The following is a 144,179-nucleotide window of genomic DNA, read 5'->3' as shown; positions in this document are numbered from 1 at the left end:
AGCTAAATGGTTTGTGCATACTTTTGTTGGCACAGGCACTCCCTCGTAGTTCAGTTGTGTGCGCTATCGTTTTAACCTAGCTCTTTCGCATTCTTCATGTCATTATGTAAGTTAACTTTGCTCTTCCTAGACAACCTGCAAGCTTTTTGTTAGCTCCAGCGGCGTACAGATCTGGCCAATTCTGTACAGAATGCAAAAGCAGTGCGTTTTGGCGACATTCTGTGGCTTTGGGCTTGAACCTTCCAAGTAGAACCTCGATCATACGAACCTCCTGGGGTCATGAAAAATATTCTTATCAACCAAAATTTGTTTCATCCAGAACGAACAAATGCAGAGTTTACTCAGGTCTGCTTTCGGCTCGTGGGGTTTGTTTACAGCTGTGCACCACTGCTGACTCGAGATGTCGGCACTGTGCTTGTCACATGTCACCGCTCACTACTGGCAGTGCACATCGTGTGACTGATGATCTCGACGTTAGCGATGTATGGGTAGCAAGAACCTGGTGCTCGAAGGTCCGGTCACAGCTCGTGCATTCATATCTTTCGCAGTGGGGTAGGTGGTACATTCGAATTTCTGCCTATTTCGCACATTGCACCTGGCCAGGGCATTTTACGCATTGACATCATCCCGAAATTCGAATCAACTGGATCGTATCATCGAGATTCTACTGTATTGGCATGTACTGCACCATGAACAGCAGCTGTGTTTTAGTACTAGTATGTACTTGAAACCCTGCAGGTACTCTTGTTTTGTTGCTGATTCTTCAACATGCCTTTACCGCACACCAGTCAGAAGTAGCACAGCTGGTACATTTGGATAGAAGAGGTTGCTGTCTTCATTGCAATTTATTTTCTGGTTAGAAAGTTTGAGGAAGGGGCATTGCCTTTATACGTCTTACCTATGTGGCTGTGCCTTGTGCTAATCTTCTTTCTTTGGGCACCTGATTCCGTGCAGTTTGGCAAAGACTCACGTAGTGGAGATTCACTCATAATTTTGCCTTCTCATGTGCATATTCTCTCTACACACTGCAGGTGCCTAGTTAAACGTGCAGTGCAATTTTGCCACAGTTCGGCAGCAAGCTTTCACTGCTCTGAGGCTCCCATCCCTTGCCTCAGCGGCACATTTTGTAAGATGAGGCCATCATGGCGGCTCCAAATTTCTGTCTAGGGCAGATCATAGTAAGCCAGATTTGGTAGTTGGTGCCCGTGAGCTGTAATGGCTTGCTGCCAGGTGGGTGAGCTTGTCTCGGAGCTTGCCTTGGGGGTGCACCAAAGCGTTCCCTCCCTTCTTTTTCTCTCGCAAACAGAGTACCTATTATTGGCGGCATATTAACGGAATGGAGGCAGATAGGGAGATCGATCTACAGGTCAGCTGGCTTTCTGCTTTGTGTGGCAAAGAAATTTGCGCACCCACCCACCCTTCCCCTTTCCCTCTTTCTGTTTCGTTTTGCTTGTGCCAGACGACAAGGGTGTCTGAGCTTGTCCTTCGCTGATGGTGGTCCTGACTTTGTTGTTGGTGTTGAGCACTCCACTTGCTAGGACTGGTGTCGCCCCAGGCCGGACCTTGTGTGTTTGTGCGTCGAGTGTGAGCAGATGTGCCATTGTCAGTGGAGATACCGCTGCTAGTATATTTGTAAGTGTGCCATTTAGATCCCATTGTCGTCCTTGGCGCAACATTAATTTCTTACAATTGGGTGGACTTCATATTGGCGTCAAGGGTTGTCGGGCCAAGTTCTGACATTATGCACCATGAATTGAATTATTTACCTTAAATACTTGCGTGCATTTTCTTTTTCTCAATGCATGTGTTTATTAGCAACATTGATGGCCATTACAGAACACCTTTAATGTACTACTATAAAGGTGCATATGTAAAACGCTGAGTTAATTATTGGTTCGCATCAAGGTGCAAGAAGTTAGCTGAAGTATAATATGATGCTGACACCAAAAAAAGAGTTAAAATCACTGGTCATTTTGGTTTTTCGGTTCCATTTAAAAAGCAGCATTGTATGTAGCAGTGCATAGACTTGCCTTTGTACAGCTTTGCGTTTTGCAATTCCAACTCTTTTTGCTGACATTATTATGCTAATTCAAGAAGTTTTGTAGTTTTTGTTCTTTTGACATAATATCAGTGCTAATTAAGGTTTACTGTATTGCACAGTGCTTCTTGTTTAGGTGTGTAGCATACGATGAGTTGAATGGAAATCCTTTATTAGGTAAGAAAGGTGCATGGCCATGGGAGGGGGTGGCGAGGAGCAAGCAGGGTCTTCAGTGATTCATGTCATCATTGATGTGAAAGCAAACAAGGAAAAAAAACAAAACTTTGCCGATGTTCTGTGGGCATATTTACTCCTTTCTCGATATTTACTCCTTTCTCGATCTGAAACAGGAAGTTCCACATCATTGTGAAAAGTGCAGGCCACCTGATGATGGTAGAAATAATTGGTGCTTAGATTTTTCACTCACTGCTAAATTAATTTAACGCAGAGTGCTCTAGGAAGTTCCCCTTCATGGTCAGCGTAGAAAACGGAGAATTTTGTCGTCGCAGTTGGTCCTCTGCCACATAAACACACCTTGCATTTCATTTTTCGGCTGCTTATTTCCAGCACGCACTCATTGAGGAACGCATTCTGTTGGTACCGCAGGCAATCCTTTATTGCCTCTTGTGTGATGTGCAGTTGTTATGCTGCTTGGTACTCTGTGTACTCTCTACTAATGTAAATGCTGATGCTGAATTTCATTGCACATAACCCACTACAAATTCTCTTGCTTTCACATTTCCAGAGAGCTTTTCGGTGATAGGTGAGCTGCCTTCATTCCTGGCTTAACTCAACGAGCGAGCAGAATGCCACTAACTTTTTCCTCATTTCTGTGTTGAATGCCGTTTTGCGCTGTGCGGGGAACCTTTCTGCCTATTTTTCTCCGTCTCCTCACTCACGCACTAGGATTCGAGCACTCTGTCGCAACCTTCCGGCTGTCCCTGCATGCACTGTTGGCTCTCCACCCAAAGTCAGGACCACCTCATGATGGCGTTTGTTTTTGTGTGCTGTGTCGTGTCAATTGCTCCTGGGAACCCCTGAGAGCTTTCTTGCTTTCCTTTCACGTGCATGCTTGGAAATGCTTTCCTCTTTCTTCACTTTTTTTTTTTTCCTCTGATGTTTTTCACTTAGCTTGTTAGCTGCATGCTTTTTGTTTTGTCTGGCATTTTTTTTCTCTCTGTCTGTTTTTCTGTCAAGGAAGCCATTTCTTGAGCTGCTGGTCGCCTGACTTGAACTTTTTTTTTTCTGCCCTCATTTGCGCGCATCAGCACTATCGTGGGTGAACCCACGAAAAAAGATGAGGAGGAGCAAGACGATGTCATCAACATATTTTCGCTTGCTTCGGGACACCTCTACGAGCGGCTCTTGAGGTGAGGGTGCACGCCATTGTTGTATCGAATTTTGTTGTGCCACTCGTTACCACCCTCTTGTTTCTTGTAAAGCCCGTTGAAGACTGCCAGTGTTTTAGACTGCAATGGTGAAATTTATCACTCTTTGTAGAAAGGCATGTGCACTTTGTGGAAAAGCTGTATGTTTTGTGCACCAATTGCAACAAATGTGTCATAGTTGTAGTTTGATCAGGTCATTTCACGGCATTATGTTTCCACAGGGAGTTTCATAATTTCAAATCTAGGTGCAGCTAGTTTTAATGGGATTGCTTGCAGGCATGTCCTAGTATTTTTGTTTTTTTTCAGGTGTTTTTGAGAAACTGCATGAAAGCAGCTTTTATCGAACTTCTTACTCGTTTGTGCACACATTCTAAAGAACTTGTTTTAATTTGGTAAGGGTCACGAAAGACATGTACTATTAACTTTACCCATCCAGTGGGGCCTGTGCATTTGCATGCGAGTACAAAACATTTTTTAGCTGAATTAATGCTGACTGGAATTACTAACCTACCCGCCCTCGTGGCGCAGTGGCTTGGCGTTAGGCCACTGATCCCAAGGTCATGGGTTCAAACCTGGCAGCAACGGCCCCGTTTCGATGGAGGTGAAATACAGAAATTCCTCTGTGCTCTGTGATGTCAGTGCACAGTAAAGAATGCCATGTGGTCTAAATTAATCCAGATCCCTCCACTACACTGTCGCTCATAATCCATTTATCGAAGCCAGGATGATAAGTCCCATTGATTATGAATGTAGCTTACTGACCTGTATAATAATAATACAAGAATGCATGGCAAGTTAGGCTAGTAAGCTAAGTAGGCAAGTAAGTTTAGGTGTCTAGAAGTCACTTCCTCCTTCTGTTTGTGTGTTAATGGTGCAGGTGCTTGCTTAATATACACCTATTATGAGTTTAGCTGGAGTTTGGTGCTAGCATATCGGCTTCTTAGCTTTCATTTTATGTGCTACTGTAACTGTTTTACTTCTCCTCTCATTGAATTTCTGCAGTGGGAGCTTTTTCTGCTGTTGTACCATTTCGCATAGTTAAACAAGGCTTTTCTCACTTGTATTGCCTTGATTTTGTTTCGTATCCTTGGACAGAAACTTGCACAATATCATTTATTGAAGTGCAGCTTCATTCATGTGGTCACATGCAGTCAACATAATGTGGTTTCTTTTCTTTTTGGCAGGATTATGATGCTGAGCGTTTTGAAGAACACAAAAACGCCGGTCAAATTTTGGTTTCTGAAGAATTATCTGTCCCCCACGTTCAAGGTGATTGTGCCTGCTCTTTTGTTGTTCGTGTTATAGTGCAGGGACTCTTTCAAAAGTGCCGACGCAAAATTTGCGAGTTTGGTTTGTTACTGCTTCAGTCAGTAGCTGCTGACTTGGCAATGAGACCAATTGTCCCAACCCTTTTGTCAGGTAATTATAGTGCTGTTTATTTTTACCTGTTTCAGTTTTGATGGTAATACAGCACCAGGTATAACTGTGTTGTCAGCAGGTGCCTTGCCAAATGCAGCCATTGATGGCATGGGCTTGTAAGCATCTAATGCAATCATCATCATCATCATCATCATTTGTTTTACTCTCCATGGCCCCAATAGGGAAGGGGGGGGGGGGGGGTGCAAAATAAATGCATACAAGGAGGATCAATACAGTGATTAATACATGCCATGAATATGTGCCAAGAGAAAACCAGTTTATTCACCGGGGCATCTGTCAAGCCACTGGGAGCATGTCAGTGTTTGATGTCTGCACTCCTCACTGTATCATGAGCTTTCAGACTTAGTACTGTGTCAAGTGATCTCATTTCATCGCATGTACAGTCTTTGTCAAAAGTAACCAGGCTGCATTGCTTGCTTCTCATTCGTATTGTAGACCCCTCACGTCTTCTCTAAAGATCAAAAACTTCTTTGAAGGTGAGGGAAGGGGTTCTCTTTACCAAACAGAGATTTAGAGCTTAAGGGCTGGCATAATAGCTTTACTATACGACTGGGAAGCAAACCGTGCAGCCTGGTTACTTTTGACAAAGACTGTACATTCCATTGCAACGCGCTGGACCTTTGAGCCCATTGCCCCTGTAGTAGGCATCAAAATTAACTTAAAACACCTTGTCCAATCTGTGCTCGGTGCACATACTTGAACGCTTTTAGGAAGGTATCTGTGTGTGCAGCGAAGTGTAACTACACAGATAACTTAAAATGTTGTCTCAGTAAGGTTGATAAAGATGCTCTGTTGGAGCTTCAGATTCAGCATGATAGGTTTTATGAAGCTGTGGCTGCTAATTAGACAGGCTTAGCAGTTGTGCTTCAGATACACACACATCCTGACATGCTAGAGGCCCGTGTGCTGTGCGATGTCAGTGCACGTTAAAGAACCCCAGGTGGTCGAAATTTCCGGAGCCCTCCACTACGGCGTCTCTCATAGCCTTAGTCGCTTTGGGACGTTAAACCCCATAAACCAAACCAAACCAACCAACTTATTTGAATCTCCATGCACTTTAGTTCTGCACTGCATTGGATAAGAATATCGCAAGGCACAAGAAGTGCTAGCAAGGTGCATGCATGTTTGTTTAACGCAGCATTTACTTTATGCATGCTTGCTCAGCAGTGAAGTACAGTTCTTTTTATGTTAATCATTATCTGCATTGAATATGGCACAAAAATGACATTAAAATGTGAGTACTACAGTTGTGCCTGTTGATAGTGAAGCATATGCAAGGCCCCCGACTGTTGTCTCATCGCAGTGTGCCTACTAGTAATTTGATTGCTGCCCACCGCAGGATGTGCTCCCTCATATGGCCAAGGAGTACGGCTTCCAGTATGAGCTGGTGCAATACAAGTGGCCCAGGTGGCTCAACCAGCAGACCGAGAAGCAGCGAATCATTTGGGGGTGAGCTCGGGCTGCTTCCCTGCAGCCTGCAGATCGGTACTCGTGTGATGCCAGTTTTCAGATTGTGAACTCATGCATGCGGTTGTGCATTGTGAATTCAGGTTCAGTTCAGATGAATTCGTGTATTCGAAATGCATTGCAGCCATCGATGCAGTTCCATTGCTACAGCAATGCAAGCAAACGGCGTGAAAACAAAAATATGGCACAAAACACCTCTGATCCTAGCTGTGTGACAGCTCATGGATATAACTTTTTTTTTATTGTTTCCTTGTCCTTGTCTTTGTGTTGCTTCAAAAGGTCAGCTTTTAGGTTTTAACAGGCAACAGTTGTGGTGGGTAAAAGTGGTCACTAAATGCTGTCACATGCGTCCAGTGGTTCTGCCCTGCCTGTCCGCAGAGAACCTTGCCAGCTGCACACTTTGTGTCATAGTTTTTAAAAATGATTGTGGTACTTGCGCCTTTTTGTATTGTTTGCTAGCACATTCAGCAAGGTTATGTGTGTTAATACTCAAGTCAGCCACTCGGCCAAAGGATAGACTCAATTCTGCGTTTCACTCTGTTCCTGATCCGCGAGCATGGAGGGGGTACGCTGAGACCAGTGGTGGCAGCTTGCAGTTGTCACATGTTTGCTCACGTTTGCTTGCATGTTTGCTCGCATGTTTGCTCTCATGTTTGCTCTCATGTTTGCTCACGTGTTTTGCCGAGTGCAGCCAGGCCAGTGAGGTGAATAGTGGCATGCAGATGCAATGCCTTGCACTGCTGCCCATGTGCATTTACAAGGAATCAATTCTGTGAGGAAGAAGGAAGTGCATCAAAATAACAGAGAACAATTGCGTAAATTTGAACTGTTGTGTGTGTTGTTTCAGTATGTGTTCAGTAAATAGGCGGATTCTGAAAGTTTTAGAATATTGAGAAATGTCTATATTTCACTCAGCAAAGGTATGACGTAAATTCAATAGAATAGCAAACACTATTCACTAGCTATTCGAAATTTTCATTGGTCACGTGCCAATAAAAGTTTAAGTGAAAGTTTAGACAGGCACTTCAAGCTTCGTAAATACTGCATGGCAGTAAATTTTGTAATTGTTTTTTTTTTCTCCAGTTTCTTTTGTCACTAAATCTCTAGTGTGACTCACCACCAGTTAGTCTATTTTCTTTTGCAAGTTACATACTTTTTTTTATTTATTGGTACAGCTTCGATAACTGCAAGCTTTTCCTGCTGTCACAAGGTTGTCGGTAATATACATGCGGTAGTGTTCTTGTGATGAGATTTGTCAAATTGGCCAGTGCTCATGATCATTCATGGTGTCTTTTAGTTTTATGCACTTTTCTGTGCTCCCTTTTCAGGTATAAAATACTGTTCCTAGATGTACTGTTCCCCTTGGATGTGAAGAAAATAATCTTCGTCGACGCTGACCAGGTGAGGTATCTGGAATACCTTGTAAACCAATCGTAATGAAGCTGAACATGTATATTGGGGCACAGGGAGCATTTGTCATGCATGTAGTCACTTGCAGTTACACTGAAGGCAGGGGGCATCGGAACTTAAGAACAGTGTGCTTGTCGTGAGGCCAGAGCTAAGATACGCAGCTGGCCTCATTCTGAGCTTTTCTGTACTGTTGCATGCTTGCCTGAAAAAATTAATAAATAAATAAAATAGTGTAAACTTTTGCTATAATGTCTGGGGCCAGGCTTCTGCTGTCAGTTGTCAGTGCATATTGTTCTTTTTTTTTTTGTATTCTGTCAGTCTCCTTGTAAGTGCATAAAATTGGAAGTTTAAAATTTTCTACCCATAAGGAAGAAAAAAATAACTGTTGCCTGGCTAAGCATGGGTAGTGTGGCTTTGTGAGGCTTTCAGATCAGCCAAGTAAAATGTATTTTGACCTTAATAACCTAGGGAACATCTCAAAGCATTATGAAGACAGTTTGTTCAATTTTGGTGATTGCTTCCTGTAGTTGATTTTATGGAAAATTAAGCTCGTTCCAGTTAGTGCGTCTTTGAAGAGCACCAGCTGAATGATCATCATGCACTTTTATCCAAAGGTTTGATGCTTTATCTGTGCTTATGTCTTTCTGTGCATGGGGAAAAAGAAAATTGAAGGAAAAAAAAAAGTACTGGCTAGCATTCAATGGATGCAGCCAACAACAGTTTGTTGGTAAAGCAGAATTGTGAATTATAGGGTTTACTGTTCTGAAGCGACACATGGGCTATGGGGGCACTGCAGTGGAGGACTGCAGATTAATTTGGACCATGTAGGGCTCTTTAACATATACTCACATTGCACAGCGCATGGGTTTTTTCATATTTTTCCTCTATCCAATTATGGCTAGTTTGGGATTGGCAGCCAAATGCCAAAGCCACTGACCCACCATACCGGGGCATAGTAAGAAAGGAAGCTCCCCGTTGGGGGATCGCACCCCGGCTACTGGGTGATAGAGGTGGCATTGAGTGACTCTCATGCTACTGCTTAGTTATGAGCAGCCCATCTGTGAAGTTTTCATTTGAATATAGGAAAGGATCAGAAGTCATGCTGTGCTGTGCATTAATTTAGTTTTTGCACTCACTTTCTCAAAGCTCTCGAGCATAAATGACAGGGATAGTGGCAGTGCGTGTATACATAGGAGGTACTAGAGATCAGTCACAGCATGAACTAGTCTGTGTAGACAGTCTTCACGCATGATTCTTTTTAACTGTGTTGGGCTTTGCCAGAATTCTTGTGAACATTGTTAGTGGTCAGAACTCGTACTGCAACTGCTGCCTAAGCCAGCAGCACAGTGCTCACCTGGCTGTCTTTGTTGGCCACTGGTTTCAGGTGGTGAGGGCTGACATGAAGGAACTGCGAGACTTGGATTTGGGTGGTGCCCCTTACGGTTACACACCATTCTGTGACAGCCGCAAGGACATGGATGGCTACAGGTTGGTATACCTTGGCAGGATCATTTTATGCGCTGGCGTGCCATGATGTTTGGCCATCTGTTAGTTTTACTTGTTAGCAGCTGAGATGTGTTTAGGTGGCAGGAAAGTAAAGGTGCAGCAGCTGACCAGGGTGCAGAAATACTGTAGCTGTCTGCACACACCTGTCGCACCCACAACGGCATCTGTGTGTTAAGGGCCAGAACAATGCCCCCGTCTAAAAAGTATGGCTGTAGCCTGAGATGTTGGTTGCCTTTAAAAGCTTGACATATGTCAAGCTTTCGCTGCCTGTGTCCAAGACATGGTACTTATTGTTGATGCCCCATTTTATCTGGTGGCCCATGAAATGGGCGAGTAAAGTGTGACTGTTTTTTGCAATCATTGCATCTGATTGTGTAGTATAACCCCATAACTTCAACCCCTATTCCGAGATCACAGTAACTTGAACTGCTGGTGTGATCCCAGCTTACATCCATGTAAGCCCATGGCATCAGGCGCACATTAATTCATTCTCTGCTGGGCTCACACCAGTTTATTAGGTGCACACAGTAGAGCCTTTGACTGAATTCCAACAATTTGTCGTTGCTGTGGAGCCTTCATCTCAAAAGCAGATAATTGTTTGGCAAGTTCTTTGCCTATAAGTTACTATAATACAAGCAGATTTTGGCAGTTATTTGACACCTATTCGATAATTTGATCTTCAGGTGGTTTTAGTGGTTTTTTTTTTGCTGTTTCCTACAGTTTCAATTAGTGAAGTTTTGCTGTAAGAGGTGTAACTAAGAGGTGTAACTTTTGCTTGTGCATGCCATTTTCCGATTTCTTTTTTTGCATTGCTCCCAGCAAAGCATCAGGAGCTTTTTTAGGCTGCAATGATTAGTAAATACCAATACCCCTCAAGAGAAAAGTCTACAACAGCTGCAGCTGTATCTTACCGGTACTCGCCTACAGGGCAGAAACGTGGAGGCTAACAAAGAGGGGTAAGCTTAAGATAAGGACAACGCAGCGAGCTATGGAAAGAAAAATGATAGGTGTAACGTTAAGAGATCGGAAGCGGGCGGAGTGGGTGAGGGAACAAATGCGCATTAATGACGTCCTAGTCGCAATCAAGAGGAAGAAATGGGCTTGGGTAGGGCATGTAATGTGAAGGCAAGATAACCGCTGGCCCTTAACCCTTTCACTGTCACGGACGTACCGGTACGTTTTCGCGCTTCCCCCCCACAGTGTCACTGACGTACCGGTACATTCTCTATCGTGCGTTCAAAATTTCGCGCTTGAGCGCAAAGCTGTCGCTCTTGGACTAGCCGCGCCATCTGTTGAATCTTTCTACAAGTTCGTATTTTCGCCCCTTACTGTTTTGGTACGTGTATTGAAGAGTACGGAGCGACTGCCATCCCACCCCTCTCTCTTTGCTGAGTGGCGCGGTCGCTCCGCGTTCGCCGGATCATGACGCGCGCGCGTGTGGTTATGGGTCCAAGGATTGTTCTGCCATCTGCCGCTGTTTTTCAGGTTTTTATTTTTCTTCTGTCGGCGTGCGAGCTACGGTGCTTCAAGTTCAAGGGCGCGCGCCGTTGCCACTCCGAGAGTCAAAGAAACCGACACATGACCCGATCGCTACTTTCGCTCTCTCGTCGCACCCTCGCTTGCGGCTGGCAGCAGCAAACATAAAGCTCCTCTAACTTTGTTTTAGCCTTTTTCCATCTCCCTCTCTCATCTTTATTACACAGCGTCTCATCCGAGGAAGGGGCGAGTTCCGCATCGTCAGATTCTGACGTTGAAACAGCGGGACCATCATCCGGGAAGCGTGCGACACTGGGGGTGCGTCACGGGCAAAAACACCCGACAGCGAAAGGGTTAAGGGTAACGGAGTGGATTCCAAGAGAAAGCAAACGTAGCAGGGGACAACAGAAAGTTAGGTGGGCGGACGAGATTAAGAAGTCTGCAGAAACACGGTGGGCGCAGCTGGCAAAGGAGAGGGTTAACTGGAGAGGCATGGGAGAAGCCTTTGCCCTGAAGTGGGCGTAGTCAGGCTGATGATGATGATGAATTAGTCAAAAAAAAAAAAATGTCACAGTGCCTCTATAGAGAAGGTCGATGATTGCCACACGCCTTGTAGTGGCAAAAACAAAACATTATGCTGTAAAAGGTGCACAGAGTTTGAAGTTGTTTGAGGGCAGAGTCCATCGCCACTTCATTGTGTGCGTACTCTTGCACTTAAAACTAATTGCTACACATTCAGAGTGAACCAGCCGAGGATTCCACTTTATAGTAAAATAATGCGCTCATATCCAGAGCACCCTAACTACACAAACGTTGAGTTGAGTATTCATCGTTCTTTGTGTCAACAGCTAAGTCCACAACTTTCTAGCTGTGCTGGGCTGGCACTGTTTCAAGAACTACGTCGTGCCACATCCCCTGTGTTGAAGCTCACACTGAGCATGGTAGTATGTTCAGCCCCTTTGTTGTTGCCTGTTTTCTTCTTCTTAGGTGGGGGTCACCATCACCTTGCTGACCGGGTGTCTGCTTTGTCGCTGTTGCCACCGTGTCCTAAGTCAAATGGGCCGAGTCATCTGGCGTAGTCGGTGTGAGGGGCATAGCATTTGTAATCCTGTTTTCTTCCACTGAGTGGAGCTGCAGAAATTCCAGTGGTTCACTCTTCGAACTACTAGAAAGGGGCTGCTGCTTCCTTTGGGTCTCAGATTATCTGGCCGGAAACATTCACACTTCTGTTGGGCTCATCTGACAAACATTGAATAATGCGGTGATTCCAGTAAAAGAACTTGGTTATGGCACAGGCACACTGCGTTTGCCTGTTTGGGCGTACAACTTTGCCTGTGTGTGTATGTGCGGGGGAGGGAGAGAGGGAGGGAGGGGAAGCTGGGAGGAGGGGGCAGTTGCAGTTCTGTGTTTTGTCTATTCTAGGCCTCCACAAAGCTCTCTTGTTAAGCATAGACATTGTGCGTGCTCTCTTGTTGTGTGGCACATGACCCTTATTTTGTTGTCTTTTTTTGCCTATTCTTCCCCAAGGTTTTGGAAATCTGGATACTGGAACAGCCACCTGGGAGGCCGCAAATACCACATTAGGTGAGCCCATGTTTGCTTTTGGAGAAGTGCGCAGTGCTCTTAACTTTTTAAGGACTGGGATCATTTTTGGGGTGTACAGTTAGTACGCTGTGTGCATGCCTATAAAGAAATGTCAGTATTTTCTTTTCTTTTTCGGAGTCCTGTGTGAGTGTTGTTTCCATGCTGATATTGGCAGTGCCCTCTATGTGGTGGACCTGAAGAAGTTCCGGAGGATAGCTGCTGGCGACCGGCTGCGTGGCCAGTACCAAGGTCTCAGTCAGGACCCCAACAGCTTGTCCAACCTTGACCAGGTGTGCACACGGCTTGCATGTGCTTCTTAATCACTTTGTGCAGTGGAGCATTTTGCACTGTCTTTGCAATGCTTTGTTAAAACGGAAAGTACTCTGGGCAGGTAACCTTTTTTATCAACTGTACATGTGAGAAAAATTGCAAGATGAGCAACCTCATTGGCTTTGTCTCATGAATTGCTTTTTAGCAATACAAATAACACTTACAGCATTACAAAACAAGGTATACAGCCGATCAAATCTTTAAAGGCGTGCGTGACGGCCGCGTTTTCCATGCTCCCGCAGCTTATGACGGCGCAAACTTGCTAAGATTTTAAATCTAAGCAGGGGCTCACTAAACCCCCCCAGGTTTGCTTCGTCACAAAGCACAGGAGCGCAGAAAAAGCGGCCGTCGCGCACGCCAGCTAAAGATTTGGCCGGCTGTACAGTCATGGACAGAAGTTTGTGTGTGGGACGCGAATTTGCAGAAAAAAATTTATCAAGCTCAAGCAGATCATTGATGTGCATAGAAGCATGAGGAGGCATGTGCGTGCTTCATCTGCTAGAAGAATGCAATCTGCCCATAAATTCTTTTCCCCAAATGCATATCCTGCACACTTTTGTGTATGTTTATATGTTGTGTCTTGGCACAGACTTCTCACTAGTGCATTAAAAAATGAGCAAACATGATGCGATGCAACAAATCTGCATTAGCAGTAGTACAGTAAAACTTCGTTAATTTGGACTTCATGGGTGTGGGAGAACCCTGTAAAATTTGTTTAGTGAAAGTCTGGGCAGTCATCATCTCCTTTTAAACTTAAAACTGCATGACGTCAAATTGTGATCTTTCGCAGTTCTATCAAATGCTTTATTTCGTGCACGCTGTCAGGAGCAGGAGCAGAACTGCTCCTTAACAGTAAGTGTCTCCCGTGGCTTCTCTCAGTGTACGACTCAGTAGTGCTGGAGCTGCTATGCATGTGGCGTCGCTTTGTGACGGCACAAAGGCAAGCAGCTTGTGATGAACACAGTTTCGGCGCGCTGCAGAATGGAAATACGTGTTCGGAAGCCAGGGAAGCGCACATCGGCGCCGGAGCGGCAAGACGCCTTCTACAAAACTTTGAGATGCTTAACATTCGGCTTTAAGAGTAGACCGCGATAGCTTATAACTTTGCATAATTGCCTAATTCATAATTTTACTCATGTATGCATCAGTACGTGTCTCTTAAAGGCAGTTCGCCAAGTCAAAGACCACAGTGCATTCGCTATGTCCACTTGTATTCAGCTTGAACCAACGTGCCTTTGTGGCCTATGTTTCAAAGAAAAAGATCACAGAGCCAAGTAGTATTGTTTCTGCCTTCAGTTCTCATCCCCTCTGAAGTTTGGCTCTTCTTTGCCTCCAAAGCGTAGTTAATTTGGTGTTTTGTCAGCACACACAGTTTTGTGGCCTTCTAAAGCTTCGTCTTTTAAACCAGATCACTGTGGAAAGATTCACTTGGCCAGTGCAACTGGTTGGGGAAGCGAATAAGCACACTGTTTTTGAAGAGAGTTGCACATGGGAGATATGCCAGAGAATTTAGTCCATTGCACAGATATGCTAGCAAAGTGTGTTGCTTGGATTATAAAAAAAAGCCTGGGTAATAGCAGTATTATTTATTTGTATTCTTTCGTTGTAGTTTCTTTTCTTTTTTCCTGGCATCAAATCTATGCAGAAAGGTCTGGGCTAAGCTGTCATTGTTGCTTGCAGGACCTGCCAAACAACATGATTCATCAAGTGGCCATCAAATCTTTGCCCCAAGAGTGGCTCTGGTGTGAAACCTGGTGTGATGATGAGTCCAAGGCCCAAGCCAAGACCATCGACTTGGTGAGCTCTTCTAGCTTCTAGCTCTGCCTTTTTTTGAGGAAGTTTTGGGACCCATCCATTTTCCTTTTTCTCCTGGTACTGCGCTAACCCAGTCTAACTTTTCACAGTTCATTCATTCTATCTAGCTAGCAGCCTAATAGCCAATGGTGAATAGCTTAATTGGTCGTCTTCACTGAAATTATAATCAATTCAGAGCCTCATAAAGCTTACTTGTGCATGCTAGCAAGAGTTTTTCACGTGCATTTGCAGTCCCGAAAACGTACCCCACAAGAGAGCTTGCCCACACTTTTAGTTCACGCCTTCAAGGTAGCTTCTCCACGCTTTTGTGCAAAGGTGCAGGCGAGCATTCTTGCGGGTGTGTGAAGGTACCCATGCACTGGCCTGCGCGCACCGCAGCATAGTCAGACTTCAGCGTCACACTTGCGTCACATGCCGCGTGTTGACTCCAGCGGACAAAAAGGTGCATAGGTGCAGCGCACACCTTCTAGTCGACCTGATGCTTACACAATTAGTTGGAAGTCAAATTTTAGGCTGACGCGGCGTCTACCACAAGTTTACTTGAGACAGACATCTGACATGACCACAAATTAGTGCCGAGTCTGCGTTGCCTGCAGTGTACAGAAAGACGTGAGATGCATCTGCTCGTATACATGATAACAGCTGCGCTGCAGAAGGAGTGGGGTAAGAGAGAGAGAGAGAAAGAAGGTCGAAGCTTCCAGAGCATGTACAACAGGACTAGCGAGCTGGGCACCTTTGGTGCTCTTGAAGCTGTTGGGAAAACAAGAAGCAGGAAAGAAAAAAAAACTGTACCAATGCTGTTTTCAAGTAGGAGCTCTGAGCTTTTTGATAAAGCCCTTACTCTTCAGCTCGCTTCATATATAATGTTCTCTTTGCTGTTATCTTATAGCAGCAAGGTAATTTTATTTGCTGTTCTCATGTAACAAATAGTGTGACTCACTTAGCATGCTCATGTATATTTTTTGGGGGGAGCACTTCTAATAAGACAAACAAGTTTTCATAGTCTCTTCAAGTTCGTCTTAAAGGGAGCCTTTTCCTTTTCTGATCTTCAGAGTTTGCTCAATGGAGTGCTGAGGCAATGCTAGAACAGTAGATGTTTTGTGTGCCGTTGCAGACTCGGTACACATTTAACTAACTACAGTCGACGACCGATTTTTTGGACTCTCTAGGGACCGCGAAAACGACCGAAAAATCGGGCAGTCCGGAAAATCAAATTTCACAGAAAAAATCACGAACTTATTACCACTATGCCGGAGAAAGCGGCCAATTGTATTGCACACATTCTAAAGCTCCTCATGACTATATTTCGCCACGCGAAATACCGTATAAATGCGTATAAGGGCCGCACTTTTTTTTTTCCAGATTCGAGGGGCAATTTTCGGGGTGCTGCCCATACACGCGATATGCGAAAAAAAAATTTTTTTTAAGTAAAAACACACCAACCAGGGAATGAGCGACATTTATTCTATGTTCAATCGTCACTCGCGAAGTATTTAGACTCCTGAGCTGGTGCTGCGCTCTGGTGCACGCTCATGCCAAAAGAAGCCGCGCAGCATGTCCGCTGTCAACGCGTAGCCGTTGTTCCGAAATTCCATCACATAGAGGAGCAGCTCTTCTTCCAGTTCAGGAAACTTGCACGACTTGACTCGGAAAGCGCGCTTTTTGCAGCTTGTGTTTCTCTTTTGGTTACACCATCATCGGACGCACTTCTCGGCCACGTCGAATTTCCCGCCCGCCGCACGCTTACCGACCGCGTTCGAGAGCTAACTCCCAGCCGTGTAGCTTAAGGTGCTTGCCCATCGCGCTAAAACTGTGAAGCTCGGCGGCAGCACGCGAAAGCCACTATCACGGCGAACACGCTAACACGCATGCTGACACGCCACGAAAGGCTGCTGGCGATACTGATGCTGATGTGAACAGTGGAAAATCGCGACCGAGAAAAATGTTGATGATAATGATCACGGCGCCATCCATAGACGGCACTTGGAAGCTCCGGTGCGCGTGCGTGGCCTCCGCGAACGGCGCAGCGCCGGAGCAGATCACGGCCGCGATAAGATCCGGCAGCGCGCCCGAAGCGCGCTTCGATCGCGGAGGCCACGGCGTGCGCGTAGCCTCCGCGATCGTATTTGCGTTCCGTGTTCGGGACTAAAGACTCGGCACAGATGAGTTCCGTGAACTCAGACTACGGTTCAAGTTCGTGCGGCGGAAGACATTCAAGGACAGTACGAATTCGAAAACACGCGAGCGCAATGTGCCGACTCGCGCAGAATTTCAGCGTCGCAAGAGGCTCCCTTTAAGCTTGAATTTCGTTTTGTTTGATCAAGTTTTCGATACAGTGAAATCTCGATACAACGAACTTCGCGGGGCCGCGAATAATCGTTCGTTATTTTGAAATATCGTAATAACGAAAGACTCGCGAAAAAAGGTAGTAGTATTACTGGACAATGAAAATTCTGTACCTTCAGGAAGGGCACATGATAAGCTATGTAATTTTCAAACAGGAACGCAAACGAGAGGTTCAGCGCTCATTTATTTGAAGAAATCCGTGATTCTGGCGGGTGCGACACAGGCGCCCCAGGACGAACTCTTCAACGTCAACTTTTTGGAGCACAGAATCAGGCACATCGCTACAACGTCCGATGAATGTGCGAAGTTTGCCTATGGATGCAAGAACCTCCGCACTAGACACAGGTTCGGCCGCTTGGTCTGCAGGCGGCGAGTCGGCATCGTCGTCCAGTTCATTTTCTTCGCCGCGCTCTCCATACTCGCGAACGCTCCTCACGATGTCTTCTACAGTCAAGGGCAGCATTTTCCGACTCGGCGTAGTCGGCAAAAGTTACAGAAGAGTCTACAGAGAGTTTCGCAGTGACTTCAGTCCGCACCTTTTTTGCGCTGTCGTCATCCGTGCTATCAGCGTCATCGCAGTCTTCTGTGTGAAGCGGCGATTTCACCAGGCCAGCTTTCCTCCAGCAGTTGTTGATGGTCGAGGCCTTTACGTTCCACCACACCCCAGTTACCATTTCGGCAGCCTGGCGGACATTTATGGCTGTCGGGAGTCCGAGCCGAAGGTTTAACAGCGCTGCACTAGGCGCTTCCGAAACGATGTGTTTCCTTAAGCGTGAACTGCCGTCGCTTCATCTTGACGCTGGCGCCCGCAGAATTCATCGTCAGCACAGTCAACACGCAGCGGCGAGAAACGACTAGGCCTCGCGTTCGCGGCGGCCGCACACAAAAAAAGAAAAGCGCGGAGGTAGTCTAGTCACATGCACATCCACGGCCGGTCTCGACGCGCGCGCTCTCTCGCTCTCTCTTAAGGAGAGAGGAGAGAGTGCGCGCGTCGAGACCGGCCGTGGCACACCGTGGGAGAAAAAAAAAACGGAGGAGGAGAGACGAGCCAACTTCCGGTTGCGAGGCGGCTTCGGATTGGACTGGATTGTATCGGATGCCTGCCCTTGGCGATTAGCAGAGTTAGCGTGTGCCTCTCGGGGAGTCGGCTCACTTCTCCGGGGTAAGTTCGTAATAATGAGGTGCATTTATAATAGGTGGGCAAATAAATTATGCTCGTTATTCTGAAATGTTCGGTATTTTGAAATTCGTAGTAGTGAAATATTTTTACATTGAAAATATAGATATTTTGGCGGGGATTTTGAAAAAGTTCGTTAATATGAAAAATTCGTTAATGTGAGGTTCGTAGTAACGAGATTATACTGTATCTCCTGCAGTCTGAATTAATGAGGTTCCACTGTACACATTATATGGCGGCTTGGGTACTGGCGGCCCAAAAAATCGAGTGGTCAGTTGCGGTGCGTCCGAAATTTCAAGCGCTCTTACACATTGGCTCTATGGGCCATGTCGCGGTGCCGCGAGAAAGTCCGAATAATCAAGCATGTCCGAAAAATCAGGCGTCCGAATTTTCGGTCGTCGACTGTAGACTAGTAATTCTGGAGAAATGCTAGCTTATGCTCGTTATCTCCAAATCACAGTAATTAAAATGTTTTCCAGCTCGTTTTTGAAGTCTGTGCAAAAGAGGGCGCTGAAAAATAAAAGCAAGAAAAAGGCATTGAAGTTTTTGTGACGGAGGTTTGAACATTAGTCTCCTCGGTGGCAGTTAAAGATTACATACTGGGGCACAAAAAGTGCACAGCACGCTGTTGTTGCCAAACTGAGAAATCACCACCCAACCAGTGACACTAATCTAAGTAGACTTCAATTTTCAAGTCAGATGCCTGTAGCGCACTTCACTTCCAGTTGATTTGAGCCTTGCATTTTTTGCTTGGCTGTGGTGCAACATTGCGGTTGAGTTTTTTCGGTCAAAATTGCAAGCTTCTGGGCCCCTTGGCTATCGCACGAGCAAAGCTGAGCAGAGTTGTCAGAAATGCGCTTGCGAGACAGAATCCATGTGAGATAGGATGATGCGCTCGACAGCAACTTTGTATCAGAGGCTGTTGTAGCACCGATGGATCGCTTTCAGAGCATCAGTAACAGCTGGGAAGTACTACTCCTCTTGAAGATTGCTTTCGGGTTGTACCTTCACAACGATGGCAATTTTCAAGCACACTGTTCTCCTCAAAGCAGCACTGTGGTAGAACAGTAAGGATATGCTGATGACTCAGCCCACCTAATGATAGAGACAGGTGTGAACTGCCACTGGTAAGTGCTGTGGTGCTCTAGTTGAGCATCCTCAAGCAGTACTCTAGACATTGACATAAACTGAGCTGATATGTGAAACTTTTAGTCAGTTTTGCCTTGCAGCCAGTCTTTATTTATGTTTGGTGCTACACTGACAGTATATGATTTTTCTTATTCCCTGATGCCATATGCTCCATAACCTTCAAGTGAGCTGCGTTTTGCTATAAAATGCATTCACTTGGGGCCAGTCATAAACTGCAGCTTTCTGCTTTGCCATCACATGACTATGCTTGTCAACTGAGCTGGCACTTCACATTTTTTTTCCCCTTAAATTTACCATCACCTGCCTCTGATAATATTGTCACTGAGAATTTAGCTAAGGTTTCCATATGGGCAGTCTGCCTTTATTTTGTGTGCCCGACTCCTCTGGGCTACATTTTCGTGCTTTCCTCGCAGTGCAACAACCCGAAGACCAAGGAGCCCAAGCTAGTGAGCGCAGCTCGCATTATCAGCGAGTGGAAGGATTATGATGAAGAGCTGAAGCAGTTCATGGAGCGCTACGAGAGTGGCGCTCTCAGGCTAGACGCAGCCGAAGACGACAGTAAAAAGGATGTGAAGCTGGATGATGGTGAGTACTGGCTTTTTCATTTTTTCATTCATACAGTAGCACTGTGGCATTCTTGAGCTGATTGCTTTCCTGTGCATCAGATGTTGATAGTATTCAAATTAGGGGCTTTGTAAAACAAGCGACTAGGTTGACTTGTTGCTTTTACAGTCGGCAATCGATTTTCAGGCTTGGTGGGACCCTGAAAATGGTTTGAATGATTAAAAGGTCGTAAACTGAAATAATATTATTATTGAGAAAAATTGGCTTAAGAAAAAAATTTTGAATTTCACCATGTCTTTTTCCATATACCGGTGACATTGTGAGCTTCTATTTGAGCCAGTGTCATGGTGTCTGTGCAACGCATGTCCTCACCACACATCACTGATACTGAAATTTCTGGTGTTGTCAAAATGCTCAATACCCTTATTAATTTGAACTTGCTTCACTTGAGATATCAGTTATCTAGTTTACTGATGTAGTCACTTAATATTTAATACAGCTCTTATTGATTTTCTGAAAGCAACAAGTTGACAGTACTGTCCGAGGTTACCTGATCAAGGCTACTGAAAAGTGTGTTGGCCATTGTGTGAAATAAGTACCATATCATGGTGTTCTTCTCGAAGCTGGCCTGAAACCCAGTTATGTGAGGCATGGCTGTTATTCTTCTCTCCCCCCACCTAAAAAAAATTGGTTATAATTTTCGTGCCCTTTTTTTTTAAATTAATAATAGTTCATGGTATTCAAACTCATTTATCTTCTGTGAATGCTGATACAAGAACTTTGTGCATTTTTTTTTCTGCTCTGTGTGGATTAGGAAGACCTGCGCTCATACTGAACCTTGCATGTTTTGTTCTCTTGCAGGCAAAATGCGGGACACCCATGTTGAGTTATGATTGTCACTCATCATTGTTTTGTACAGTGGTTGATTGCTCACGCCAATTTTTTTTTTCCTTATTTGCCTGTTTTCATATACACACTTTTGTACATGCTTGTGTGGGTCTGCAGTGCGTGGTGGCACGAGTGGAGAGCATTGCTTTCAACAATAAACCATCTCACATTACAATGACCACAACACGGGACTTGTCTGCTTTTTTTTTGTGTGTGTAGTGCTTTATACCTGTCTTATACCTGTCAAGGAGAGAATATTTTGTTCTCTCTCATAGTTACAGTAAAATCTCGTTGATACGTTCCCAGTTCATATGCTCAAAATTGTGGACATATTCCATAGAGTTACACTGTGTTTCTCCCGGTTAATACTTTCCCGGATAACAAGACTTCCCAGCTGCTGCATATAAAATATTGACACGTTGTGGCTGTATAACACGTATATTGATCAACTGCGCATGTGCAAACGTACAAGAGGGCCGAACGTAAGGGCACTCAAGAAGAGCTAAAATGTAATGGCAGTCACCTGCCATGGTGGCTTCTCTGCAGCACCTAGGTACCAAGAGGGGAACCATTACGAACAACAACATCGAAAATAAAAATGGCGTGCCAGCATTCGAGAGAGCCGTTTTTGCGGGGACGAGATATGAAGAGGAGAAACACTGAGGTTTCTTTGCGATGCATAAGGGCAAGGGGGCGAAGCATCCTTGAACCGAACTACAATGATGCGCGTGCTGGGTCTGGGGAACACAGCTTTAAAAGAAGGTTGCTTCGCTGCAGTTGCTTTGCTGCTGTACTTAGGTGCAAAGGGACGAAGCATCCAATAATACTGAAGAGATTTTGGTTACTATCGCCATTGCCGCCAACGGACTGGATGCGTTGTGAAGTTCCTTCCGTGTTTAAGAGAGCGCAAACACGGACTGAATTCTGCGAGCACTAGGAAAGGATGTGTTCAGATCTTATGTGAAGAAATTCTAATTGACATCTTTATGAAGTGAAATTTTCGACAGTTTGAATCATATGTTTTCCCAGATAACGTGCTTTTTCCCACAATTTTTTTAAAAGTATCACCGAGGGTTTGCTATACGGTAGAACCGTGCTGTTACATTTATTTATTTTATTTATACAAATTCCTGCAGCCCCACAAGGGTATTATTGCAGGGGGGACATAATTGTATGAGCATGTTACAATACTGAAAGCAAGCAGTAAAGCACAGTTTTCAGCGGAAAAACTGAAATGTCAGCATGAGAAAAACAGGCATAAGAGGATTGATAAGAATCTACGTTAAACTGGATGCCACATACGACAGAGTTGCATACGATGACTACGTCACCGTGGATGCTGCCGTCGTGACATCGGAGTGCCAACGCATCGCCGAGATCGTTGCGAACTCAGTCACGATTGAAGGCACTGACTGTGAATACGACGAGGAGCATGAGCTGCATGATTCTGAGGAGTTGACAGATCCGAGCTTTGGAGAAGCCGTCGTGCCTCTGGACCTCCTCGCAAATACGTCACACCTCAAAGTGATGCTGACAGCAATGCTGCCTTCCAAGCTATTAAGAAACGCGTGGTGCTTTCCAGTGAGCGAAAGAAATGGCAATCCACCATTCTCGATTTTTTTTGAAGTGCTAAGCTTACTTTGCGGAAATAAATTGTTTCAAGTCAAAGCTGCACTGTTTTCATTCATTTACGGAGCTTTCCTCACTGTTGCGTTTTCCCGGCTGTTATATACGTTTTTTTTTTCCCTGGTTCAGTGAAAAACTTATGAACGGGTTCCACTGTAAAATGAATATTAGAAATGCTGTCTTGAGTATACAAGGAAGGGTTTGTGGAGAAAAATCTTAAATATCTACCTTTAATACATATGTTACACCCGCATCACTTTTTCGTGCTGTCCATCTGCCAATAGACCTCTTGCATTGCCCAGGGGGCGCTGCGAAAATGGTGCTAAAGAGCGCCCTCTGCCCTCGGCTGGGTAGTACCGGGCTCTGGCGTCTGCTTCGGAAAGCACGTTGGCAGCTAGTATGGACCCGCGACTTTCGCTTGTGCTCTGCCATGGCCTACAGCGAATATCGGGCGCCGAAGATTTTTTCAGGGCTGGCATGCTGTGTAAAGGGAAGAAATTATGCAACGCCAAGTACGTGTACTCTGTTGAAGAAATAATCGGCGAAGTTTCAGCGCGGTGTCATTCGCAAGCGAAGACAGTCGCGTACGAAGTCGAACTTCAGATAAGGTCTGCATGCTTCAAGATTTAAGCGCACCAACGCGATGAAATACTTGCATATGAATTCGCAGCAGCGCTAAACAGACATGTATACGGGACTGCTCGAGCGCACGACGGTACACGCGGCGCCAGCAGCGGTCTTTCAGCATGCCACGAAACGGTGGGCCTCCTGCAGTCTTTGTTCACTGCATCTCGCTAAACTGCCTGCTTTGTAGTAGCCGCCATCTGTTCCTTCAGCAAATGCTAACATGATGCAGTGCATATATGAGCTCGCCGCCGAATAACGCTGCAGCGCGAGCTCGTGCGCTGCGCGCTTGATGTCGTTTTCTTGATGTAGCCTTTCATCCTTAAAACGACATCGCTCGAACACGTCCGCTGCTATCAGTGATGCCGCGCTGCCACATACCTGCTGGTTTGAGGTCGACAATGTGCACATTTCACTCTCGACGTTGGGCTGCTCGTAGTGCGCAGCGAATTCGCACCTAATCAACCCGCCCATTTGTGGTCATTTGCACGCACCTGACCACCTCACCACGTTTCACCGGTCGAATTGTCAATTGTCTCAGTGGCCGGGTCTCTAGTCGTGAACCACCAGCCATGCCTGCTGATATGCCGATTTGCCTTAATAGTGATTATCTGAAGTGAGATGTTGATATGACATATGAATTATACCATGCATTTTTTTTGTGCTCTTTGATGTGTTGTGCATTCCCTTGATATGATCTCTGAATTATGCTTTTTGTTTGTCACCTTTTCCTGCTTGCTCTGTTGCGCATTCCCTACTGTTTGGTGATTGTCATGGTACACTTTTTTTTTGCTGCTTTGCTGCTTGCTTGGTCCAACTGCCTACTAGACAAGTTGTGTTGTAGAATGCATAAATTCTCATTCTACACCTGCATATGCGGCTGCTCGCTACATTTTTTGAGAGAGGTAAGCGCCAGAAGAAGACGAACACAAGGAGGATGAGGCCGGCTGTAGACCGCGGGGAAGATTGTAGGTATACATATGAGGGATGACTGGCATTGTTTTTCTCGTTACCCACAAAGTGGCGACTGCATATCCTAGTGTTCGGCACTGCATCCCACGGTATGCCGTCCGGACTGCATGTTCAAAAAGAACGAATTTCAACAACGCGGATAACCAAACAAACATCAAGGCAGGCGAAGCAGCCAGCACAACGCGAAGGTTCGCTTACTTAGTGCGTCGAACTGCAGCTATCCAGCGCGCCCGGCGCTCCGCTTCGTGAGACCTTGAAGGGAAACGGTGGAATTTGATACTGGGATTCAGGCCTTCTTGCTCGTGGCAGCCCACGACGCAGCAGTAACGATGGCGATGTTTTTTCGAGACTGAGCGAGTTCTCTTGGGCGGATCGGCGTCGCAGATTCCTTCTGCTGCCTGCATTTCGTCCTAAGGCACACGGAGCGTCGGTTTTCTAAAAATTAAGCCACGGCCAGGCTGCGGCGTGGTTGGTCACAAGTGACGAGCCTATTCGCACTCACAACAGTGCAGAAAAATGTGCGAATCGACGCAAAACGCAGGCTAGAAAGCTGCGCCGTCACAGCCAGGGCCGACTACTACCCAACCTGGTACTACCCAGCCAGCTTTTCCTTGCTGCCACCAGGCGCCGCCACGTTACCGCAAACTCCAGCGCAAGAGGCCTATTAAATTTGTGCTTAACTGGCCAGCACACAAATTCTCAGCGGTGCCTGAATATTCAAAGTTTTTGAATTAACAAATTATTATTATTATTAGTTTTGTTATTTGCAAAATACTGTGGGCACTGAATCGAAGCAGGGTGGGCGTAAAGGTTAGCGACATTACAAAGAAGCAACATGAAAAAAAAAAAAGCACGAATAGCACTTGTTGGTTAGACCTCGTGGGGCAATTGCAGTCATCTGATTCCAATCAGTTATTGTGCATGGAAAAAACGGAAATTTGTAAGTGTCTGTTTTAGCAAATATAGGGATTAGAGAACTATGCTGGTAACGTCACGTTTGTGTAGCAGATAACGGTGTTAGTTATATTGAGGGGTCCAGTCCGAGTTTAACCAATAAAAAGAAAAATTCTAACCTGAACTTTTTTCTTCAACGGTCAAGTCGTTTAATCTTGTTAATTTTAAATAAAGTGGTGGGGAGCCAGTCCTTGCATATTTATTCAAGATAAACTTAACAGCCTGTCTCTGTATTCTTTGCAGATTTTTCGTTACATTTAGTATAGGGGTCCCATACTATGCATGCATATTCGAGTTTAGGTTGTATTCTAGAAGAATACTAAAGTAAAATGACTTAATGTTGGGTTGGAAGGGGTATTTTTTTTTCAGTTTATATCTTGTGGGGTTACCACTGGCGGCATTACCATCTGTGACGGTGCATTAATTACGCGGCACTTCGCCCACATAGCGCGGATTCGGGCCAGAGCAAGCTGAATGCACTGCCAGCTTTCGCTGTGCACCTGCGCTCTCATTCTGAAGAAGGAAAAGCACAGTTAATAGAGAGCACAAGTGTTTATTACATAGTAAGCGGCATTACAAAACACTGCACTAAACCCCAGACCTTGGTACAACCCATAGCCCAGCCACAGCACCAAAAGCGGGTCTGCGGACAAAGCAAAGACTGTGTATACGCGCATGACGGCACAGCTAAGGGTGATTGCATGGCGCGCGGGCAACCAAAGCATTAAATCATGTGCGACACAATACGAGGGAGGATGGTGATTGTGCGGAGCACACCTTGACGACGCAGATCACACATCGATGGCCCATCACGCGTTGCCATCGACAATGGCCAGTAATGATGGAGAACCAGCCAAATCAGGCCCTCCTGAATCCGAGCATCAGTGCCGCACTGGGGGGGCGACAGGACTCCGAGCCCGTACTCGAGCATACATACTAGGTGCTCAGGTTAAATCATTCGCGTTCTTTGTTCCCCGGCAAAGGCCGGGGCACCTGGAGGTGAAATCTACACACCTTTCCACTGCCCGAATCAGTGGTGGTCTCCCCGTTCATTTCCCGCTCGCATCCTCTCGCCGAAACAACACCCCAAAATGTCACTCCTATAGTAACCGAATGGGGACTTGAGGTTGAAGCAGAAAGAACGGAAGGGAGGGTAATTTACCGTGGTTCTCGAGAGAGTGTCCCTTGAAAAGGAGGACAAGCAATGTGGCCTCCTGCATTCCACTCCCTGGCACCTCGCGGGAGGGGTCTCTCTAACGAACGAAACGGCAGTAGCGGGTGCACACTCGGTTAACCCAAGAGGATCACTCCCCACAGTCTTAAGCAGCACATTTTTCGAAATGCAGAGGGGTAGGTATTACTTATATTCAAGCTCCACGACAGATTGCTGGTTATAGTTGCACCTAAGTATTTCTAGTTAGACACTTGTTCGAGAGGGAACGAACCTCAAGTAAACTCCTGCTGCAATAATGAACTAAAGGCATGCGTGTTGGTGTATGATGCATGTTGGTGTATGACCGTGCTGGTCATACACCAACACAGTCTCCCTTCAGGAGTTTTAGGTTTATGGGGTTCAATGTCCCAAAGCGACTCGGTCTATGAGGGACACTGTAGTGAAGGGCTCTGGAAATTTCAACCACCTGGGGTTCCTTAATGAGCCCTGACAATGCATAGCACTTAGGTCCTAGCATTTCGCCTCCATTGAAATGCATTAATGAATGCTTGATGCCACAGACTTACATGAGCTGTGGCCGGGACCGCGCTGGCAGTCCGAGCTGTTCGTATTTCCCGAATGGGGGTCAAATTAATGGTGTTTTACAGTAACAATTTCTGTTTGGCCAGTTACACAGGAATGGAAGCACACCATCATTGTGTTGCTTCTGCATTCAATGGACTGAAATCCTGATGGCCGATGATGCCAACATTTTGACTAGAGCCCCAACTTCATGAAACAAGACACTGTGTGTTAGATGAAAACTCGCCATCAGTCTTCTGAAAGTTGCACACAACTGTGTTTAACATGAACTCTAGGTCATGAAATGGTGGTGTTCTGAATAGTGTCAAAAGAGTATTGGAACTTTATGCCATCGTTCATGGTAAAGAATGTTTTGTACTGCTATATATTTTTGTTGTAGAGGCATTCATAAATCGGTGCAAACAGGATTTCAGATGGTTGTGACTGCAATTTGATCTTTGTAAGTGTAACAAAATGAATCAAAATTGTTGCAGTGAGTGTTTCAAGGAAGCATTTATATAAGACTAGGGCTTGGGTTAAAGCCTGTTTGTAGCTGAAGGCCTCAGATTTGCATTGTGCCTAAGCTATTTCCTCTTTTTGGTAGTGGGCATTTGCAGCACCAAATCAATATCTTTTCTTCAATCGGAACAGTAAGAGTGTCGCTGGTTGACTTGCTTCTGGTATCAGTTTTTCCACTGCCCACTTCATAGGCACAATATACTTTTGGCACCATCACATTTCCATTAGCAGATATATAGAAAAAGCTTAGCATGCGTTTTGTATGGAGAATATGAGCTCACAAGAGGGGAAGCTGGCAGTCTTGCTTGTCAGTTTTGAGGTGGAACGCCAGCTTGTGTGAACCAGAAGCAACTTATGTTAACATGTCCTTATTGAGATCACTGTAATCACTGCTGGTGTTCACAACATCCAGCAGGGCCATTTTAGAGCGCAGCTCTTTGGCGTCCGTTCCTGGGTTTCGCGTCGTCGTCGGCGTCGGCCTCGTAACCAGCTCCGCCCCCAATGTCACGCTTTTCAATTGGTCGAAATGCTCGTGACGTCACAGTGCGCGAATTTCAAATGGGGCCAATTGTACTTTGGCTAGTAACCATGCAACCAATCAAAGGGATCGTATAGTGATGCTGCAACTAAGTTGGACTGAGTTTAGTTAATTGCTTAATTAATCAATTAGCCTAATTAATATAGAGGAGAATGAAGAGGTCAGAAGAAAAGAAAAGAAAGACGCGCGCCGCAGCGACAACAGCGTCCGCGGAAGGAGACGCTGCTGAAAAAAACAGATAAGTACGAAGCCGCGTTCCCTCCACCACCACGCACTTCCCCACTCAGTAAGACGTTGCTCGTTTCATATACGTTGTGTCGAACATCCTAGACAGTTCCAACAATTGACAGGTTAATGACAGAACACGATGGATAGAAATACAATAATATAAATATGAAATAGCCTAATTAACCTTTCTAGTTAGACCGCATAAATCAATAAAACCGAGAACGAAATTGGTCGAGTTGGGGAATCGAACCAGGGTCTCCGGAGTGCGATACGAGCACGCTAGCCACTCCGTAATGCCAGCTGAATGGTTTGGAATGAACAAAGGCGCATACAGCGTCGTCTTCGTTCACTCCCATCTTCCCCCTTTCCCTTACGGCGAGGTGCAGGTGTCCACCCAGATATGCGAGAGAGATACATTTCCTTTCCTCAAAAAATAAATTTACCGTCCAGCAAGGCGTACAGCCGAATTGGCGATGGCGTTCTGTGGACTCCCTGGCAGCGTTGCAAGACGCTGTCGCGTTCCACTCTTACAGGCGAAGCTTAACATGTTAACCACACATCAGTAACACACGCAGACAGCCAATGGACGCGTCATTCGCTGGCAGCACTTGATTCATCATTCACAACCACATTCGTGACAGAATGCTGTACTAAGGCTTTCGCCTTGCACCACTTTAGTCGCCAAAGTGACTCCTAATTTTAGAGCGCAGCTCTTTCGCGTCCGTTCCTGGGTTTCGCGTCGTCGTCAGCGTCGGCCTCGTAACCAGCTCCGCCCCCCTTTCGTCCCCCCAGCGCTAGCAGCGACCGACTGATACCGCTGGATGCCGCTGACGCCGCTAGAGAGTCAAGATAACGTGACTGCATAGAACACCGTCGCCGCCATGCAGAAAGAGGAGGAAAGGGTCCCCCCCCCCCTGTTCTTGTGTGGCGGATAGAGTGCTCTTCAGTTGCCGACGCGCCGGTTATTTCACGTAGGCCCCGGCACGTCGACGAATACGTGACCACCTTCCCACGGCTAGACCTGGTTCTTAGCGCTGCGGAAGCGAGGGTATCATATTGTTTATGTCGGCATCGGCGGCGTTGTCCCTGAAACCAACTCCGCAGCTGGGGTTGACTCACTATCGAAAAGGTGAAACAGCTTATTTGCTGCGCTCAAATTTCGCATTAGGAAGTAACGTAATCGTCGGTAATTTTTTTTTGCAACAGCTACGAGTGATGCAAATGTCCACCAGTAGGGTTCAAGACAAACTGGCTTTTATTGAAAGAAGGGCACACCCGGGGCAGCATGTACTGAGAAGTTTCTGAGTTTTGTTAGGCCTGGCATGCTGTTTGTGCATAACATGCAACCACCTTTATCTCTAGTCCTCTACGCAGCTTACCCCTTTGAGTCAAAGCATTGCTGAAAATTGAGCTAGTCAATCACTTAACAGTATGCAAGGCAAAAGTTTTGTACAACAATGATAAGAACTTACTTGCTGCAGGAAAATGTGTCAGAAGACAGCATGGTGGGTTTGTCTTGTTTGATTAGAAGGCAACATAATAAACACTAACTGGGATTTGATACTGCCGTGCAGCCTACAAATTTGAAAGGCTTATGGAGAGCTGCATGCATGGTAGTGCTCAGGCAACTGGTCACAAAATATGATCTCGCCAAGGCATGTACTGAAAGTATGAAAACAAAGAAAGATGGCACAGCACACTGTTTATGGTAAATATCTTTATTGATTCTATGAAGTAAATACACTTCTCATGGACAACAGTTTAATACTTTCTACAAGGACGTGTTTACAAGCTGTACTAAAAAGAGCCAAAAAACCATGTTTGAGTGCTGTTTAGTACTGTGGCACTTGAATGTAACTGCTCTACCTCTATGACTTGAAGTGAGATACTGCAAGTTCTCTACGCCTGGCTGGCGAGCCTGAAATTGGTTATCGGCTGCTCACATGACTACCACTGAAGTACGCTGCGAGAATCCCATGGAAGATCAAAGACGACAAACTGGACTATGCTCTGAAAGGAAACCTCCAAAGCGCGTGCAAAGCGCCATTGCTCAACAAGAAACTTTTTCTTGCCAGAGATTTAATGCACCTGTGCTAAATCTATGGCGGAAGATTTGCACAATGAAGCAGCTTTGCAGCCAGAGCACTAAGTCAAGACTGAGACTACCGACTGAGAAGTGGAACTCTGAACCAGAGTGCTCAAAGGGATAACACCTTACTCTCCACCGAACAACCAGCAGCACAACAAAGCTGCACGCTCTAGAACAACGCAACACGCTGTGAATTTTTGAAATGCGCCTGTGACAGCTCTGTACGGTGAACACAGCTCATCAATCTCTAATGACACTCAACAGCTTCACTTACTGAAAAGGTTGTCTCAATTCTACCTGACTGCACTAACCAGCAAGGAAAAGTTTGAAAGAATGAATTTACTCTTCTGGTGTTGAATCTCAGACACGTAGTGCCAAGGCAAAAAAAGAAAATACGAAATACTTTAACACACAGAGCTAAACTGCACCTATTAAAATCACAGCTTGTCCATTCCATGTTGATCATGAAGTTGTGCCAAGGTTTTCATGGGGACAACTGGGAAAACACCATGTATTCAACGCAAACAACATCCCCTGTCACGCTACAGCACATATCAAAATTTCACAGCAAACCTGCAACACAGGTAAAGATGCTTCAGGCAGTACAAGTGTCCAGTGCAGCAGCACTGCTGCTCGACATTGGCACGCGCTGAATATGCTAGGAAGCCACATGCTTGCTTCAAACTTTTCAGCCTTTTGCTTTGCACAACAATAAACACGCCAGCCGAGCTTACATTAAGCAGCAGGAGTCTGCTCTGCAACAGTGAGCTTTATTCTTTTAGCCCAGCATTTGTTTTGCTGCAGACTGCACATATCGAGGGTAAAAAAGCATGCTTCGTAGGCTGTAATAGAAAGACATCTGCTGACCTCAAGCCTACAAGTCTCATACTACTATGTCACTGCATCGTTTTGAAACATGTCACTAGGGTATTCAGCAAAGGACATGTCACAATCTTTTTTTTTTTTTCTGCATCAGTTAATTTCAGAACTCCGAATTGTGCTGTTTGGCGCAGTTGGTGACAGATGTGGCCGGCAGGAAAGATTCACAAATGCATTACGCCCTAGCTTTTTATCTTGACATCTCTCTTCCTACCGTCATTCATTCCTGTCATTTTGCAAAGTGATGCAAGAGAGAGAAAAAAATTGACCTTTGAAATGAACATGCCATAACTCCATAACCTGATGCCCCTCTTGCCATCACAACAATCATTGCTATGTTGTTTTGCAATTGCTTTCAGCGAAAGAGATGTTGTAAAGTGGACATTTGTTCGCTTTTCTGAAATATTTTCTACCGAAAAAAATAAAGGCTGGTCTGTGAAGCATGGTTTTCTGATTAAAAGAAAACAAAAAAAAATGCGGAGAGGAGAGGAAACCTCGATCAATACACCAGATAGCACTACGGAGAGCAGCATAATTGCAGTCTATCTCGCCTTGCACCAAGTGTTAGAGCTTGCAGCTCAGGATTTTAGAAAATGGCTTTTTAGAGATGGCTATGCTTACACTGAAAGCAGCATACTCTGCTCTTTTTTTGAAGACAGGTTGTCTTGAGGCCACTGCTAGTGCACTGGAAACGAAGCACAAAAAGACCCCTGGGCAGCCCAAACAACACCTGGATGGAATATACCTGCTTGCAAATGCTTTTTTATGGACAAACAAAACATTTGCTCAACACTGGCTCTGTCGTAGAGTTACGCACTCACCGTGGTGGACATTGCATTATTTTAAACACAGTTTCACAAAGCGTCAACAACAGTGTGCAAGCATGACAAACAGAACGGGAAACAAGAATACAACAACGCATTGTACTAAACTACCACAGCACATGCCACATGTACGTACTACGAGCCAACAACCAACGAAAAAACAGACCAACACGGAGAATGTGTGCATGACGCCGAGAAGCATGACAGCCGTTCTGCTGCCACTTTCAAACACCTTTGTGGGAAAACTCAACAGGTGCTCAGACAAACGAAATGCTTGGTGCAATTCCAGGCACACAAAACTCATCCTCCATTCTGTCTGCGGCCTGAAAGTGCACGTGGAACGTGGTTACCATGCGTTTGCATTGCATCTTGTGCTGTAGTGCTCGAGTGCCACCTTGGAAACAGTCAACACATGTTGCATTTGTGTGTCGGAGGGCAACAAAGGGAGGCAAGTACAGTCAAGTGTGAAAGACATATCACGTGACAGCACACAGCAGCTTCCGTACAAAGTGCAAATCTAACACTGCAAGAGCAGTTGGTCAGCATGTGACCTATGCCACAAAGCAGGCTGTGCCTCCTCCGAACGTAGCACTAGTATTCGCGAATTCAGCCTAGCCTCATCAACATCTGCACAGGTCTGACAACCTTGTCTGCAACTCGTTAGCTAGCAGTCACCACATTCAAGCATTCATGAAATTCAGATGTGTAAGAAAACCCCTTGTGACCCTTCGCACACATGCTCATTTCAACAGCAGACCCTTTCTAGGTGAAATCCTACGAGGAGATTGCTCACAACTGCTCTGTATTTGAGCATACTCAGTGGCAGAGCTTGACATTCAACACTACAGAGCTTATCCCACAAAGTGAACTTCTGGCATGCTTATATCAATGTTAAGGAAAACAAAGCGTTCTCAAAGATCTGCAAATGTAACACGATTACCTAACGCTGAGTTAACCATTTGCTGAAGTTAGCTACCAAGGCAGGAATTTAGATCTCTACAAGCCATCTTTCTGGCTAGCATTGCAACTTACAGTGACTTGTATTTTTCAGCCCTTCCACTCCTACAACCGTCCACAATGCCAAGACAGAGAATGTGAATGTAAATACTAAACTGTTCCAGAAGTTCCTTATGATGTAAATTTTTTTATCAGCAGTTTGAGAATAAGATAGCAAGGTATCCTCCCTTTATTTGCTCAAGAGTCCAGAAGACTTGCCCACTGGCCTTGCAGCAACTCTGGCCCATTGCATGCATGCTAAGGTGGACATAATCACCCATGAGCAATGCCACAACGGCAGTGTCAAAGCAAACCAACTGTGGGCAATTGCGGTTTCATTCCACTGTAGCAGCACAAGAGCGAAGACACATTGCAAGAAACTGCCGTTTTCTTCTCAACTGGATGGACAAGCTTCGTTCCTCACTTAACGCAGGCATAATCAATGGTGTCTTGTCACCTCTACAAAAGTGGTGCCACCGCACTGACGCAATCGTCGAACAGCCCTCTCGGGAATTTTTTTTTTTTTTTGGTGCGTTGTGTTTTTCGTGGGGAACAAGCTTCCTGTCCAAAAGCACATTCATTTTCTCTGGTATAAAACGTTTTAGGAGTATTGCCATTGATTGTGTTCGTAAAAAGGTTACTCCTCTGGGTTGGAGAGGAGGAAGCAGCAAGTTTAATCGATGCACAGCCCTGGCAACGCAGTCTGCGTCAAGATGAAAACATTGTGTCCATCAACCTACTCAGGTTGCACCTTGGAAGGCACTGCTGACATTGCTCAAGGAGCCAGCTATGTGCAACAACATGAGGAGAATCGGGTTTGATTTGTGTTAAGTCCCATACTAGTAAGAAAATCAAAGTATTGCATAAGGAGACAAATAGGCTCTTGATATTTTAGCTCGTTCTTAGTTTTCACTGACATAGTGCAGATGCTGTGAAGATGACGTGGGTTACTGATGCAAAATACTGTTGCGCAACAGTCATGTCAATCTCGTGAAGAGACCACTAGTATTTATTGTTTCAATAATGTTCAGTGAAAGCATCAGCAGTTGGCACTAGGGCGAACCATAGCACTGCACATCAATCTAAACCAAATCTACAATGTTGTTGTCATTGGCTGTTTCTGAGACTTCAACATGCATTCTTGCATTTTAAAAATTTTTGACTTGCCGGTTCCATATGCCCGTATGTCTGGCACATTGTACTTTGGTCGTCCTGTGCATTTATCTCTGCACAGTTTTGCAGTCCCACATCTTGTTTCTCTAGCAGTTGGCACGTCTTAGAGCTGCAGCTGCTCACAGTGCTAGTAGTGGTGAGAAATTTACTTTTCATAATGTAATAAAGGCAGCCCAAATCTTTCAGCATGAATTTCTTGCCTTTATGCCATCAACAGAAACACTTCCATTTTCCACGGTTGGACTTTAATGTCTAATGCCACCTTCCAGTGAGGTTTCCCTTTGTTCTCATTCTGTCCACTTAACCATCCTTCAGAAAATGGTGAAAAGCTACATTCAGAAGCAGAATGACTCTGTTCCAAGCAGAGACTCGGAGCAATGGCTGCAGAAGAAACAGCACTTCTGGATGCTGCATGCGAGTGATTCTATCTTGATACATCAAATCCCCTTTTCACATAGCCATGTCTCTTAATTCCTCAAATTGCAGGGGTAACAAAAACGTCACTTTTTTTTTTTTTTAGGAGACTAATATAACTACCATCTAGCCATTACACTACGCAGAAAAATAACCCACCTGCCACAATTCTTTTCCTCATGTTTGAAAAAAGCCAACATTCTGCAGAGAATCGCTACAAGCTGGTAAAAAAAAGAAAGGAAGGTCCAGTAATATCTGTAAAGTTTTGCTAATTCTCACAACAGAGACAGGGTTAGCACTGCCATTCTAAGAACAAACCATTATGTAAAAAAAAAAAAAAAAAAATCCCATGTATGTCACAAATGTTGCAGAAGGCTACGATAGAAGTGCATTACAGTTCTGAGGAGAATGATTTATGGCTTACGGGGGGTTTAACGTCCCAAAGCGACTCAGGCTATGAGAGACGCCATAGTGAAGGGCTCCGGAAATTTCGACCACCTGGAGTTCTTTAATGTGCACTGACATCGCACAGAATATGGGCCTCTAGAATTTCACCTCCATCGAAATTTGACCACCATGGCCGGGATCGAACCCGCGTCTTTCGGGTCAGCTGCCGAGCGCCATAACCACTGAGCCACTGTGGCGGACAGTTTTGAGGAGAAGCTCATGTTATTTTTAAACGAACGCACAAAAGAAATTTGTAAAGCTGCGAGCTTATTTTGCAAGCCTAGCAAATAAGTAAAAAGAATTAGTGAAAATGAAATACATAAACCCTTAAAAGGACCAAAATGCTTCAAAGTATATCGTAACTTGCTCATCTCCTTATCACTTTTTTTTTTTCTCACTCTTCCTAATAAAAGACTCTCAGGGTTTCGCACTACTAGACATCTGGAGACAACTGAGCACAGTTCAAACTGAAAAGTGGAAGCATTGTTGCTGAGCCACCAGCCAGAAATATTTTTTAAACAGAGCATTAATTATTTAATCTGACTCATTTTTCCAGTCACCTCAAATCATCTGCGCAGGCTATAAAGTAGTACAGGCAGTGTAACCAGCACTAGGGTCCAGTGTTGCAGCTCTGAATTTCAGCACCAATGTCTCGCGCACAGCGAGAACAATTGTTAGCCCTATAATCTCAAATACGGTCATGCGTAACATAGTTTCTTCCATCCAGGAAGGGTATTGGTGGTGCCAGTGTGTGACTGGCACAAATGTACTGCCTAAAGGCATAGGAGACGGGGCGTGCTGGCGCTAAGATGAAAGCGTGGTTTTGAAAACAAGAATGTGCACTGGCATCCGGGGCATGGCTTTTGAGAGGCTCACTGGAAGGCATCAGTGGCTTTGAACTGCTGTGAACAGGCACAGCCAGTACAGGCCATACTGGCAAGACCTAGCACACTGGAACCCGTACTGTTAAACGCTGTACGAGTGTTGCCGAGGGCTGGCATCTGTTGCTGCTGCTGAACCTCCTCCTTCCCCGTGAGAAGCTAGGCAGGGGGGCAAGAGGGAGAGAGGGCTGTCGCGCAATTGCGTCCAGGCGGTGGCGGCGAGAGGCGGTGTAGGGGTGGCGGGCAGCGTCATGCATCCGAGTCCGAGGCACTCGACAGCTCGAGCTGGGAGCCCCACCAGTCGTGCACTTCGCCGACCAGGGAGCTCATGCGAAGTGCCCGGTAGCCCGCAGTCCCATTGTTCTCCTCTTCGTCAGGCGTGGGCGACGACAGCTCGCTGCCCTCACTCACGTCTGGCAGGCCCTTGGTGCCTGCAGCCACGAGCACATGAATGAAACATTCCACAGGTCGTTTGGATAGCAGGTAGCACAGCCAATGGATTAACACCAAGACGTTCTCGTTGTTAGGCAAACAACTGATTCTAAGAAGCAGTCAGCTTTGCACTTTCAGAGGTTTCCTTTTATGGAAGTCGATTAGGAGACCTTCTAAACCAGGAAATGCAGCTTCCTGAGGGTAACAGCGCACAAAGAGTGGTTGCTCCTACCTGGCATACAGCCATGACTGCTTACACACTCATGCATTCAGTCATTTGCTAGTTCAAAAATGAACCCAAACACACTCATGCATTCAGCCACTTCCTTGTTCAAAAATGAACTCAGACTTGGGAGGGTATTAGTTCAGGATCAACAAAATTGCAGGCCAGTTTTGCGCGCTGTTTGTTCAGTATCAGAGCCCAGTAATGCCTACTGACACAGCAGTAGCAGCATGGAGAACCCTACGAAAATTCCTGTGAAAGGATGCGGCTATCGACATTATTCCAACTTCTTAACAGCTGAAACAAACAGAGCACTAGCTGTGGTCAGCCTAAAATTGATCAGAATACATTGTTCGATTGTTCAGACTGTGCATTCAATGTCCTATATGTGCTGTCTTTGTGCTTAAGTTTGTTAGGGTAATGCCTAGCTTGTTTTACATGGGTGACATAACACTTCTTTTCAGGTTATGAAGTAGGAAACAACTCGAAGAACCCATTAGAAACAATCAATCAGTCAAAATGATCACAGCTCTTTTGCTTGACTACTTGGACCTAGCACAGGCCTAAATATTTAGATGAGCACACCAAATAAGAGCTCTCTAGAAAATCCACTTGTATTTACCGCAATTCTGCATTGTTCATTTCAACAAAGTGTTTTTTCACTAAGGGTGCCACAATGTCTCCTTTTTCAGCCCTCTGCTGAGTCATTTAACTTCTTCCAGCTATCTTTTCCTGCACAAAACGAAGTTGCTGTGCCGTGCACTGCATGACTTTCATGTTATGTGAACTGACGTGTTACGTTAGCTGACAACTTGTTCTCCACCTACAAATATGGCCGTTTTTTGCAGAAGGGATGGCACTGTATACTGCTCGGGTAAATATGAAATGCAACTCTTCAATTGTGAAATGGCATTCCATCCCACACTTGCCTGCTGAATGATTAAAGCAATCATAAGAACGCTTTTTAGAACAACACTGAAAAACAAAAAAGCCAGCAAGAATGTAAATGCATTGATTTCCATTATTGATGAAGGAGTCTAGTTCAGAGAAGTTCCAAATATATAGCGTAACACACCATCACAGTTAATAGGCTCACATCTATTCAAGGGCAGCAGAAAACACAAGGCAGCTGGTACTGACCAACTGGGCGTGAGGCCCACTTCTTCATCTGGAACCTCTCCTTTTCAACCCTGCTGGTACCTTCCGAGAGGGAAGGAATGAGGAATTTGCGGCCTCCCTGCAAATCCATCACACACACACAACACGCTGTCAATCCACTATGCAGTACGGGTGCCATAGTTCATTGCTACTTGCTTAAATTGATGGCTGCATAGCACACACTGTGCTCCAGAGATACTGCAAGCTGTCAAGGTGCACACACATCCTCACTTGCACTTTTTTGCAGGATTTGGCACACATGCAGAGAGAAGTATGCATGGCCCATGTCCTGTGCCCATGTCTAGCATTGAGGATGTGTAGCCATGGGCAAAATTTTACGAGATGAAGTTGCAAAGGAAAAACATTACTGCTGCATTGCCTCACTACTCAGTCAGCTTGTATTCATTCGAACAGATGCAGCATGCATGACCTCTCATGCTTCCAAGCTTTTCAGTGAGCTGGTTTGCCCGAGTGGAAGAAATAATTTTTTACTAGCGAACTTATATCCCATAAAATTTTGTCCACGACAAATCACTATTAAACAACATTTATTCTTAGCTGCCTACTGCCCAAGTCAGCATGGTTGAACACTTTGCATATCAGTTCTTTGGCTGGACTGACCACTTTGCAGAAGGCTTCAGAAAAAGTGCAGTCACATGCCTCTTGATGGCAAATTCATGGTATGTATACATGGTATATGGGGTTTAAGGTCACAAAGTGAGACACATAGGCTATGAGGGGCACCAAAGGGAAGGGCTCCAGATTAATTTCGACCACCTTGGGTCCTTTAATGTGCACTGATGTTGCACACTACCTAGGCGCTTTTTGCGTTTCACCTCGATCGAAGCGCAGCCATAACTGCCCGAACTCAAGGAGAGCGCGTGAAGAGGTGCAGATTGCCACTACATATTGCTAGGTCAAGAAGTATGCAAGTGTACACAGATTAACATTTGAGCTGGTTTTCTGTGACTATTGCCTGCAGGAGGCACAGCCCATTCACCACCAGCAAAGGCATACCTACTTCAGGCAAATGTAAGCATTGTTGACATGTGTGATGTGACGAAGAGTAGGCTTTTATGTCCATCATCTGGAGCGCACTAAATTTAAGCTAAGTAGTAACAAACAGAGCATGTTAAAGCACATCATTCCCCTCCAATTTGTTTCAGTTTCAGTTCAGCCACTGAGCTTTTCTCCTGTTTCAGAAAGAAATCACACAGTTAAAGTAGTTCACACTTCAGTATCTAAAAATCTGTGTCATATCTGACCTTGATAAAAGTTGAAACTGTCGTGTAACAGGCACAATCCATGTAAATTGCCACAATCTGAACAACTTAGAGAGCTTCAACCTTCAACCTGTGCATTGCTGTAGCATGAAAGGGAACTGAAACATTCACTAGGCTGCAGGAGTGGGCTAGCTGATTATCCGTGACATATGATATAGAGCACTAAATGCAAAAGGCAACACAAAGAACAGCTACACTAGTGCTGGCATCAGAGTATGAGGTCCATGAGAGTCTGAAAACTAAAGTTTGAGTATACAAGCGCTGACATGAGGGTCTGAGGTCCATGAGAGTCTGAGAACTAAAGTGTGAGACAAGCAAAAGAAGCCTCCAAGACAAGCATCTGAAAGCTGCACAGTAGTGCCCAAGAGCACGCACAGGAGAACTGTATTCGCCTTTTTCTACACTACTCCACCCGTAACGCCCCACTCGCACACCCCAGAAACTTGCGAACAAGAACACCAGCACTTGTCCTGCTCTGCTGATCAGTGCCTCCCACCTGTGAGGAGATGCTGTCGGAGCGACCGCCGAGGCCCTTCTTGCGCAGCCTTAGGGACGACGAGGGCTCCTCCTTACCCTCGTCCTTGAGGGCCTCCGAGGTGGAGGGCTTGTTTGGTGCTGCCTCTATGCCTCCACCCCCCGGAAAGAGGGCCTCGTTGGTGGCCCGCAGGCTGTGGATCAGGCTGTTCTGCTCCTTCTGCTGGAACCGTTGCTGCACGCCCACCCACCCCACGTGAGACTTCCAGTCAACGAGAGAAGGTGCACCCTCAAAAATAAACCCGCATGCTTCTCTTGCATGCAACAGTACAGCGCACATCAGCTTAAACAAAAACAAAGTCAGCTGACCATAAGCACCAGACTGCAAGGGCTCTTTCTCCCTCAGTTTCAAACTAACTGCAGGCAAGTGCACTTTACTATGCATGCACAAGAAATGCTCGCTATATGAAATTCTTTAATGTGATAGCATCAGAGGTCCCATTCGCAAGAAGAGCCAGTGTCCGTCTGTTCGCGTCACGGAAAAGCAGGCTGTCCACCTGCCACTGGGTTTTGGGCAACTTGCCCACCATGGCAGGTGACAATGAAATCATCAATTCAAATCAATTCATTGCAGTTGCCGCCTGCCCATCGTGGCACTGTGCATCAGCTCATTTGTTGAGAGAGAGACAGCCTCCCGAATACTTATCTGTGCAAAAAATGAGCTTACGGGAGCTCGGGAAGAGCAACCTGGGTCTCACAAGTCTTACCAGTGGCTGTGTTTGAAAGCAGTGGTGCATCGCTTAACCGCTGCACCAGTAGTGGTATGAGGACTCCCCACGATATATGAAGCTATAAAAGAAAATGAGTATTTGTGCAGGAGGGATCTCTAATGGTATCACACTGTACTCTTAAGGGTAGGTTACAGGGGCTCTGGAAAAGGCTCAAATAAAGTTGCAGTATGCCTGGGATATCAAAGGACACTGCTTCACTAATATCTTTCAGCAAGAATATTTTAATGTGTTTGTTAGGAGATGAGTTATCTGCAATCATAATTTGAACTGCAGCGTTTTCATGCCTTTCCCTCTCCTCTCATCACTTTTTTCACCCTGAAAGTTCAAGGTCTGCGCTCCTCTGCCAGCCCCACCCACTTGGCCCCACCCACTTGGCCCCACCCGCTTGGCCCCACCCACTTGGCCCCACCCACTTGGCCCCACCCACTCAGTCCCACCACTGCCTGCTCCTGGCCGCCAACGCGCACGAGAATTTCCCAGTGGGCCGAGCTTCCTGACCTACTGGTTTGCCAACTTTCGTGCACAATTTGTGGGCTCTCTGTCAATAAAATATTGTTTGCCTTAGGTGCTCATGACAACACCTATGTAGTGAATGAGCGAGTTTATGTACTCTCCTCAGGAGGTGTTTCAGGGCCCCTTTAAACGTTATCAAGTTTTTCGTCAAATGTTTGAATTAAAAGAGTAATTACTCATTATCATCCGCCCTAGGGATTTACACATTTCTGTTGTAGCCATGAGCTCTGAATTATTTTATGCCTGCAACAAAGTTAATGCCAGAATTGGTATTAGTTTCAAACAAGACAGAAAAGCTGAAAACATATGAGAGCTTCAGAATGCTTCAGAATGAAAAATATAAGAGAGGAGCTCTCGGAAACAGGCAGTTAAGACAATAAAATATGGCAATATGGCAGTTCAACAAATGGTAAGCCAGGCTGTGCAGAATTGGCAACAATGAGAGACGTTGGGGAGTGCGCACCGCTTTGATCCTTCGTAGGCACTTGTCTAGCCACTCGCGGATGGTCTGCTTGGCCACTTCTTCCTCGATGAGGTACTCCAGTTCCTCCCGAGCCAGCAGCTCTTCCAGCTGCAGGGCCTTGCGGATGTCCACTGACCGGTATGACAACATGCTGGAATGGGTGCGCAGCAATATGACGTCACTGCTGGCCAGCTTCCTCGTGCAAGAGGATGTGACAATGCAATTCAGGAGAAAATAATGTGCGCTTGTAGGTGTACACTCAGCATTTTCAAGTACGGCGAGGTAAATACTATAGCGATCACTGCAAGTGATGCTCTGGGTCTTCCCCTGTTCTTTCTGGCATGCTAGAGAGAATAGAAAATCTCACAGACAAAAAAACAAATGGCAGTGCTGACAAAAGGTAGTTTGGAACCGAGTGTGTTAATGGACTCTCAAGGTCTCATGGGAAGAAATGGTATCATGTTAACTGCAAATCCGGTGACGCACTCAGTAAGATTTTTATCACCAGCAGCATCCACTGATATGATGAGAGACCTTCTGTACCAAGAGACAAAACTCTATGCACCAAAGTTGTACATTTTGAAATGAGCAGAAAGTGCGACTCATTTTCCTTTCAGCTAATTTTTACCGGCTACGTGCCCTCCTTTGTTTCCAGTTTTTGACCTAAATATGTATTGTATTCATTTTGTAGCACAATGGTAGGAGAGTTCATAAGACAGGGACGAAGAGAACGTGGAGAATGTGGAAGTGCATCCCAGTGTGAAATACTATTGCCATGGTCTTGCTTATCAATCTGTTGTAAAAGAACAGCATTCTACTATATAATGCTTGTGGTTCATGCGTGTGTGTTAACCTTACAAAATGTGCAGCCTCTGTCAGAAATACACAGGCCACCACACTTGCTTGTAGACTGCACAGTTTAACTCGTTTTGCACCACCAGCACTCCAAATCTATACAATGAGCGGGAACTACTCTTTTCGCTCTTTCAAAGTTCAGGAGCTCCAGGGTTGCAATGGAAGCTGACTGTGAGAACTAGTGGTAGAGCGGCAAGCGTTCAGCCATGGTTCACGCTTTACCTCGCTTTGCCAACAACTACACAGAAGATACAGCAGCGAGAAAAGTTGGTAGCCATGCAGCCAACACGCATTCGCGCCTCTCGAACCCAACGATACTGCCCTGGAACCAGTGACACACAGTCGGTTGTTGTAGCTTTCCAGCAGCCATTCTCCGCTCACGTCAAATATCCTGAGCGGAGGTAGTGAAAACAACGATACTTTTCGCCTGGTGTCAAATTTTTTTATGCGACACCGCAGTAAATGAGGTAACACAACAAGGAGTTAGCTGTGCATGCAGTACCATTATATACACAGTACTGCCCAGCGGCGAGCGCCAGCTCTCTCATCATATCGCTATTGTGCAATCAATAAAAAAAAACGTGAAAAAAGTGCCAAACGCTCACTGCAAACTGTGGTGACATTCAACATTTCACCAAGCTGGAGCATAATGCACTGAAACGAATACAGTGATATGCCTGCTGATGAAAAAGGGCGTCCAACCAGTTGTTTCGACCAAGATAACGTGGCGTACACCACTTTTGCTACAGCAGTAAGTTGAAAGTGTTTGTGCTACATCCTTCCTTATCACACTCTAACTTGCACTGTTGTGTTCTAAAGTGCACGCTACCAAAACTGCACCTTTCCGCTGTATAAAGGTGCCCCATGGGAATCTTCTCAGTCCATTTCTAGAATTTCCTCGAAAGGCATTATCCATGCGTGCTTTTTATGGCATACAGATACAAGTAAATACATTAACATTATGCATATGTACAACCTGCACTCAATTCTTTGTTTAGCTCACTTGCAAAATATTTCAACAAGCTCGTCACAAAGAACAGCACCTACTTCAGCACATCGTGAAACGTGACATCCTCTCCATTGTGCAGGCGCTCCATTTCATAGCACATGTGTTTGAAGAGCAATCTATCCTTTTCCGGATCCACTTCAAGGCGGCCCTTTGAGAGGAGGAGAGAACACAAAGGAGGGACGGGTGAAAGTTAAGAGCCGTGAAGAGTGATCCTCGATTTGTTTCATTCACCTGACAAGCTAACATTCAGGGAACATGTAGTTTGAAGTTCGAAGTTTATTTTTTTACCACAAAGCAAAATTGATACATGAGATGTGATAGGGAAGGTGGGAAAAAAGCTACACAATAGTAGCTTGACTAGCCCCACCTCTCAATATCTGGCAGCGAACGCTTTGACAAAGATGAGTAGCACAGATGTATGCATGAATATGTGCATAACACTGTAAAATTCATCTGGATTCATTGCTATAATTTATCAGCCCAGGCTCTGAAACTAAGCAGCTTAATTTCAGTGCTTGAATGCATTTCTGAGGCGCCTGTGCTCACATAAGAAATGAGCACGTTTGGGTAAGACTCCGATAACATTTTATGAAGCCTGAACAAAAAAGCATACTTAAGGTAAAAGGAAGGAAACAGAATCTGAGAAACGCATTAAAGAGGTCACTCACCTTAAGAAGCCTTAAGACAAATTTTACTCGTCTTATTGGGATCAAACCCTGAAAGAACAAAGAAAGAACTTCAGAACAGCACAAGATAACACAGAAAGGTCCAAGTCAAAGGTCATTACCCTTTGTTGAATGTCTACCATATTCCACGTGTTTTGGAAATTTCTGATATCTGCATAGCTGAGAAGTGCATCTTCTTCATTGGAGTAAAACAAGGAAAAGTTCTCCATGATAATGGCTGAAAGACAGAGCAGAATTTGCAAACAGGCCTTGACAGGTGAGTGCTATCTTTTGTAAAATGTCAGCAACACCTGTTGCTTTAAAAAATACATGTACTCCGTACGTGCGTGCACATCTCTTAGCGTGAACATGTTTCTTATGCTACAAAAATGTTATGTGTTAAGATGCAAACCAACTCGCCCAAAAATTCACTTTACTGAAGTAGATCTTTGGTTTTCATAGATCTTTTCAGAGAAACTCACTCTACAGTCAACTGTTTTTTCTGACCACTCTGAAGGCTCAAAATCTGCCACAGTAAATGGAGCATCATGGAGCTCCTAAGCATTGAAAGAACAAGTTTGCCTCATTTTCGGGCACAAATGAATTAGATTCACCAATGTACGTCCTAGACAATGTTCATAGCATGCACCTGCACTTTTTCCCCTTTTTTTCGCCCACTTGATCTCTTCTGCCAAAGGTGCCTACCCATGGCGAAACAGTTACTTTGACTTTCCTTTCTTCATAATCTATACCTGCCTCCTCTTGGGTACAACACTGCGCTTCTCTGCATAAATTCTGCACTTGTATAGAGTTGGGTGCTTTCTGCCGTCTTTGAACAAGAAGGCTGAGCAAGAAGTGGAACATTGTTCGCTGATCAGATTTGCAGCATGTAAACCATGCAATATATTGTAGGCTTGAACACCAAAATCTGCTTGAAGCACTTCACTTAATTTCTACAGGCTAATTTGTATTTGAAAAACCTGAGTGCTATCCCGAGGATTCAGGCTGATATTAGCATTTACCACATACAGTAAAATCTCGATGATATGATTGCGGTTGATACCAGTTTTGGGATGATCTGAACTAGTAAAATTCCCTGGTTGGAGTGCATTATGTACAATGTGCAGAATTTAGGATGTTCCAAACACACTGCCATACCCCTACTAACGATAGGAATGCAAAAGCTGCAACCATACTCCCGCATACCAGGCATTTCCGTACATCACCAGTGCCGCAATCTTCGCTGCAGTATGCATTGCAAGCAGTGAGCGGTGGCGTGCGGCCATAAACGAATCCCTTCAACCATAAACAAATCAGCGTGAATGCATTTCTGGCACTCCTGCATACATACTTTGTTTGTTTTGGATGATATGAATGATACATATATAGTTTTTGTGACCCCGTGAGATTTGTATCATCGAGATCCTACTGTACACCGCATCATTTACATCTAAAATCATTTCCGAGGGAGTTACATAACAGAAAAGTCGCAACCACCTTCAAAAGTCTGTTGCATGCCAGTTCACTCACCAACTAAAAGGTTAAGCACAATGTAGGTAATGATAACGTAAAAAGAGCAGAAGAAGATGAGACTCCCAGTGAAGTTGCCACAATCTGTCTCCCAATAGTTGTCGGCAAGGGTGCAGTAGGGAGGACTAACCTGCAAAGTAAAAGATCGCTTAATTTCATACCGAGTCTGATACCGAATTTAGACTTCTATGTTGGTGCCACCGTACATTCACACAAGCCCAAATTCTATTACTCAGTGCTCGCAACTTGTCCTGCAGATGGACTGGCTGCCATTGTGAGGGGTTTCTGTTTCTTTCCTTGAGGAGTGCACAAGTGCAAGATAACATTTCACAGATAAGGGCAAACTGAGGAGCAATTGTGTCGTCAGGTTAGTGAAAACTAGGAACTTTGTTGCAAATTGGGTAAAACGGCTGGACACAAAACTCATCACTGTCAAAGGAATCACAATTGCAATGACAACCACAGCCTAATGCCAGGATCACGCAAAACACCTTGCTGAAGTGTTGTACACCTAACAGCTTAGTATTATTATCAGTCTGAGCTACCAATTATGGCAGTGTGCGTGAAAAAAACTTCCACGCTGAAATCTTGCCCGAATGCTATGATAGATCTGTACCAATTCACCCTCAAGCTAAAATACTAAATGACACGCTTCTAGGACCTGCTGTGAAACAGTGGAATGTGCACGAGGCACGTCCAAGTTCTCACCATGCAGTCGTGCATGATCTTGTTCCAGTCTTCTCCCGTGACTATCCTGAACAGCATTGCCATCCCATTTGGTGCTGTCTTAAAGTTTGCTTGCCTGAACCAGTATACATGAAAGGAGAAAAGGAGCTCAAAAAGTATGCAAGCCAAGGCTAGCAGCAAACAGAAAGGTGCAAAGCCCGCAAGACTGCGAAACAAAAAGTGGCAGAAAATGTGACACAGGCTGGGGGTGGCCATGACAGCTGGAAGGGGAGGAAGCACGGAGCGTTAGCTTGAGCACAGTATTAGAAAGCCTCTGGTGGAGTAAGGAGTAAGCCAGTGCTGTACCAGGTTAGTCGCACTACAATGAAATTGTCTAAATGTAACAAACAACAGCCATCAGCTGAACCTCTTTTTACGCTGACAGCTATGAGATAGAACAATGTATTGCTACAACAAAATACATGCAATGGAAATATCAAGTCTGGTTGACTCCTCAATTTACATGAGCAATTGCAAAAGTGCACAATTAGTAAATGCCAAACTTATACAGTAGACTCCCTTTAAGATGAACTTGAAGGGATCATGAAAATTTGTCTTATCAGGAATTCATCTTAACAGAAGTGCCCCCAAAACAGATATGGTGAGCATACCAAGTGTGCCCAAGAGAACAATGAATAAAATGGCTTCACACTGAGAGGTTATTGAAAATAGAAAATTTATTGCACTATGCATGAAGTGACTTACAGATGGAGGGCATGAGGGAAGCTTATGTTATCCTACTTGAAAAGGGCACTGGTCTCTTTTTTTTTTTTTTGCCATCCCTCTTTCTTTTCCGCCATGACTGCTATTTGTGTTCTTTTTCCGACTTTTGCTTTCCCTCCGGCTCTGAGCGTGCCCAGCTGGGTAGCCATGGGTCTCTCTTATATCTCGCTCCTTTCACAGAGTGGCCGTTCTGAACCCTACGAGTAGATGCACCACACACCTTTTCCTCCGCCGCAGGCAATGTGCAAGCGACACTGATATCTGGCCATCTCTGTGTCACGATAGCACGTGTTACTATGTTGTGTCATTTGAAGTTTTGGCTCCTTTACGCCTATGTGTCTTTCAGTCTGCCGGAAGTACCACACAGCACATGATGTAAGCGTGATGCCAAGGCCTGGCCATGTTAGATCTGAGCACTGCACACAGGCAGGCGCAAAAGGTGCCCTGTCTTCCTCGCACCACCAAGAAAGCACCCACTCTTGCAAGACTGCTTCCTTGCACTTTTGAGCGAAAGTGCGCAGAGGCTACCCGCTGGGGGGTGTGCTTTCATGCATGGAAGCATTTTGTCATTTATTTCTTTTTTCTTTGACAGCTCTGAGCGATGCTTTGCGAGTACTGTTACATGGGGTCTCTTCAGTTAGTGGTCGCTGTGAAAGTTTGTCTTACCCGAAAGACACGAAACAATTCGTATGAAACGTTTTTTTTTTTTTTTTTACTGAATCCGATAGAGAACGAACCACATGTTCTTACAGTGTTCACCTTATCCAAGAGATCGCCTTGACTGAGTTCGTCTCAATGGGAGTTTACTGTATTTGAACCCCACTAGACTTCATACGTCCAAAAATAGTTACAATAAAAATAAGGAAATGTGTTTTGGTGGTTTCTCTTTTGCCGCTTATAAAAGCATCGGTGCACATCGCATGTAAACCAATTTAGCTCTCGTTAAAGTTGGGATCCTTCTACTAGGAATGTTTCATAAGGATGTTTATTCCTGCAAGGACAAGGAATGCTCTCTACACTCACCTCCCAATGTGTTCTCCAAATTTGACGTTCCCAAAGAGAATGACTCCAGTCAAAGCATAAAACAAGATGAGAAGAAACATGCCCATGATGATGAAAAAGCTTTTGTACACGGAGACCACCACAGTCAGCATTAACATCTTCAAGGTGGCCTGAAAAGAGCCAAAGGCAACACACATTTTTAACATCCAACCGGCATTTCTGTATTTTATGTGCAACCGCAGGTTTTTTACTTTAAAGCAAGGTCACCTATGGCACAGATCTGATGTATGCTGTGTTTAGAGTATGAATAAGCACAAAGAAAGGAATAAAGCTTTACTCTATTTGTGTGAGGTCTGTGCAATCAATGTAACATTTTGTCAGCTTAGATAACAAATTTATTACACTGTGCCAGCCTAAATTACCTAAATTTGTCAATATTTTTATTGGTAGCAGTATAACCACTAATATCTCTGAGCTTTTGAGGTGATACACTAGAGATAAGCAATTTGGACAAAAGCAGCATTTGCAAAAGTGCTGCATAGTACTTACATGTTTTCCAGTTATAGTGAAGAAACGTAGTATAACAACAACAAATCCAAAAGAGTTGCTGAAGTCATTCTGCAATCAGAATAAAGGAGAAAAAAAAAGGTTAGCTTCCCAGATTTTGGGCACTTAGAATATGATAAGATGTAGTGTCCTGCAAAAAATGATATGTAACACATTAGAACTAGCCTTACCAGCAATATTTTTTGCCAGAGTCTCACAAAAGTCTTGCACATCCAGATGCACTATAACGTGCTTGAAAAGGATGTGCTACGCTGTTTGCTTACCATCATCATAAAGTGCATTATCACCCAGATAACGCCGAGAAATGTGACGAACAGATCATATCGATTTCTCCTGCTTTGCCAGTATCCCCTGGGTGTGAACGCAATGTTCTTCATAGTAACCTGCAATTTCAATCAAAACTTGCCATTATTGCAAGGTTTTCCTCAACATGTTGCTTTCATTATGGTCAGTAAATCTGCAAATGCAACACTACATATTTTGAGGCTAAAAGTAGAGCACCATCACAAACCTCGTTCTGTCAAGCAATAAATGTGTATTATTATCATGCAAAAGCTAAGCAGAAACACTGGTGCTTACTTTATTTCTGCGACCTCCAGGTACTTGGGGTCTCATTTTTTTATGGCACTGTCGCAATTATTAAATCTTCAAGTTTTTTTACAGCAGTCACAAATTATATTTCGATACAGGTGAGTCTACAGCCTCCTGTTCTATTGCATTTTGCTGTTCTGTTACTTTTCCACATGCCTTGACCGACATATAATATTTAAGTGCTTCGACAAGACCTTACATTTGTATCCGCCCAAATGCAACTCAGCTGAAATGGTAGCGGCTACTACTGTGCACCTTCCTAGGCTATTATAGTTTTTTCCTTAATTGGAAAAAAAGAATTCCAAGAACAGCACTTACCTCAACCGTAAATAATATTGTGAAACCGGCAGAAACTGTCGCAAGCGGGATCGTATGAGGTTCATCCGATTTCCACTGCAACCAGTAGAAGAAATTAGCTCAACTTGACAGTTTGAGACGTAACTGCAAGAACGTGTTACCATATTTTCCGGTCTATAAGTTTCACTTGTGTATAAGTTGCACCTTTCTTGCAAATAGAAGTTTTTCCGAAAAAAGAAAGACAAAAAAGATTATGAATGATTTACTAAATTGAACTAAACGCGGTGAGGGTGCGCAAGCACAATCTCACCTTCGTTGGCACACTACACCAGATACTACATCCCCCACACAATGTGGTTTTACACTGTCAGCTGCAATCTGAACACATCATGTGACGCATATGTCCTCTTTTCCTCTTATTATGACGCAGATTTCCTCCTTACCACAGAGCTCTATCCATTGTGTAACCTTTTCATCTTGGAAGCAACTAGTGTGATATGACTTCCTTCTTTCCACGTTGATGCAGCTGGCTGACACTTTGTTGCCGCTGCTGTGAAACTGGTTTTCCTCCTTTCCGCTTGCCCACCTGCCCGCCGGTTTATGAGCAGCCTGCCATCCTCACAGGCTTCGACCGCAGAGAAGATGGCTTTTCCGCTAGTCAGGCATCTAGTACTAGCACACTAAAAACCACACAATTCACACCAGTGTATAAGGTGCACTGAGGACCTCTTTATCACATAGTGCAAAGAAAACATACATAATTATGGCAGCTGCTGTGTGCAGACTATTGATCTGCCTTTTTTTGTTGGCTTTATCGACCAGTGCCAGTCCCTTTGACTTGTCTCCTGCTATCTAGTTCCCATTCGCCACAGCATATTCAACGTCATGCAACTTGAATTTTGCACTGCAGCTCCTTCACCTTGCATGTGGTGTGGTGGCGCCATGCTGAACAAGCACAGTGCACAATGCACACGAAGCCAAATGGACTTGACGCCGAAACCGAAACTTTCCAGAATAGGGCTGGACTGGATGCGGTGGTGGTGCATGCTTCACACTGCTGCAATCAGTTTGGTTGTGGTGACATTATGTGATTCCACTTATACGATAACATTTTAAAAATATGACATTTTTCCTTCTTTTACAAACTAATTTTTTTTTAAGAGCGCTAGCTCTTACTCATCACGTTTTGAGATTTCGTGGGGTCTGCTACCACCCTGAGATCACAGCGCCATCTGTGGCAGCAACTAGAAAACAGCACATCTCGCACTGAGACTTGTAGTGCCATCTACAACGGCATTGTAGAAACAACCACCTGCCGCATGCCAATGATGACATCAAAGCTCCAATATGGTGGACAGAGGTGGGACTATGTGAGTATGATGCCAGGCAATTCTAGTAAACCAAACAGCTAACACTTGTTACTTCAACGTCTTCCAGACGGTGGCGGCTTTTTTTTTTTTGTCAGACACAGTTACTGGACATAGCAGAAGAAGATGTGCCATTTTTTCGCCATATGCAAGTTGCAACGGTGAAAAATTAAAAAAAAAATCAGACTTATATGCCGGAAGATATGGCAATTTTTTTACACTTAAGTGGCACCAGCAGTTGAAAGTAGGTGTGAAACATTGCCACTCACGCTGACGCATAGCAGGCTGCTGTTGGCCATGACAAGCATGGCAATGGCCCTCTTGAAAAGCAGGTTCTGGGTGATGTCGTACATGAAAGCACGCAGCTTGTGATGGTCGGGCCGCGGCGGCAGGTGAAGCGGCTGCGCAATCTTGAGTCGTTTCTTGAGGTCACACCACCGGCGCTGGTCAACCGTCAGCAGTGCTGTTCCCTGTTATGCGCACCGTTGAAGCACAAACCAGAGGAATTCAGGGGAAGAAGTGCGCGTACTTAAGTAATGAGCTAACTGGAGCACAAGACAGCTAGAAGATGAAGCCCAGGGAGGGATAATGTTTAGAAGCTTCTCACCTTGTTCTCACTGTAGTTTGCAATCACAACTCCAACAAACAGTGTCAGCCCAATCATACAGCCAAGGAATACAAAGATGTGAATGTAGATGGCATGAACCTGAAAAGGAAATCAACAATTTGATTTTACCTCATTTGTATTATTATATTTTTCCACATCCCATTAGTATTGCCTACTTGATTGTGACATAATAATACAGCACATCCAGATCATCCTTGTCAAATGCGCCATTTGGCCGAAAATTCACAGTATTCTAGACATTTACTTTACGACATAATGTGCTGATGATGTGTAAATGCAGCAATACACCAGGATTAAAGCAGGATTTTTTGCAGCAGCCTGAAACAATGTTAAACTACATTCATTTACTTTGTCTGGCGACAAAAACTTCAGAAAATTAACATGTACATTTTTCCCATTAATTTTCATTCTTATCTGGCCAGAAAAACAGAGCCAAAAACGAACACCATAACTATTGTAATACATGAGGATGTGCACTGCCAATGTCTACATGAACTAAGGTGGAAGACCGGGCTTGTTACGGACCTAGGATACAAATATGGACTAAGGAGCAGGATACGGATGTAGAAAAAAACATGACGACACGAGTGCTGTCAACTGTTTGTTCATGGCACTCGTGTCGTCTCGTTCTTTTCTGCGTCTGTGTCCTGTTCTGCGCTGTTTTGTGATGACTACTTCAACCAGCAATTCATTATCACAAATTATGAAATATAAGCATACTATTACATATTCATACTCGTAAGATTAGTTACTTATGCTGCTGCACATTGATGCTCAGGTGTTTTCCACTGCACTATTACCATTGCTGATGTTCACTAAACTTGCAAGTTCGTTAGATGTGGTTTCTGAGCAGCTGGAGAAGAATCGAAACACAGTCATCAAAGGCACTTCAAAAAGTACAAGTTATGTTTGTGCTGCTGGGAAAGCAGTCACAACTAATCACTGTTACTTGCTAAGATGCACTTTGTTGTGAACTTGCATCAAAGATAACATGAAAATTTGAATGAGTCTTCATGCCGGATTAAAATCCATTGCCTGCTTGGCTATGTGCTAGCATGCTACAGCATTGCACTAGTAGCTGCTTGTACCCGGAACAACACAAAGGTGGCAGGCATGCAACAGCAACGTGCTAATTGTGTTAACAAACACAAACCAGCCACACATTTAACAGCAAAACACAAAATGAGCAAAGAATCAAAATAATTGACTTTCTAAATTCTAAAACATTTCAGATAGTATATTTGAACACGTATTGCTTCATTTGGCAGAAATGCGCAGAAAGTTGCATTATGATGTGCACCTTTTTTTAGCCCGAGCTACATGCAACAGATCAATGAAACATGAGGCTACCACTGGCAATAACAGCAGCACAGCAGAGTTATACCTCAGAAAAACAAGAATTAGTATCAGGTACCTAAATATGCCAATGCCCTGAGTACATTATTAAAGGTAGACTTCAAAGCTGGCAGCTAATGACGACAAGAACACGAAATGTGCACTGGCTGGTGTCAAATGGTTTAAAGCACTGAGGACTAACTAGCTTGTGTGCTTTTGAAGTGCAATTTACACACTATTAAGTGATAGCAAGGGACATACAAACACTAAGAAACTGAAACAACCTAGAATTTCTGCACAGGGACAGTCTTTATCAGCTGTACCATACTTACAAATATTGCCCACATTAGCACAGCAATAGCCTATAAGGCTACAAAAGAAAGATCTAACGCCATTATGAGGGTCCCTAAGCATACTAGACAAATGTTATAGCTTCTTCAACCAGTTGATCAAGCGGCACTGCTCCATGCTGTTCTGGTTAACTCAGTTCATAGAGCAAGCACCTCAGTCTGCTAGAAGAATTTTTCTTTGATTACAAATATCTACGAAAGTTGCCCAGCACTATTTTTGCACCCATGCACAGTGCTTATGTAAGTGTGAATCGTAATAACTCTTTCATTGCGAACCTGCTCCAACAAAACGCAATCGCAAGAAGACACTACAGTTCTCGCTGCATATATAACAATTTCATGCACTGTTTAGCATTGGAGGCACCTGAGACAGCCAAGCATTTTAAAGAGAATGCTATAATACGGTGGGGAGTATGAACATTAGTATTTGGTATATGGTAAATGTTGACTACACAGATGGTTAAGACAAATTTTGGCAGGAAGAACTTTACAAGATTTATTATGTGCAGTAGCTAATAATCAACCTCTTTTCTTTTAGCATTTTGGTAAAACCACTCCAAATTGTTAACCTTACAAAATGTGCAGCCTTTGCCAGAAATGCACAGGCCACCACACTTGCTTGTGGACCGCACAATTCAGCTCGTTTTGCACCACCAGCACTCCAAATCTATACATTGAGGGGGAACTATTGCTTTCGCTCTTTCAAAGTTGAGGAGTTCCAGGGTTGCAATGGAAGCTAACTGCGAGGCCCAGTAGCAATGCTTGTTCACCTGTATACTTTTTCAAAAAAAAAAAAAGGTTTGGTTTGGTTTATTGGGGTTTAATGTTCCAAAGCAACTCGGGCTATGAGGGACGCCGTAGTGAAGGGCTCCGGAAATTTCCACTACCTGGGGTTCTTTAACGTGCACTGACATCGCACAGAACATGGGCCTCTAGAATATCGCCTTCATCGAAATTCAGCCGCCGCGGCCGGGATCGAACCCGCGTCTTTCGGGTCAGCAGCCGAGTGCCGTAACCACTAAGCCACCGCAGCCGGGCAATACAGTCAAACCTCATTACAATGAACAATGATATTATGAATTATCGGTTACATTGAACTGTTCCCAAATATTTTCAACAAACAGATGCACTTCTTACTTCATATACTGAACACGGTTTGTCATAAAATGGATATATCGAACTGCCGAGTGCCAATCTGTGCCCGATTGGATGGCAGGTGGCAGGCTATGCCTCTCGGACCTGACGACAATGCCCCGGAACATGCGACACAATCAGTTGTTGCAGCTTTCCAGCAGCCATTCTCTGCTCACATTGACTTTTACAGAGTCAAGGCGGCGAAAACGGCGATAGCTTTCGTGCTGGCGTGCAGTTTTTACGTGGCATTGCTGTAATGTGAGGAAGCCACCCTAGCTGGCATTTTAACTGCCACTACTGCCGTGCGCTGCGGTGCTGTGCGGCGAAGCCAAATTAACCAGCATTTGCTACTCTTTTTTTTTTTATGGCCTCCGCAAAACGGTGCTAAAACTACAGAAACCGTCTCTTCGAGTTGCCAATCCTAAATTTAGCTTCTCCATCGTGAGTTTTTTGGTGACATTTTATGTTACGAGTTTCGGGTATATCAAACTATTTTATAATTTTTTTACCAGTTTGTTATGACGAGGTTTCACTGTACCTCCCAACAAGACCCTTAGTATGAGTGATAGAAGCCACGAAAAACTGCATGCATCTGCAGTGAACCTGTACTGCTAAATCCGTGAACTAATGAAGACCTCACATGCAGCACTGCTGACCAATCAACGTGCAGTGTGAAGCAGAGGCAATGAAGTGAACGGAGCGAGCGAGTGAGGAGGACACCAGTGTTCATGTTAGAGACACTTACTGGCCCCAGTCTGTGTAGGAGAACATCTCGAATGTCTAGCCAGCCCTTGAAAGAGAGCACCTCAAAGAGTGCAAGCATAGCATTGCCAATACTGTCAAAGTTGAACCTGCGAGGGTTTGCCCTGCGGAGACCAACAGAGTAGCCAGGGTGTGGAGAGAGAGAGAGAATAGGCACAGTGAGGCACACGCAGGACAGAGAGAAAGAGGAAAGCTTTCTACTTCTCTCTCTCTCCTCATCTAGAAAGCGTAAAGAACACAGTGGTGCAATGCACTACAGTGACAGCACCATGCTTACTAACTGTGCTACTACCAGCTGGTCTTCTTATTGCCCAAGCACAACAGCAACTGCATTACTGGTCATAGAGTTAAATGCAGCACTACATGAAGTTAAATTAACACATATGCCATGCACATGCAAACTGTGAGTGGTAAACATATGCAGTGGCAGTTTTAAACACTGCTGATCCTATGCATATGCTCACTGCCCACGCAGCTCACATGTGCATGCACATATGAAAGTTGCATTGCAATTTGACATGCAACACTGCATTTCTGTATTGCCAGCAATAAAACTGCAACCTCAAATTTCATGTGAAAATACACTATACAAATGCGTAAGTGGCTCATTTTGAAGTTATGCTCTTAAGATTTTCGTTCATTGGACCTTCGCAGCGTGTTTTGTGTGATGGTTCCGTAACAAAAGTTCCCCTCCAAAAAACCTTAACGATAATGTGATGTTTCATCTGCCTAATTACAGCATTTCTTGCGTTGGCACCAATTTATCGGACTAATGCCATAGCACTTTTTTGCCCCGTGGCTATTTGATTTTTATAGCACTTCATGTGAAAAATATTCAAGAGCTTTGTGCACTGCACTTTGACCGAACAATGTCAATGTTCCAAAGTAAAAGTATAAGGTACAGTAAAATTTTTGATAGCTGCCACAAGACTCTTTGCAGACCATTTCACCATTTCCAACATGAAATGCTCATAGCATACTAGGAGCACTTTTATGCCACTAAGGCACAATAGATCACAAATAAAATCTCCTAGTGTGAACACGAAAACTACAAATTTACAACATGTTTTCCAGAGCCACTGTATTTCTACACGTAATTGTTTATGGCCAGTTTAAAATCAACACAGCATGTAAACACAAGCAACAGGATTTACATGATGCAGAGCAATAGCTGGCCAGTGTGGAATACTGTGACAAGTGGTTAAGCACATATTTAACACTCTGACATATCAATACTTGCAAAAATCTGTTTCAAGCAATCTATGCAGCACACACTATGTTCTAGCTAAGTAGAATTTCCAACTAACCAAACACAATCTGGAAAGACGTTAGTTTGCAGAGCGTGAAGATACGGGCACTGGTCTACACCTGCGGAAAGTGCAGTTAGTCCTAGGTGTTCCCATTTAGACAACGTTTAGTGGTACAGAAGTGCACAGATCTTTTTCCCTTGCTTTTGAGTGCAAGTAATCATGGGCACCTCTGCAGACTGGATTCAAGCAACTGCAGTTTGTAATGAAAGCCAAATAAATGGCGCAATCACCTTTTCAGCAAAATGTACCCCACTTATTGTTACCATTCTGAAAGCAAAAGGCACGGCTTCAGAGATGCTATATCAGTCAGCTAGTCAGCAATGTCACCTCAAATAAAGAAGTTCCTGGTAAATTTGCCCAACTCATCTCACCTGTTCTTCTGTTTATAAGGCAGTTCAGAGAGCTTGATGTTCTGATGCAAAGACAGTGGCTGAAACACAGCCTCTAGAGAAATTACCAATGCCATGCTTCTTGGATTACAAAAAAAATGCTTCACATGAGCAGACTTTTAATGTCAGGTTTGACTGCATAAGTTCTAGTGGACACTTCTGCCAAGGCCACATCAGCAATGGAGGTTTTAGTGGCTGTCACACAATTAGGTGTGCAAGGCCCATGTTAAAAGCGGTAAACAAGAAGCTCCGTCAACGCGGCACTCGCTGTGCCCCGTTACACAGCTGCAGTTGCTTTTGCCAGCTTGCTTGGCAGTCGGTTTAGTGAGAGCGGTTTAGTTGGCCGGCCAGCGGAGTGCACACGGTGCATGTTCCTCCCAAGAGGACACCACGCGAGCCATGCTGGTGCCTTGCATCCCTTGTGCAGTCAACTCACACGGCTCACTTGCTCGATAATAATGTCTCTGACATCAGTATAGCCTTCTAAGGACAGCACCTCAAATAGGGTGAGCAGAGCGCTGCCTAGGTTGTCGAAGTTGAAGTTTCTCGGATTAGCCCTGAAGGTAGAGGGAGGAGCACAGTGAAGGAGGAGGGGAGGGGAGGAGGGGTTTCATTTTTCCAGTGTTCTGGGTCCATGGGTTCCAGCAGATGACAGGATCACAGGAGTGCCACATTCAAATGCACACTGTATACACAACAGCAAGTCACACTATGTGCCTTGTTTTCAGGTCTGTGGCTAGAGGTAAAGTAAATTTGCTGAAAACGTGACACACAAAAAAGTCTGAATCGTCTTTTCTTGGGCTAGTCGGTTTTTCATGCTGTAGGTGTTAGCAGCGCACACAAAACAAGGACGGACAGAAAAGGGAACGAAACACAGCGCTGCGTTTCGTTCCCTTTTCTGTCCGTCCTTGTTTCGTGTGCGCTGCTAACACCTACAACACAAAAAGGTATGCAACAGCAGTGAACTTATTATTTTTTTTTCTGACACTCTGACCTTATCATTATACTCATCACATTTAAATGAGACGTGCTTGACAACAAGACAGTGCTGTCAATCAGTACTCAATTGGTCCAGTTTCATTATGTCTCATCTTTTTGCACTTTTTTCCCTCCGCAAAATCTGCCTCAATTATGCAGTATAATTTCTGTTAGCCTACAATGACAACACAGTTGCACACTGTTCGCAATATATTGTGAACAATTTATGCGCACCTCATCTATTTTATTACCTTAAACATTTAATTCAACCCTGAAGTAAATTGCAGAAAACAGGATGATAGGTGAATGAAGTGAACATTGTAAACACGCCACTGTTAGCTTACTTCATTCACTGTTTTGTTTTCTACGCTTCATGTCTACCACAAGACATGATTGCCAATTCACCAAAATCTGTGTCAAGTTTAGCTAAAATCAGATCCAAGGCTATGCAACCTGTTCTACATAATGTATACCTCCTGTGCTTTTTTTTAGTATACACAAGCAAGAAGGTAAATAAGTACTGTCTACATACACAATTCAATCTGGGTTTATTCCTATGTGGCATCTTTCTTAAACTTCTAAGTTTACAATGCCCTGAAAATTTAAGCATTGCATGGTATGGTAAACATGTAACGCTCTCAATACTGACAAGCACAATCGACCATCCAGCATCTTTCTGCCAGATTTCAGTGTATACTACACTTGGCTATATGCCATGGTGGTATTTGCATAAGCGATACCAGCTAGCTGCAAAAAAATACTGTACCAATGTTGATGGACTGCTGTCTCTGAGGGCAAAGAACCTGTGTTTATCACTTCACAAAACTGAAATACCTAAAAAGGTTACCTATAATAGACTATCTCAAATAGTAGAAAGATAAATATGCCATGGCATGCCAAAATTACTGGCAAGCCTCTCGTGAAACCCAAATTCTGCTTTTGCACCAGGAACTCTTTGCACTACAAGCCTGCCTGGCTTTAATGACACCAGATAACATGCCTAGTCTTAACAAGGTGAGTGAATGTCTTCATGCTGTGTATGCAAAGATGATCTTGCATACAAATGAGTGAGTACAACTCAGAACAAAGTAGACGGCATTTGATCCGCAAAGGTTTAACCTTACCGGAGATAAGACACACATGATGGGTGGAGAGAATTACTCTTTCGAAACTTGCCACAGATGTGCAAACAAGTGCATGTGCAGAATCAGAAAACGTACCAAACACGAGGCACCAGGATTACAGGGTAGGTGTCATTTTCTGCTGGCTGGAGCTTCATTTTGGTTACAAAGACCTTGCGCATGAAAAATCCAACACACTCCCTCTGCAACAGAGTAACGTGCATGAAAGAAAAGATGGTGATGTTTGCAAACTTTTATTCATTATAGCAGTAATTATTTCTTCTGTCAAGGTGCTGAAGCCTTACTGTAGCAATAAAGAGCTGTAGCTAATATAAATTGGCGCAAGAAGGCAATTCCGATGACTTTAATTGCTTTCAAAATGCTACAACTCAAAGCCAATTGTAGCCTTTGTATGGTTTTCAGTCCTCAGAGTAACCTTTAGAGCAATACTGAACTTCATCAACCAGAAATACAAGTTACTATGTTACTTACGCTACATTCGTATTTCTCGCAACATTTTAGGAGCTTGTAATATAGTTCTGATGCCAGACTAAATAGGGCTCATGGTAATGCACAAACTGTGCATACAACAAAAGCACATAATTAAGCTTTTAACAACATTTTGAATTATATTCTGTCTTTTTCAATTACAGCACAAAACCCAAAACACGGCAATGTTTTTTTTTTTACACCAAAGCTCTTATAGCTTTGGATTAGGCATACACCCCTGCGCTCTAATGTGGAATCTACAGCGTCAGCTGCAAGATCTTAATCACTTAGTGAAGTGATTTAATTTAACTTTATTATTGATATGAATTTTTATTCAATTAAATCAAATTAAACACAATCTGCTACCTGCCAACTGTGGCAGGTGGCAAAACTGAGAGAGGAAAATTCCCTTCTCCATGTTTTGGGTAGAAGAAGGAAGGGGAAAGCGCAAGAGGCAAGAGAGATAGAGAGAGGCTAGGTGGCAACAGGCGGACACATCAAATTTTGCTGATTCACAATAGCGCAGCTCGGCTTTCTTTTACGGCTGACAACGTAGTAAATGATTAAATGAAAACTATAGCAGCTTTGCCTGATTAATGCACTAAGGCAGTAAGTTTAGCTCTATAGATTTTTTGTGACATAGCTCGAACTTCAACGCACAAGTGATTAACTCAAGAAACAAAAGTAAAAAAAAAGTGCACAAAGCACGCGCACACGTAGTACACACAGTGAAGCCATGAACTTCAGGAAAAAACAGAAAGAAAACTATGTAACTAACCCTGCTAAGAAACGTAGACTAAAGCAAGAAAAATTAAGTGCAGACATGGCATGGGTAGCGTCTGCGAAGAAGCACAAGTAGACGGTTGCAGCTAGCTATGCTCTTGTCCTGGCGATGCTTCTGCCTGGACACAGAAGACAATAAATCTAGGTCTTCAGCAGATGGAGGTCTATGTAGCTCCTGTTTGCACATTATTAACAACAGCGCAAGGGCAGACACGACAAATAGAAATACAAAGAGACGGGACGGATGTGTCACATCAGCACTTCTTGCGCTGTTGTCAATAAAGAACCCCAACAAACTTTCCCAGCTATCAGCATTAATCCTGTTTGTACATCTCACTAGGTTCCATAAGCTCCTACAGAGTCACCCATCCAGCACTCAAATCTCAATCAAGCATGACCCTAATGGCCACTGGTCACTTTATTAAGTCACTCTGTAACTAGCAAGTAAAACTTGTGGCCATGTTTTTAAGCTTCTTTTCTTTTTTTACCTGTGTGTACTGTTGCACTGATGAATGACAATGTCCAATTGTGCCATGTTTGTCCAATGTCAAAAGTATTCCGCATATATATTTCCGCCCTTTCCGCAAGAGCATGACATTCAGTACAGAGAAGTAGCTTACTAACCTGCATGCACACTGTCACAATGCATGAACTTACTTTCAGTTTGAGTGACATGTTATTCATTGCAGTGAAATTTCATTAAAAATCAGAGCTTTTTTTTATAGCCACAAAAGACTACTGTAACACATAGCTAAGCAAGAATAGATGGCTTACCCTTGTTTTGATATCTGGATCATTGCAGCGTGCCAATCGACCTCCAAACAGATGCACACCATAGCACGCAAACACGAACATGAGCACAATCAACAGAATGGAGACCTGCAAGAAATGAGCAGTCTCAATCTGTGCAGTGCTAGTACTCAGTTCCCAAACACTTTGCAGAGTACATGCATGATTCCACATAAAATTCACAATATAATTAGCTTAATCAGTTGAACCGGTTCTGAGTACGGAGCAGTTGCTTTCTGACAATTTCTGCTTGTTTCAATTGCTCACAAATGGAAATGGGCTGGGATTTCACTGCAGGTACAAGCAGGGTTTTCATCACAAATTTTAGCATGTGTTAAACACGTCAAGGGCACAAGCTCTTTTACACAACATATGAGATTAACAAATTTCAGCCAACACCTTCACCAGCTCTTCCATTCTAGGAAACTGCACTATGTGAGCATCTGTATAACAGCCTGCCCATAGCTTGAATCTGAATTTTCATACCTCATGCTCATAACACCCCCAAGATGAGACAGATGCTTGCCATGCTAGTAGAAATGTTTAACAGAAATAGGAGAACAATTTTAAATTTATTTCGGCAATCAGTACTACCACTCAAACCAGTGAGAGACACTTGTCAAACTGCATTTCTTAAAAACAATGCTCAGTAGGTATTACTAGTGGTGCTTAGACAAAGAACAGCAAAGATTATTACACAGGTAATTTCGGATTAGTTATGCCAAACAACTGTGCCCATACACCAGCTCCTGTTATCGCTGTAGGTTTATTTGCTTGCCTGCTTATTCAATGTAAGCACCTACCAATAGCAAGAAATTATTGTTTTGTGTGCTGCACCAAGCACATGTGTAGATTTCAGTAAAAAACGCTTGCGTGCTAGTTGGTGCTGCATGATTAATAAGACTAAGGCACAACAATCATAAAACTTGGGAAAATGATCCCAAGTGCCACTTCTGTTTATTAGTAGAACAGATGCACATATACTAACAAGTCACAGGGATCAACCTAAGCAAAAAATAACAACTCCATGATACAGAGGAGTTTATTCTTTTTTTCAATTGAAAGATCTCTAAAATTAGCCTAGGTCTTCCATTCCTGCTCCTGTCGAGAATCTTTGCCCTGTCAAGTAGCGGCTTATGTCTACACATACTAATGTGTGCCACCAAATGTGAGCATCTTCCGTGTACGGTGCGATGTCAGTGCACACTCAAGAACCCCAGGTGGTGGAGATTATCTGCAGCCCTCCACAACAGTGTCCCTCATAGCCTGAGTCACTCTGGCACCTTAAACCCCACAAACCATAAACCATTTCCTTTCTTTTTTACTGTTAACTGCTGTTACTGCATGCACATATATAGTACATCCTCACCAGTCAGAACATGAAATCAGAGATGACAAGGGCAACGAGTACTTATACAAGTCCAAGTGACAACAACCAATCGGACGTACTGACGAAAAGTGTTGTAAGGAATCATAGCTGACGAGAGGTAGGCACTGCAAGCGAGTGAGAGTAATACTGACCAGCAGTATTTCCTTGAACCCGCGGCAGAGCTCGCAGACCACCTTGCGCATGTGGGGCACAAGGCTGAAGATCCTGAGCGGCCGCACACAGCGCAGCAGCAAGAGCAGCTGTGTGCCTGACTGGGGCGGGACTTGTTGGGGCATCCAGCACAGGAAAACCAGGCTCACCTGGGACGAGAGAAAGGCCCAAGATGAGAGGAAGTCCCAAACTGCACACTGGGTCCCAAGTGCCACACGAATTTTTTTTCAGTCGCTGCACGACACGCGAGTGTCCTATAAAATGTGACCCAAAGGATGTACAGGTGCTGTTGCAGATAAATGGAACATGGTTCTGACACCTAGGACTGCTGACTTTGTGAAGCTTGGTCGGCATTGTGTGCCTACGAACGAGTGTTTCACAATCACATTTGTGCACCATAGCCTTTAAATTTCAAATAAGCTGGGTGCCAACTCTTTCACCATGTGGAACTGTGTTCCGTTAACTTTTGATTTGGATTGATTTTTTGATTTCTGGGGGTCTAACGTCCCAAAGCAACTCAGGCTATGAGGGACGCCGTAGTGAAGGGCTCGGGAAATTTCGACCACCTGGGGTTCATTAACGTGCACTGACATCGCACAGTACACGGGCCTCTAGAATTTCGCCTCCACCGAAATTCAGCCGCCGCGGCCGGGATCGAACCCGCGTCTTTCGGGTCAGCAGCCGAGCGCCGTAACCACTGAGCAACCGCGGCGGGGCCGTTAACTTTTGACACCACCAGTACATAATACAGAGTTGAAGTAAAGCAGCATTGTTGCTGCTCACAGAGACCAAGCACGAGTATCTTTTATTCCCTGCTGATTTAAAGGGACACCAAAGGGATAAAGAACGGGAACAAGATCTGCTATTCTGATAGATTATACTTTAGAGACACTTTCTTTTTTACTGCACGAAAAAGTGACTGTGGTGACGAAAATATGGCAGATCAAGTACCCGACTTTCTCTCCACGTAATGTGAGCGGTGTTACATCTTTTTATATGACAACTTCGAAGCTGTTGGGAAATCAGGGAAAACAAATGTAAATGTAACCAAAAGCACATGGCCTGCTGATCAGCCCTTTGTTGCAATATCCATTAAAGGTGCACTGAAGAGGAATCTGAACTCGTCTTTTTGCTGCGGAAACTCAATCTACACGTTCCGAGCATTCTTAGAAACTTTGATTTATGGCCCTGTGTGGCCGATTTCCCTCATTAAATCGAATTAACGTCCGGCTCCAGCCTTTTTTTTTTTTAATTCCGCCTCGTACGGTGGGCGGAGTCGACCGACGCGGGGAGTGCCTTTCACCCAGTCCCGTGGCGGCTTGCCGCTCTGCCATCGGCGGAGTAATACGTAGTAGTCCGTAGAAGCAAATAGTCCGTGCGTATTTTTATTTCTGCGGGCTTATTTTGCGGTTATATTATCTGCAAATGAAACTACTTATTCGCGGAAACCTAAAAAACAAAATGAAGCGAAAGCAAAGCCTCCACGGAGCTGGCTGAAAGGCACTCCACGCATTGGTCGACTCCGCCCATCCTACGAGGCAGAATTCAAAAACAAAGGCGGGAGCCGAACGTTAATTCGATTTAATTAGGGAAATCGGCCACACCGGGCAATAAGTTGCAGTTTCTAAGGATGCTAGGAATGTGTAGATAGAGTTCCCGCGGCAAAAAGACGAGTTCAGATTCCTCTTCAGTGCACCTTTAATAGATGGTGCCATCACACTTTTTACCACCCTTCATGCTGGAAGCCGTCTTTTCAAGATGTGGCAGTTTCTTTGTTAGAAAAGAGTACAAATGACCTCGACAGCTTGTGTTTGGCTTGTGCTTCTGAAGTTGCTGTGCATGATGGCTTCAGGGCAGGTTGTATAGGTAGCGTGTGATGTGAGCACCTGCTGTGATCATTTACTCCTAATTTGACACTTCATAAAAACAGAGCTGCACACGAAAGCGATGATCCAGTCAAGGCTAGTGAAGAATTCACTTGGCGGGGCACATTCACAATTCTCAATCAAGTCGCAATGGGCGTTGCTACGAGTGTTTAACTTTTACGCAATTCTCTGGTTCATCCGAACTCTGTTCTTGGTGAAAACAGTGGAGTATCTGCCATCACAGAACACTAATCTCATAGTTTAGCAAGCCTTTGAGTTACCTTTGACTCTTCCTTTAGATTGGCTAACATTAAGCATGTAACTCACTTTATCAACCACTGAAGACAGGCAAAAAGTTTCAGTTGGACAACTACAACTGTGCAACAACAAAGAAATCAGAACTGGTGCAACTTATGACAAAACAGCTTTATCCTCAAGTGCTTATCTATTTTTTTTTAACACCCTGAATAAAGCATGTGAAACACTGATGGAGCTGAAGACAACAGCCACTTTCATGCACCAAAAGCAACTGCATGTACTGTGTGTCATTGGCCAGTAAGGAAAGCACTGCTAGGTACGGAACATAGAGAACACTCTCTCAAGGCTAATATTTTATATATGGCACAATTTTTTCGTGTCAGAGAAAGCACTTCCACGACAAATATATAGCTTCAAAAGTTGCCCAATAAATGGTTTCATTGATATTCTACAACCTTCCAGCAAAATTTATCAAAATGTACCAGCAGTGGTGGGAAAACTGCATAGCTTTATTTAGTACATCAGTGAGCTAAAAAAAAAAATACGCCAGCACCAAAATAAGATTGCCTCAGTTTCATCCCTGTGACACATAAAAACTTTTCTTGATTTCTTGATACCTCTCACCCCATAACTTTGGACACAGATTTTAATAGTACACGGGATACGACTCATAAAAAACGCACAGTTGCAGTGTATGGTTTCAAATTAAGAAGAACATTTAAAAGGATGATGTTAATGACAGTTTGCCGATGTCTGAATCAAACAAAAATAATACTGCTAATGTGCTGACACAAACTGGCATTGATGCATAGCTCTGCTGCTCCTTAATGCAAAAGGGCAAAATCAATGTAGCATTCCTCTATCCGAATTCTTCTTAGGGGTTCCCCCAATATGTCTTGCATGCGATGTAAGACAAAAACATAATACGCCAAATAATTACGTGTAACCTAATATATCTATAAGCAGAAGATGCTTCCAACTTCCATTTCATGCTATAATGCATTACTTTTACTGTCTGACAATGAAATAGGACAAAAAGCATTAGTTTCAGCACCTCTCATGATTAGAACCTTTCCTGGAAAGCTTATCCTTGCAGATGCAGAAATATCTTACAATGAAAATGAAAACATCTCCAATGCCTCCGATGTCCTTGATGAGGGCCTTTGGCGTGAAGAACAATCCATCAGCAAGTGTCTTCAAAGTCAGTTCTATGCTCATTGCCACTACAAAAACATATTCTGCAATCTGTAATGAAAAAAATTAAAAAAAAAAAAGCGTGATTAGATATTCTATCAGCAGCATAAACATAGTTCACTTCACTGTCCATTAAATGTGACAGCCAGAAGCAGCTGGGAGTTTGGAGAACTAAGAAAAATATACATAAAGTTTGTCTTTGTTCATTACAGTCAAATCATCCAGAGGAAGGTAAAAAAAACCTTCAAGAACTGCTAACCTTTCCTAAGCAGAATGCCAAAAGGATAACATGGAAAAGGCTTCAACAAAAAGACCTGCATTTAGACATAGCAAAGTGATGGTTTATAGTTTATGGGGGTTTAACATCCCAAAGCAACTCAGGCTGTGAGGGACACCGTAGTGAAGGGCTCCAGAAATATCACCTGGGGTTCTTTAACATGCACTGACAATGTACAGTACACAGGCCTCTAGAATTTCACCTCCATCCGCGGTGGCTCAGTGGTTATGATGCTCGGCTGCTGACCCGAAAGACGCGGGTTCAATCCCGGCCGTGGCGGTTGAATTTCTTTGGAGGAGAAATTCTAGAGGCCTGTGTACTGTGCAATGTCAGTGCACGTTAAAGAACCCCAGGTGGTCGAAATTTCCGGAGCCCTTCACTACGGCGTCTGGATGCTGCCTGCACGGGTGATGAAGCGACAGCAGCTGTGGTGGACTCCTCTTTATCCGCCCTCCTCACACTACCTCTCCCTCCAGACACGTCCCCAGAGGTTGCAGAGGAAGCCGCCATTGCACTAGCTATCACTCGCACGGAAGCCCGGTATATATTAAGTGACTCCAAAACTGCGATTTTAAATTTTGCTCGAGGCCGAGTTCATGTCCCTGCTTTTGGCATACTGGACTCGTCCGATGCACCCCCGCCCCGCCATGTGGAGCTGATATGGGTGCCTGCGCACTCTGGGAATCCCGGAAACGAGGCTGCCAACCTTTTAGCCCGAGGTTCTTTAAAACGGGCTCAGGTGGCCTCGGATCGGGGATTCACGAAGGAGCGCATGCACACATTCAGTGAGCTGACCCAGGCATACAGAGCCTCACGCCAGCTCTACCCCCCGCCCCACCCCTCCCTAGACAACAAACACGCAACACTCTGGCGCAGACTACAGACACACACTCTCCCCTCACCCCTTACCCTGGCACACTATCATCCCTCCTTCCCCACTCCCGCATGTGTCCTATGCCCAGAACCCTTCGCTTCTTCCCTCCACATCCTTTCCCTCTGCCCGGCGGACCCTCCCCCGCGGGACCTAGAGAACCTCAAGACCTGGGAGGACTGGGAGACCCTGCTGCGCTCGGAGGACCCGGCCGTGCAGACCATCGCCACCGGCCGTGCTGCCAGTGTTATGAACCTCAGGAACATAAACACTTGAGTGCAGTGGGGTCGTGTGGGGACCCTGGGGTGTGCCCCGAATTCCTGTGTAAATAAAGTTTTTTCTCTCTCTCTCTCTCTCTCATAGCCTTAGTCGCTTTGGGACGTTAAACCCCATAAACCAAACCCAAACCGAAATTCAACCGCCATGGCCCAGATCGAACCCGCGTCTTTCAGGTACTTAGTGAAGTTGTGGGTATCAAATCTGTGCATAAATACTAAATTAATTTCCTAAATTAAGCTTTAATATGAAGTTCATTGAGGTGTAATTTTACTGAAGTCTGTGTACAAATCACAGTTCAAAACTGTTTTTTCACAAGTGCTATTATCAAGTACCAATAAGAAAAAAACAGTTGAATTTGAGCTCACTCTTTCATAATCTGATCTTAGCAACTAACACAGTCCAGTGGCCTTCTGGAGACAAAGGTGCAGCTGGCATATGTAGTTCAATGCCTTCACCTGAAGCATCGGTGTGTTCATGATGCGCTGTGTGGGTGTCTCCATCATCATGGACACACAAGACAGCGTGGTGACGAAGATCATCATCCAGTCAAGGTATGTGACTAGTCCAAGCAGATTGCTGCAAACAGCAGTGAAGGTCCTCTGTTTACTCATCTGCTAACTACATGCAAACTACATGTGTGGCGCGCGTGACCCATGTCATGCAGGGTAGGTGAGGAGAGCACTCACTGCACAGCCTTGTACTTGATCTTGCGCTCCTGTCCAGTGACAGGGTCCCTGAAGCGGGGGTCGTAGCGGGCGTACACAATGGTCTGGCAGATCTTGCGGAACTTGCTCTCCCTGCCCACGACGAACAGGGGAGTGTCAAAGTAGGGGTGGTTTTCGCGGAGGTCCTCTTCCCGCTGGTTCCTGCACGGAGACGTTGTTGCTATTCACTACTCATAGCTGTGGTTCTGATGAAGAGGAGAACACTAGGCTCGTGCACAAAATCAAGAAATAAAACGTCCAAACTGGCTCCAACCTGTGCAATTTGGGAAATTGACGAGAAAAAAAATATACTGGATGAATGATGTGGCCCAAAAGGGGCATATTTTCTAGCAGAAACACAACAGTCTGGTGCGAGGCTCAGTGCTACTCTACCTGAACCTGCTATGCCTACCACAGTCGAGCCCGGATATACTGAACTTGAAGGTGACTGCGAAATAGTTCGATACATCGATAATTCAATATATATAAAAAAATGGCAATAAATAAGCTTATCTGTCATAAAGATGCAAGAATACATTGCACCCACATTAGTGACGCACTTCTTGCAACGAGATGCTGTCCGCCAGAATGCTGGCAGTGCACCACCCGCTAGGCGTTGGTAGGCCCAACCTGCTTCGCATCAAAGCCGCTGTGAACAGTGCTCTCAAACTAGCCAATGCCACTCATGAGATGTCTAATCCGGTTACCAGCAAACCATAAACAGAATAATCGCTAATTAAAATTAAGGTACAGTTGGTTCCTGCAACATCAATTAGTGAAGCATGCCATGCGAGAGCTGCCTCTAGGTTTTAGTTATTTAGATTGGCTTCACCACATGAGGACCATGGAACTGAGTACAAGACACCCAGATTTAACTTCATCACGTGGTTTCACAGCACTGGTGGAGCCAACAGGTTCAAAAAAGGCCGCGCAGCCAACCTGTCTCCACATGCGCAAAGTGATCGAAGAGGGCTGTTCGGAGAAATGCTGCTTGCAGGGGCGCGGCGCACAGCTCGGTATAGCTGGGCTCAACTGTAATGCTTTCCAAATGCCATGCGAAAATGCAAATGACCTTTTCATCTCAGCTTGTTGACGCTTCTGCTGCAGCATCTTGATGTCGAAATCATGCAGGCTTCTGCCTGATGTGGCAGCATTGACAGAACCCATGTCTCCATTTTCCTTGAGGTGGTCGTAGGTCTGCTTCATCTTCACCGAGCCACGAACGGACCTCCGCATGCTCCTAGATCGGGAAAACCTGCCCACACATGGCAGCATTCAAGCCACACATCAAATTTTGCACATCGCAAATTGATGCATTATTATGCAATATTTGTCTCCACAAATCAAGAGACAGCACAAAGAACACAAAACAAGTTGATCCTCAGAAGTTAGCTTTCTTTCAACCAGAGTAAACATTCATAATCTGCTCTGTTAAGATATCAGTCTTGCTGGTTAAATTATACTATTTGGTATTTTAGCAAATCCATATATTTTGCCTAAAGTGATAGTATGAAAGCCATTCGTGGTGTAATGGACGACCCTCATTCACTTACCTACGATCCAATCTCATGGGTTGCTTCTGGGTCTGCTTCTGACCTTTGACAGTCGCTGGGACAGGTCCAGATTCTCCATCCAATAGTCGTTGATTGTTGGAGTCACTGTTCAGAGAGATTTTATTTTACTTTCATGCCTGGTTCACTGCCCACTACCTTTATCTGACGTTTGCCCGAGGTTAAGCTACTGAAACATATGCATAAAGAAGCTTCATCTCAATCCACAGCCAGCAAGAGCAGGCATCACTACAGTAAGACGTGTGTTACAGAAAGCACTTTTCAGCAGTGTAAAGACATTTCCTTGCAATTTCAGTGACTAACGTAAAAGAAATGGCGGACGATCTAGCGTGGTTAGGCGAAATGTGAATCAGGTGTGCTAGCACTTCAGTTTTCACTTTGGTTTTGGTTCGAGGCTTGGTTTTCAAGGTCAAGCAGGCTTTAGGCAAAGATCGGCATAATCGGACTTAAGCTCCGCCTTAAGGGTATGAAGCGATAGCATTAATGGGTTAATGCCCATAAATGTGGAACTAGTCATTCTCTACCTTACATTGATAGATGGCTGGGAGCCCCCATACCGCTCCTGACACAGTGGTGCAGCGGTTAAGTGATGCACCACTGCCTGCGATGGCAGGTGCTGCCACCTGTGTGAACCAGGCTGCTCTTCCCGAACAACCTTAAGGTCACAGAGACAGACTTCCGACATACAAACATCAGCGAAATCTGAGATTAGGGGTTCTAGTGCCATTGCATTAAAAAAAAACTACATTGCCAGCTTTGCATGCCCTACCGAGACTGCCAACTACTCGCAGTGCTTTCAATGAAATAAATGGTGTTTTGTTAGCCAATGTTGTCACTTCTGGAGCAATAAATGCTGTTGAAGGTCTTTTTTTTTAAAATACACATTTTATTGCATTGAGGTTCTTGTTCTTAGCACGCCTTCGTCTGAGCCTGTATCAATTAATCCCCAGTCTTATCTAAAATCAGCTGGTCCCAGGAGGGAGTACCACATGTGACATCAGATGGTTGCACGCAATGCCCAAATGGCCTTTAACTTGCCCAGGTTGGGAATGCATGTAATGCACTACAATGAGGCTGCTTTCGCCTGGAACCACACGACATATGAATGTCTCAATTACGTAACCTATCAACCTGTAATCGATTTTCCTACTCATACTAGCCACACATTACCAGTGTCAAGCTGAATTCCAGCCAATCGCTGATAGAATCATTCAACTTCTAGCAAGAGTCTAAAAGAAAACTGTTCACAGTTTCTTCACAAAAAAAGAAAGAAAAAACTTTGGCTTAGGTGGCAACTGATAGCCAGCTGGAACAAGCAGCTTTACACATCCCTACAACTAAATCTAATCACCACTGAGTAGGCATTTGACTGGGATGAGATAATTTCTACCTGACACCAGAACTTTTTCAGTTGCAACCAGCTAATCCTAGTCGATGCAATCTAAAGCCAGTCAAAAGACAGGAAAGAGTTTTAACTTCAGTGCTTTATCCCAATGTATTTATGAGATGCTAATACCATTCTTGTTTTATTACTTGATTCCTTCTTTGTCTAGGCCACACGTGTTACATGTGTATCATCCTGTTGTTGAAGCTTCAAACTGCAGGCAATGAAACTATACTTGTGTATACCTTGTGTTCTTGCCCACTCCTGTAAAAATCACAAAAAGGGATTGACAGTATTCCGAAATATAAACGTTGCTGGTCACATATCACAGGACCCTGACCAGCAAGCATCAGTAACTAACCTGGGGATATAAATCAGACTTGAGAGACTTCATCAGTCCACTAGGCAAAGTGCTTTGCCCATGCCTAAAATACAGTATATGGCTTACACTATGGTTTCAGTGCAGTAGCCATGGTTTACAGTGTCTTCCTGGTCGTTATCAGCTTTGTGCTCCATAGCGAGACTATGCTACTGAAAGTTTGCTTTACCACCCCAACTAAGAACGAGCTGCCAAACCTATAGGCACAGATCTGGACACAGGTACAAGACTAAGGACAAGCAGGCAGGCAGAGAGTGTGGGACTCACAGAACTATGCTAGTGACGCTGACTTTCTTGAGCAGACTGGCAGCATTGCGACCCTTGCTTGGTGAGGACAGCAGGTGGATGGGTGGCTTCTTGCGGTACGTCACGAGGTTCTCAGGTAGCTCAGCGGCCGCTGCCTTCTTCAGCTCCGAGCACTCCTCGGGCAGCTCCTCCGCAAACTGACGCATAAAGCTCTCCCGAACCTGCGAGCGAGTGCGGGCATAACTGATGCACATGTGCCACATCAAAGGCCCCGAGCTGCAAAAGCTAATATAACTACAGTCAAATCCACTTATAACAATACTGAAGTGCCATGTAAATACCATTGTTATAACCAATAATTGTTATAACAGGGTTGTGCCGAAAATACCATAGAACACATGCAAAAGCTGACGGTGCCGCAACTGACCATTGTTATATCCGATATATTGTTATAACCGGTATTGTTATAAGTGGGTTTGACTGTACTAGCTTGCTTGTACTTCATGAGCTGGCTCAATAACTGCCTTGATGGCACCAGAAGGCCTTGCGATTTTGCAAAAGCTATTCATGCTACGGTAAACTGCACACTGATAGACGTAACAGAAACAGAAGTAGTGGTCTAAGGCCACATTACGGCCCCAAAAGCAGTGTGCTCTAGGCTGTCTCTTGCATCCCTAGACTTGTTTTTTTCTGTCCCACCCAAAGCTCCTCTGCATTTAGCACAGAATGAAGCAAGCAATTGGGAATAAACAGAAATGCTTCACATTGCTGGAGGAGGAAAGGTAAAAGAATAAGCTACAGTTGGGAATCACGCAAACTTGCCATATCCTGTCTCTCCAGGCACCCTTGTCTCAGCAGGATTTTTACAAAGCACTACAACAGCATGAGTTCTGGCAGCACTGCAACTCAAATGTTACCTCTGTTGCAATGGGAACAACCAGACACTGCGTTCTTATTAAGATGCAAAGCATGACACGTGCGAAAATATGTGCGTTTATCTCCCCACATGACAAAAACATGGAACTTTTATGTTAGCCACAGATGCAATTCATGGTTTGGTTTATGGGGTTTTAACGTCCCAAAGCGACTGAGGCTATGAGAGACGCCGTAGTGAAGGGCTCCGGAAATTTCGACCACCTGGGGTTCTTTAACGTGCACTGACATCGCACAGTACACGGGCCTCTAGAATTTCTCCTCCAAAGAAATTCCAGCCGCCGCGGCCGGGATCGAACCCGCGTCTTTCGGGTCAGCAGCCGAGCACCATAGCCACTGAGCCACCGCGGCGGCAGATGCAATTCATGCCTACTCTCACAAGCCAAGAACAACTTTGACAATTTGACTCTTTAAAATAGCCCAAGTTGTTCGTAATACTAGCACATTATGCAAAGACAACTGATTTTTACAGAAAATCTTAAATACAACTTTTTTTTTTCTTGCACACCACGACTTTTACAGCTAAAGAATGACTTTTGTATGGTGGTCGACATAAGTTTCATCACTGGCAGGTTGTCAGACGACATGAAAGAAGGTGGGCTGCACTTGCCTTGGGCACGCCAAACTCCGAGGGTGCTCTATGGAGTCGTGTCATTTGTGGGCTGTCGGCAAACTTTTCAAAGAAGCGGAGCCGTATTGGTAAGCCGTCAGTGATGCCCGCACTTTGTTCTCTCGCTTTCAGCTGCAATGTGCGCAACAGCAGTACTCTCGGTTGGCATTAGCTTGACTAGCCAAGTCACGAAGTGAGATGTACAGTCTTTGTCAAAAGTAACCAGGCTGCACGATTTGGTTCTCAGTCGTATAGTAAAGCTATTATGCCAGCCCTCAGGCTTCAAAATCTCTGTATGGTAAGGAGAACCCCTTCCCGCACCTTCAAAGAAGTTGTTGATCTTTAGAGAAGACGTGAGGGGTCTACTATACGAATGAGAAGCAAACCATGCAGCCTGGTTACTTTTGACCAAGACTGTACCAATGTTAATGAGGTACTACTTGAGATAGTAGTACAAGGTAGTATTACTCGACATTAATAGAAAACAACGTTTCCTCGTTATGCAAGCATTAAAATATGCAGCTAGCATGAGAAATTTTTATTCTAAAGCTTTATGTAAATATGTATAACTGGATATTCGCTACTCATGCAAACAAAACAACACGTTGGTTGCATAATGCAATCAGAGATGGCCATTCGGTACTCACTTGTTTCAGCTTCTTAATGTCTTCATCTAACTCCAAGTTGTCAAGAATGACAGCTACAAAAAGACTGAGCACAATCTAGAGAAAGGCCAGTGAAAGAGAACAGCTGCTATTAAAAAAAAGATCACCTTTTGCAGTGTGATTAAAGTACGGAATGAACGTTGATCTCTCTTACCAAGGACACAAAGAGGTGATAAAGGATGAAATAAATGGCCACAAGTGGCCCAATCGTTTTGCTTGTTCGTAACATCGTTTCGTTCATCACCTCAACCCAACCTTCTTGGGTGAGGATTTGGAACATTGACATAAATGCCTGAAGAAGAAAACAAGAAAAAATAGACAGATGTATGTAAATTTTTTTTCTCAGGGGTTCATTTATTATGCTGGAGTGGTATAACATGCCAAGTGAAAAAAAAGAACTGACTCTTGGTCCTGTCTAAGGCTCTCATAACACTTTCCTTACATAACATGCCGAACGCCTCATTCAATAGCACGACTTCTGTTCGTTACATAATGGCAAAAAGCACTGACTTTGCCAAATGAAGTTATGCAACAAGAATGCTCAAACAAAAATCAGAACACGTAAAATACAGCATTCATGCACTAAAAGCAACTTTTGTGCATTACACTTCCAAGTTTTCCCCCAAGTCTAAAAATCAATGCAAAACCTCTTCTGCCTTTCAGACAAAAAAAAAACCATGGCCTTGTTACTCTCGAAGGTTTTGCAGAATACGATGTTCACAACAGTACTGAGCAGTCCGTCAAATTCACAATTTTAACACTGCCCACATTTACCAAGAATCTGCCCAACATTACAGAGCTGTGGTTTCTGTACACACTCCTACTGCAGCTAAGCATTTTGATTTCAGCTGCAGTTTTGAAAGTCATAGCATAATCTAGAATAAAAAGCTGCATAGTTGCAATATAGCACAGCTTGCTTACATTTTCATCCACAAGTCTGCACTCATCCCTGTTCCTGTTAAGCAGCCATTGAGTAAAGGGCTGCTGATCAGGAACATATATCCACAGCAATGGCTTTCAAAGCCAGCCATATGCAGATAAGATGGCGCCAATAATACAGTACAGATGAAGTCAGTTACTAGTGCACAGTTTCACTGGTGATAAAAATAACGCAGAGTAACAGTCCATTCAGTTTAATTTAAGCTCTTATTTTATATAGTAGCATATACATTTAAGTTAGTTTAGATGATGCTGCATTTCAAAGAAAATAACATTTGTTTTGATCACCGCATGCATCTCCTGCCCCACACTTCCTAGTGACAGTGCTTCAGGGTCAACAATCGCTTGATATGTAAATTCAGAAGAACTTTTAATGGTTGTTGGGGATAAAAAAAAAATATGTAGGAGGAGGTCACAAGGCTGAAAACTGCAGGCAAGACCAATATTTGCATAAAAATAAGAACTAAGCGAACTTATGTGGCTTACATTTAGGAAGCAAAATGTGCACAGCAGAAAAGAAAATAGCGACATATATGTGCACATAGTGAAAAAATTATGGTTAATGCCAAAATTAAATATGTACATATTTTTCAAAAGCAATGCCCACTTCAGCTCAAATATACAAGATGTCACCTCGTATCCTTTCATTCCAGATTTAGAAGCCTCAAGAATGCCATTGGAGAACAAAGAATGACGCTTATATCACACTAGATGTCCCACTCAGGGCGAAAGCATTGCAGCAGAGTTACTTCAGTTAATTACATTTCAGCATTTTAGGGACAAATTAAGTCCAGTAGCGACAGCCTTCAATGCAAGCATTGCTAATACAATGACACCAATGGAGCTGCCACAGGTTCCTCTGCAGCTTACCTCTGGAAATGATTCGAATTTCATGAAGTCTGAGAGGCAGCAGAACAATTGCATACTGATGCTAGATGTGATTAGCAGTAAACACATGGTGAATATGATGAGGCTTCCCAATTTCTTGCCCGGACCAAAAATCTGAAATGACAAACATATGAAAGCACAGGGGCGACAAAGGGTTTAGGAGGTGGAAAAGAAATCAGCATGCCTGCTTTGGCCTTCACACACGCACAATGCGAGGGAACGAACATACCTTGTAAACAAAGTCTTCAAGCACTGGTGATGCTTTTATAAGCCTCACAATCCTCAGAACCTGCACAAGAAAATGGAATTTTTAAGAGCTAAATTACCAATGTACATGTTGCAAACAGATCTATTTTACTTCTATAAGCCTTTTACTTTATATACCCTTCTTAACACTGACACAAGACAAACCCTTCTAATTTAAAATTCACCATACTTTTTCATGCCGAAAATGCTAACTTTTTCAAGAGTTCATTCTCATTGTTCTATTAAAAAAAAATCAGTCAGCTGTACATTAGTATGGCAGGTGAAATATTAAGCTGGCAATCAAATGGTCCCAGTTAAAGTGGTTTATAACACTATTCTTAATTGTATGTAGTAGGTAGTATGATTCCATTTGAGCACAGTTTCAGTTAAGCTGGTTTCGCCTGGAAGCACCCAGTGCCAGCAGGCTCTCCTGGAGCTAACCAGAAATTCACAATGCTTAGTTGGCCTTCAAATGGTCCTAAGTGGAACTGTTTGACTGTTATTTTATTTCCCTTCCGAAACACCTGGATTTAGGTTTGAGCTAAAACCAGCTGCTTTCTATTAGTCCTGCAACTGAGACCAACTTGGCATTTAAATGGAACTAGTATCTAGCTTCCAGTTGAGACCAGATCTATGGCTACCAGACCACAGCTGATACCAGATGAAATGAACAGAATTTCTAGTTGAGGATTTCCACATCAGACGACAGCCAGCCAACTATGCCTGCATGCTGTTCAACTGATTTTTGCCAGTTAGTTGACTGGTGTTTTAAACGTCAGCTCAAGGAATGGAACAGAGTGATGCACAAAGGCAGAATTTTCCTGTGTGCTCTTCTTCAATCCATCACTCTTCTTTTTAGTGGAGTATTTAACTTCACCTAATGCAATTCAATGCAGCATAATTACGTGATGAGAAATGCAGCAAAGCCCCACACACACACCTGAAAGTAAGTCAACTCGGAGGTGAAGAACTCTGGGATGAGATGCAGTGTAGTCCCAATGGCCAAGATGAACTCTAGCTTGTGCAGGGAACGCTTGATGTATCCATGGAAACCAAGGCACCAAATCTTCAGGAGTACTTCCAAATCAAAGAATATTGTGAAACCAATCTGCAACAGGCACGCAAACACAGTGGCTCAGTACGCAGAAACATATCCATACCAAGAGTTAAAGGCACCAAAGAAACAAGCAAGGCAGATAATCTCCAAAATACTCACTCAAACATTCTCCATTATTACTGCTACACTACGATATGATCGTCAGGGTATTTATTCACTTTAATATTTTTCTTAGAAGAATGCCAGTCTTGTTTGATACCTGCTGCTGACATAAAAGATAACAGTAAAAATTCTCAGAGGCAATGAGTGAAAACCTCTAATTTTCAGCCAGGAAAAAGATATAAATTATGTACGTAATTAATGAACTGAGCCGCATGATTATAACTAAGATAGAATTAAACCTGAATTTTTCAGAATGGTCAGCTGAAACAGATCTCACACCAGCAAACCTATCATGCGGTACGAAGTGTTTCTCACAAACATGTCACATGCTTTGGGTCTAAGCTCAGTAACATATTTATTGACATGTGACATTTCTAACTTGTGCCATCAAATCGTGGAGTTCATATCGGAAGCAAGTTTAGAGTTTTCTCAGGCATGTTCACTAACACTTGCTAAGCCTGCATTAATTAGCAGCCACAGCCTTATCAAAAGTGCTGTAGGTCGTTTTGGGATTAATGACCTCTGAAACTGAGTAGTGTTGTTCCTGTGCTGACTCTCTTAACAGTGAGCTTGACAGGCAATGAGTGTTCGACACTGGCTACACCATTTCAGATCGCAACACATTCAACGACTCAGCATACTGAGGTAAGTTTCTAGATGTCATGTGACTCAGTAACAACAGAAGACATCTTTACCACTGACCAATCTTGGCCACACTGCTAATGACTACTCATAGGAAATCACAAAGGTTGCTTCTGAGAACAGGAAGCACAGCTCAGATGATTACCACAACCTGAAATTTCGGTTTTGCTATTCTTATTACTGCAAATCTGACTGAGGAAAAGACAAGCCGCATCACTTTTCAACAGTGCTGCAGAGAAGACAGGTGATGACTAACCCTTTGAGGGTCGAATTATTTTGAAGAAAACTTTCCCAGGTGGTCAAATTACTTTATTGCGGATCTTGAATCTACAAAATGTATATAATCGAGAATAAATAGTAAAAAAAAATTAGGAACAGTACTTTGGTGACAGCATCACTCACAACTGGAAAATGTTCAATAATTTCACGAGCGACGGTGATAAACAAGCTAAGAGCAGCACCAATAAAGATAGAAATCAACTTCGGCAGCCCCTGCAAGATAGTGCTGACAAAAAAAAAACTCAAATTTCGCGCGACTCTGTTGCGATCACGCGGCGAAACCAAAACTACAAAAGGGGTGTTGCCGCAGTCTGTGCCACCACGCTAAAGCTAGACATAAGTTCTGCTTATCTCCGTAAGAAGGCAGCACAAAATTCAAACACTTCTTGTAAGTCCTAAGAGGTGGCAGCACCCCCCAGTGAGCACGCATTGTTCTTTTGGCGCAAAATTTCAAACGGAAGATCGAAACCGTACCCGTACGGCAAAGACCTTGCGGGACAGAAAACTGCTGCCGTACATATACGGCAAAAACCTTCAAAGGGCTAAGGATAGTACCTCGGCAAAGTAGTAGGTCTTGAAAAATTCCTCCCGTGGTCGCTCGTCGTGCACGAAGGAGATGCTTGCGGCCACAAAGGCATTCGCCACATTCACCATCATGACAATGACCTGAAAAGCAGCCGAGTGGATGGCCACTTGGAGGCATCGCGGAGCTTTACCACGGCCTTTGCTCTCGTCTACCGTAACCAGCTTCCAGCCAGAGTCGTCCCCTTTCAGCACCTGCAACACAGGGACAGCGCAATCAGTCGCGTGGCACGCACAACGTCTCCCGCATGGAGCTCAACAGGTTAGGCAATACATTCACACAATCGCAGCTCTACGCTATGCCGCGCTTGCCTTGGAATCCAGTCTGCTAGCCTTAATGACCCATTTCTTCTTGATTTCAACTACAATATCATTAACTCGCACTTGTTCCCTCCCCCATTCTGTTCTCTTCCTGTCTCTTAACGTTAGAGGTATATCATTTTTCTTTCTATAGCTCGCTGCGTTGTCCTCAATTTAAGTTGAACCCTTTTTTGTAAGCCTCTGTGTTTCTGCCCCATAAGTGAGTAAGGCAAGGTACAGCTGTTATATATACTTTATACTGCAACCTGTAACTGCAAAATGACTTTTGCAGTGCTTGTCGTTGTTTGCTGTAGCTCACAGTACCATACACTAAAGGGTTTTTTTTAACCAAAACAGAAAAAAAGTGTTCTGGGAAATTCGCTTGCCACCGACTACAACTACATGCCTCAGTTCCAGTAGTACTTCAACTAATTTCGTGTCCGCAATATTTCTGCTTGACTAATAAAAAGCCCTAAGGTTAAAGACTGATTATTTCATAGCGTAATACGTGGGACAGCACCATGTGTTGTGTTCCATATCTTGGGCTATAAAAGTAATCCATATTTAACCATGAACCAGCTAGTCCCAAAGAAAACAATGGTAAAAGCTATAAAAACATTCACAACTGATAGAATACACTACACCAATGCAATAAACCTCGAAATTAATTCACTGTTCAAATAATACACAGGTGCTGCGTTTGAAAAAGTCTCAGCATTAGAAGCTAGACATGGTTCTTCTTACCTGGGGTGTTGATTCAGTTTGAATTTGGACCCTTTCCCCCCACATTTGTTGGAATTGTACTCGAATCTCGTTGAATGTTTCAGTGATGACCGCAATGAACACATTCTGCAAAGGATAAAGCAGATAGACATTACTGATAGTGATACAGTACTTTACCTGCCACAGACACAAACTATAACGAGGATCTCAGAGGGCTGTTTTTGTCATGTCTTAGCAATGCCAAAAAAAGCCAGTTTGTACACCCCACGTAATAATTGACTATGGAAATTACAGGTCTCTCCTCTTGCGTATGCCTTCTGTGAGAAAATGCTTTATGCTCAGACAAGCAATGCTGCTATTCTGCTGCCATCCAATCAAGTGTAATTTTCTTCGACAATACGCATTGTTGGTTGAGCTGGTTTGTGCCAAATAACAGATGCAGTGCAACCGAGACAAACATGAGAAGAAGAAGGATGGGTGCATACTTATAACTTTAGATAAAAGCAGAAACACATTTCTTCACAAAAAAGATGAGTTCCCCCCCCAAAAAAACAGCACATAAAACTAAAGCGTGGAGAACCCAATGTTCAATTTGCGCATAGCCATCAGCACACAAAATCTAAGTGATTTTTCTTGCACAACTAGCATGTAACCAACAAGAATGCTCATCATTTTGTATGCACATGAACCAGCACATACATGTCAGCAACACATCAACAGCATTACACAACAGTGTCCCTGTGTTGTGCAAGCTCTTCTTTCTAGATAATAGTTCTCCCAAGACATCCATGCTCACAGCTAAAAAACCTGTCTCAAAATGCTTGTACACACTGACTAATTAGATAATTGTCCAACAGTGTTTTTTTGCATCCACAGTCTTGGTGAAGTGTCCAGTGGCTGAGGCTGTACCTTACTAACTACAAGGTTCTTGACTGCAACTTTTTAACTGTTATCATGAATGAAACTGCGACCCTACAGTATTTTACACACGTGCACAAATCTGCATGGTCGCACATGAAGACCATCTGACGACTCACTTTGACCAACCATGCGAGAAAGAAGATCATGGTGGTGAAGTAGAAAGTGGCTCTCCACGCTGGAAGACTATCCATGGCCTGGTACATGAGAATGGCCCATCCCTCGGGGGAGGCTGCTTGGTACACGGTAAAAAAACTATGGGCTGAAACAGAGGGGAACACGTACGTGTGACTGACTAATAGTGTGATTATTTGCTATGCGCATTCAGAAATGGCCGCTACTGAAGGTGACCTTCATTGTGGAAGGCACCCATTACCACAGACTACCATATAAACTCGTGTAAGGGCCTTTTTTTTTTAAATCCGGGTGTGAATTTTGCAAATGCTGCCCATACATGAATTACAACAAAACACATAACCATGTTTTTTTCTCAATTATCTTGTCCAAACAGTGTGCGGCCCATACATGGGTACGCCCTTACACAAGATTATATGGTAACTACTGACAGCATTGCTGGAATGCACAACAAACGTTTATTCGCTGAAAATTATAAGCCAACACTTTGTTGATACAGGAAATTTCACTTACTCTGTTTCTACATATACAGTTTATTTCATGTTATTATTATTTTGTATTTTTTGCCAAGGTAAAAATTTAGGACAGCAATCACACACAATTTCAGGAAACAAGGCTACAAACACCACACACGAAGCAGCTATGATGCAACTATAAAATCATAAAAATATCATCACAAATATGAACCTACTTGCTGGTTTCTTAAAAAATGTTGTAGTACTACATTTTCTATTTCTGCACTGTATAACTAAACTGTCATTAGCAATGTCTTTACTGCGACCCTACCAGCATAATATAACTTTTGTTTTTCATCAGCTTTGTAAAATGATTTAAGGTGAGAACTGTACAAAGTTTTCAATATTAAATGACCCACTGTGCATAATCATGATGTAATACTATACACTATTCATTATATTTCCAAGATCTCCAAAACCAAGAAGTCTGGTCCATCATTTTCACCAAATACACAACAGTTATCTGGTGTTGGGAAATTATTGTCCCTATTGAATGCAAAATTCCCAGATAGCTGGTCCAAGTAGAAGTATTGCAAGTAGCAGGGAATAGCATTTCCAGCTGGAAACAAACTAAAAGACAAATAATCCTGAGATAAACTGCAAAGGTAAACCAGAAGGAGATAAAATGCATTGTGCATTCCATGCTGCTACCAGGAGGGGATGTTTAGTGGGTCATGTAATTACAGATGGAACCAGTTCGAGTTAGGCGGCTGCACTACGTGCATTCTTAGTTCACGTCAGTCAGGGGCCAACTTGGCACTGGGTGATTCTAGTTAGGATTTGAAGTTAAAGTCAAATTTTTTTACATGTATACTCTCAGCTAGAACCAGTAAACAGCCCGCTGTGCGCAATACAGTTACAGCTGGAACCAGATGCCTTCAGATGTGGTATCCCCGCTGAGACAGCCCTTTTATTCCTAATCTGCCTGATACTAGTTAAGTTAAACCATCGTAAATGGGACCAGCTCAAGAGGAACCACTTTTACTCATAATTGTGCAGTAAAACCATTTTGACTGAGACTACTTGATTTGCAGTTTAACCCTATCGCCTCTTAAGTTTTCTGCATTTAATTATTACCTAAAATAACAAAAAGTTGCACGAGGAGCCTTCTGGTAATCTATGCACTAATTAAAAATTCAACAGTGATATCTCTTAATGTATTAATACAGCCTATTTACAACAAAGCAATTTTTACTGAATAAACATAAAACTTAGTTGACGCAAGTGAATTCTAACTTCCATTTTTAATTAATGCACAAACAAACAAAAACTTTCTATAAAAGTTTAATGTGACGCCTCCTAATTTACTATTAATGCAAACTACAAACAATTTGATTATGTAATTCAATTGAACGAATCGAAAATCCATAACCCATAGCAGTGGGCATCAGCAGTCTACCTGACCTATATACATACTCTGCTCAGCAAAAACGAAAACAAGAGGGAACGTACCGAAATCGTCGAAGCCATTGAACCCAGAAATGCTCTTTGGAAGATTCAGATCCATACACACCATTCCCTGAGGACATTCATACCCGGACTCTTTGTCCATTGAACAGTAGGCATCTGGCACGGCAAGGTCGTTCAGGGTGACCTTTCTGCGCACACACACATAAAACAGAGCGAAAGGAAACAGGGCAGTCAGTCTCCCCTGGCGATGCAAAGTTCTGTGAAAGGAACATTTTAAACAATAGGCCAAGCTCGTATGACAACTGGATGCAATGAGTTTTGTGCATGCGTGCGTTTTAAGCACTCCTGCCGTGAGCTGTGCAGAACGCCATGTCATATCAATTCAGCTTTGCGCTGTAGCCTTCCTAGTGACAGGCCAACAACAATTTACTGAAATACTCAATAGATGATGGCAGCTATGCCCCCAGACTAATTTCCTCACATCTTTCACCACAAATGTTTACCGCTTTTCAACTTTCTTTGTGGCTGCCTCTTGTATGAAAGTCATGCTTCTTGTAAACAAGAACATTTGCAATGCTGTAGTGCACTGTACTGAGCCTCACTGCCTCTGCACTGCTGAGTCCTAGTTTATACATACATTCCTTAATAAAATGCCTCTGAGCACTGAAACCTATATACAAGGGACATTCCGAAAGTAAGCTTCGTCATTTATTTTCCTGCAAAAACTTTAATGCCTAAAAAAAATACACCAAGGCATCATGAACTACACACCTTGCACTAATGTTTGACGTAGTCGCCACCGACATTAAGGCATTTGTTGTACATGCAATCAGTTTGAAGAAACCCCTCGGGTAAAACTCGGTGCCCTGCGATGCAAGGAACTGTGGCACAGCCTGTTCCACCTCAGCATTGTTTTGGAAGTCACATCCCGAGAGTGTGGCTTTCAATGCAGGGAACAGGTGAAAGTCCGATGGGGCAAGATCATGGATGTAGGCAGGGTGATCCAATCTCTCCCATCCGATGTGACGATTCTGATTTTTGTGAGACTTGCTGTGCATGGTTTTGCATTGTCGTCCAAGAGCACAGCATCTCCACTCAAGAGCCATGGTCTCTTCCATCGAATGGCAGACCTCAGTTGGGTGAGGGTATCGCAGTGATGTGCAGCATTTATGGTCCCTTCACAGAGGAAATCCAGGAGGATCACACCTTTCGCGTCCCACAAGACTGCGGCCATAACCTTTCTCGAGAAGGGTGACACTGATGTTTTTCCTCAGTGGTGAACTGGGATGCTTCCACGTCATTGAGGCGGCCTTGGTTTTTGGCGTAAAGTGGTGCACCCATGTCTCAACACCTTTGCTGAGTCTGAACAGGAATTCATTTCCCTTTCCCGCATACCACATCAAGTGATTAAGGCTGATTTCCATTCTTGCGCTCTTGTGATCCGGGGTCAGGTTTCTAGGCATCGATCTTGCAGACACTTTTCTGTAACCCAACACATCATGGAGCATGTGATGGGCCTGAGCACGACCAATCCACAGTGTGGATGCCATAACCTGACACCATTATGTACCTGTCTGCTAACATCATATCCTGTACTCTAGCAGATGTTTTCAGTCGTGGATATGGAGGGACACCCAGTTCGGCCTTCACCTTCCAGAATCCGCCTTCCTTCATTGAACATGCAACACCAGCAACAGGCCATTTGACGAGACATAACCTCTTCACCATAAACGATCTGTAGGCGTTTAAGGATGACAAAAACATTATAGGCCCACGTGCCCATTCATACCGGATAACAGCACACACTTCCTCTGGCAACCATGCTGTCAGCACACGTCTGCCTGTCATTGTGATTTGCACTCAAATAACCTCAGGCATGCCGATCTGCTGCTACCCTCTTTTCTTTGGCGCTCTGCGCATGCGTCACTCTTCCTCCGCTGACGCTCCTTCCATCATTGAACCAGCAACAGGTGTGGATTCTTATGGCGATTGTTCGTTTCACCTGGTGTACCATCTTCTCTTTAAAAAAAAAATGACGAAACAAACTTACTTTCGGAACGTCCCCCATATAGTATATTACATATCATCGTTCACTTGACTGAAAAAAAACAAAACAATCAAGGGCTCATAATAAGAAGCGCATTTAAAACTCATTTCCTCATGCTTAGCAACCACGTCTCACATGCACTGCTCACCTTGTCATCAACAAAAAAGTACAGCTTTACAAGGCAAGCTAACTAAAGCCCTAATGAAGTATAAGAGCCACCACAGCATCCAGTCAAAAATTAGTTGTGATGCGAGCTTGGCACAATGTACGTCACATGCACTTTGCTCCATCAACTGTGTGCACGATGAAAGCAATTCTGCCACACTCACTCTGCAATCGTTCCATTTCTAACACAGTGGCTGCTCATCTCGCCAAAAAACTGTACTCCCAGCAGACCATACAGGGACATAAAGAACAGGAAGAACAACGTCACATTGTATATCTGCTGGCTTGATCGCCTGTAAGGAAAGAAAAAAGACACTCGGTTAGCACAGTTAATTTTTCATGTGTAGAACTAGCATCTGGAATTCTGATAAAAAAAACTATGGGGATGCTGACATTTGTGATCATGAAGTCCTGAGCTGCTTAACAAAACTTCCCATTCACACTTCCTTTCACTTCAGTCTGAAAACTTCCCTGCAATGCAATGTGTCATACTGAGAAGACAGCTTGCAGGTTTTCATCACGGAATATTAAAACAAGTTACTTGTGTTGGCAAGCTGTGAAGTTGAAACCGCAGCAGTGCATGGCTCACACACAGTAACTACAAACATCTTGTATCAAATATCTAATATTCTCTGCCTTAACTTTTTGATGAACTTTACTTTGGTGCTCTTCCAGGAAAAAGAATTACAATAAACATCTTGCTGCGCATAGCCGGGCATCTACAAAAGAGTGTTGGTGGCTTGCTATGCCAAGTGAGTACCAAAGTGAACTCTTGTTTCATTACCACAAGAAAAAATTCAACACGTGCTTTGCTCTTATACAAGACATACGTTAAAAGAAAACCTATCATGCTAAAAATGAGGAATTTTCTAAGCACATCATTATGCTCACTTGAAAATTTGGTTGATTCGGGACTTTGGCATTGAGAACTTGAGGAAGACTCGAATAAATCGGATCATGATGAGAGGTCGGGGAGCTCGCAGGATGGACAGGTAGGAGAACTTGGGAACCACTTCCGTGATCTCGAAAACCTGGCAGATGCAGCAATGATGAACATCAGTGCTTGTATGCATGCTTGCAATTTTATAAATCTTCTGCTAGCTTTAACCTGAGTATTGATATAGGTCTGAAAGCACACTGAGTTAGCACACAAGTAAAGAAACAAAGCAACACTTGCAAATTTTTGGAACACTACTCAGGTTTGAAATAGCACAGAGTCTGTAGAGCAGTTCACACCAAGATGAAGCATGCACCACGATAAAATACACACTACAGATAATAAAAAAAAAAATGAAAATCAGATTTTTCAAAGTGTAACCTGCTTTAGTACTACCTACTTTGGTTTCCCAAGGCATTCACTAAATATATATAGTCTGTCAGAGAACTGCAGACATGTAGATTACCTGAAGAATAACTGATATCCAAAGAAAAAACACCATCGTGGCATCGAATTGGCACCACCGGTCTTTCAGGTACGGTGACTCTCCCTGAAGAAAAAAAAATGTGAAGGTGAAGTTTATAGAGATTAACAACAGGACCACTGAAGAAGACAGGGTGATCCAGACAGCTTAAAATGTCACAGGTAATCAAAGGCAGATGCAATTATAATGAGTATAATGCAGAAAAATTGATAGAATGCGTTCACCAGCCTTTCAAAGTACAGGTCCATTCAAATTGATACCATGTATACTTTTAAGATAACGGAACATTGTAGGAACTGTGTTCAGTCAGCACATTTAGTGATGCTCAAAGATGACAGTGGTCATCATAAAAGGATATCACAAAAATGCGTAATTGTGGCCACACAATTTGAATACTATCTACTTTTACAGGATGATGCAAGTCGGGTTGTTAATGAAGAAAAAAAAGGACTGAAATAAATCAAAGTTAACGTAAGCTTCCTTTGCTAGGAATTCCCTTTCACATTTTCTTCTTAAAACTGGCTCTAGCTTTGCATAGCTGCTGTTGTAAGCTTTTTCACTTACAGGCTTGTAGGCTGGAGAATCATGCTAAGAAGGTATAAAGCGTATATAAAAATAGAAGAATGAAGAATGGTATTACATGCAATGTGCCATTACTGTATTGTTACTGAGGTTGCAGCTACATGATGCTAACACACAGAAGCCATCCAGTCATGTGTATATTGTCACAGATGGGTCCTTAAGCACACAGGCTCGGCACAGGCCGCAAACAGAGAAGCAGAGTCTCAGCTCCGAGAGCACGCGAGTTCCTCACTTCCTCGTCCTTTCGGCACCGCCCGGGGACACCTGGCAGCATTATATACTTCTGTCCTTATTGCCTACTTCTCCCCTGAAAATTATAACTGCACTGTGCTTCAAGATCCAGTTCTATTTTGGTACCTATACACATTCCTAGAGACTTCAGGGGTGGTATTCTGCCGGTGTCGCCTTTTGCGACATGTCGCATATGGGCGGGGCCTAAAAAAGTGCTTACAGATGCTCGAAGAAACGGAAAAAGCCGCTGTCACTTTCGTCTGCGGTGCATTCATTCACTCCGAGAAGCGACAATTTACCACTGCTGATCCACTAGCAGCAGTAGTTTCGTATCTTTTATAGCAAGAATATTTGCCATCACATGACGTCTATTGTGCAAAAAAACATTTGCAAATTTAATATAAACTCGCTTTACTTCATTTAAGTCTATAAAACACCGCGAAAAAGCTTCAAATCTATTTTTCTTTCGTTCCGGACGGTTGTGCTAGGTTTCGGCTGCGTTTCGGGCAGTTGCAGACGGTAGCAGTGTAGCTGGAGGTCCCATTAGGCTTGCGCGCTCCAGAATCGAAAGCGTATCTAAAAAACTAGGCTGAATTGCAGCTTAAACTTTATCGTCGAAGCAAGGTAAGTCATAGCGAAAAGTAACAACACCAGTAGTTGCCGGTAAACATGCCGACCGGAATCGCAAGGACTGCTGAATTGGCTGAAGCGGGCGGCTCTCGCTTGAAAGGACGTCGCCATGTTTTCACGCCAAGGGCGCAAAAGCCGCAACTGCCGATTGCGTTCGTACGCTAACGGTAGCCCGTCGCCCGCACGAATCGCTTCAGCGCATTCCGTTGTTCGACTAAGCGTAGTAAATTGGGGCGACGTCACGATGACGTAACAGGAAGGCGGGTCCGTGTCGTCACGCCGCCGTCACCGCGGCTCGAGCCAATCAGCGAAGAGCGAATGCGACATGTCGCAAAAGGCGACACCGGGAGAATACCACCCCTGTACATGATCAGAAAAAAAGGACAAGTCCAGAGTTCATCCAATTCATCCAATAATAACAATATTTTCTGAGTATGCATGCAACACACATCCAAGCATGGTGACATGTACTATAGGGGACAGAAGCCCCCAGAATGCACAAAAAGTGATATAGGCACACAGGTCGCCTCTCTAGCAACAATCGCTCCATTTCGCTACTACACTTCACAGCACGAGTCCGAATTTCACCTCCACATGCGCAGTATCGAGCCACTGGCTTAATAACACAGATATCAGCTTTGATCGCAGCTCACATGTACATATGTGTGTCTGTGTACTTTCAGCCTTTTCTGCAGCAGTGTGTGGTGTGTGCATACGAGTTTGTGCCGGGATGTGAGAGTGTGCACAGCTCTTACCTGCAACCGTGCACAGTGTGTGTGTGCAAGACATATGCTGCATGTGGAAGACATGTGCAGCATATGTGCTACACGTCATCTGCGCAATATGAGTAGCACCCAGTGTGTGCATGGTCTCCTCTACAACCCAGATCACCCCAAGCAATTCATTGTATTACGACAGCATCACCCTCCATTCGTACCCTAACTCAACTCTCCTTTTACTTTCCCTTTCCCCTTCCCCAATGCGAAGTAGCAGGCCAGGGTCACCTTAACGCTGGCCGACCTCTCCACTTTTCCTTTCGTTAAATTACTTTCTCTCTGAAAACTTTTGTCCCTGACAGTACACAGCTAAGCAGTCATTTGATGCAAGCAAAGGCCCTCAAAAAGTTCCTCTGTTCTCCGTAAAAAGTCCTCCTAAAATGTACGCTAATAAAGGAGCACATGTCTTGTGAACAGCTCACCGACATGTCAAATGTGACAAATGGAGGCAGCAGCAACCCAGTGAATGGACAGAGAGCGCATGCAGGTGAGTAAGTGGGCAAGGCACGCACCGTAATGAGTCCCCGGATGTGCATCTTGGCAATCATCTCTGCAGTGAAGAGCAGAGTGGCAAAGATGTCCCAGCAGAAGGTGACGTACACAAGGGTCGGGTGCTTCTCAAACGTTCGTGTGGTGTTAAGGCTAACGGAAACCAAGGACAGAAGCGCACACATACGAAGTACTCGTCGCACCCATACCTGCACGGTGGAGACAGGTGCGCGGTCAGCAAAGGCACAATAACGCTACTTTAAGTCCAGTAAAAAAAATCATCAGCTAACTGATCATTGGGTTTTTTGAAACATCATTTACGGCACGCCCCTAAAAGTATTAAACTTCTTGCCTACCAATCACTCATCTGATCAAAACCAGAATACGCATCTGCTATCTAGAGCCCGCAACAAGCATATCTCATCAGTTCACTAGAATCTGTCCAAAATCGTGCCACGAGGTTCATTCATTCTGCCTATTCGTACGACATCAGTGTATCGTCGCTTAAACGACAATCAGGTTTATCAACCCTCGCCCATCATCGTCGCATTGCTTCTCTTAGTCTGTTCCATAAGTTTTTTACAGTTCCTTCGGCCAACCACCTTACATCACACCGCCAGTTCGCAATCTCATCACACCGGCCATCCACTACAAGTTTCACGCCAACGCGCCCGCCCCGTCACTTTTTCTGCATCATTTTTTCTTCGCACTGCAAAAGACTGGAATGGCCTTCCCTATGATGTTGATGCCATCACCTGCCCATTAAGTTTTGTTAACAGTTTAAATATGCACTACATAAATATTATGTAGGAAATCATATTCAATCAATATTTGTACTCCCACCCCTTATGTAATACCCCCAAAGTGGGGTCTTTAAGGTAATAAAGTGAAGTGTTATGTCATTTGATGATGCATAACAAAGTGAATAATACAGAAGCAACACGGAGCGCAGTGCAACGAGAATTTGTATGAAAAAAATTACAGCGCAAATAAATTTGGCACATACAAACAAAATGAACACAACAGCATCCATTTTTTTTTTCTTTTAGCTTTGAACACTGTGGACTACATTCTAAATTAAAAGCAATTAATACACCAAAATACCTTGTTTTGCACTCCACGTCATATAAAGCTAGATTTTAATAAAGTACATACAATGCAAAAGTGTGCCTACATGACAGTAAAATGAACACTTCATTAAACATAAAAATTTATCTAAATACTATCAGTGTCATAACTTTAATTAATTGTTATTCCTTTCAGTTCATGACATCTGGTAAAAACAATTAGTGTGTACTTGCCTTGTTAACCCACTCGATATCAGCATTTTCGTTAAGGCTTTCATCAGGTCCATAATCTGCGAGGATTGGCTCTCCCCGGACGCTTTGTTTTCTGGCTAGCATTGTTCACGTATAGACTGGAAAAAACAGAAAGCAAGTTATAATTCCACACACATACATATAACCAAAAGTTTGAAAATTTGACACATATATATGGTCAATACAAACTCTATATTTCTATTAATGAATATAAAAAACAAATAATGCTCACATGCAGACCGGCACCTATATACATGCCAATCAATACAATATATTCACTTAATAACAGATATATATAGATCAGAATCAGTCTTTATTTGTTGACACATTTTGAGAGTACAGCATATTATGCAGAAGGAGGTCCCGAAGTCAGAGACTGTAATGGGACCTCCTGATTAAATACATCCAGTAAAACATTTAACAGCATACGACAGATCAGATAAATATATAAAACTGAATATACACGTATGGGACACAATTATAGCAGACACATGGGAGAGAAATAAAAGCTATTAAAAAGGACCACTGAAACATATAAAGTTGTACATAACTATACAAGCTGATGTTATACTGAATTATAATGAAGATCATGAAGCAGTGCAAAATGCATGTAGGAAGAAATGAAAACAAATTAATCAGAATTAGGGCTCATTGCTAAGGATTGATCGTTCAAAGTGTGCTATAAAGTTGAAAATTGAATGAGCATTTTTTAGTTCTATCAGTATAGTGTCCCAAACAGCAACTGATGAGAAATGAATTGCCTGTTTTCCGTAATTGGTGCGACTTTAGGTAGGACAATATTGTTATTGAGTGCAAACCGATTTATGTTGGCATTTACAAGATAACACTGTGGTATGAGAGGAAGAGAGATTAGATTGTTGACAAGTTTGTACATGAGACTGCCAAGAGAATATCTGTTATTAAGTGAATATATATATATATATATATATCGTGATTTTTATAGCGACATATATGAGCTCAGCCGGGTTGCTTTCTTTATAATTATGAACTTTTATTTGGAGATCAGGATCGAGGTTCCCAATTAAAAAAAAAACCTGTTGTTCAGGCATAAATATCAGAAGTACTTTCTTAAAAATCATGGTTAATTGAAAAGCATACCACGTGAAACTACCAAAATTCGGACATGATCAAAAGCATATATATGCGCTCTTGCTGCGCGTATAGTATGAATGAAAACAAGAACATACAAGTCATTCACCCACAGCTCTTTTCCGACTCTTCGGAAACCTAAACTTCTCACGTTTTATGTGAGAATCTACAAAGAAAACACCGCGTGCTTATCCAACCACCCATCGCCAGCTCACGCACCGCGCGGCAGGTTTATTTTTTCACCCGTTTACGTTTCACTCAGCGCCCACATCGCGGAGATATAGTATATACAAACCTTGAGCACCGTTTTCGGAACGGCCGGGCCCAGCATCTGGCACGGTCGCATGCGCGCACGTCTCGCCCCAATAACGCGTCTCGACTGCTGAGGCGCGCCGTATGCAGAGTCGTAAACGGCGAAGGCGCTAAAACTCGGCTATTGGTCGTTTCGCCGCTCAAAACGAACGGAGGTTAGCTCCCAGCTCCGTACGGCGCGACCGCCATCGATTTCATGGCTACCTGTCATCGCGCGCGATGGGATATGTTTGTTCAGCGCGCGAGGCGAAAAATAGGAGGCGATATATATCGCGAGGGCGATCGCCAGCCGCTCACCTTGGAGGTTCGTGGCAGTCCTATTAAGAAATGATCAGGATAGGTGAACAGGACGTCGACTCGAAGTCGCATTTTCCTCGGCCGGCCTGGTCATTCCACGCAGGGATGGATGCGGCGCCCCGGCGAAGAAGGAGCACCCAGAGCGGCGCAGGACGAGGAGGAAAAGCGCGGATGGTGGGCGCGGTGGAAAGGACATGCGCACTTGAACCTCCTCTCCTATCAGCCATTCTTTCTTTTTCCTTCTGTTGTGCCTATTAATAATTGTTCCCTAGATATCTTAAAAATAATAAAATAATAAATAATTTTATGTGTAATTTTATACGGTTAATTATTTATTTACAATAAAATTTTTTAGTTAGTATTAGCTGTACAAATGTAGCTAATCACCAACGCTACCTAGAGGGACGGCAACGGCAATTTTTTAAAAGTGTTTACCGAGTTTTCCGCTGATAAGCGCCGGCCGCCGGCGCGCAAAGGGCTCGTGACCGAGACAACCGGGATGTTTGAACGCTTCAAACGGCCCGTACTTGCTCTTATCTGATTTCGGTCGCCGGCCAGTATTTCAAATTTCGGCCGCGCCTCGGGCGTTTCCTTAACAACCCTTTTCCTTTCGAGAAAACCGCACAGCCGTCAAAATTGAGGAATTAGAAGCAGCGGCGCAGGTAAGTTTAAATGGGCGAAACTCTGCCTACCGTTTAAATGTTTCGTGAGCAATGTGTCCCGTTCTCATTGCCTAAGGAGAGTTCCACTGCGGTCTGTGTAGGTTTTATGAATGTTCTTTCCTACTGCGCTTTCTTCTCTACACGGTTCATAATTTTCTTTCAGCTTTAGTTACAGCGAGTTTCATGGCTTTCGGTGGCACTGCCGCCGGTCGCTTGTTTACTTGGCTGTCATCTTGAAATTTGATGCGAGCGCTGCTCGGATGACGCCCATCGTGTACCGCGACGGCTGTGAGTCGTTCGGAGAAGACGAGGGGTGGTCGCGGTATCCATTTCCGTTCGCGCTGCGTGTGTTTGCGACGATGTTCGAGGCCAGACAGACGCTTTCCTCCGAAGTTGACTCACTCTCGCCTGAGTTCCTCGTTGCTGTCTCAAACGGCGCGTTTGTTTCAAGGATGAAGTGCGAGCGCGTTGAACTCGGTTAGTGTCAGGCGGTGTGTGTACGCGTCGATATGGATATGCGGGCTCGTCCAAAAATTCGCGCAATGACGACACTAATTGCAGTGGTTTTTTCAGAGCCTCTTCACCCGTGTGAAGGCTCGCCAGAAGACCCCTAGCAAGATGCCGCCTTCCCCACGCAGTGGAAAACGCAAAATACAGGACGTGGCTTCTTCTGAAGCGGCCTCCTATTCCGGTGAGAAGTGTTTTCGTTACGTTTTTCGGGGCGTGTTTGCATATATATTGCTCTGTTAGGATGCTAGCTGTTTTGTTACCTCTGATTTTTTTTTTTATTTCTGCGCGCTTGTTGATTGCTGGTAAATGACGCAACCTTCATCCCAGTACAAAAAGGACTGACCTTAAAAACACATTTTACAACCAATAAGTTCGATTTGGTACCAATCGTTTGCGTTAGTTTGCCCTTTAAATACTAATTGTATTTCTTGCTCGCGTCTTGCAGAAGGTTACTCATTGAGTTTCTTCAGCTTGTTCAGTTTACTTTTATTGCCTGTACTTTGAATTATATGTTTAGCATGTTTTTCAGGCAGTGTACTTTGTGACAGTTAACATACATGCTTTCCTCGTTTCCTTTAGACCACAGCACTATCTTCAAGAAGATCTGTGCAGACGAGCTGGGCAGGGGTGTGGAGAGCGATAAAGATAAGGAAAACGACACACCAATGCCTTCACCCGAGCAGAGTGAGTGCCAGTTGCTTGTCAGATTTACAGAAATGTCAGTACAAATTGAAAATCTGCGACTTGCCGAAGCTTTTCTATTGTAGAAAACAAATGACGACAATGCTGAACTAATGCAATGCTTTTTGTTCTTTCATTACTCTGAATTTTTTTGCACTATATTTTAATTTGATTACAAGCCACGTTAATAGAATATATAGCATCCAGAGACTGCTTCCAATGATAACATCAACCCTTAGCAACCATTGTGTGCATTGCTGGACATACATATTTCTCCCTCTCCCTCTTTATGTGTCCACCCAAAGCGGCGCAGTTACAACTTTTTCTTTAGAACCTTTTCCTCCTCCTCCTGGTCTAATAAAGAGCAAGGTGTAGATGTCAGGCTGCTAAGATGTGTAGGTTTCTGTTGAATTTTCGCACTGTGTGCTGCAGATGAGCACTTACCCTTGCCTCGCGGTGCTTGTCGCGAAAAGGAAAATGTGGCTCATAATGGGCCTCTCCCTGGTGTAAACAATGTGATGTCAGATGGGCGTGGCCCTAATGAGCAAAGTCTCACACTATCGCTTCTGAACTGGTTTAGCATGTGTCGAGCGTTCCCTGCCACCTTGTTTCTTGCGATTAGACACTCCTTGGCACGTGTCACACCTGCTGTACCGTGTTAGAAGCCACACGTTTTCGCCACCGGACCACAACATGTGTCATCAGCGCACATGCCTGCTCATGACATGGGCTGGGAGAGATCTATTGGGCTCTAAAGATGATTGCAAAAGTATTCTGGTGGCAGATATCCAAAAAAGCAGCTTAAGTGACTGCTTTCTCAGCTAGGCTGGGTAGCATCTTGCAAGTACTATAGAATTCGGTTGCTGTGTGACCGATTTAAGCTGCAAATATGTGTGCCAGGTGCAAGATTAGTTAACCTTGGAAGCTCTGTGAGCCACATTCCTCAGTGTTTTGGTTTTGTGAGAATCTTGTGTATATGAACACAGTGGAGATTTTGCTTGTTGGAGGAGGGTGATTGATGACATGACTGATAAAATGAACCGAACACGAATGTGCAAAGCGATTGTTTATTTTTGTTTTTTGTTATCTTAACGTCCCTCCCTCGTGGTAGTAATGAATCAGGTCATGATGTGGTTTACTGCACCTTATTTTTTGTACCCAGTCAAGGTAATGTTCCCAAATAGTTTTTATTTTGTTGCCTTCATAAGTAGCATATCCTATCACAGGCTTTTTTCCATCAGCCATCTCATAATCTTTTATTTAGGGCAACTACTGTTACCTTATTAGTGATATTTGCTGTTCCTCTGACGATGCATCTTAATTGTGCGCAAATTTTAGTGCCACTGGCCAAGGGCAACAAACCGGAAGCCTTGAAGCTGGCGGCCCCAGCTGCAGCAGAAGGGGCCGTGCGCAGCGGCTGCAAAGGAGATGAGTCTACTGTGAAGGTCTCGGTGGCAGCGAGGGCTGCCCTCTTTGAAAATGCCATCTGTCAGTCGGGCGGCCGCGGCACACTTCCCGTCAAGAGGCCGGTCACGAGGCCACCTCTGAAGCAGTCGTTCTCCTCGTTCCATGTGGGAAGCTCATCTTCCGCGAAGACCAATGGATTTCCTCTTAGTGCAGCTGCTAAGCTGTCCACCAGTTCGCAAGAAGAGACCAAAGCAGGTCAGTCAATGCATTCGCTTTGTGGTTGAGTTTTAGGCAAAGAAATTTCTGTATTGCAAAGCAGACTGTTCTCTTCTCTTCAAATGCAAGAGTGATGAAATTTAGTTAATTCAGATTGCTCTTTTCTCTTGTACACAATAATCTATTTGAGGAGAAATTTGCCATTGCTGAAATGCGCAAACAGGTGGCAGATGCTTTCATCCAGAGTTAATAGAGTGCATTAGCACCCTTGTTTGATGGCCACTCTATGCCCATTTTAGGTGGTAAGAATGATTTGTAGGTATGAAGCAGAAGTTATGTAAACCTTTCAGGAGCTTGCTCAGTAGAGGTGCAGGGGTCTCTGCTTGAAAGGTAAGGAAACTGACACACAAAAAAAAAACATGCAAATCAACATAGTGTGAACATTAAATTTCAGGTGAAGTATGTATTCAACATATTGCCCTGGAAAAAGGTAGAAAAATCTGAGCTAAATAGAGTTCAAGCAGCGATCACATAGTGCACGCTTCTTGGTTTGCTTGAAAGTGCATGTCCGCCACCGTGGTGGCTCAGTGTTTATGGTGCTCGGCTGGTGACTCGGAAGACACAGGTTCGATCCCGGCTGCGCGGGTCGAATTTCTATGGAGGGGAAATTCTAGAGGCCCATGTACTGTGCGATGTCCGCATACGTTAAGAACCCCAGGTGGTCAAAATTTTCTGAGCCCTTCACTATGGCGTCCCTCATAGCCTGAGTCACTTTGGGACATTAAACGATCATAAACCATCCTTTAAATTTTTCCCTTGAGTTCCAGCTTGCGGGCCTAGGGCATTTAGTGGACAAAGGCAGCAAGGCATATTAAGTCAAGCCCTGGTTGAATTGCACCGCAGTTTTTGTAAGGGTATTACTGAATGCATTGACCGCTGTAGTCACCTTGACCAAAATGCTTCCTGTGAAATCTCTTGTTCTTTTTTGTTCATTCACTGACACATCGGGGGTAGCACATCTCGCTGTTGTGTGAATTGTCAGAAGTTGACTCCCACTGGTAATTGACTAGGCTTCTCTCTAGTTAATTTCTCACAAATAACTGTGCTGTCTTTAGACTAGGAAAACTCTCCTCCACTATTGAGCCAAGGGATGTGGTAACAAAAAATGGGCTGTGTACTACTTTGCAGAGACTTTGCACAGGTTGATTTAGTGCAGCTGTTGAGAGCATCTGCTTACATTAGGAACAGTGCCTGTGTTTGTACTTGTGATAGGGCTCTTTAATGCATAGTTAATAACTTCAGATGTAACATAAAGGTGACACGAGAATGCATGCAGGAGCCCGTATCTTGCATCCTTCTTTCTGCGAAACACTTGGGTGGCTCAGTGGTTATGGTTCTCAGCTGCTGACCGGAAAGATGCAGGTTCGATCCCAGCCGCGGCAGTTGCATGCTGATGGAGGCGAAATGCTAAAGGCCCGTTTACTGTGTGATGTCAGTGCACGTTAAAGGGAGACTGAAGCACTTTTTTTGGAAATCAGGCTGGCAGCGGCGTCCTATAGTTTTCCATGCTGTGTACTGGAATATCGCATCCAAATAAGGCAAAAACAAGCGTGAATTGACTTTTTTAGCCGAAATATGCGGCCTGTGCCGCGGGGCACGCCGCGCGGTGCGCCGCCGCCCGTGATTGGTCAAGAGAGGTCGTGACGTCACTTTGAGGACTGGAGAAGCTGCCGATGCGGATCCGGCGCTGTGTTGAGTGCAGATCGCAGCTTTCCGTGTCGTTGTAAAAGCGAATACGGCGACTATTTTTTTTTACTGACCTCCGAAGAAAAGGATACTACAGTTTGCTCATTCCACGTATCGCCTGAAACCAAAAAAGGCACAAGCAAAAAATTCTACGCCTAGCACAAGCATACGCCAGCGTCAAAGACGCGATGCAGACCATGCGTAAAAGGTGCCAGCACAACCTCGGCTCATATTCTCGGAAAGGAAGGGGTGCGAACAATACTCAAGTCAATTACCACCACCGGACGCCTCCTGGCTCGCCCAGGAGAGCGTCATCCTAAAGAAAAGTCCCAAAGCACTGTGTACGAAAAATCCTGTGCTTAGTACCCGGTGTTGCAGGTTGGGGCAAGAAAGTATTTCAAGGAAACGATGAAGGAGCACGAAGTTGATGTCAAAATTAGCGAAGCGCAGTGGCCAAGCACTGCGAGGCATGTGACCACAGGATAGTGAAGCAATCATTGTGCGCTGGAAACCAAGCCAAATACGCGCACAAGGCTGCTGCTTTACTCGTGGCGCGTTCAGCAGATGCCAGAAAATATTAATCGCTGCCTCGGAAACCTTCGCCCATCCTAGATTTGCAGTTTAGGTTCAGTGAAGTAGTTGCCAACTATATGTGTGTTTAAAAGCCAAGCTAGCTGCAACTCGCCCGCTTCCACAACTTGATGAAGAAACCGAGTAAGGTTGCGGTGTTTTTTTGCAAAAACTCGGTTGGCATTCATTTCTCTCATAAATTTGCATCCGAGATCAACGTCGAACGCTTTCATTTTAATCGCTTAGCTACGATTAAACGAGATGCCGCATATGAAGAGCTTCGATGCTTGCTTGCTTTGCTTTATTGTGCTTTGCTCTGCTTGCTTGCTTGTTTGGACACGTCGAACCGAGTATAAAATCACTAAACGAGCCTTGCTGAGCACGCCTCAGGTGGTCTGGCCTAAGGAGGTGGTCTAAGCTAAGGAGAGCGACATATGCTTCAGCCTCTATAAGGTTTCTGCACGGGCTAAGTGCGCATGTTTCTACTTTTAAAAGAGGCCCTTCTTCGGAATGGTGACACGCCTCCCATGCGCGAGAAAATCGAAGGAACTGTGTCATGGTTCAGCCGCGCCTTTTCGACAGAAATCTCCAGAGGTCACATTCGGGGCAAGCTCTGCATGTAGCCACTCTTAGGAAAATGCTTCGAGCAGAGTAGGCTTGCTTTGGTCAGCTTGAATTCTTCGTCACAGCAGCAAGCGCTTGCGCTGCGAGCTTATGATCTTGCGAAAAACAGTGGAAGACGACACAGTCTCGGCCGTATTTGTTCATGGACACGAACGCAGAGTAGTACCTCGTGTTGAATCTGATTCTCAAGGTCGGCTGACACGCTTTGTACGTCACAACGCACGCAGCATGAGAAAAAACGCGCGCTGAAAGCTCGCTCAGGTGCGCCGAAGTATCCCCGGCTCCTCAACGTGACGTCACGTTGGCCGACATGGACGAGGTTTCCCTCTCCGCTGTTCTCCTCTCCGGGGCGCGGGAGATTTGAACGTCGCGTTTTTAATTGGTGATTGCTCCACTGTTTTAGCCAAAATCGAAAAAATAATTTCACAGACGTGATCAGCAATGACACTACTTCAAAACCCTAAAAAATTAGCTGATTCGAAAACCGCCTCAGTATCCCTTTAAAGAGCCCTAGGTGGTCAATCATTTAGAGCTCTCCACTACAGCATTTCTCATAGCCTGAGCTGCTTTGCGATGCTAAGCCCCATAAAACCAAAACCAAACCTTCCTTATGTGTGTCATCCTTTGACCGTGCTGCTGTCATTCCGCATGCTGCATTTTCTTTACGGAGATGCCCGCAATGCACTGCTGCTGAAGTGCGTGCTGAAGTGCGTGCTGCTGAAGTGCGTGCACCTTCCTTTGGCATCTGCCATCTTTGTTGCAGGGTGGAAACACTTCTGTCAAACCTAGCTGTGTGTCTAGCGATCTGGAAAACGTCGAATCATAAGGGAAATTTTGGGCATCTTGAGCAATTAGAACAGTCACAGATACCACCAAAAAGTTGACAAAATTTGGGAAAAAGGCCGGCTAGAATTAATGCGTTGGCCTGGCCTGAATTGCAATTGTATACAGTGGATGCTCAACACATTGTGTACACTGCCGTGATATGTTTTCATTTCAAACGTGTATAAGGCATGACATCACGTCAACCTCTAATTTAGCGGCCTTCTTCTTGTCCACGAAGTGAGCACTGCATATACTGGCTTGTTCCGTTCTGGAGCTGCACTCCTATGTTTTGACTCGTGCAGACCAATAAACGTACTTCGCTGCATACTTATACACATGCTGCGAAAAATAATGTAAAGTATTTTGCTAAGAATTGTGGACCCAGTATTGCTCAAAATTTGCTTGCTTTTGGTTTTCTTATGCGAGTGCCACTCTGCCCTAACATGGCATAAAATCATTCTTTTTCTGGAAACCTTAGTTCTGGGTCACATTGATCTTGTAGGTTGTGCAGCAGCTGAAGAAAATGCAGGCTAGCCACTCTATTTTCGAGCTGTATTGACGAGGTCGCAAGCTGCTACTTTCCTTGAAAATGATCCTGTGCTTGTCCCATGGCACTGTTGTTGTCAAAAGGCGTGTCTGAATGAGTAAAGGGTGCCTTGTTGAAAGCCTGAAAGAACCTCTGGCAGCACGGCAAGTGTGTATGATGCCCTTATGAGAATGCGGAATGTCATTCGGAAACTATCCTGAACTTTTCTCACATTGAAGCTGTCTGTCACTATTGTTGATGCAGGTGCAATGCCTTTGAATATGACCACCACTGTTATTAACTATTAAAGCAACACGAGTATTTCCAAGTATAAATTTAACAAACTCTTGCCCGCCATGGTGGCTCAGTGGTTATGGCACTCGGCTGCTGACCCGAAAGTCGCAGATTCAATCTCTGCCACGGCAGTCTAATTTCGATGGAGGCAGAATTCTAGAGGCCCGTGTAGTGTGCGATGTCAGTGCACGTTGAAGAACCGCAGGTGGTCGAAATTTCCGGAGCCCTTCACTACGGCGTCTCTCATAGCCTCAGTCGCTTTGGCACGTTAAGCTCCCATAAACCATATGCCATAAACAAACTCTCAAATATGAGTGCAAATCAGCCAGGCGCTGTTGATGTGCTGAGAACAACAAAACTGCTGCCATAAAAGCTGTGCTGATTCTTGGTTCGTATGTGACGACATTTATGGGTTCATTATGGCCAGGGTTTACAGTGTGCCAAACCAATATGCAAGGGCTGGCAAGGGCTAAGCAGGCTATGTTCTGTCAAGGATGCTGCAATTGGGGTGACATTTCGAAGTCTGAACCATTTCTTGGGGGTCTCCAGGGAGCCTTGAAGGGGTTCTCTCGCTAAGAGGTCTTGCTCAAGTTATAGCCAAGGCTGTGACTCTCCATCCAATTTGCAAGTCATCTTGCTAACAAACACATTTGACCCCACTCTGCCAATGAGGGTATACCTGGCCATGTCAGCCACTAGTAGGAAATTTGCATTTTCTGTGCTTGAGCTGTGACGAAGGGAACATCACTGCTTGCAGAGCATGTTGGCCAGCTTGCAGTGTTTCATTGCGACAGTCTGTAGCTATGTTCTGTTTTCATGCAAGCATTAAGTCACCCTGTCATCATACGACTTTTTCCCCTATGAGTTGTACCTATGCACATGATTTCTCCTTTCGTGTAGTGCAGTGCCCGATAGTTGTCTGGGCTTTAATTTCAAGTAGAAGCTTATGTTTAGTTTCTTCGCTAAAATTTAAGCTGACTTTCATTTGTGGGTCAGCCATATGCCAAGCTGTGCTTATTTCCTGTTTTCACAGATTCATGGGAAAGATGTCAGGAAAAGCATACTGCACTAATTCATAATATGGACAATGTCTTTGTACATCTACAACCATGTATCTAGCAGTGTGCTCTCAGTTCACTGGGTGTCATTTTGTGTTATGGGGCTAAAATTGTGCCATTTAATTTAACCCGTTTGGATGACTTCCATTTTGGTCTTTGCAGTGGTAACTCCACCACCCTCTGGAAGCAAAGGGAAAGCGTCTGCTAGGCCTGGCACCCCAAAGAAGCCTGAATTGCCAGCACTTTCAATTATTAAGGAACCCAGTTGTGAAGCCCCCATTGTAAACGCAGGTGAGGCCTGATCCATTTAATAATGTGATCTATGCACTCTTTTCTGAATGCGCCCTATTTGCTTAGACTTGGTGCTTTTACTGTATGTTACAGGGCTACTCAAATGCTAGTTCATGCATAAGTACTTTGCGTCTTATAGTGAGATAATTTACAGCAGCCGCACTGGCTCAGTGGTTATCGTGCTACACTACTGACCTGAAAGATGCAGGTTCGATCCTGGCCACGGCGGTCTCATTTTGATGGAGGCGAAATTCTAGAGGCCCATGTACTGTGCGATGTCAGTGTGTGTTGAAGATCCCCAGGTAGTCAAAAGTTATCTGGAGCCCTCCACTACGGTGTCCCTCATAGCCTGAGTCACTTTGGGACGTTAAAACTCCATAAACTAAACATAAACCAAGCTGTCTCTTCAAGTTTCAGTATGCTTGCACTAAGGTCTCCACTCACCGATTTCGCCGATTTTTATCTGAAGTCTGCTTGATGTTGAAAGCCGAGCCTTCGAAACTGAAGTGCTGTGTACACCTTCGCAATTGGCCTAACCATGCTGAACTGTCGGTTATTTTTTAAATTTCAGTGTTTATGGCATTTCTTCTTAGTACTTTAAGGGGCAATTACCGGGGCTTTTCTAACAATTTGAGCTAATGTCGCATCACATTCCTTGGAGCCCCCTATCTCCAGCATAAGAAACTGTTCTTCAAAATACTAAGTGTAACTATTTTAAAACAGCAAGGAAACGAAGACTGAAATTCTATTCGTGGCCAGAGATGGTTCATTTGGTTGATGCCTTGATTACATCACATATTATAGGTAACGTGCATTTAATGGCTGAAATAGTGACTGGCAATGGTGAGTCGGTTCATAAAATGCCTAAGACGGCCTAATGCAAGTCTCAAAATTTGTTCTTCATGCGGAGAGGGGGCAGTAATGTGCGGATATTGTTTGTGACGTCACAAACTCAGTGCTGCCTGCAGAACATCACCTGAAACAAGGCCACGGAAATGGCAAAAGTTAAAATCTGTTTGGACAGGAATGAATTTTTTCACGGCTGCCAAACTTGGTGGAAATGATCAGGATGGGGTGGAGAACCTGCGGTAAATTAGAATACATGAATAAATTAGGAGACCTGAAGTTTCCTTTATATGCCAAATGCTCATAAACTCGATCCTGAATGATTTTTGTGCTATATTTCAACTTAGGATATGCATTTACCCGTAGTGTTGCTGCAAACTCACTTTGCTGAGGAAATTCTTATCAGATTGAAGAGATTTCTAAAAAGTGAAATATAACATTTATCTGATCAGTCATGTGACTGCAAAGGAAAGCCACAAAATTCTTTTCATAACTGGAGAAAAATTTTCCCTGCTCTGGAAACTGAACCTGAAACCATGGCCACACAAAAAATTCTCTACTAAGCTAGCCACAATTTCTTATTAGGTGGCAGGGTAAGGCCAAATTGTTTAAACATGTTTGACACTGCTGTTAGTTTGATGTGCTAGAAGGGGTCCGTTGGGGTGGAGATTTGTATCAGTGGAGTGTAGTTATAATAACCGAAGTCCTTATTAATGACAGTGTGTGAAACTTGTATAGAATTGCCTTGCAGTTAGTGGCAATACCAGGTGATTGTTAGTGTAATAGTTTGTGTTCTCCCTTGCAGGCACTCCTACTGAGGGAACTGGCCTGGCTGTAAGTGCGCAAAAGGAAGGTGCAGTCCGTGACTCTTCGGCAGCTTTGTCACCTGGTATGCGTGTTTTTCTTTTTGAGGCTATATGTAATATGAGTTGTATAAAATTTTTTTATGACCGGTACCAGTAACCAGTAAGTTTGCGGAGATATAGTGGTCGCATTTGGTAAAGGTCAGGGTTAATTTGAGAGACATGGGAGAGGCCTTTGGCCTGCAGTGGGCATGGTTAGGCTGATGATGATGAAGAACGTCAAGCAGATGCTGCTGCAAAGTTTGAGACATTAATGCCTAATAAAAAAAGTTTATATTGACAGCATATGTAAAGTAAAGGTACATCAAACATTGCTCACATTAGTAGTGGTGGAGTGCATAGCCTTGCACTTGTCATTTGTTGTAAGTGGTTGAGCGGGAAAACCTGTCACATTGGTCCACTGGTCGTGGTGCTTATCTGCTGACCCAAAAGACGCGGGTTCAATCTCGGCCACAGTGGTTGCATTTCGATAGAGGTGAAATGCTAGAGGCCCATGTGCTCTGCAATGTTATTGTACGTTAAAGAACCCCAGATGGTTGGAATTATTTGGAGCCCTCCAGTACGGCGCCCCTCATAGCCTGAGTCGCTTTGGGACATTACACCCCATCAAATAAATAAATGAATGAGTACTTGAGTGGGAAAAGTGCATTTTTGATCCTCCTTTTCTGTGTTTTTACTTGCCTTTTTAACACTGAGGGTAAATAGTGCAGCTATGAACATAGCATAGCGAGAAGTGCCCAAGGCTACTGAAAATAATTCGTGTTTTGTTGTCTTACTGTGCGCACAGTGAAGGACTAATACAATGTGTATAGGTGAAAAATAACCAGCTATGTTCTAAAGGGACACGGAGGACAAATAGAAGTTTGCCTGTACCAATACAATACAGCGTTTCTAATCTCAGAGGCCACTCTCGGTAAGCTGAAAAGACCAAAAAATGAAATACAGAGTCGCCCTCCTGGCCGATTTCACAAGTAAATTAAATTTTTTGCACGGATCTCAGAGGCTACCCTACACAGCCATTCACTTCAAAATGGTGGCAACCTGCCCTTTTTGGTGAGAACGTCACGAGTTTGAATTGACTGGCGGGGGAATTTTTAAATTCGATTTTCTTGTCAATGTCTTTCTGATATTCTTGTCAAAACTTCAACATAGCCAAAAGAGGCAGAGAATCGATTTTTACCCAGAACAATAGTTGGATGCAGTTGTCCCTTTAATGAGTGGACAGTGTGCTCCTGAAGGATGTGCATGGTAGGTTCATTGTGTGCTGCACGGAGGCAAAGGGATCATTAGTGTCCACAACCTCAACACAGTGCAATATTTCCTTCCTTGCGCTCTGTAATAATATTGGCTTCTGTACACTGTTGTCACAGGCAACAATTGTGAAGATGCAGATGACTCTGTCTTCGAAAACACTTCTCTGCCTCTTCCAATGGAGGAAGGGGACGACACACCTGAGGTATTTGCAAGCTTATTCAGTCTTTTCTTTGTTACTATGAAAACATGTTATGTCATGTCAGAGGCCAGCTGCTTAAGACTTCTACTGCTGTGGAGAAAGAAAAGAAACTGTACAGTTGTACAGCTGCTTTATGTTGCATTCTTGGTTTCTTCTTGGCAGTGCTTGGATACGTGTTATCAATTGGCATTTTCAGTCAGCCACAACAGTGCATATTAGGGCACTTGATCGGCAGTACTGGTGCATACTCTGTGACGGAGTGTACACTCTTAGAGAAGATTTTTGTGGTCTTCCCACCATGCCTTCCCTCATCACCCGCTTCACACATCTCCAAGAAAATTTCTGGTGCTCCGGTGTGCAACCCCAGCAGACATTGCAACTTGAACACGGCAGAAGGCCGCAACACACTGGTATAAAAAAGTCATAAAAGTGCCACTGTCTTGCTGCAGCTCTAAACTGGTTATCAACTTTACATGCCAGCAAAGCTGTAACTACCTGTGCTAAAACTATTTGCAGCAAGCAATAGTTAGCAGTGATGGATGCACTGCTCTAATCGCGCCAAAGTGTGCAAAGAACAGATTGCTGCTCCATCTTGCGCCAAACCATAATTTTAACTACTAATTGTGGCATAGTTGCACCAAGGCAAGGCTAAACAGAAAAAAAAAATACTGAGCCAATATTAACTCCCATTTCGCTAGAAGAGCGCAATGCACTGACGAAAGCGAAATCGCCTCCACCACCATGATCAACACGTCTGAAGGCATGAATTCAATCCAGCCGCTGTCGCGGTCGAGACTTCCAGTGCCGCTCTGCAAGTGCCTAGAGTTTGCATCATGGGCCATTCGAGCGCTCTAGACATGTGTATGGATGACTACGTATGCTTATATAGAAAGCATTTTAGATGTTTAAGTAGTAAACAGACTTCCATCAGTGGCTGCTCTGAATGCATCTGTAGCAGCTCTAAATTAGCATTTTGCCTGCTTCAAGCCCTGCTCCAAAAAATACAATAAAGCTTCCATCACTAACTATTTGTGGAATGTTTTCACTTGTCAAAGCTGTTTTGCACCTAATGACACTGTTTGCAATGGGCAAATTTTAAACATTTGAGCCATCGCGGTGGCTCAGTGGTTATGTTGCTCGGCTGCTGATCCAAAAGACTCAGGTTTGATCCTGGCCATGGCGGTTGCATTTCAGTGGGGACTAAATGCTAGAGGCCCGAGTACTGTGCAATGTCAGTGCATGTTCAAGAACCCTAGGTGGTTGATATTCCCGGAGCCTTCCACTACAGCCTCCTTCATAGCCTTTAAGGCCCAACTCCATCGGCGCTTTTCGGTGTGCGGTCGGAGCGCCTGAGCGACCAGCACGCGCCGCGACGAGCGTCGAAAAGTGGCATGCGTCTCCATGCTCCTGGTGCTGGCTCGCTCCCCCTCGCGAACCAACTGAAAAATTGTCAAGACGTGAACAAAAGATGGTTGGGGAGCTGCAAGGATTCCGAGAAAATTCGAGGGAACCTGAAAGAGCTTTCAGTCGTGAAGAAAAGACTCCCCGACAGCCCCCGGTCCTCCCATTGTTGAAAACCGGACCCCGCTTCCGACGCGCGCGCTAGCGCCCGTGCGCGGGCGCCAATATCTGGCACTGTTGGATGCGAGCGTCATGGAGACGCTGGGCGGCGGCCGACGCGTCGCGCATGCGCTAACCTGTTCTGGCCAACGCGTGGGCCTCCAAGCGCGGAGGACGCGCGCTCAAAAGCGCCGATGGAGTTGGGCCTTTAGTTGTGAGGGTGGTAAGGGCCTACAAGAAGTGTTTATTTTAGCAGATTCCACTGCAGTAATACATTGGTAGTTGTTTCTTGTTCTAGCAATCATAAACTATGATTTGCGTCTTAATATTGAAATCTCGAAACTATGAAGGACACAGCACATCGGCTGCCAAACTTTGTAACTATCATGGGGCAGTAATCTACTGCGATGTCTGGTGGTTGAATGCAGCTGCGGTGAACTGACTTCCCACAGGGGAGCACTTGAATGCTTTAATGTATTGTACTTTTTGTCTGCAAGGTATTTTCCCAAATTTTTTCCAGGCTAGCAAAAATGCCGAAGCGTGTAAGCAGTCTCCCAAAAAGGGCGACTTGCAGCATGCTGTGGTTTCCTCTGAGGCTACTGAAACAGTACAGGAAGATGTTACTGTTACTGAAGGAACTGCACTGCCTCAAGAGACTGGGGATGGTGGCAGCCCGGCCACACCACTGGGGACTGAAGTACTTGTTCCACCCACTGAGGTAGGTCTTTCGTTCTGTTTTTCACTCAGCCTTATTTTCAATCAGGCATGGTATTAAAGGGAGCACCAAGGTGCTGCTATTACCAAGCTTTGTGTTTGACCGCGGGTTTATTTTCAGAGTTAAGTGTACAAGTTATGAGAAAGGATTGCAAAGGTTAAGCTGAAGTGCAGCTACTGACAGCCTCTGAGGAAGCTGCTGTAAGCCGTAGGTGTGACTAGCACATTCGAAGTAGGAGCTGTGCATAAAACGTTTTCTTTTGCCAGTAGACAGCTGTGACAGCTCTAGTAGGTGATATCTGCAATTTAGCAAAGGCGGCAAAGTGGAACACTTCTCTAGCGGCGGAAGCTTTCCAGGAGGGAAACGGTAAATAATTTTTTTTCTTAGAAGTGTTTTTCTGAAGCTTTTTCTGAAGTGTTTTTCTGAAGCTTTCTGAACACATGTGTTGGCATGTGTGGCACAGTCAACATGCACTTTGCGCACTTTCTTTCATTGCAAGTGTATTTTCTAGTGAAGGACATGCACTGTTTGAATGAATGTCATGGGTGTAGAGATGCAATTTGTACATCAACATGGTGCACATGACAGCTCAGCACAGCCATGCTGCAGAGGAACTGGACTGAATGAACCTGTGAACAACATTGTGTGCCTTTTGATGAGGGGCTGCGGGGGCCAGGAGAATGAGGTGGCCTGCACATAACCACACACCGCTAATCCCACATTCTACAGCAGGTTGCATCGTAGCTACTGCATAGATGCATGCCACCGTGAACAGGGCATCTCAGTGGAAATTTTGGTGTTGCAGGATTTTGGCCGTAAAGTATGCGTCTGGCTGAACAGATCTGTCTGCTCATTACTTGCCATTGCTTGCAAATAGAGTCCCTGGTTGTAAACCTGATTGGGTTCTTGGTGCACATAATGTGCCTCCATGTATTACTGGGTGACTGAATTTCTGAAGCTGTCACATGGCAGTGGCTGTTGTTGGGTGGAGATTTTCTTGCTTCTCAGAGCTCTGTTAAAGTGATACTATATCCATTTTCCTGGACAAGCAATCTAAATCGATATCCACCTTAACCTCTTTCGTGTTGTCACAGACACTGTGGTAGTTCTTGATGCAAAACAATGACATTTGGGTTTGAATCGATGTCTGAACTGTACAGCTGGTGAGAGGCGACAAGCAGTTTGCTGGCCTGAGTGAAAGTTGCGATCCAAGGACGCTGCTTAGGTATGGCAGCAGCTGCTATTGCAAAGAAGCTTGCCTGCATCGGCAACAATTTGATGACTTTTTCTGTCCTGCCTTGTTATATAGAATACTAGCGGGGTATAGGGAACGGTGGCTGAACCGGGGTGTTTACACTTGAGAGCCAGCTCCACTACATTGTTTGCTAACATTGAAATGCAGAGCAGGCTAGGGTTAGAATCTTAGTTATTGCTGGCAGAGATGCACCCTTATGGTTGTTTTGAAGCCACTGCTGTTAACAGGCGTAGTGACAGTTTGGCAAGGTGCGCCAGGCAGCTTGGTGATAAGTAGAACCCCTCTGTAGTAAAGTCGTTCGAACCAGCAAAAAATGTTGACTATAAAAGTCTTTGCTAGGTGGTATATTAGTTGTTGGTGATAGCATGTCTCTGATACGCATCTGTCCACTAATTTTGCTTATTGTTGTGTTGATTTGTAAACACACTTAGAAATACCTTCTATCCTGCTCTACTCATCCCATTTTGTGCTATTTATTTTTGGTTATGTCTCATTTTATGCAGTCATGTTTTAGATTTCATTTGAGTCTTGCGGAGGTGCCATATTTGCTCAAATATAACATGTTTAATTTAAGTTAGAAAGGACGGCAACCAAAAAATGTAAAAATGAAACATGATGTTTAAGAACCTACTTGGTTCCTTCATCAGGTATGACTGCGAGCGAGTTGCAGCTTGCCTTTTTAAGCCCTCGTTTAGTCATCTGCTCAGTCACTATACGTAGATTGTGGATGTAATAGGGGGAAAGGGTTCCTAGGAAGCAGTTAACATTGCCCCATGTCTGCTGAATATGCCATGACTCAAGTAAGAGTTTTCTGTGCTGGTGTGGCTCAGTGTCCAACACAATGGTACCCTCGAAGTCAGTCTTGTGGTTAGATGCCTCGCACTGTTCTGCCACTGTGCTCCATTCCCTGTTAATTTGTTTGGAATCCGCTTTGTGCTGCTTCAGTCTTTCAGCGTAGTTCTTGGTTTCACCAATGTAGGACGCCGAGCACTTCAAGCAAGGGGTCTTTTATTCCACACCTTGAGTGTTTTCTTTTGGGTGACAGTCCTTTTGGTGGGAGAGAAGGTATCCGATGGTGGAAGTGTGTTTGTGTGCCGTTTGTACCCCTTCTTTTCTGAGGATATGGGCCAAGGTTTCATTGAGACCTTTTACTTAGGGAATGCAAATGTGTTTTTGCTGATGGCATTATATTAAATTCAATTCCTTTCCCAACCTTCCTTTCCTTTGAATGTTTCCTTTAAAACATTGTGTGGCCATTAATACAATGCAATGGGGGAGTTTGACTTCATATGGTAACAGAAGCTTTAAGTGAACATGGTGTCATCTTCTAAGGACTCAGTCATTTAAGAGGCAGTAGCTAAAAAACTTGCACAACACAATCAAGCGCAGTAAAACCTCCTGCACACTGTCTGAGGCCACCGCTGCCCCCCTGCTTTTTTTTCCTTTCCTATTCTGCACTGCCCCTTTTACTTCCTTTCCTTTCTTAGCGGCCTGTGTTGCCTTCTTTCCACTTTCATAGCCATCTTTCTTTTTCTCCTTTTTTTTTTCTATGCGCACTGCTGCACGCTTTCTCATCTCCCCAAGGCCTTTCGAAAGTTGGCTTCTCCTGGCAGCTTACTAGCTTGGTGGTTAAAGAGACCCTGATCAGGGTTTGAATGTTTTAAATAAATGAGTGCAGTGCATAGATCGGGCGTTGGTGACAGTCTCTGCAAAATACTAAAGCCATGTGCTCCTCGAGGAGCATTGAAAGTTCAAATCAAAGCTCTTTTGTGTTTACTTTTAACAAAGCCAGTCTCTTGAGCCTCTACGCTATTATTTTGACTCAACGGCTGAGGGGCAGGTGTAGCCAGCTCGTTTATGTAGAACACAGTGAAGTATTTAATATGACGTCATATCATCCGCTTGTTGCACACACATTTTTCCGTTGTACATGTCGTTTGTGCACACATACATAGACACAAAAACAAGATTTTTAGTTTCTTGTTCCAGTTTGTTCCTGCTTCAGCAGATTGCGGGCTGTGCCATTCATGTACCCTTTACATCGTGCATATTTTTCTATTGCAGAGTGCTCACGGGTGAACTCTCTTTGCAGAAAACCAATGTATAACTCCATTTCGAGACACTACTGCTCTCGCATGATTTTGTGCTTTCTGCACTGCAGCGTTGACATTTGTATATAGCACACAGCATGATGAACATTAATGCACTGCCCCCACGTGCCATATATTTACGGGAAGATCTTTCCAATCGGACAGTCATGGTGGGGTCCATTTCAGCGCAAAGACAATTGCTAAGTTCCAAATCCATAACTTTGGGATACGAAGCAAAGCATGTGAAAGACGGAAACGCTGCTGAGAGTGGTGCAGGAAATACTCCGGATAGCAAAAAGCTAGAAAGAAAACCTACTTGGTGAGGCAGGACTATGGCCTAGGCATCTTGCATACTCTGTACCTCTCGCTGAAATTGGAGGAGGGGGAATTTTGCTTGTGGAAGGTAGTCAACTAGGCAGCATGAAGAAAAAGCCTTGAAGGCATTGAAGGAGAGGAGGGTGGTGCCACCATTGAATGCCGCCATTTTATTGCTATTGAGCCATTTCAAGAGATTTTTGTGAGCGCACATTCCGGGAATGCCAAACAATCATTGGAGTGTAACGCATTTTCTACTAGATAGTGGTCTGGTCCGCTTTAAACAATCTCTGATAGCACCATTTTATCGTTTTCAATATCCTTGCTATATGAGGGGACGCAGGCTTTAGAGCTGAGTTTATTTTTCTCCGTAGAGCAATAAAATTTGGCATGCAGGTAGTGCTCTGTTTGGTATGTAACTTTGTCATGAGTTACTATGCATGCCACTGAACCAACTGTGCAAAAGTAAAACACAGCCTCCTGGCTTGTATTATTTTCATTGTTATAGGCGGCCATGCAATGAATATTAACAAATTAGAGGAAACCGTCCCTCATATTTATGAAGTCCTCAGTTTCGGTCCCTTGCTCTGTAAGGAAGAAGGAAGAGACATAGTTCCCAGCTTTTCATTCCACAGCAACATGTAGAGCATTGGGAACTGACAGTTTTTTGCATGCATGCATGCTTTTGATTTCAGCTTGGTGAGACAGAGTCCAAGAACTCGGGTGCTTCACACCCTTCAGAATGTCTTGTGGAAGCTTTGGAAAGCACACCGAGTGGCATAATCGAGGGCAGTAGGAGAGTGCAGAGCAGCACTGAAGGCAAAGAGTGCCTGATGAGTCCCGAGGAAGCGGCAGTGTTCGATGAAATTGACGACATCCTCAACGATGCGATGGACAGCGAGTACAGCGATACGAGCTACAGCTCGATGGCACAGTCTGATATGCAGCCGCCTTCAACTCCACCCCGAGTGAGTTGAGGATATGTTAGCATGGTTTTGCTGCTGTGTGCAAGTGTTTGTCGCTTGTGTTGCCTCGGCCATTATTCTTCAGCAGTGAAATGAAGAGGTGAGACTCGGTGAGAGTGCTCACATATTTATGATATGGAAGAAAAACCCGCAATGTCTTGTTTAAAGTAACCCCTCAGGCGTCCACTGTGTTGTCCACCATCCTTCAGCTTCAGTATGTAATATCTGTTATGCATGTAGGCAGATTGCTCTGTGGTTTCTGTTGCTGCTCAAGGCTTAGTTTTCAGAAAGCTCGAAGAACTTGGCACGGAACTGGATGCAGTTTTTATACTGATAATGGAGCTCCTGTGTGGCCTGTTGCTTTGCAACAGAGTCCCTTTTTTTGGAGTAATGTTTTTCACCACGACTTCTACTCATAATGGTTGCTTATTGCTAAAGGTGCGAAGCCTCATCTTGCGAAGGCTCAGAATTTGTCCTGTTCAAGCATTGAAATGAACAGTGTGATGCTAGTTGGCCAATCGGAGGAGCATTACAATGCTCTCATTCTTGACCAGCTAGCTGCTGGTGAAGATTAGTAGAAGTAGCTGAGAGGGCAGTCATGGTTCAGCTTTGTGATGTGCAACTGCAATAGAATAGCAAGGTGTACACAAAGGGCGTGGCTAGAACAGGGGTGTGCTTTGCATGAGCATGAGAACAATGCATGGCTACACTGCATGTTGCAGTACTTGCGATTAAGCCTGCAGTTTCCTGCATGTGGTTGCTTTGTGTGGGCAAGTGCAGAATTGCTTGTGATGCTGTCTCTTGGTTCACTGCATGACACCCCTGAATGATGCCAATGCTCAAAAGAAAGCATGTGAAACATGTAACAGTGTTGGTCGGCGGAGCAGTCATTGCACAATTTTTGTGCACATACTGCTGAGGCTCCAGTAAAAGGGAGGCATTTGGCGTAGTCAATGCTCTGTGTTGTGACTGTGGTAGCTAGATGTGTTTTCAACATGTCAAATTGTGTTTGCACATGTGTTTATGCTGATAGAATTTGGAGGAGTAACGGGTCTCCTTTTCATGAGCCATCAAAAACATCTTGTGGTTTCTTCTGATTAATCATGTTGCACACACTTGAGGTCAGGAGGAGCTGAAATGCCTCCATATGTCTCGAATTATAGAGGCAGAACTGGCACACTTATTTCATTGCCTGTCAGCCACCCCAGTATTCAGTGTTGTGGAGCTCTGTCTTTGTGGCATTTTTGATATCATACTTAATCAGTGTTCAAAACCAATGGAACTCCCACCTGACTGACAAATTGTTTGCTGTAACTGAGCATACTTACTGTGTCTGTGAAGATCAGTGTACAGCTGTATAAACCTTTTTTGAAACAAAAATGCTGCATGCCACTGCTGAACCACACGGTGAGCTTGTGCCACCTCTTTTCTGACTTGCCTGAAATGGGTTCATTTCCCCCTGTTTGCGATGAGCAGGCAGTTGAGCATCAGCAGCCCTCAGGCGAGCCATCACCAGTGCCGAAGGCAGGCAGCCCTCGGACGCCTATCAAAGGGCAGTCATCCACTGGCCAGCTGCCACGAACAATCAGCTCCTTCCGCAAACAGCAGCGCGATGCAACCCCACAACACTGCCCTGCTCTCAGCACACCGTCGAGGATGTCGCAGGACTTGACGCAGAAAGCTGATGAGCAGCTGTTGTCTCTCGGTGATAAACTCAAGGTAAGCATGCCTAGGCAGTCATTGCTCTCCTATTGGCTTTCAGCTTGTCTCTGGTACTGTTTGATGATGGGGCATCTTTATTTCAAGAAAAGCATTGGGGGGGTTGTTGGGGCATAATTCCACACCCCATTTCACAGTATTTTTTCCTGGAAGCTCAAACACCCACTCCTCCCAACTAGCTTTCTTCCCACTTCTATAAACAGTGTAAAGTCCTTTTTCAGGATTGTCATCTTCCCTGTCACATTGGGTTCACATGGGCAGGCATGTAGTTTTGGTGGAGCTGCCAGTCACTGTACTTCTATAACTCCAGTAATTTTTGTTCTTTGCTGTATGGTTAAGTAGTGATTAATTTCAATGTAGTAGTACTGCTTATTTGTTGTCAGTAGGCTTGTGCGGATCTACGAGAGCGAGCCAACATGAGGCAGAGGGTACCGCTGGGTGCGTATATCTTGCAGCTGTCCATGGAGTCGCTGCTTATGAACAGCCGTGCAACAACAGAATCGCAGTTAAGGCGGGCCATGGGGATTGGATTTGGTATTTTTTATTTTTTGGCACAGAAAAATGAAATTTGGACTGCTTGTTACGATGTCTACTGAATACTTATTTAAATACAAAATTTCACTGAAATATCTTGAATTTAACAAATTTTTATATGCTTCATTGCTATACCAAACTTGCAGAAAGCCTGGCATGACAACAAAACATGGTAGGAGCCTGCAGCCCATCTTAAGCTTTACTCAAAAGAATGGTTGATGCAGGGGCATTCTCCAAATATTTTTGGCAGCTTGATATTTTTCTACTCTATGTTATATCCACGCTTCCATAATACACTCATTTTCTTCGTGTCCAATTAGTGACAGAGTAAAAAATTATGTTGGGTTCCAAGCCATGTTGGAATCGATGGTAACGAGAGAGCGGACGCATGCGCTGCTCAAGCCCACAACAAGGAAATACAGAAAATAAGCATGCCACATAATGATTGTATGAAGCTAGTTCAGAGCAGACTGAGAAACAAATGGCAGAGCATATGGAATAGTCAGATAAATAGCAAGCTACACTTAATAAAACCAATATTAGGAGAATGGAAATCATACACCCACCAGGAACGCTTTTTTGAAGTTATTTTATGTTGTTTATGTATTGGACACACACACCTTACCCACAACTTTCTACTAACAAAACAAGACAATCCTACCTGTGAAAAATGCGGAGATGAACTCACAGTAACTCACATCTTAATCTCATGCAGAGAACTTGAAACACTGAGAAACAAGTTTTTACCCCGTTTTACAACCAACACATCCCTTTTCATCCGTCATTGATTGTAGGTGAAGAAGCTCTTATTGATAAGTCAAGCGTTTTTAACTTTTTAAAAGAAGCCAATGTACTTGAAAAACTCTGAATTCCTACCCCGTGCTTTACAATTTATTGACACACCTCATCCACCTTCTCCGTCGTGAGAAGACGGCTGAGGTCTCTATTCCATTAGTAGGGGATCTCGAGATCCTTGCACAGCCAAGGATGGCTGCCGAGGTTGCCGACCCTCTTTAAAGCTTTTTCCATAAGTCACTTCTAAAATTTTGTCTTACGTTTTACTAGGTTGCATGAATTATCTTTTTAGGCCCTTTACACCGTCGTTTAATTAGACTTCTGTATAACATCTATATAAAACAATTTTCATACCCTGAGCTTGGCGCATGATAGCCTTAGTGTCGCTTATGCGCCACTAAACTCAACTCAACTCAACTCAACTCAAAAATTGAGAAAGTAATTCAAAATATAGGAATGTCACTACATGAAGAATTTATCAAGAACATAATGCAACAAACCACATGAAAATTCATGAAGCCATCGTCATGATATGCTTTCTGCAATAGGGGCAGTCAGGTCAAAAAACGCTTTTGAGAAAAGTGGCATTTTCATGTAGATTTCAGCCAGTTTTTGCTACCCACAGTCATAGAAACATTTTTATAAATTCACTTTGGACTGTTTTCGGGGAAATTTTTCGGGATATATTTAAAACGACTTTATAGATAAATCTAGTGTATTCTAAAATCTGATTTTTTTCTAGAGTTTCACGATTTGGAAGCAGTGTCTCCCCTTATGACCAACAGCTGTGGGTCCCACTAATAAGTCTCATACCTCACAAACACATCAGCTCTGTATGTAGGTCGACTCCCACAATTTCCGATGTTCATTTTTGCAGAAATTTGACGCAGCTTCGATGAGTGCAAGAAAGCTTCAATGCACTTTCTTTCCCTCATGTAATAGGCTTGTGTGTTAGAGAAACATCATTTTGAAAATTCCCGTTGCAGCGTCAACCTTTTTCATGTGCCAGAAGTATTCCAGATATTCGCTCCTCTAAAATCATTTTTTAAAAATTGCTGTTACTTTGAACCAGAAAACCACTATCCACACAAGCCTAGTTGCCAGGCCTGGAAGAGTGGTGCCTGTACTTGAGAATGGCTTTGCGATTGACGAAAGTCAGAGGCTGTCATTGCTTGTGCCTGTATTGTGTGTTTGGCCACAGTAGCCTGATATGTGGGAGGTATATATATGTATGGTATACCTAGTGCCACTGGGTTCCCATCGGTTTCCCAATGGGTACAAGCTTTCCCCTGGCCTGATTCTTGGCTTTCTGTGGGTGGGGTGAAATGCTTGGAAACTAGGGCCTTTGAGCCTACCTTAGCAAACCAAAAGCATTGGTTTGGCAAAAGCATTGGTTTGGCATTGGTTTGCAGCTTGGCAAAAGTGTTCTTTTGCCAAGCTGACCTTGTACTGTTACAATCAAATCATCATGTATTGTGTGTGCATATATTTAATACCTTTCTTGGGTATGGCAGTCTCTTCAGGACTGTGTCCTGGCCCAGCAGACGGTCATCAGCCAGGCCACCCAGGCACTGAACCTGTGCCAGGCATCTGCCGAGTTCCTGGGCTCCTCCGAGCAGGTCGAAGGGGAGAAACTTCTGCTCATTGCAAGTACGTGTGCCACCATCTTCCACATCCATGGTCTGACCAGTTGCGAGGACAGTTAAATGTGTTCTGGCTGTGATCCGTACTGTTGGTGCACTTGGGTCTATTGTGGGCCTAAGCACATGTTGATTGTTGTCGTTACAATATGGCACTGCTTTGTGAGGAAAAGAATGTTGAGGTTAAACCATTCTCTGCACACAAGACAGCTAGTGCCACAAGTATGGCAGCTTGTAATACTTTGTGCCAGATCCCACTTTACTAGGCTTCAGTTGAGGAAGTAAGATGCGCAGAGTAGGTGAGACCATAGTTTCTTAACATTGCCTAGAGAGAAAAGTGTCACCATTTTCTGTCCATATTTCTAGAAGAGCCCTTACTCCACCGCCTGAACGATGGGAGGATGAGGTTTCATATTTGTCTTGGCTAGTGTTGGGCTGAAAACATGGATTCTGCATCGGCACTGGAAGCTGCACCGTTATGCTCTCCACTTTGCACAGATCAAATTATTTTAATAGCACATCCTTCACTTAAATGAACTCATTGCAAGTGAGTTAGATGTTAGGATGATTGGAAACTTTCACAGCATTTATTTGGGGTTTGCCTCGAGAAGTCTTGTTTTGGCTGAAGCCACGTTTCATGCCAAGCAGTAGCCAAACCAAATATAAAATCTCTTCTTCCCAACATTCCTGTGCCTCTCCATGATGGATAAACTATAAAATGCCACTTTTCTTTTTAGGTAATATTGAGAAATTCTATACATGGGATACCACATTAGTGGTTCATGCACAGAACCTTCACCTACTATTGCACAAAAAAATAGAGATTGGTATATGTAGCATGTTGCAGTGCACAGCATGGTGTGATGTGCAGTTTCATACACCTAAGCTGCACATTGACGGTGAGGAACTGCTGTGACGAGCTGTGGATTTATTTCAACCACCTGGAGTTCTTGAATGTACACTGACACCACACAGCACAAAGCATGTAGTATATTTTTAAAAATTTCACCTCCATAGAAATGCAGTTATGGCAGCCATGATTCTATTCCATGCTTTTGGCCTCGGTAGCCGAACGCTATAGCCATCCTTCACTTTCTTCACTTTTGAGCACTTTCTTTAGCCACCGTGACGGCTAAAAAAAAAGGCATATATTTTGCTTGTTGGCACTGTGATAGCAAAACTCAGTGGTGGGCTCATGCGGGCATGCCATTGCTTCTACAGGTAGCTTGGAAGATCAGACGCTACTGTATTATCCGCTTTGCTGGTGTAGAATGTTCATTGCAGCAGGCCTCCAGTAGTGAAGCTGAACATTTCAGTTCCATTTGCAGCAGTCTGAAATTTACCAGGGTGGAGCTTTGGGCCAGTTGGTTGCACATGTTGAAGTAAGGGAAGCATGACTTTAGACACAGCATAAGAGAAAATATGCGTATTGGACAATACTCATCCAGTCTTCATCTTTTCTTGCGTCTTGTTCAAAGTTTTGTTTCTCTTGCACTGACATCAACAGTGAAGTACAGAATAGACTGTTTGAAAAAATTTCAGTTTGAGCTTTATTCCTGTGGAACCTCTTACGTTTTCTGTCAAAGCTTTTGTTCTGCTGAGTCTTGTGGATCACAGAACCAAAGATAGCACTTTCTTACAGGCCTCACTCTTGGTCCTTGTACACACCCGCTGTCATAAATTTATGGAACAAAACTTTTGGGAAGAAATTCAACTTTTTTTTTCATTGAACTCATGTCGAACTCATATAAAGTGGTGCATTGTGTTATTCACATACTCAGATTTAGGTTACATGTAAGGCCGCATGCAAGGACTAATGAATTTAAGTTCTGAAACTCTAGTGTTCCATATGGCTCAGGCTCATGGCATAGCATTCTCTTTACTTCGCAGATTTGTACATACTACGAAGAGATGCTCCTGATTTTCTCCAAGATCATAATTGTGCGAAGGTGCCGTTGGGAGCAAAAGTGATGTATACCACATGAACTTGAGTTAAACTGCACTGTTGTGCACTTTCCAGAAGCACCTGCTGTTGAGACAAGCAGGGAAGCAACTCCTTTTATTATCTAGAGGCATATCAGTTTGCTCATTTACATGTGTGGCACTTGCTGCCTGCCAAAATTGGCAAGAGGCATCGAAAGAGCAGTGAGCCACACAATAATGTGTGGTGTTCGCCGCTTTTGGTCCCGACAGTACAGTGTGCAGACATGGCGTGTCTTGTTATCTTGTTAACTTTAGTTTTGCCTGCACATTTGGTGCCTGCAGCTCAGAAGCGGCTGGCTTGTCTCAATGAAATCCAGCGACTCAAGACCGAAGGAGATAATTCTGTGGCTGACCTGCCCAAGGGTTCGTTGGTGATCAAGAAGATCCGGTTCCCCATCAACAAGGATGCCCTGAAAGATTCCAGTGAGTACATGCTGTTCACTTTAAATAGTACTGCGAGAGTGTCTAAGGTGGCTCTAGCAGTTGGCTGTCTATTTGTGCCACCATGAAGCCATGACGACAGCATGGCCTCAACTCAACTTGGAATCTTATATTTTGGCAGATATAATGGTAACTGCTAACACTGAAGAATCGTTAGTCTTGCAGTGATTCATTGGACTTAGCAAAGATTTTTGGTGGAAATCATTTTTGGTAAAATCCCAGCCGCGGCGGCTGGAATTTCTTTGGAGGAGAAATTCTCAAGGCCCGTGTACTGTGCGATGTCAGTGCACATTGAAGAACCCCAGGTGGTCGAAATTTCCGGAGCCCTCCACTACGGCGTCCCTCATAGCCTGAGTTGCTTTGGGACGTTAAACCCCATAAAACCAAACCAAACCAATAATTTTTGGTAAAGTATTTTTTCTGTGCACTCAACTAACGGAACTACATCTGTGTTGTGAGATAGTCACTCACAGCTGGTCAATTTAGGAGTCTTGAAGACTCAGAATACGAGACAGTGTGATGGAGCCTTGACTTCTAGATTGCCCAGGCTGTTATACCAGGTGAACGAGGTGACTTTTGAACAGTGAGGGGGGTTCTCATGCTCTGCTTACCGTGCTCTGCTTTTTCTGTGCTCAGTACCGTTGTTGCTGGCTGATGCTGCATTTGCAACTGCCCTTCAGGTGGCCTTGTCTACCACTTCCTGTGCATGGTTCAGTACCGTGGAAAGGTGCATGCGTCCCAGCTCATCTCGAGCGATTCCATTCAGAGCAAGGAGATGAGCTGCTTGGAGTTTGACAATGAGATTGCGTTCTCTGGCATGGATGAAGACTTCCAAGTGCTGGTCGATGTCTACGGACTGGTACGTGGAGAGGTTCAGCTTGTTTGTCAAGAGTTTTGGTTGAAGTAGATACATAAATGTGAAGCACCTTTTCAATATGCATGCCGAATGTATGAGTAGATATCAGTTTGATATTATGCTTTAACTGCAACAGTTCAAGACTTTTTCACAGTGCTTCTTCTTTGTAATAATTTCAGACCACTTTTGTTCTAAACGGAGATCTGCTTTGCTCTGTTTTACTTTGTCTTGCTTTGTGTACATGTGTGTAAAACATCTTACTTCGTACTATATTGTAGCCTGTCTACTGATTTTCACAGTGATATTGATCTCTGGTATATTATCCGACTCTACCTTAATGCCAGAACACTGATTATGTTGTTGGGCACCAGTGCATGGAGGTGATGGCACACTTCTTGCTTCAGAATAGTGATGTTCATCTTAACATTTTTTCCTAATCAACAGGGAGAAAATATTTATATAGGTTATACCCTGAATTGCTGACATATTTTACAATGGAGGGGCTATAGTAGGTGCCAGGAAAAGTAGTTTGTGATGTTAATAGAATACACCAAATATGTATAGATGTATGTGAACATATAAAGTTGCATGAAATTTTCAGTAGAAGTAATATTTTCGACTGGGTAGGTAGCTAAGGGTGGATGCGGGTCTTGAGATCGAAAAAGATCTCAAAAAAGCCGATTTTTCGAAAAACAGTTTGTACACTTAAGATTATATTTCTACGAAATATCCATGGTCGAAACGACTGCAGTGTGCAAGAAAAAAATTAAAAACAGCTGAAAAATAAAGCACGAGCTTTGAAATGATGTACTACTTTATGTGATCGCATGTCTTAAACTTCTCTCTAACCTCCACCATTTTGCAACCGTTTCAAAGCTCTTTTCATTTCCTTTCGTTTGACACTTTCCAAGATGGTGTCAGGGCAGCACAGCCAATGATACAGTATATTCATTCATGATTTTACAAATAGAGTGTATGCCTTACGAGCATTTTCTCTGGTTTGCCTGGGGCAATTAAACTGAGCTTGTTATGAATTTATTCGGGGAGGAGCACAGTTGTGCGGTGATACTACTTTTTGCTACTGGCATCTACTTATGCATTAAATTTCATTGTTTGCTTTCCGAAATTACCAGCCATACCATTTTTTATGTTCTATTCATAATTCTTTTTATCGATGTACTTTCACTGAGGCAAGCATAAAAGCAGCATCACCGCACAAAATGCTTCTTGGTTGATGCAGTTCTGTAAATAATTCCAATTATTTATAAACATTTTTTGGCTAACTGCTTGTAACAGTCCAACTCATATTCTAGTTGAGCTATGAACTAGTGATTTATCGAACACACTCGATCACCAAGTGCTGCTTGCACATCGCCGACACCGCTACCTCCAGTCGTGCGGTGTACACTACGAGTGAAAGATCGCAGACGTTGTGAGTGAGCCATGGTTCGTGGCACGCATTGCAATCGTTGGGCCAATGGACAGCTGTAAATAAATCCCGTTAGCACTAGACAGATCTGCATGAATGCATTTTTCATATGCTTCTGCATACAGATTTTGTTGGTTTCGATAAGAATTTCGAATGACATGAATTTTTTTTGCAATTCCTATGAGGTTCGTGTCATCAAGCTTCTGTTGTATAGACATAAAAACAAAAGTACAGAGGGGCAGTTGTGAAGGCTAGCTGAGCAACTCTGCGGGGCTTTTTTTTTTTTGTCGTTTTTTATCACTTGCATTTAGCAGTAGTTCCTAAATCCTTATACAAAAAAAAAAAGTGCATGGATGAAAGCAGTGACTTTGGAAATAATGCAGGAGCACGGACTTGGGTCTAGAAATCTTGCTTCCATGCCTCCCATGTCATCTGTTGTAGTGATTGAATGTAATGTAGCAGTGGTACAAGCACCATCGACTATTCATTTTCTCCACCCACAAATTTGTGTGCAGTTGCTAATGTGTTGTGCACTGTGTATGGTCATGTGCTTTGCTTGTAGTGTGCTTTACTGCCTCTGTGGCCAAGCTAAAATCAGAGGCAGCTCACCGTGGCGGACAACTGGCTGGTTTGGGTTGGTCAGGTCAAGTTGATCACGTACATAACAGCATAGGGATGAAGAGCCTAGCAGTAATCATGTGTGTACTTTTACTGCTGCTGGAAATCGACACTGTTGGGAAAGATCGAGTTAATTGAGGTGATAAGCATAAGTTGCTCCAGTTTGAGTTGAGAAGCACTGTTTGTAAACAGTCGTCATAATTTTGTATTGGTTGGAAGAGTCAAATGCTTTGAACATGAGAAGTTTGATGAAAACTTAATTGGACAGCAAGACACTGTTCAGAAAAACCCTTGAATCTTTGCACATCTTGCCTGGAAAATGTTCAAAAGTTGCCAAAGTGTGCTAATATTCTAAAAATCAATTCTGCTCACTTTCAGAAAACTGTCAGCCCTGTTGTCTCCCACGACAAAAAGTACCATATTAAAAAGGTAAGGTAAGGTTTTCTTGGACTGCCAGCCCTTTTTCATTTTTTTCCGAGCTATCACAGGAAGTTTAGAGTAAATTTTTGTGTAGGAGTGTTTTAGCATAGGCTGTTGTGCAGTCCACTTCCAAGAGGAGTGGATTGCAGGTGGAGATTAGAGATCTGTGCTAGAACACCATTGTTACAGGCATGGTTGATGGCTTAGTAGTAATGACAGGACTGTCCCGGCAGGTGCAAGAAGTATTATAGCATCATACCGTTTAAAACTTTCTGTGTGCTGAAAAATAAACTGCCAAACTTCTTTGCTCCGCATTCACTCTTTTCTCAACTTACTATATTGCAGTCAGTGCTCTTGATTTTTGTATCCCTGCTCTTCAGGAAACTATCAAGATGAAGTTGTCGTCACGCGGAAAGAAAACAGATAACATTTTTCTGGCACCAAGTAAGACTCTTGCCTTTTCTCACAACGTGATGAATGTCCCTGCTTTGTCCTTCTATGCTGCACTTACTGTGCTGAATTAGTGGTCTAGAACATCTGTGCGGTTTCAGCAAGAATGAGCCACCTGTGAGGTGGCTGGCCAAAGTGCTCCTCATGCATTTAAACATAGTTTCTGGACTTAGAATGACAATTACAGTGGACTGAATAACAATTACAGTGGACTCTTGCTAATTCAAATTCAATCAGTTCATACAGACTTTTTCGACCCATGAACATCAAGTGTATTAAGGAAGAGGGTCTTAGAAATAAACTTTTATTAATGAAGTCGCAACTAGGAAATCTTCAGGGAACATGCATTTTCGTGTTCTGATTCCAAATATGTAATTTAATTTTATGTACAACAAGTTGTTGCACACTTATGCAGTATGAGAGAAGCCAACAGCCACAGAAACCAAGGAGCACAGGGGATTTTTAATTAATTTATTTTTTATTTTTTTGTGGTGTTGATCAAGTAAGAATATTACTGTCGCTTAAAGCTAATTGATTAGAAAAGCAGAAGAAAAAACAACCACATGCTGCCGGTGGGATCCGAAACCACGACCTCCAAATTACGCGTCCGGTGCTCTACCTCTGAGCTGCGGCGACGGCTGTCAAACCTTCTGCTTTCGGGGGTATTTATGTTTACAAATAACCTAACCTTGAAAGTGTTCATCAGCGCCACCCACGTTCGTAAGCGGCGGACGTCCGCCGCTTACGAACGCGGGTGGCGCTAAAAAATAAATAAATAAAAAAATCCCCTGTGCTCCTTGGTTTCTGTGGCTGTTGGCTTCTCTCATAATTATAACGAGCACCTCATTCCCTTTCCCTTGTTTGCTTAATTACTTATGCAGTATGTTAGATAACTTTTGCCGAGGGTTTGAAAGAAATTCTACTGCAGGGAACTTGTTAGATTGCATGCCATTGGCTTCTCTTGTCATCAAGCTATGCAATAAGGGTAGAATTATCATCCTGCCTATTATAAAAGGTGAGTTATAGGATTTTGAAATCATCAGTTTCTTCCCGTTTGTGAAGTGGAAAATTCAAATCCTACAACTCAACTTCTTTGATAGCGAGGATAATAATTTCGCCCTTACTGCATAGTCTGATGTCAAAACAAGCCTATGGCATGCATCCTAGCAAGTTTCGTGCAGCAAAATTTATTGAAAGCTCTTGGCAAAAATTTACATAACTTATTATATAAGGGCACAAGGACTTGTTTTACATAAAATTAAATTGCATATCCGGAATCAGCACGCAAAAATGCATGTTTCTTGGAGATTCCATTATTGTGACTTCATTAAGAAAAATTTTTTTTCTAAGACCAGCTTCCACATGGGTCTTAGAGAAATTTTTTTTATTTACAGACCAAATGCAATGAAACTGCACAGACTTATTCAGTTTTTTCTGCTGATTTCAAATATGGAAATTGTTTATTTCTAGGCTAGTTATTTCCTGAGATATTAATATATATCATGCCATTGTCTGCTGAAACAATAGAAAAAAAATGGGCCACCAGAAATTTAATTTTAACATGTGGGTAGACACTACAATGTGTGAGAAATGCAACGCTGGAAGCAGTTTTCAGTTTTTTGTCTGTGTGGACAAATGGGCTTAGTAGTTAGTTTTCAAGTGAGTTAACCAGACATACAGTGCCAGAAAACACACGACACACATGAAACTAACTATAAGCCCATTTGTCCACATGGACAAAAAACTGAAAACTGCTTCCAGCGTTGCATTCCTCACACATTGTAGTATCTACCCACATATTAAAATTAAATTTCTGGTGGCCCATTTTTTTTTCTATTGTTTGAGCAGACAATGGCATGATATATATTAATATCTCAGGAACTAATTGGCCTAGAAATATACAAATTGCATATTTGAAATCAGCAGAAAAAACTGAATAAGGCTATGCAGTTTCATTGCATTTGGTCTGTAATTAAAAAAATTTTCTAAGACCCATGTCCCCCCTTAAATAGGCTCCAGTTTGTTCGAAGTCTGCATAATTCAAATTTTCAGTCCACTTCAAGATCGATTTATTATGAGTCTACTGTAGATGCAGCTGGCTCGTCTTGTGAAGCTGCTTACACTCGCATGTGCTTTTAAGCCTGTGTTTTCAGTAGAACTGCAGCTGCAGTGGATATGTTCCACATGTTACTGTATTAAAATCAAGCCCACTTATAATGGCCTTACTTGCAACAAAACGCTTTAACATAACTGTCGCAGTGCACTTAATGGTGATGGCACCATGTCTCTCAACAGTTGATCATGGACACGCCTTTCAGTTAAAATCAACACAAATCACCACAAATCCTCTTACCGGAAAGCACAGCACAGCTGCCTTTTTCTGTGGGCGTGCATGAACACTGACCGTTCAACGGCTGTCAGCTTCCACTCTAGTGGCATGACCAGTTTGTAGGTTTGGCTGGCCCAGTTCTACTGCTGCAATTCCTCGTATCAAATTGACACTGCAGTGTACCAGTGCTTAGCTGTGCACCTTTTCAGTGCATATGTTCTCACCACAACTCTTGTTCTTTTGCAGCGATTTCCAGTCCTGGTGGCCCCAATGCTGTGCGCACATCATCCTTTCAGAGCCTCGGTTCTTTCTGCCTGAGCACATCGAACTGTGGCCAGAACACCTTTGCTCTGTCCAAGGTAGTGTAGCATGCACCTGTTCCACACCATGCTTGGCTCTCTTGAATGACTGTGCCCTATTTACTATCTGACGGCATTCATGGAGTGGTGAAAGTGTAAAGCTAAGAAGTGCATGACTCCTTGTGTGGGGGCTTTCTCCTGGCATTTCTTGTACTATTTCAACACTGGCATCCTCTCAAGATTTACTTGGGTTATGCGCCTTCTCTAGCTCAGGCGTAGCTTATCTACTACTCAGCAGTCAGAGGTAAGGGTCTATTTATATTGTCACATGTACAGCCTTTGTCAAAAGTTTGGAGCCCAGGGGGTTTGCTTCTGAGCCTCACTGTCTGGTTCGTGATGCATCTCCAGCGCTCCAAATTTCCTCTGGGTAAGAAGATTTCTGGTTCTGCCTCCTCCAATGGGTAAGACTACCACGAATGTTACAGGAGTCCCACTGCAAGGCTTAGAAGCAAACCCCCTGGGCTCTAAACTTTTGACAAAGACTGTACAGTTCATACTGCATGCTGTTTATCGGCAAAGAAAAAAAAATGTGTGTTTGTCGTGCCCCCTGTGTTGTCAAACAAGATAAATTGCTGAACAGTTTGAAGGCACCTTTGCTCAAAATGCATTCAGCAGTAAGAGGGAGTGTAGACACTACTATCTGAGTGACTAAAAGCAGGGACAAAGTGCCTGAAAAAAGAACAGGATGTGGTACACTCAAGTTGCGTGGACTAAATAAAACTCATTGCAAGTAAATTGTACAACAAGTTTGTTGGTGGCCACATGCTGAAACAATGTAGACATTAGGTTGGATGCATTGGAATGGATGAAAAAGCACCCAAGGGTAGTCCCAACCTATCTTCATGCAGCACTTTTCGGAACTTCTTCAGCGGCCGTGAATCCATTTGTGAGAGATTGTATTTCCCACTGCCTAAGGATCTTGGAGTGCCCAAACTGCAACAGGAAGCCAACCAAAAGGTCTTCGCTTAGTCAGTGAGGACTAGCACTGTTCTGGTTCTCTCTGCCTAGAGCCTGCGGAGCTCTTGTGGGCACAGAAGTAGCTTCTTCGCACCAGACAGTCAGACACAAATTAAGTACCCAGGGAAATGAGAACTGCCCGCTTTGTACCTTGCAGGCCTCTCCAGGACTCCATGTTTAGCAAAGTACTCAGATTTTCCTGGTTTTATTTATTCTCTTCTATCCAGAAATGTAGTGCAAGTAGGCTCATTATCCAGTTGTGCTGCGTTTTCCTGGCGTTGTGTTCTGCCCATTTCATGCAATGTCTCAATGAAAGGACTTCATCTTGCTGCTGTACAGTGTGAATGTGACTTATTTAGTGATGCAAACATCATCCACATTTGTTAGGTAGTATTGAAAGAGGGCCACATAGACAACTGAGACATGGTTGATTTAGCAATTTGTTTTCTTTTTTTTGTCTGACTTCCTGAGCTCTAGCAAGAGTAACAACAGGACAGGAAGTTAGTATGAACTGCATTCAACAAAAAGTAAAAAAAAATAGGTTCATATTATCAGGGTGTTGCACACCCTTTTTTTTTTATCACTGCCACAGCTGCTCTATCTGAAAGCTCCTGCATTAGGTGCTAGTTAATTGGTGGTATACAAGGGTTGTTTAGTTAAGACTGAAACGTTTCTGAAAATTACTCTCGAGAGCTCTTCTCTCCTTCAAAGCACTCTCCTTCGAGCAAAATTCACTTGTACAAACGCTTCTGCCATGGCTGGAAAACGGGGACAAAGCCATTTTTTGCCATCTGCTTGGAAACCACCTCCAAAGCCTTGGCTGCATTCTGTTCCATGTATCATATTGGAATGATGTCCCAATACGGAGCAAAATGTAGCCAAGACTTTGGAGGGAAGGTGGTTTCTCGTTCCTTTCCTGCCATTCGGTACAAAAGAAGTTGCAGGGGGCCACATCAGGACTAGAGTGGGTGAGGGATTGGCAATGTTTTTCCAAGCAAGAAATTGGATCGCAGTGTTCACAATATGAACCCTTGCGTTATTGTGGTGCAGTTTCCAATTTCTCACGAGTTGGGGCCTGTTTCCTCAGATGTGTTCCTATTATACGTGTCTCCAAAACACTTTTATAGCACTCGGCATTTACTGTCTGGCATGTAGGAACTAGATGGGTATAGACCATCCTGTGCTGTTGGAAAAATGTGTTTGCTATTGCCAAGGGCGTCCGCAGAATTTTTTGCAGGGGGGGGCCCCGTTGGTGCCCCGGGGGGGGGGGGGGGGGGGTATGTTCGTATCAAAAAGGCACTATTTGCGGAGTAAATTTATTTATTTATATATAAATAAAAATTAAACAAAATGCACACATGAAAGAAAAATTACAAACAGCAAATTAAAGCGCGGCTAGGAGAGGTACATTGGAGTTTATCAACGAAGAAACAACTAAAATTAATAAAAAATGCAAAAAGATGCTATATCACTTCGTGGAGAAGAGTGCTCAGTCTTCCTGCATACGGGTTCTCGACTCACCCGGATTGATGACCAGCACACAGCACAATATGTTCGCAAACACGCAACTACAGTCACTCAGTCAGTCTTCCTTGAACAGCAACTGTAGGCGCCTCGGATTTTTCTGGGCGAATTGCGTAATTACACGTGTGATAAATTCACTTCTGTGCTTCATTACACGCTCTCGGTGCACACTCATCATACACATTGATTGGAAAAACTGTTGAACGCGTACGTTGAAAACAAAAGATGACTATATATACAACGAAAACTTATTTACAAGATAAATGCACGCTCGCAGCTTCATACACCTCGCTCCATCTTGCTCGCGCATCCGCACAGTCGAGCAACCCCACACACACTGCTCGCCGCTCGTCGTTTTCTCGTCCGCTGTCTTGGTTGTTCTCAGCTTCGCTGACAACCGGCCACTAAAAACACCCAAGCACAAACACAGAAGCGCGCACACGTGCGAGGGCTTACTTGCCGCAGTATCCCCGAATGCGCACTTTGGGGGTGAAAGGAACGCCGCGCAACTTCCGAGGGGAAGGGACACTCGCCACTCCGGTCGGAAAATTTGTTTTTGTGTTTTTATGGGGTTCAGAGCCCCAAAACGACTCAGGCTATGAGGGATGGAGTAGTACAGAGTTCCGGGTAATGTCGACCACCTGGGTCTCTTTACCATGCACTGACACGCACAGTACATGGGCGCTGTTGTGATTTGAGGCCCAGCCAGAGGTGACAGGCGAGCCAGGCAGGCGCCATCGGGCTGCGTTGACCAAAGGCGCTGGTTTTCACAGAAGACGCAAAGAACGCTGGTGTGGGGGCGCCTCGGGAGACTGCGTCGCCGTGAACAAAAGCAGCTAATCCCCTTTGCCGGAGATTCTGAAAGCGGCGCTTCTACCGAACTGCGCTACACGTGGATCGGAGGAGACAGCGAGCGGCGGCGGCGCCAACTCATCGCCCGCTTGCCCCTGAGCAGCCCGACAAAGCGGGGGTGGACACGGCTGATTTGTCCTTCCCTCCTTAAGAATTCATCGGTGACCGGCGTAACGACATAGGCGAAAACAAGATGCCCCGTGCACTGTCTGCCTCCGTGTCGCTATCTCTCTAGAGATCAAAGAAACAGACACCCATCTCAAGGCGGCTCGAAACACATGCTCGCCGGTGCCGCTGTATGTCTGGAACAGGTCGCCCTTCAGTAGAGCTAACGATGGCGTGGTTTGAAAACGGCGGAACGACGCACGCCCGGACGCGGCATTTCGCAGATGTGACCATGCGGGGCTGCTTTTACCCTTTTGACTGAGCGCACCACCGCCCCTGGTGTGCGGCCATCACTCACGGTTCGAGTGAGTGATTTTCCAGGGGGGTGCAACCGCCCCCCCCTTGCCCCCCCCTCCGGACGCCCATGGCTATTGCCTTGTTTGCTGATCTTCACACCTTAGCCTTCACCTTCCTCTTCTGGGTACCGCTTCCACTCTAGACAAACACCGGCACTGTTTTAACGCGTTAAAGGCCCCGTTACACAGAAAATCCGGCGTCGTTGTGAGCGATAAATATGGTGGCCCAAGCAGCCACCCCCAAGAAGCAACCTTGGTGGGCAACCTAGGTCGCGTGTCCTTTTGGGGTCATCACAACCTGCCCACCAGATTGCGAGAAAGGTAGCCACACTGGCAGGTGGCAATTAAATTAGTGGTTGATCGCGAGATGTTACTCGTGAAGAGCTACTTGGGTCGCACAAGGTCCACCAATGGCATCACTTGCCATCGCAGGACAGTTATGCATTCCATAACCGCTACACCATCGCGCAAGGAGTTTTATGAGGACTCCCAGGAACATAAAAATGTAAAGTTGAGAATGATTAGCTCTGCATGTATGGGCATTAACTCATTAACACTATTGTGTCATATCCTTAGGGCTGAACTTAGGTGTCCCCTTCAATATTTGTTTCTGGACTGGCGTAAGCAGGTAAGGGGATCCACTGTGCACAGACTGTTTTCAGAATTTTATGGGTGCTTCCTACTGAAACTCTAGGTATTGGACAAGTTGCCTGACGGTAAGGCGTCCATCGGCTTAGATCATCGCAGCTGCTATGCTGATAGTTTCCTCAGAAAAGGCTGCAAGAGATGTCATTCCTGCCCTTTTCGAAGCCCTTGAACCAGTGAAGACAAGTTGCACAAAGCATGGCATCTTCACCTAATGCATAAGTAAAATCAGCATAAGTTTCTGTGGTCGTTTTGTTAAGCTGCACACACAACCTGAAACCTGTGCAACCAGTACACTTGGAGGCGATGAAATACTATCTCAGGTTTGAATAAATACTGCTGCTGCTGCATTAGAGTGAGAGTGGTGTGACATCTAGTGGCATAGCGATGGGCACTGCATACCCAGCCTGTGTTTACTGAACAACCCTCATTTTCTGATGTGCCTTATTTTCTCAAGGAGTGCTAAAGTGGAGCAGCAGTATGAACAACCAAAATATTTACATTCAGTTGTTAAAGCATCTGCTCACAGACATAAGCATTGCCTTTCTTTATTACCCGCAGTGTTGTTATTAGGTGGTCACTTTTGGTGTCTCTGATGCTCCTAACGAGTTGAAATTGCCCTCTTGTTGAGGCTGCCAATTTCTTCAGCCACAGGTTCACCGTTTGTGCAAAGTTGATAAGAATTAAGCCCAGCTGATCATAAACCTGTTAGTTGTGCATGCTCCACATTTCTCCATTACGGTTTATTGTCTGTCGTATCACATGGCATTGGGGTATGAGAACTGCTTCCTTACCTCTTGTCACTGTGTGCTTTCTGTCTCCGTTCTAGGTGCTGGGCTCATTCTGCCTCGAAGGCAAGGCATCTGTGGAGCTCAGCTTGCATGCTGACCATGGCCTGGAGCATCGGGGTTTCCTGGTAGGCATTCATTGCTGTGTCATTTTCCAAACACAGGAACCTTGGGTGACCTATTAATATGACAATGCCATTTTTGCACGTAGCAGTGTAACTTACTCTAACTAAAAAAAAAGTATTCCATTTATTTATTGATTGCATACTGTCTTTTTGTCTCCCAGTCAGATGTGCTTGATGTTTTGGCTAGCCATATTAATGCAGCATAAGCATCTTTCCTTCCCTGGCGAATTAGTGTAGGATGTTTAGAGCTGATGCACGCATGGACTTGGCACTTCTCGAGCAAGGTTGTCAAGAAATGAGGGAGGTGCTTAGTTTTTCGTAAACACTGCAGCGTGTTGGAGTACACAAGTGTGCTTTCGATATGCTGTAGCACTGGTTAAACAAAGATGCTTAATGTTATCTAGTGCAGTTGTGCCAAGTTAAGTGTTTAGAAAGTTGTGCTTCCAGAGTGCTTGGCATCCCATGAGTGTGCAGCACCCGTCAGCACATGCTCAAAGCAAATGCATGCCAAGCCGTGTTGCTGGCTTTCCTGTTTGCCATCAGCGCCCTCTTTTGGCAACTTCACAGATATCCAGGAAGAAGCGTGCTATGCCCAGTGCATGAATGACGGCTCTTTCTCGCTTATGCCTCGCCAGAATAAACTGATTCGTTATGCTGCCTCTTATCCTCTGCGCATGGGAAAAAAAAGACCCTGTTTGAGGAAGTGGGTGGCTTTGGTGCCTGGACCCGGTTCTGGTGCCTGCTCAAGGGCAGCCACCTGGTGCTGTGGAGGTACCCCGAGGAGGAGGAGGACAAGGTGAGCACCACTTCCAAGCAGGTGCTGAGCACACTGAGGACACAATGCTGCAGTTTTTTGCAGCATACAGTGTCTTTGATTACAGGGCCAGAGGTGTTGCTCTGCTGTTGCTCTTGCATTTATAGCATCTAAATATTATTCACTATCGAAGCTGAGAATTTATAAGGACCACATCCGGTCCCTTGTATTTCTTGTCTTTTAGCGATTCCTTATGAGCATGAATTATTTTGGACTTTCAATTCTGGGGAACTACAAAAGTGATACGATAATTTTGTTCTGCATTCCACTGTATAGACTAAAACTGTTGTCTGCATCTGCATTTTGGCGTGCCATATATTTAGTTTTGCTGCCTTTGAGGAAGTGCGTACGTTTTTTATGCAGCGGCCTTTGTCAAAGCACACACATCTGCACATATTAGTGCTATTTGACAGTCGCATAAGGTTAAGAAGAACTGCAATGGCTTAAAATTAATTTGAGAGTGGCAAAGACTGGACATAGCCCCAGCTCAAAGGAGCTGCTTGGATTTGCATTTTCCCCTGTGGTAGCAGTGGCCGAGTTCTTAAATTTCAGTGGGTTCCTTTCATTAGGAACACTGTTAAGTTTTCATCCTAGTGAGCAGTGGTGAATTACAGGTAGCATAGCAGGCAGCGTGCATTCAGGTTTGTACTGCTTTTAAATGGCAAAATAACTTCCTCTAGGTGGATGATGGCTGTAAGTAGTCCTTGGGAAATTTTGAGTGCATCTGCATGACAAAAAGGCAAGGTACTAAGATCTCACAACTTAATGGTCAACTGCAGGTTCTATGGGGGGTTTTTGCTCGCATTCTTTGTCTACAGTGCCTACCGTTTCTTGCAAAATTTGCATTCACCTTCGTCTCGTTCCTGGTTTACCAACTGTGCCTACCTGCCAGTGCAGGCGCTTAAATTTTGAGTCTACTGTACTTGAAAGCATATATGCTTGCAACAAACTCGGTTATTGAGCTTGGTGTCAGGCTGTCCCATGCCAAAGTAGTGAAAAAATGTGGCAGCTCTTCTTGTGTGGGGACTGTTCTTAACCCTTTCAGGCGCCATTTTTTTTGTTTTGACTGAAATCAATTATTTTTTCACCTAAGTAGTATATTCAGGCCTCAAGAAAGGGAATTTGTTAGTTTTTGAGCGTGAAAGACCAGCAGGTCAGTTCTTCTTACAACAATATGGAGGATTCCGTACAAAGTGTCAGATTTGTTAGAAATAGTAACATCGCAATGTTCTCGTCTGTCAGGTAAACACCCTAGGGATCGTGGAATCACTTTGTGTTTCGAAGATGCTCATTACGCTCGAAAGTGAGCAAAAATCATCGATGTTTTCACTCGCAGCAAAATCTGTCTGCACAAAAACTACGGACAGTGTGCTACCTAGCTCACTGTTATGTGATATTACTGCGTTCGCTACATGGTACCAAAAGCAACTTATTTGCAATAAGAAGGGTGCTCAATTTGACTGAAGTAATGAAATCGCTGTTAAGTGCTCCATTTTCGTAGAAAAAGCTGTAAATTTGCCACCTACGCAATTGTGTACAAAGCGCCTGAAAGGGTTAACACGAATTTGTTTCTTCAAGCCAGTATTTTTTATTTTTTTGAAATAAGGCTACGTCATTGAAACACAGGCTTCTAAAGCCATTTATTTGCAATTCTTTCGAGTCACACAGAAAGCAGCTTATTAAACATTCTCTATAGATAGCCCTGTAACCTAGTGCAAGAATGTTTAGGCCTTGATTACTTCATTGCTCGGTTATATTTACCCGCAGTAGTTTGTATATACACAGAGTGCAACTACACCCCTATCACACTGGCACTCTCAAAGGCTATTAGTAGAAAGCCTTCAAGATTCTTAAGCGTTACCGAACTCAGAGGAGTTGTGCCGAAGTTGTTGCTGGCAACAGTGGTATTATGCTTGCTGCAGTGTTTTGTAGCCCGGCCTATCTTTTTTTTACTGCAAAGGAAGTTGTATATTTCAAAGTTTCATATTTTTCAGAGATGGCACTGCACTGATTTCATTCCCCAGCACATCACTGCAAGCGCTTCATATCCAAGAGTGAACATAGCTGCCGCTTGAAGGCCCTTGAGATCTCTAAACACTTCGTGCTGCTCCATTGCCTCGATAGACTATTGACTCAGTGGCCATCGGAGCCACCCGTATAGCTGCGCTCAATTGACCTTTGAGTCAATGGGCCATCTTTTCAAGAGCCTTCGAATTGGCTGTGTGACAGGGGTACAAGCTGGGCTTTCTTGTGGTTGAAACACAATACAGTGATGTAGTACTGACTGCGACTGCTAAGTGAATTACCTAGGGGTGTGTGAATATTGAAATTTCCAAATATGAATCGAATATGAATATGGAAGATAAATGTCTTTGAATATCAAATTGAATATTGAATAGCTATTCATGAGAAAAAATTATTTCAGAAAAAGATCAATGTCTTTATTTTGTTCCCAGAATAATGTGTGGTCTCTGCAGCTGAAATACTAAAGACCAGACTGACTCAGCACCATATCAAAAAAGACTGATTTGCATATAAATATATATACTATTTGAATAGACAGCATCACAGTATGCAACCTGTAATGTGGTCATACAAAATGAAATTCATGAAATGACACATGACTGTCTACTAAGAATAACACAGCTCTAAAACCTTATTATTTTGGGTTTCAAGGGATCGGAAGAAATGCCCGAATTATCCAAAGGTTGATTTATAAAATGCCTCACGCCTCTGAGAAAAAAGAATGCCGGAAATACAAAAATGCGGTGAAGTCTTATGAACGGGCACCATCCTGGAAACACCATAAAGCCTGTGGCGAATCAATTGTTTTGATGTGCTGAAAAATCAACGTGGACTTAAATGAGGGGTGTGCATATTGGCGTCGGAATGGAGAGACTGCTTTTGAAAAGAGAAATGAGATGGCGAGCGACACGCCAGTCAGCATCTGAAAGTGGTGCGGAGCTGGGTTTGGATGACCGGTGTATGCGTGGGCCTACAGCTGCCGTTGCCGCAGGATAGTGGCAAAACTCAGAAACTGAAACTATGCGATCAGGCTATTTTTTGGTGACAGGGGCCCTCCTATAGTGCACAACGATTGCCTGTAAGCTCATTTAAGAGGTGCACGGGTTACAGTGCACCATGCAATAATAGGCAGGATTTTTACACAATCGCTTGACTTGCTGTGACACCTCGACTCACCCCTTTGGGAGCCGCATGCAAAGTACCGCAAGTGGTTTTTCCGGGCATATCATAGGGGACCAAAATCAGATGGCAGAGCTCACACTAAGAGAGTTGTGGAGGTTACAGGGTGAATGCCATGGGCGTGGGCTTTCAGTATGTAAAAAATTATAAAAAGATAAAAAAAAACAGTGCAATTTCTTATTGTGATTGTTTGAACCGGGTGATCAGCCAACTTGTTCACATCGGGCGTCATGTGCGGGAAAGCCCTCTTGCAGAATTTCGTGCGAGGTTAAGCCTAGCAGCGTCCACACGAATGTGATCGGTAAACACGATAAACATCATCTGCTTTTCAGTTATATCTTGTATTGTATTATATCTGCTATTGTTTTTGTGATCTATTTATTGCGTTTCCACTGTTTGTCGTTTTGTAAAAGCGAAGTGAAGGTTTCAGTGGCCACGTCAAGCTGCCCAGAGCAGCTTTTAGCCCTGAAAGCCTTCCAGTGTAAACTAGAAAATAAACCTTGAATTGAATTGAATTGAACATTAGATAAACGCTGGAGAAGAAAGCAAAGAGGACACATTTGTATTGTTTGGCACATTAATGACGATCGTCGGATAATTTGCCCGGATATTGTGGTTTTACTGCAAAAGCATGAATGCGGAGGTTCAAAGCCTAGCAAAATCGTCTAGCGTTTGTCTGTCCGAGAGCAACCTGGATTGCACAAATTCTACTGAGGGCAGCATCTGCCATAACGAGGCTGTGGCTTACCACTTTTTTGCTGGCCACTGCGCCAGGAATGGCATAAGGACTCCCAGGAATCTGTGAATGTTAAGTAAAGAAAGACCAATTCTGCATATATGGATATGCTGTGCTTTTGCACTGTATACGAACGTTGCAAACATTCTCTCTCATTTTTGCCACGGTCTAATATCAGCATCTCGAATATGAACATGCATCGATTATCAAGCATATTCGATTCGTATTTGAAATTTTGAATATTTACACGCCCCCTAGAATTATCATATTCTGTGTCAAATGGTTGTATTGCAAGCTTTGTCTGTGGTGACCTTGTTTAGCCACTGGAGACAGTAGCACTGCATTGAACTTCTGAACTGAACTGTCATCTGTGATGTAGCCATAATTTAAATAAAAACTAAATCCTCAGAACAGTTGTAGTGGATGCTGTTGAGTTTCTTATGCTGCTCTCTCAAGTGTTCAGAGGTGAAAGTTTTAGACAGCACTAGTCCTAGAGATAAACATTAGAAAAATTGCAATGCTTGGCAGAAGTAACTCGAAAGCGTCCTGAATTTCCTTGCTGCTATGAGAGCAGCCTTCCATTGACCCTTAGTCTATGTGACTCATGTCTGTGGTGGTTCTGTGGCAGGGAAAATTTCAATTTTGCATGCTTGTGGTTAATTCTCTTAAAGAGCTCCAGACAGTCTATATTCAGAAACCTGCACAATTTGCCTAGCCGTACTGTTTCCTTTATACATGGAGCCTTGCATAATGATGCTATCATTTTCAGCCCCCCATTGACTCGATAGACCTGCGGCAGTGCATCACGAAGGAAGTTTCCCGCCTACCACGAACGGAGTGCGCCCGGGCACACACCTTCGAGCTAGTCATTGTGGAGCCCCTCGGCACCAGGCACCGTGACACCCTAACTACCACCCGGCATGCCACGGTGGCCATCACCAAGTAGGTGCCAGCAACAATTTTCGCTAGGTGCCGTATGCTACACTGAATGGATGTATTGACAAGGCCATTTAGTGCAGGTAGCAGCAAGCACTGCAATACAATAGAGAAAGATGTGCAGTACAGTTGAGCCCACTTATAATGGCTGCAGATATGACAAACGCTCGCTTATTACAAACGAGCATGATGCTGCCATCAAAATATACATGCTGGCAATGGCAGTCCTTCACAGCTACAACGAACGACTGCAGCTGCACCACTTCTGTTATAGCGAACAAGGAATCGCTGTACACTGATCCAGGAAATTGTCACTCTCTTCCAGCAAGTGCATAGATCTAAGAGCTCCTCTCAGTGGCCAGGAAAAAATGGTTGTCGGTTTAGCATCCCTAAGCACAAAATATTATGTGAAAGCATGGTTTCTTGCAGGTGAACACCATTGCTGTATACCTGTGAATGAGGTGTCCACTTACCCAGGGAGTCAGTTATGTGCCTTTCCTTTCCTCAAAATCAATGTTGACTGAAACTTCGAGAAAGGGAAAGCATATAATTGCCTCAGTTTTTAGGTGGACCCCACTGCCTACTCAGAGGGCCACCCTCTACTCACAGCATGAGTGAGGTGCCCACTTACCCACTGAGCCAGTTACACTTGCTACTCAGACTTCACTTACATACACAGACATGCACCGCTGAAATCCAGGGAGTGCAGCTAGAAGTTATTCTGCATTAAAAAAACATGTGGACCCAAAAAGCAATAGAAAGGCCACATTAAAACCTATGACCTACAAGGTCAATTATTGCCTGCTTATGTGTCGAATGAGCGAAGCACCCTAACTGGAAACAGAAGCGCGGTGGGCGTGAGACAGTGGCAGCGCCAAAAGCGCAGCTACTGTGCATGATCAACTAACTGCAGCAATTTAAAAAGTTTGAATGCCTTGCTGGCCACAATAGTCAAGTGTTATGCATCGCCTGCCCAGTCAGCTTCACCTTTTGTGCTGCTGCCACGTGCAGGCAGATAACACAGTGCAGCTGATACATTCTGTGTCTACATCCACTGTGCTACTTTCGTCGCTGCATCGGCCCAGGAACCAAAGATGACTCTGCCAAAGACACCATGAGCAGACTCATGCAGGTCTGTGGCAAGGCGTCGTCGATGCGAAGTTGTCCAAACACTGCCTCGGATGATTACGTTCATGCGGACGATAACACTGCAGAGCCGTTTTCTGATGAAGCCATTGTAAGCGGAGTACGAGCACTCTCCTGCTGTTAGGAATCTGATTAATGTGGCCGACCTGCCACTGAATGCTGTGGGGGTTCCAACCACTGTCTTAACCCATTCCTAAAGCAGATTCTTGGCAGTAAGGGTCTCGGCAAGGACAACATTGCTGCCCTGGAGAGCCTGTAAAGCGCCGCGGTAGGGTCTGCATTGAAGAAATAGATGCACTTGATGCAGTTTTTGAGAAATAAGCGCCACATTTGACGGACTTAATATTTTTGGCTCTATAGGAGTCGACATAGTGTGAAGACCGGATGCGGTGAACAAAATCCATGTGATCTTCAGGTTCATTATATTTGGTCTCGACTGTATATGCAATTCATTTCACCTCTGGTGCCATGGTGAAAACTGTCTTCTCGTGACAAAAATGTGCAAACACAGAACGAAGCAAGCGTGCATGGTAATAAAGGGAAATCAAGACAGTGTATTGCTCATAGCTTCCATCTGAGCCTCTCGTTTAATTTAATTAAAGAGTAAAAAGTAATTACACTTTTAATACTCCATTGATAACACCTCAGATTGAGGAAAAAAAAACATTCCCCTGTGGTGTACTTGGATTTGGTGACTGTTGGCTTCCTTCAGATCTAACTGTATCGTTTAATACTTGCCATTCCATCTGCAAGGGCTAGAGACTGAGTTCTGCCACTCCTGAAGTGACTGTCTGCATGGCTGCAGTGTGTGTGGGTTGAGGCTAATAATTCAACCTCAGTCACATGCTTAGCTGAACACCATACCCTCAAAGTGTTCATCAGTTGTCGAAGGCCAGATGGCTGCCATTCTGTGTGTTACATCTTAGTAAAACAGTTGTAGTGTTTTAGCCACTGAGCTACTATCCTGTTGCTCAGAGTTCCCTGTTGTCTGGTTTAACTGTGCTTTGCAATGTCGCAAGATGTTGGGGACATTCTAAATATTTATGCTGCTTCCTGATCCTTGCAGAGTTGCCCATCGTAGTCACTACAGCTGGGGCAGGGAACACTGTGCACAGGATTAGCTTAGAACATTGTATGCTGTCCCTGAACATGCCTGATGATCGGTAGCACCAAGCGCAACACTTCGCATGCGCAAGTGGAAATGGCTGCACAACCGAACTGCTCTTATAATGTGTGAAGAATGCTTTTTGTGTCTTGTTGAATTGTTCTTTGGCTGACAGACCTGATCTATGCTCGCAATGCAACAGGGATCTCACGTCTGTTTGACAGGCATCATGCAGCAAATAGTTCTTTCATCGTATGCTGTTTGGATGTCACATATGTGAACTCCAGCAATAATTGCTGGCTCAGTACAATCACTCTTGTGTGGTGACTGTACATGAAAGCATTTGCATAATTATGTTCTTCAGTCACTAAAGGTTAACCATTACAAAACTGTCTTTCATGATGTTAAATCTCAAGATATGTTAACTTACTTACATTCGTTCACAACTTTCAACTTCTTGGACCTCAGTTCGGGCATTTTCTTCTCATATGCCTTTTTTTTTGTGCTGTTGGCAGTAATGTTATCACTTCTAACTGGATTCAATAGCAAGTCCTTGTCATTTACATTCCAGTTCTTGCTGTGCATCGTTGTGCTGTTATTGTTTTCCTTGCAGGCACCGGCTATCTGCAGACAGCAAAGATGAGCTGGCTGTCTGGTCTGGCATCATCAACAGGGTGCTGAGTTGCATTCGCAAGTGGGACCCCGAAGCATACAAAGCCATGGACGTCAAGCAGTTTCTTTGACTTCTTTGCTTTTCAGTGCTGCTACTCAGTGTTACTACTACTACTACTCAGGAGATGTTTTTATTATTTTGTCTGTGGTATGCCATGTGCATCTGTACATACTTTGCCAAAATTTACGTTTGCTTGCTTAGTAATGATGTGAAAACTTGTATATTTTGTGAAATCATTCCCTTTCCTTTCTAGGTGCAAATGTAGCAATAAGACTGCTTTATATAATGAATTTTTTTTTTTTTTTTTGAACTGTGTCGTCAGTCACTAATTTGCGGCACTGTTTCCCAGGCCTGCATAAGAGTAGCATGTTCTTTGCAGACCGAGTTACATGATACACTGAGGTTTGCTCAAGGGTAGATTGCCATGTGTCATGGTGACTAATCATTTAAAGCGATGGTTTCATTGCTGTATTCCTTACCAGTGAAGTCCTGTCCTAGCTGCCTGACACAATTGCACAGTTCTGTATCCAAGACTCACCGAAGACAAATGATGGGCAATGATGGCTCAGTATGTCTTTGAAGCCATACAGTTGTTTGGAATGGTTAACTAGGGCTGCATTTGCTTCCCTGCTTCAGTGCCAAACTGATTGTTGACTACAGGACCAATTAAATATGTATGGTGCATATCAATGTTCCTTCTCGTACTTTGCATGTACAGTCTGGGACAAAAGTCTGTGGACCACGTGTTGGCGATTAGAGAAAACACTTGTGGAGATGAGAGAACAAAATTTCAACTTTCATCTCCACAAGTGTTGTCTCCAATCGCTGGCTAATGGTAGAGCTATCTGCTTCGTTCGAGGAACAAGTCCACAGACTTTTGTCCCCGACTGTACTTTAGTGGGAAAAGTTTGCGGGATGAACATTTTCATTAAAAAATTATTGTGGCACTGCCTCGCGACATGTTTGCCTAGTATTGTTACCAGCAGATGAAGCATGCACAACCGCTCATCCCTCCAGACATTTCAGCCAACTAGGTTCGGTAGAATCTCTAAATTCATGTCAACCAGGACCTTGTCGAGATTCTCCTGTTGTACATGCTCAGTTTTCTTGTGCCAATCTTTGGTGGGAATTGGCAGTGCTTCTCCCTTTGGATAACTGATCTGAGCATGCAGAGAGCCTTGGCCGAGGCTGATGGAAACAATATGTGCAGTGTCCATACGTGCTACTAGCAGTCAGAAAAGATGAAAACGAGTGAGTCGCTAGTGTGTATTTGCATGCATACTAGAGGGAGTTCCACATGGACAGCGGAGAGAATTACAATAGGACGATGTGACAGGAAAAAGCTGGAGCGCATGTCCATCGCTCAGCAAGGCTGTGCTAATTGAGCGGCAGTGTAGCCTATGCATTCTTGATGGCACCCACTTCATGGCCCACATTAATCTTTTGGTCAGCGGGTGAATGCAGAAGCTTCCAGATACGACATTTACTTCCAAAACAGTCCCATTTGTGTAGCTGTCACCGAAAACTGCTTGCTTTCTGCAGTTATCCGTGGTGCAATAGTGAACGGGAGCAATACCTGAACACCTAGCCTCCTCCGTAGTTCATAGGCACAACTGAATTGCAAACCGTAAAGATCCCTCGTACAGTGAAGACCCCTCGTACAGCGATTGCTGCAAAGCGGCAGCAGTTACTTTCACCCCGTAATTGTGTAGTTGAAGAATTCCTTTTCCTTTGGCTGCACATCACTGGGTAGAATGCTGCTTTCATGGCGAAGGGACCATTTCCGAGCTTCCACAAGCAGTGCTATGGAGTCCTCACTAAGGTGGATTCAAGTTTGCCCTGTTGCTGCTCCTTTTTACAAGCTAAATGACCAACCTGATGGCTGCTTGTGCATTAAGCAAGTCGATTGAAGCAATATTTCTGGAATTTGGCTTTAGCTTTGCTTTTTGCTGTACAGGTGTTTGACGTCCCAAAGCGACTCTGGCTATGAGGGATGCCGTAGTGAAGGACTCTGGAAATTTCGACCACCTGGGGTTCATTAACATGCAGTCATCGCATAGTACACGGGCCTCCAGATTTGCCTTCATAGAAATTCGACCGCAGCAGCCGGGATCAAACCTGCGTCTTTTGGGTCAGCAGCTGAGCACCATAACCACTGAGCCACCGCGGCAGCCTCTGGAATTTGGAAAGCTGTTGCTGGTCTATGAGCATATGTGGAGATGGATAGCTACACTGGGTATAGAAGACCAGCTATCACAACGGGCTGCGAAATTTGACACCAGCACCCTGTACTAATACCTACTTATTTTTTTTCAAAAATACAGCATCGAAACTGCATGTTCATTTGTTGCATGCAAAAACGAAACCACGCTACGAACAGCACCAGCCATTGCAACATTCCTTTCTGTGCTGACATTTGGCATCTTAAGATTGGCCGAACTACCATTTTTTCACAAACGTACGATTCAAAATTACTGGCCCGAGCGAGGGGCCTGTGAAGCTCTCCCACCAGGATACATGGTGCTCCACGTGTGAAAGAAAATCTTTAATTCGCATGCAGCTAGGCTCCTAGCTGCTATTGTAAATTTGAACTGCACATTATTAGACACCTTTAGCGTACTGTGTTACCGTTACCGTAGTACCGGGAGCCCACCCACCGCCGGTCAGCACGCGCTGATTGGTCCCATACTGCGGACGCGCGCGCGCAGCTGCTGGGTACCTGGCGCCACCAAGACGATTTGCGCATGTGCATTGGCTGCACGCGGACTCGCGGTACTCCGGTGCCCGTAACGGTAACACTATTTGCTATAGTCGGATACAACCCAAGTCTGCAGTGAAGCTCCGCCCTTAATCACGACCGCCGCACAGAATCCCTCCACGACGAGAAAGTAATCCGTTGTTGAAACTTTTCTTGCATACATAAATAAGAAGCTTATCGCAAGAAAAAAAGTAAACTCCAGAGTCTTGATGTCTGGCGTGTTTAAGATAGTAAAACATTAAAAAGCTGACTTCGTTTACTCTTACGATTATCCAGCGGAGTAATACAGGACGCCTCCGTCCGTGGCCCAGTGTTAGCAGCTGATTTTTTTTGTTGATGTTTGTTTTATTTTAATTTATTTTAGTTTATTTTTTAGTTTCGTCTTTTTATCATACTATAAACGTACGTGTCTATTTACTCGGCTTGTCCGCAATGGCAGTCGCTTTGCGAGACGAGTGGTAGGTATAGCGCGCAATAAGCACCTGGTTTGTGACTGCTTCCAATAACCTATGAAGCGTGCGTCGCTCCGGAATCCAAAACTATGGGATTGTTTGTAGCTTGGATTGCAGCTAGTCAGTCGGTTAGGCCGTGGGCGAGTGTGAAAGGCGGTGTGCTATCACCGTTGATCTCCATTTACCTCCAACATCTGTCCTTGCAATTGGGTTAGGCGTCTTTCAATTGCTTTGAGGTGCGCTCTCCGAAATGACAGCGACGAACCGTCAGTAATGCGATGTAGCGTAACTCGGTAGCAGGTATGAACGTCGTGTGCGCCAGGCTTCTGCGCAAGCTGCTTTTTACATTTTCGCGGACATTAAAATCGGTTGCTTTCGTGTTATAATTGCGCTATTACGGTAGGTAGGCAGTGGCAAACAATTATGCCGAGGGTTTTTGCCTGTCGTCCCTGTTCTATATAGGACGCACTACTCGATATGTCCGGCTACCGAGAACAATGCCGAGGGATTGAATCCCAGCAGCGGCAGCTGCGTTTCGATGCAGGTGAGATGCAGAAACGCACCATCTACAGAGCTTCCAGCTCAGGCCTCAAGTGGTCGAAATAACACTGAGCGGCCTTTCACTGCGTAAAAAAAATTGGCTATGCTTCAGCTCTGGCTAAACCTGGAGTGCCGCAATAGTTACATCTGGCCGAGTGGAACTCGCTCAGTCGAATTGCAAAGTCAGTCTTTCGCCGCTCCGTTTCGCTGGGCTATAGTGCTTAGAATATTCTAGGCACTATAGCTGGGCGTTCCTTCTTCGTCTTCGTCCCTGGCTAAACCTGGAGTGCCGCAATAGTTACATCTGGCCGAGTGGAACTCGCTCAGTCGAATTGCAAAGTCAGTCTTTCGCCGCTCCGTTTCGCTGGGCTATAGTGCCTAGAATATTCTAGGCACTATCGCTGGGCGTTCCTTCTTCGTCTTCGTCCCTTCGCTCTCCACTCCTCCCCCACTTGGTTTCTCCGGCAGCTGCTCCGCACCACGTGACCAACTACGTGGCCATCCATGACGCCGTCGTGCTGGCTGGAGGCTCGAAATGCTAGCGTAATGTAGGCACGCAGCGCGCGCACCAGCTGCGTGCTCTGACGTCACTACACGCATGCACACAACTGACAACGCGGGCGGCGTCTGCTCCGCCGTCGGCGCAGCGGCGAGGCGCGCGGCGCGCACACCAGCTGTGGCCTATGACGTCACTCCACCCATGCACACAGCTGGCGGAGTGGTGATGCCACGGCTCAGCGCGCAGCCACCATGACCTCGCGAAGCGGCTGGCGTAGTGAAGCTATCGCTACAAAAGCCAGTTATATTATTTCCTGGTGCTGCTTATGGCTCAGCGCGCCCGCTTTTTTCAGCACAGAACGCGGCCAGGTCGCCGGAATTACGTCTTTCTCTATATGAGAGAAGCCAACAGCCACAGAAACCAAGGAGCACAGGGGATTTTTTTTAAATTTTTTTTGTGGTGTTGATCAAGTAAGAATATTACTGAATATGTTGTCGCTTGAAGCTAATTGATTAGAAAAGCAGAAGAAAAAACAACCACCTGCCGCCGTGGGATCCGAACCCACGACCTCCGAATTACGCGTCCGGTGCTCTACCTCTGAGCTACGGCGACGGCTGTCAAACCTTCTGCTTTCGGGGGTATTTATGTTTACAAATAACCTAACCTTGAGAGTGTTCATCAGCGCCACCCACGTTCGTAAGCGGTGGACGTGGAACGTCCTGAGTTACCGCTGGTGTGACGTAGAACGCCATCTAACGGCGAGGGTGGAAGCTGTGTGAGAACCCTCTTATGCTTCCTATGGCGTCAAGGCTGCCAGAACCGAGGCCCTCGCTAAGCAATTAAGCAAACAAGGGAAGGGGATGCCGCCAGCGCTCATGGCTTTGCTTCTGCCCTGTCACATTCGCGGCACTACCGAGCACAGCTATACGTTCACAAGTTCTACGTTTGAGAGCACTGCTATCGCTGCTCGCAAGCGGTCTGTCACGTGGCTTTAAGGCGTAATTGCCTTACTTGTCCCATGAGCGAAAACCAGTCTCTCTCTCTCTCTGTGTGCGTGCGCGCGCGCGCGCGCGCGCGCGCGTGTGTGTTTGTGTGTGTGTGTGTGTGTGTGTGTGTGTGTGTGTGTGTGTGTGTGTGTGTGTGTGTGTGTGTGTGTGTGTGTGTGTGTGTGTGTGTGTGTGTGTGTGTGTGTGTGTGTGTGTGTGTGTGTGTGTGTGTGTGTGTGTTGACACTCGATGGCACCCATAAAAAACGATGCCCTCATGCAACCTTGCAGCTGGCGGTTAAATTATAAAGATTGGTCACTCGAGTTACTCGGGACAACCTGGATTGCACAAGTCCCACCAAGTGGCAGCACCACGCTCTCCCAGGGTAGTGGTGCACCACTGCGCTAGGAGTGATATGAGGACTCCCAGGGATCTATGAATGTGAGGCAGAGAATGACCAAGTCCGCATATATGGGAGCGCGGGCCGCGGTGCGGCGGGGACTGCCTTCACGAAGTTGGAGCACAAATCAGAAGTGTTGCGGCGGCAGGGGCTACGTAGAGTCACGCAGAATTGCCAGCTGCGTGGCACCGGATTACATCACGCCGCAGTTTGTTCACAAAGTGAGCGGGCGGGCTTACGCGAAAGCATTTAAGCTGTTGTCATACTGTTTCCTGCTTCTCTGCGACGAAATTTCCTGATTGGTGAATTCCTTGATGGCGTCATCAGGGTCACGTAGTCCCAACTTACCAGAGCACCGCCAAATTTGA

The 144,179-nt window shown here is 44.3% G+C and overlaps 3 protein-coding genes across 7 annotated transcripts in view; 2 read left to right on the top strand and 1 right to left on the bottom strand.

The window, feature by feature from the left end:
- Uggt (UDP-glucose-glycoprotein glucosyltransferase) overlaps positions 1–20,762 on the top strand; it is a 159,105-nt gene extending 138,343 nt beyond the window's left edge. The window contains exons 34-44 of the mRNA XM_089546007.1: positions 1,307–1,366; positions 3,307–3,408; positions 4,611–4,695; positions 6,206–6,315; positions 7,662–7,734; positions 9,128–9,231; positions 12,253–12,309; positions 12,485–12,599; positions 14,320–14,436; positions 19,540–19,711; positions 20,552–20,762. Of these exons, the coding sequence (XP_089402133.1) occupies positions 1,307–1,366; positions 3,307–3,408; positions 4,611–4,695; positions 6,206–6,315; positions 7,662–7,734; positions 9,128–9,231; positions 12,253–12,309; positions 12,485–12,599; positions 14,320–14,436; positions 19,540–19,711; positions 20,552–20,583 (1,027 nt within the window). The 3' untranslated portion in view covers positions 20,584–20,762. The remainder of the gene's footprint in view (positions 1–1,306; positions 1,367–3,306; positions 3,409–4,610; positions 4,696–6,205; positions 6,316–7,661; positions 7,735–9,127; positions 9,232–12,252; positions 12,310–12,484; positions 12,600–14,319; positions 14,437–19,539; positions 19,712–20,551) is intronic.
- A 10,717-nt stretch (positions 20,763–31,479) lies between these two features.
- On the bottom strand, positions 31,480–91,311 carry na (sodium leak channel non-selective protein na). 3 transcript variants are annotated; one of them, XM_089546001.1, is made up of 41 exons: positions 91,166–91,311; positions 89,429–89,544; positions 88,151–88,336; positions 85,402–85,485; positions 84,890–85,029; positions 84,163–84,291; positions 81,829–81,974; positions 79,846–79,988; positions 78,830–78,934; positions 77,759–77,980; positions 76,004–76,171; positions 75,047–75,106; positions 74,800–74,931; positions 73,145–73,282; positions 72,973–73,047; positions 72,326–72,457; positions 70,804–71,003; positions 68,756–68,860; positions 68,275–68,457; positions 67,185–67,364; positions 66,954–67,074; positions 64,991–65,122; positions 61,736–61,903; positions 60,200–60,304; positions 58,253–58,356; positions 56,491–56,611; positions 50,754–50,852; positions 50,416–50,616; positions 48,801–48,875; positions 48,155–48,274; positions 47,874–47,942; positions 47,346–47,494; positions 45,582–45,675; positions 44,874–45,003; positions 43,466–43,581; positions 43,347–43,394; positions 42,717–42,826; positions 40,815–40,965; positions 39,070–39,282; positions 37,273–37,369; positions 31,480–35,908 (listed from the first exon to the last, which is right to left on the bottom strand). In XM_089546001.1, the coding sequence occupies exons 2-41, from the start codon at positions 89,528–89,530 to the stop codon at positions 35,727–35,729; spliced, it is 5,235 nt and encodes a 1,744-aa protein (XP_089402127.1). In that variant the 5' UTR covers positions 89,531–89,544; positions 91,166–91,311; the 3' UTR covers positions 31,480–35,726. The 3 variants fall into 3 exon arrangements, with proteins under 3 accessions (XP_089402127.1, XP_089402125.1, XP_089402128.1); XM_089545999.1 differs by lacking the exon at positions 56,491–56,611 and adding an exon at positions 54,339–54,459; XM_089546002.1 differs by lacking the exons at positions 56,491–56,611; positions 88,151–88,336 and adding an exon at positions 54,339–54,459 and having other exon boundaries at positions 85,402–85,481; positions 89,425–89,544.
- A 309-nt stretch (positions 91,312–91,620) lies between these two features.
- On the top strand, positions 91,621–138,860 carry LOC149343688 (anillin-like protein 1). Of its 3 annotated transcripts, none has more exons than XM_089545996.1 (20): positions 91,621–91,827; positions 92,401–92,518; positions 92,917–93,021; positions 94,357–94,680; positions 100,447–100,575; positions 102,227–102,310; positions 103,655–103,740; positions 105,818–106,015; positions 110,368–110,640; positions 112,114–112,356; positions 115,200–115,335; positions 117,591–117,731; positions 118,430–118,608; positions 121,031–121,081; positions 121,453–121,516; positions 124,098–124,210; positions 129,479–129,565; positions 130,251–130,358; positions 135,086–135,258; positions 138,117–138,860. In XM_089545996.1, the coding sequence occupies exons 2-20, from the start codon at positions 92,446–92,448 to the stop codon at positions 138,244–138,246; spliced, it is 2,697 nt and encodes an 898-aa protein (XP_089402122.1). In that variant the 5' UTR covers positions 91,621–91,827; positions 92,401–92,445; the 3' UTR covers positions 138,247–138,860. The 3 variants fall into 3 exon arrangements, with proteins under 3 accessions (XP_089402122.1, XP_089402123.1, XP_089402124.1); XM_089545997.1 differs by lacking the exon at positions 91,621–91,827 and adding an exon at positions 92,127–92,304; XM_089545998.1 differs by lacking the exons at positions 91,621–91,827; positions 110,368–110,640 and having other exon boundaries at positions 92,127–92,518.
- The last annotated feature ends 5,319 nt before the right edge of the window (positions 138,861–144,179 follow it).

Source organism: Amblyomma mixtum, chromosome 5 (genome assembly GCF_055824585.1).
Source record: "Amblyomma mixtum isolate Tamu chromosome 5, ASM5582458v1, whole genome shotgun sequence".
Classification (NCBI taxonomy): Eukaryota; Metazoa; Arthropoda; class Arachnida; order Ixodida; family Ixodidae; genus Amblyomma; species Amblyomma mixtum.
This window is presented reverse-complemented; position numbering and strand designations above follow the sequence as displayed.

Bases quoted from the DNA above. Each gene is read 5' to 3' on its own strand.
- na (XM_089546001.1), bottom strand. From the start codon at position 89,530: ATGCTAGCCAGAAAACAAAGCGTCCGGGGAGAGCCAATCCTCGCAGAT. The intron at 45,676-47,345 runs GTGAGTGTAGAG...ATACTGGTTCAG, and splicing joins TTTGGAGAACACATTGGGAG to GCAAGCAAACTTTAAGACAG. The intron at 42,827-43,346 runs GTGAGTGACCTC...CTCCTCTCAAAG, and splicing joins TTGTCTTAAGGCTTCTTAAG to GGCCGCCTTGAAGTGGATCC.
- LOC149343688 (XM_089545996.1), top strand. From the start codon at position 92,446: ATGCCGCCTTCCCCACGCAGTGGAAAACGCAAAATACAGGACGTGGCT. The intron at 100,576-102,226 runs GTGAGGCCTGAT...TCTCCCTTGCAG, and splicing joins AGCCCCCATTGTAAACGCAG to GCACTCCTACTGAGGGAACT. The intron at 118,609-121,030 runs GTACGTGGAGAG...GCTCACTTTCAG, and splicing joins TGGTCGATGTCTACGGACTG to AAAACTGTCAGCCCTGTTGT.